The sequence below is a fragment of the Lonchura striata genome, chromosome 15 (genome assembly GCF_050655825.1).
Source record: "Lonchura striata isolate lonStrDom1 chromosome 15, ASM5065582v1, whole genome shotgun sequence".
NCBI lineage: Eukaryota > Metazoa > Chordata > Aves > Passeriformes > Estrildidae > Lonchura > Lonchura striata.
Window position 1 is genome coordinate 277385 of NC_140717.1, and position 141827 is coordinate 419211.

Below are 141827 nucleotides of genomic sequence, written 5' to 3' on the forward strand. Positions count from 1 at the left end.
CGCCGGGAGAAAGCTCAAACTTGTGCCGCCCAGCCAGTCTTATGGGAGCCCTTCAAACTGACATCAGGAACCTGGACTGGTGATTTTTCCTTCCCAGGGAAATGGCCAAGAATTTGCTAAGAGGCTTCTGGAACTGGGCTGGGACCTGACTGCAAATAATCCTTATATCGAAGGATGGTTCGCAGACCAAAGTTGTCCCCATCTCATACTTGTGCTGCCCTGATAGACCCAAGGGAGCCCTACAAACTGACATCAGCAACCTGGACTGGTGAGTTTTCTTTCCCAGGGAAAATGGCCAAAGCATGTGCCCAGGGGCCCCTGGCACTTGGCTGGGATATACTTGCAGAAAGTCCCGACATTTATGGATGGACCCCAGACCAAAATCCTCCCCACCTCAAACTTATGCTTCCTTGATACGCCGAAGAGTACCGTACAAACTGACATCAGGAACCTGGACTGGTGAATTTTAAATCTCAGGGAAAAGGGCCAGAGTGTGTGTCTAGAGGTCACTGGCCCTCAGCTGGTGGCTGACCTTAAGAAATCCAAACATCGAAGGAAGTATCCCAAACACCATCCGATTCCACCTCCTTCATCAGGAAGAAGTCAAACCCAGCAAAGTTGTCTCGGAACACCTTCAATAAAGCATGCCAGCAGTTCATTGAAAAGGCAGGTAGCTTTAGCCACCGTCCTCTAGCAGTGCCAAAGCGGTGCACACAATGTCGTCTCCCTGCGGCAACGTTCTTCGCCCTCGTACAAGCTACCGCTCTCTCCGGCTCCCGGAGCAGGAGAAGCGGCTGCTTCGCGCACACAAGAGCGGAGCGGCAGCCGTACGCTCCGAAGCGCTGCTTCAGCCGAAAGACGCCGGCCACCGGCGCTTGGCTTCGGACAGCTCCGGAGAGCCGTAGTGTGCGTCTGCACTAGACTGCATCCTAGCGAAAAGCTTTGGCAGTGTGTCTCGCAGGGAGATAGCTTAGGAGCGCAGCGCACTTATGCCTCCCTTGTCCAGAAACACGATTTTATTGCAAATTCCAAAAACATTGCTCTTTCCAAGGCAATATATAAGCTGTTTTCTGACGGCCGTGATCTTCGATTACTCTTGCCCAGCTCGTTGTTTTAACGTGCACATGCCGTCCTGGCATTCTATGCACAGTGAAAGCAATCGCAAAAGTCCAGCAGCTGCTGACTCCCAAACACAAGGCGCTGGCTATGTTCTTGCTTCTCGACAACTCAACGCAGCCCTTCATTTCTGCAGTTGCCATCGAGGTCTCTGCATGTCGGAGACTCACAGGACGAGCACGAGTTTCCCAGGAGGGGCTGCATCAGGAGGAATTCAAAACTCAGGGAATTTGCCCTGGAACACCTTCCATAAGGATGCTAGAAGGGAATTGAAGAGGCAGGCGAGCGGCCACCACGGTCCTCTAGCAGTCCTTAGGGTGCGCGCAGAAGCCCGGTGCTCTGCGGCTTCGTTCTTCGCCCTCGTACAAGCTACCGCTCTGTCCGGCTCCCGGAGCAGGAGAAGCGGCTGCTTCGCGCACACAACAGCGGAGCGGCAGCCGTACGCTCCGAAGCGCTGCTTCAGCCGAAAGACGCCGGCCACCGGCGCTTCGCTAAGGACAGCAGCCGAGAGCCGTAGTGTGGGTATGCACTAGACTGCATCATAGCGAAAAGCTTAGCCATTCTGTCTCGCCGGGAGAAAGCTCAAACTTGTGCCGCCCAGCCAGTCTTATGGGAGCCCTTCAAACTGACATCAGGAACCTGGACTGGTGATTTTTCCTTCCCAGGGAAATGGCCAAGAATTTGCTAAGAGGCTTCTGGAACTGGGCTGGGACCTGACTGCAAATAATCCTTATATCGAAGGATGGATCGCAGACTGAAGTTGTCCCCATCTCATACTTGTGCTGCCCTGATAGACCCAAGGGAGCCTAACAAACTGACATCAGCAACCTGGACTGGTGAGTTTTCTTTCCCAGGGAAAATGGCCAAAGGATGTGCCCACGGGCCCATGGCCCCTGGCTGGGAACTGACTGCGTAGTATCCGTATATGGAATGATGTATCAGAGACCGAAGTTGTCCCCTCCTCAAAGTTGTGCTGCCCTGATAGACCCAAGGGAGCCCTACAAACTGACATCAGCAATCTGGACTGGTGAGTTTTCTTTCCCAGGGAAAATGGCCAAAGCATGTGCCCAGGGGCCCCTGGCACTTGGCTGGGATATACTTGCAGAAAGTCCCGACATTTATGGATGGACCCCAGACCAAAATCCTCCCCACCTCAAACTTATGCTTCCTTGATACGCCGAAGAGTACCGTACAAACTGACATCAGGAACCTGGACTGGTGAATTTTAAATCTCAGGGAAAAGGGCCAGAGTGTGTGTCTAGAGGTCACTGGCCCTCAGCTGGTGGCTGACCTTAAGAAATCCAAACATCGAAGGAAGTATCCCAAACACCATCCGATTCCACCTCCTTCATCAGGAAGAAGTCAAACCCAGCAAAGTTGTCTCGGAACACCTTCAATAAAGCATGCCAGCAGTGCATTGAGAAGGCAGGTAGCTTTAGCCACCGTCCTCCAGAATTGCCAAGGCTGTGCACACAATGTCGTCTCCCTGCGGCAACGTTCTTCGCCCTCGTACAAGCTAGCGCTCTCTCCGGCTCCCGGAGCAGGAGAAGCGGCTGCTTCGCGCACACAAGAGCGGAGCGGCAGCCCTACGCTCTGAAGCGCTGCTTCAGCCGAAAGACGCCGGCCACCGGCGCTTGGCTTCGGACAGCTCCGGAGAGCCGTAGTGTGCGTCTGCACTAGACTGCATCCTAGCGAAAAGCTTTGGCAGTGTGTCTCGCAGGGAGATAGCTTAGGAGCGCAGCGCACTTATGCCTCCCTTGTCCAGAAACACGATTTTACTGCACACTCCAAAAACAGTACTCTTCCCAGGGCAATATATAAGCTGCTCTCTGATGCCCGTGCTCCCTTCCTGCTCTTGCCCAGCTGGTTGTTTTAACGTGCAGATGCCGTCCTGGCATTCAGTGCACAGTGAAAGCAATCGCAAAAGTCCAGCAGCTGCTGACTCCCAAACACAAGGCGCTGGCTATGTTCTTGCTTCTCCACACTTCAACAGAGTCCTTCATTTCTGCAGCTGCCATCGAGTTTTCTGCATCTCGAGCCTTCTGGGACGAGCACCAATTTCCCAGGAGGGGCTGCATCAGGACGAAGTCAAAACCCAGGAAAGTTGTCTCGGAACACCTTCAATAAAGCATGCCAGCAGTGCATTGAAAAGGCAGGGAGCTTTAGCCACCGCCCTCTAGCAGTCGCAAGGCTGTGCACACAATGTCGTCTCCCTGCGGCAACGTTCTTCGCCCTCGTGCAAGCTACCGCTCTGTCCGGCTCCCGGAGCAGGAGAAGCGGCTGCTTCGCGCACACAACAGCGGAGCGGCAGCCCTACGCTCCGATGCGCTGCTTCAGCCGAAAGACGCCGGCCACCGGCGCTTGGCTTCGGACAGCTCCGGAGAGCCGTAGTGTCCGTCTGCACTAGACTGCATCCTAGCGAAAAGCTTTGGCAGTGTGTTTCGCAGAGAGATAGCTTAGGAGCGCAGCGCACTTATGCCTCCCTTGCCCAGAAACACGATTTTACTGCACACTCCAAAAACAGTACTCTTCCCAGGGCAATATATAAGCTGCTTTCTGACGGCCGTGATCTTCGATTACTCTTGCCCAGCTCGTTGTTTGAACGTGCACATGCCGTCCTGGCATTCAGTGCACAGTGAAAGCTATCGCAAAAGTCCAGCAGCTGCTGATTCCCAAACACAAGGCGCTGGCTATGTTCTTGCTTCTCGACAACTCAACGCAGCCCTTCATTTCTGCAGTTGCCATCGAGGTCTCTGCATGTCGGAGACTCAGAGGACGAGCACGAGTTTCCCAGGAGGGGCTGCATCAGGAGGAATTCAAAACTCAGGGAATTTGCCCTGGAACACCTTCCATAAGGATGCTAGAAGAGAATTGAAGAGGCAGGCGTGCGGCCACCACGGTCCTCTAGCAGTCCTTAGGGTGCGCGCAGAAGCCCGGTGCTCTGCGGCTTCGTTCTTCGCCCTCGTGCAAGCTACCGCTCTATCCGGCTCCCGGAGCAGGAGAAGCGGCTGCTTCGCGCACACAACAGCGGAGCGGCAGCCCTACGCTCCGAAGCGCTGCTTCAGCCGAAAGACGCCGGCCACCGGCGCTTGGCTTCGGACAGCTCCGGAGAGCCGTAGTGTGCGTCTGCACTAGACTGCATCCTAGCGAAAAGCTTTGGCAGTGTGTCTCGCAGAGAGATAGCTTAGGAGCGCAGCGCACTTATGCCTCCCTTGCCCAGAAACACGATTTTACTGCACACTCCAAAAACAGTACTCTTCCCAGGGCAATATATAAGCTGTTTTCTGACGGCCGTGATCTTTCGATTACTCTTGCCCAGCTCGTTGTTTTAACGTGCAGATGCCGTCCTGGCATTCAGTGCACAGTGAAAGCTATCGCAAAAGTCCAGCAGCTGCTGACTCCCAAACACAAGGCGCTGGCTATGTTCTTGCTTCTCCACACTTCAACAGAGTCCTTCATTTCTGCAGCTGCCATCGAGTTTTCTGCATCTCGAGCCTTCTGGGACGAGCACCAATTTCCCAGGAGGGGCTGCATCAGGACGAAGTCAAAACCCAGGAAAGTTGTCTCGGAACACCTTCAATAAAGCATGCCAGCAGTGCATTGAAAAGGCAGGGAGCTTTAGCCACCGCCCTCTAGCAGTCGCAAGGCTGTGCACACAATGTCGTCTCCCTGCGGCAACGTTCTTCGCCCTCGTACAAGCTACCGCTCTGTCCGGCTCCCGGAGCAGGAGAAGCGGCTGCTTCGCGCACACAACAGCGGAGCGGCAGCCCTACGCTCCGAAGCGCTGCTTCAGCCGAAAGACGCCGGCCACCGGCGCTTGGCTTCGGACAGCTCCGGAGAGCCGTAGTGTGCGTCTGCACTAGACTGCATCCTAGCGAAAAGCTTTGGCAGTGTGTCTCGCAGGGAGATAGCTTAGGAGCGCAGCGCACTTATGCCTCCCTTGTCCAGAAACACGATTTTATTGCAAACTCCAAAAACATTGCTCTTTCCAAGGCAATATATAAGCTGCTATCTGACGGCCGTGATCTTCGATTACTCTTGCCCAGCTCGTTGTTTTAACGTGCAGATGCCGTCCTGGCATTCAGTGCACAGTGAAAGCAATCGCAAAAGTCCAGCAGCTGCTGACACCCAAACACAAGGCGCTGGCTATGTTCTTGCTTCTCGACAACTCAACGCAGCCCTTCATTTCTGCAGTTGCCATCGAGGTCTCTGCATGTCGGAGACTCACAGGACGAGCACGAGTTTCCCAGGAGGGGCTGCATCAGGAGGAATTCAAAACTCAGGGAATTTGCCCTGGAACACCTTCCATAAGGATGCTAGAAGGGAATTGAAGAGGCAGGCGAGCGGCCACCACGGTCCTCTAGCAGTCCTTAGGGTGCGCGCAGAAGCCCGGTGCTCTGCGGCTTCGTTCTTCGCCCTCGTACAAGCTACCGCTCTGTCCGGCTCCCGGAGCAGGAGAAGCGGCTGCTTCGCGCACACAACAGCGGAGCGGCAGCCGTACGCTCCGAAGCGCTGCTTCAGCCGAAAGACGCCGGCCACCGGCGCTTGGCTAAGGACAGCAGCCGAGAGCCGTAGTGTGGGTATGCACTAGACTGCATCATAGCGAAAAGCTTAGCCATTCTGTCTCGCCGGGAGAAAGCTCAAACTTGTGCCGCCCAGCCAGTCTTATGGGAGCCCTTCAAACTGACATCAGGAACCTGGACTGGTGATTTTTCCTTCCCAGGGAAATGGCCAAGAATTTGCTAAGAGGCTTCTGGAACTGGGCTGGGACCTGACTGCAAATAATCCTTATATCGAAGGATGGTTCGCAGACCAAAGTTGTCCCCATCTCATACTTGTGCTGCCCTGATAGACCCAAGGGAGCCCTACAAACTGACATCAGCAACCTGGACTGGTGAGTTTTCTTTCCCAGGGAAAATGGCCAAAGCATGTGCCCAGGGGCCCCTGGCACTTGGCTGGGATATACTTGCAGAAAGTCCCGACATTTATGGATGGACCCCAGACCAAAATCCTCCCCACCTCAAACTTATGCTTCCTTGATACGCCGAAGAGTACCGTACAAACTGACATCAGGAACCTGGACTGGTGAATTTTAAATCTCAGGGAAAAGGGCCAGAGTGTGTGTCTAGAGGTCACTGGCCCTCAGCTGGTGGCTGACCTTAAGAAATCCAAACATCGAAGGAAGTATCCCAAACACCATCCGATTCCACCTCCTTCATCAGGAAGAAGTCAAACCCAGCAAAGTTGTCTCGGAACACCTTCAATAAAGCATGCCAGCAGTTCATTGAAAAGGCAGGTAGCTTTAGCCACCGTCCTCTAGCAGTGCCAAAGCGGTGCACACAATGTCGTCTCCCTGCGGCAACGTTCTTCGCCCTCGTACAAGCTACCGCTCTCTCCGGCTCCCGGAGCAGGAGAAGCGGCTGCTTCGCGCACACAAGAGCGGAGCGGCAGCCGTACGCTCCGAAGCGCTGCTTCAGCCGAAAGACGCCGGCCACCGGCGCTTGGCTTCGGACAGCTCCGGAGAGCCGTAGTGTGCGTCTGCACTAGACTGCATCCTAGCGAAAAGCTTTGGCAGTGTGTCTCGCAGGGAGATAGCTTAGGAGCGCAGCGCACTTATGCCTCCCTTGTCCAGAAACACGATTTTATTGCAAATTCCAAAAACATTGCTCTTTCCAAGGCAATATATAAGCTGTTTTCTGACGGCCGTGATCTTCGATTACTCTTGCCCAGCTCGTTGTTTTAACGTGCACATGCCGTCCTGGCATTCTATGCACAGTGAAAGCAATCGCAAAAGTCCAGCAGCTGCTGACTCCCAAACACAAGGCGCTGGCTATGTTCTTGCTTCTCGACAACTCAACGCAGCCCTTCATTTCTGCAGTTGCCATCGAGGTCTCTGCATGTCGGAGACTCACAGGACGAGCACGAGTTTCCCAGGAGGGGCTGCATCAGGAGGAATTCAAAACTCAGGGAATTTGCCCTGGAACACCTTCCATAAGGATGCTAGAAGGGAATTGAAGAGGCAGGCGAGCGGCCACCACGGTCCTCTAGCAGTCCTTAGGGTGCGCGCAGAAGCCCGGTGCTCTGCGGCTTCGTTCTTCGCCCTCGTACAAGCTACCGCTCTGTCCGGCTCCCGGAGCAGGAGAAGCGGCTGCTTCGCGCACACAACAGCGGAGCGGCAGCCGTACGCTCCGAAGCGCTGCTTCAGCCGAAAGACGCCGGCCACCGGCGCTTCGCTAAGGACAGCAGCCGAGAGCCGTAGTGTGGGTATGCACTAGACTGCATCATAGCGAAAAGCTTAGCCATTCTGTCTCGCCGGGAGAAAGCTCAAACTTGTGCCGCCCAGCCAGTCTTATGGGAGCCCTTCAAACTGACATCAGGAACCTGGACTGGTGATTTTTCCTTCCCAGGGAAATGGCCAAGAATTTGCTAAGAGGCTTCTGGAACTGGGCTGGGACCTGACTGCAAATAATCCTTATATCGAAGGATGGATCGCAGACTGAAGTTGTCCCCATCTCATACTTGTGCTGCCCTGATAGACCCAAGGGAGCCTAACAAACTGACATCAGCAACCTGGACTGGTGAGTTTTCTTTCCCAGGGAAAATGGCCAAAGGATGTGCCCACGGGCCCATGGCCCCTGGCTGGGAACTGACTGCGTAGTATCCTTATATGGAATGATGTATCACAGACCGAAGTTGTCCCCTCCTCAAAGTTGTGCTGCCCTGATAGACCCAAGGGAGCCCTACAAACTGACATCAGCAATCTGGACTGGTGAGTTTTCTTTCCCAGGGAAAATGGCCAAAGCATGTGCCCAGGGGCCCCTGGCACTTGGCTGGGATATACTTGCAGAAAGTCCCGACATTTATGGATGGACCCCAGACCAAAATCCTCCCCACCTCAAACTTATGCTTCCTTGATACGCCGAAGAGTACCGTACAAACTGACATCAGGAACCTGGACTGGTGAATTTTAAATCTCAGGGAAAAGGGCCAGAGTGTGTGTCTAGAGGTCACTGGCCCTCAGCTGGTGGCTGACCTTAAGAAATCCAAACATCGAAGGAAGTATCCCAAACACCATCCGATTCCACCTCCTTCATCAGGAAGAAGTCAAACCCAGCAAAGTTGTCTCGGAACACCTTCAATAAAGCATGCCAGCAGTGCATTGAGAAGGCAGGTAGCTTTAGCCACCGTCCTCCAGAATTGCCAAGGCTGTGCACACAATGTCGTCTCCCTGCGGCAACGTTCTTCGCCCTCGTACAAGCTAGCGCTCTCTCCGGCTCCCGGAGCAGGAGAAGCGGCTGCTTCGCGCACACAAGAGCGGAGCGGCAGCCCTACGCTCTGAAGCGCTGCTTCAGCCGAAAGACGCCGGCCACCGGCGCTTGGCTTCGGACAGCTCCGGAGAGCCGTAGTGTGCGTCTGCACTAGACTGCATCCTAGCGAAAAGCTTTGGCAGTGTGTCTCGCAGGGAGATAGCTTAGGAGCGCAGCGCACTTATGCCTCCCTTGTCCAGAAACACGATTTTACTGCACACTCCAAAAACAGTACTCTTCCCAGGGCAATATATAAGCTGCTCTCTGATGCCCGTGCTCCCTTCCTGCTCTTGCCCAGCTGGTTGTTTTAACGTGCAGATGCCGTCCTGGCATTCAGTGCACAGTGAAAGCAATCGCAAATGTCCAGCAGCTGCTGACTCCCAAACACAAGGCGCTGGCTATGTTCTTGCTTCTCCACACTTCAACAGAGTCCTTCATTTCTGCAGCTGCCATCGAGTTTTCTGCATCTCGAGCCTTCTGGGACGAGCACCAATTTCCCAGGAGGGGCTGCATCAGGACGAAGTCAAAACCCAGGAAAGTTGTCTCGGAACACCTTCAATAAAGCATGCCAGCAGTGCATTGAAAAGGCAGGGAGCTTTAGCCACCGCCCTCTAGCAGTCGCAAGGCTGTGCACACAATGTCGTCTCCCTGCGGCAACGTTCTTCGCCCTCGTGCAAGCTACCGCTCTGTCCGGCTCCCGGAGCAGGAGAAGCGGCTGCTTCGCGCACACAACAGCGGAGCGGCAGCCCTACGCTCCGATGCGCTGCTTCAGCCGAAAGACGCCGGCCACCGGCGCTTGGCTTCGGACAGCTCCGGAGAGCCGTAGTGTCCGTCTGCACTAGACTGCATCCTAGCGAAAAGCTTTGGCAGTGTGTTTCGCAGAGAGATAGCTTAGGAGCGCAGCGCACTTATGCCTCCCTTGCCCAGAAACACGATTTTACTGCACACTCCAAAAACAGTACTCTTCCCAGGGCAATATATAAGCTGCTTTCTGACGGCCGTGATCTTCGATTACTCTTGCCCAGCTCGTTGTTTGAACGTGCACATGCCGTCCTGGCATTCAGTGCACAGTGAAAGCTATCGCAAAAGTCCAGCAGCTGCTGATTCCCAAACACAAGGCGCTGGCTATGTTCTTGCTTCTCGACAACTCAACGCAGCCCTTCATTTCTGCAGTTGCCATCGAGGTCTCTGCATGTCGGAGACTCAGAGGACGAGCACGAGTTTCCCAGGAGGGGCTGCATCAGGAGGAATTCAAAACTCAGGGAATTTGCCCTGGAACACCTTCCATAAGGATGCTAGAAGAGAATTGAAGAGGCAGGCGTGCGGCCACCACGGTCCTCTAGCAGTCCTTAGGGTGCGCGCAGAAGCCCGGTGCTCTGCGGCTTCGTTCTTCGCCCTCGTGCAAGCTACCGCTCTATCCGGCTCCCGGAGCAGGAGAAGCGGCTGCTTCGCGCACACAACAGCGGAGCGGCAGCCGTACGCTCCGAAGCGCTGCTTCAGCCGAAAGACGCCGGCCACCGGCGCTTGGCTTCGGACAGCTCCGGAGAGCCGTAGTGTCCGTCTGCACTAGACTGCATCCTAGCGAAAAGCTTTGGCAGTGTGTCTCGCAGGGAGATAGCTTAGGAGCGCAGCGCACTTATGCCTCCCTTGTCCAGAAACACGATTTTACTGCACACTCCAAAAACAGTACTCTTCCCAGGGCAATATATAAGCTGCTTTCTGACGGCCGTGATCTTTCGATTACTCTTGCGCAGCTCGTTGTTTCAGCGTGCACGTGCCGTCCTGGCATTCAGTGCACAGTGAAAGCAATCGCAAAAGTCCAGCAGCTGCTGACTCCCAAACACAAGGCGCTGGCTATGTTCTGGCTTCTCCACACTTCAACAGAGTCCTTCATTTCTGCAGCTGCCATCGAGTTTTCTGCATCTCGAGCCTTCTGGGACGAGCACCAATTTCCCAGGAGGGGCTGCATCAGGACGAAGTCAAAACCCAGGAAAGTTGTCTCGGAACACCTTCAATAAAGCATGCCAGCAGTGCATTGAAAAGGCAGGGAGCTTTAGCCACCGCCCTCTAGCAGTCGCAAGGCTGTGCACACAATGTCGTCTCCCTGCGGCAACGTTCTTCGCCCTCGTGCAAGCTACCGCTCTGTCCGGCTCCCGGAGCAGGAGAAGCGGCTGCTTCGCGCACACAACAGCGGAGCGGCAGACGTACGCTCCGAAGCGCTGCTTCAGCCGAAAGACGCCGGCCACCGGCGCTTGCCTTCGTACAGCAGCCGAGAGCCGTAGTGTGGGTATGCACTAGACTGCATCATAGCGAAAAGCTTAGCCATTCTGTCTCGCCGGGAGAAAGCTCAAACTTGTGCCGCCCAGCCAGTCTTATGGGAGCCCTTCAAACTGACATCAGGAACCTGGACTGGTGATTTTTCCTTCCCAGGGAAATGGCCAAGAATTTGCTAAGAGGCTTCTGGAACTGGGCTGGGACCTGACTGCAAATAATCCTTATATCGAAGGATGGATCGCAGACTGAAGTTGTCCCCATCTCATACTTGTGCTGCCCTGATAGACCCAAGGGAGCCCTACAAACTGACATCAGCAACCTGGACTGGTGAGTTTTCTTTCCCAGGGAAAATGGCCAAAGCATGTGCCCAGGGGCCCCTGGCACTTGGCTGGGATATGCTTGCAGAAAGTCCCGACATTTATGGATGGACCCCAGACCAAAATCCTCCCCACCTCAAACTTATGCTTCCTTGATACGCCGAAGAGTACCGTACAAACTGACATCAGGAACCTGGACTGGTGAATTTTAAATCTCAGGGAAAAGGGCCAGAGTGTGTGTCTAGAGGTCACTGGCCCTCAGCTGGTGGCTGACCTTAAGAAATCCAAACATCGAAGGAAGTATCCCAAACACCATCCGATTCCACCTCCTTCATCAGGAAGAAGTCAAACCCAGCAAAGTTGTCTCGGAACACCTTCAATAAAGCATGCCAGCAGTGCATTGAAAAGGCAGGGAGCTTTAGCCACCGTCCTCTAGCAGTCGCAAGGCTGTGCACACAATGTCGTCTCCCTGCGGCAACGTTCTTCGCCCTCGTACAAGCTAGCGCTCTGTCCGGCTCCCGGAGCAGGAGAAGCGGCTGCTTCGCGCACACAACAGCGGAGCGGCAGCCCTACGCTCCGAAGCGCTGCTTCAGCCGAAAGACGCCGGCCACCGGCGCTTGGCTTCGGACAGCTCCGGAGAGCCGTAGTGTGCGTCTGCACTAGACTGCATCCTAGCGAAAAGCTTTGGCAGTGTGTTTCGCAGAGAGATAGCTTAGGAGCGCAGCGCACTTATGCCTCCCTTGCCCAGAAACACGATTTTACTGCACACTCCAAAAACAGTGCTCTTCCCAGGGCAATATATAAGCTGCTTTCTGACGGCCGTGATCTTTCGATTATTATTGCCCAGCTCGTTGTTTTAACGTGCAGATGCCGTCCTGGCATTCAGTGCACAGTGAAAGCAATCGCAAAAGTCCAGCAGCTGCTGACTCCCAAACACAAGGCGCTGGCTATGTTCTTGCTTCTCGACAACTCAACGCAGCCCTTCATTTCTGCAGTTGCCATCGAGGTCTCTGCATGTCGGAGACTCAGAGGACGAGCACGAGTTTCCCAGGAGGGGCTGCATCAGGAGGAATTCAAAACTCCAGAAAATTGTCCTGGAACACCTTCCATAAGGATGCTAGAAGGGAATTGAAGAGGCAGGCGAGCGGCCACCACCCTCCTCTAGCAGTCCTTAGGGTGTGCGCAAAATCCCGGTGCTCTTCGGCTTCGTTCTTCGCCCTCGTACAAGCTACCGCTCTGTCCGGCTCCCGGAGCAGGAGAAGCGGCTGCTTCGCGCACACAACAGCGGAGCGGCAGCCGTACGCTCCGAAGCGCTGCTTCAGCCGAAAGACGCCGGCCACCGGCGCTTGGCTAAGGACAGCAGCCGAGAGCCGTAGTGTGGGTATGCACTAGACTGCATCATAGCGAAAAGCTTAGCCATTCTGTCTCGCCGGGAGAAAGCTCAAACTTGTGCCGCCCAGCCAGTCTTATGGGAGCCCTTCAAACTGACATCAGGAACCTGGACTGGTGATTTTTCCTTCCCAGGGAAATGGCCAAGAATTTGCTAAGAGGCTTCTGGAACTGGGCTGGGACCTGACTGCAAATAATCCTTATATCGAAGGATGGATCGCAGACCGAAGTTGTCCCCATCTCATACTTGTGCTGCCCTGATAGACCCAAGGGAGCCCTACAAACTGACATCAGCAACCTGGACTGGTGAGTTTTCTTTCCCAGGGAAAATGGCCAAAGCATGTGCCCAGGGGCCCCTGGCACTTGGCTGGGATATACTTGCAGAAAGTCCCGACATTTATGGATGGACCCCAGACCAAAATCCTCCCCACCTCAAACTTATGCTTCCTTGATACGCCGAAGAGTACCGTACAAACTGACATCAGGAACCTGGACTGGTGAATTTTAAATCTCAGGGAAAAGGGCCAGAGTGTGTGTCTAGAGGTCACTGGCCCTCAGCTGGTGGCTGACCTTAAGAAATCCAAACATCGAAGGAAGTATCCCAAACACCATCCGATTCCACCTCCTTCATCAGGAAGAAGTCAAACCCAGCAAAGTTGTCTCGGAACACCTTCAATAAAGCATGCCAGCAGTGCATTGAGAAGGCAGGTAGCTTTAGCCACCGTCCTCCAGAATTGCCAAGGCTGTGCACACAATGTCGTCTCCCTGCGGCAACGTTCTTCGCCCTCGTACAAGCTAGCGCTCTCTCCGGCTCCCGGAGCAGGAGAAGCGGCTGCTTCGCGCACACAAGAGCGGAGCGGCAGCCCTACGCTCCGAAGCGCTGCTTCAGCCGAAAGACGCCGGCCACCGGCGCTTGGCTTCGGACAGCTCCGGAGAGCCGTAGTGTGCGTCTGCACTAGACTGCATCCTAGCGAAAAGCTTTGGCAGTGTGTCTCGCAGGGAGATAGCTTAGGAGCGCAGCGCACTTATGCCTCCCTTGCCCAGAAACACGATTTTACTGCACACTCCAAAAACAGTACTCTTCCCAGGCCAATATATAAGCTGCTTTCTGATGGCCGTGCTCCCTTCCTGCTCTTGCCCAGCTCGTTGTTTTAACGTGCAGATGCCGTCCTGGCATTCAGTGCACAGTGAAAGCAATCGCAAAAGTCCAGCAGCTGCTGACTCCCAAACACAAGGCGCTGGCTATGTTCTTGCTTCTCCACACTTCAACAGAGTCCTTCATTTCTGCAGCTGCCATCGAGTTTTCTGCATCTCGAGCCTTCTGGGACGAGCACCAATTTCCCAGGAGGGGCTGCATCAGGACGAAGTCAAAACCCAGGAAAGTTGTCTCGGAACACCTTCAATAAAGCATGCCAGCAGTGCATTGAAAAGGCAGGGAGCTTTAGCCACCGTCCTCTAGCAGTCGCAAGGCTGTGCACACAATGTCGTCTCCCTGCGGCAACGTTCTTCGCCCTCGTGCAAGCTACCGCTCTGTCCGGCTCCCGGAGCAGGAGAAGCGGCTGCTTCGCGCACACAAGAGCGGAGCGGCAGCCCTACGCTCCGATGCGCTGCTTCAGCCGAAAGACGCCGGCCACCGGCGCTTGGCTTCGGACAGCTCCGGAGAGCCGTAGTGTGCGTCTGCACTAGACTGCATCCTAGCGAAAAGCTTTGGCAGTGTGTTTCGCAGAGAGATAGCTTAGGAGCGCAGCGCACTTATGCCTCCCTTGCCCAGAAACACGATTTTACTGCACACTCCAAAAACAGTACTCTTCCCAGGGCAATATATAAGCTGCTTTCTGATGGCCGTGATCTTCGATTACTCTTGCCCAGCTGGTTGTTTTAACGTGCAGATGCCGTCCTGGCATTCAGTGCACAGTGAAAGCAATCGCAAAAGTCCAGCAGCTGCTGATTCCCAAACACAAGGCGCTGGCTATGTTCTTGCTTCTCGACAACTCAACGCAGCCCTTCATTTCTGCAGTTGCCATCGAGGTCTCTGCATGTCGGAGACTCAGAGGACGAGCACGAGTTTCCCACGAGGGGCTGCATCAGGAGGAATTCAAAACTCAGGGAATTTGCCCTGGAACACCTTCCATAAGGATGCAAGAAGAGAATTGAAGAGGCAGGCGTGCGGCCACCACGGTCCTCTAGCAGTCCTTAGGGTGCGCGCAGAAGCCCGGTGCTCTGCGGCTTCGTTCTTCGCCCTCGTGCAAGCTACCGCTCTATCCGGCTCCCGGAGCAGGAGAAGCGGCCGCTTCGCGCACACAAGAGCGGAGCGGCAGCCCTACGCTCCGAAGCGCTGCTTCAGCCGAAAGACGCCGGCCACCGGGGCTTAGCTTTGGACAGCTCCGGAGAGCCGGATTGTGCTTCTGCACTAGACTGCATCCTAGCGAAAAGCTTTGGCAGTGTGTCTCGCAGGGAGATAGCTTAGGAGCGCAGCGCACTTATGCCTCCCTTGCCCAGAAACACGATTTTACTGCACACTCCAAAAACAGTACTCTTCCCAGGGCAATATATAAGCTGTTTTCTGACGGCCGTGATCTTTCGATTACTCTTGCGCAGCTCGTTGTTTCAGCGTGCACGTGCCGTCCTGGCATTCAGTGCACAGTGAAAGCAATCGCAAAAGTCCAGCAGCTGCTGACTCCCAAACACAAGGCGCTGGCTATGTTCTTGCTTCTCCACACTTCAACAGAGTCCTTCATTTCTGCAGCTGCCATCGAGTTTTCTGCATCTCGAGCCTTCTGGGACGAGCACCAATTTCCCAGGAGGGGCTGCATCAGGACGAAGTCAAAACCCAGGAAAGTTGTCTCGGAACACCTTCAATAAAGCATGCCAGCAGTGCATTGAAAAGGCAGGGAGCTTTAGCCACCGTCCTCTAGCAGTCGCAAGGCTGTGCACACAATGTCGTCTCCCTGCGGCAACGTTCTTCGCCCTCGTACAAGCTACCGCTCTGTCCGGCTCCCGGAGCAGGAGAAGCGGCTGCTTCGCGCACACAACAGCGGAGCGGCAGACGTACGCTCCGAAGCGCTGCTTCAGCCGAAAGACGCCGGCCACCGGCGCTTGCCTTCGTACAGCAGCCGAGAGCCGTAGTGTGGGTATGCACTAGACTGCATCATAGCGAAAAGCTTAGCCATTCTGTCTCGCCGGGAGAAAGCTCAAACTTGTGCCGCCCAGCCAGTCTTATGGGAGCCCTTCAAACTGACATCAGGAACCTGGACTGGTGATTTTTCCTTCCCAGGGAAATGGCCAAGAATTTGCTAAGAGGCTTCTGGAACTGGGCTGGGACCTGACTGCAAATAATCCTTATATCGAAGGATGGATCGCAGACCGAAGTTGTCCCCATCTCATACTTGTGCTGCCCTGATAGACCCAAGGGAGCCCTACAAACTGACATCAGCAACCTGGACTGGTGAGTTTTCTTTCCCAGGGAAAATGGCCAAAGCATGTGCCCAGGGGCCCCTGGCACTTGGCTGGGGCCTGAGTGCAAATAATCCTTATATCGAAGGATGGATCGCAGACTGAAGTTGTCCCCTCCTCAAATTTCTGCTTCTCAGATAGACCCAAGGGAGCCCTACAAACTGACATCAGCAACCTGGACTGGTGAGTTTTCTTTCCCAGGGAAAATGGCCAAAGGATGTGCCCAGGGGCCCCTGGCACTGGGCTGGGGCCTGAATGCAAATAATCCTTATATCGAAGAATGGATCGCAGACTGAAGTTGTCCCCATCTCATACTTGTGCTGCCCTGACAGACCCAAGGGAGCCCTACAAACTGACATCAGCAACCTGGACTGGTGAATTTTCTTTCCCAGGGAAAATGACCAAAGGATGTGCCTAGGGGCCCCTGGCCCTGGGCTGGGCCTGACTGCAAAGAATCCCTATATCGAAGGATGGTTCGCAGACCAAAGTTGTCCCCACCTCAAATTTCTGCTTCCCAGATAGACCCAAGGGAGCCCGACAAACTGACATCAGCAACCTGGTCTGGTGAATTTTCTTTCCCAGGGAAAATGGCCAAAGGATGTGCCCAGGGGCCCCTGGCCCTGGGCTCGGGCCTGACTGTAAAGAATCCCTCTATCGAAGGATGGATCACAGACCAAAGTTGTCCCCACCTCAAACTTGTGCTGACCTGATAGACCCAAGGGAGTCCTACAAACTGACATCAGCAACCTGGACTGGTGAATTTTCTTTCCCAGGGAAAATGGCCAAAGGATGTGCCCAGGAGCCCCAAGAACAGGGCTGGGACCTGTCTGCAAAGAATCCCTATATCGAAGGATGGATTACAGGCCAAAATTGTCCGCTCCTCAGATTTCTGCTGCTCTGATAGACCCAAGGGAGCCCTATAAACTGACATCAGCAACCTCGACTGGTGAGCTTCCTTTCCCAGGGAAAATGGCCAAAGGATGTGCCCAGGGGCCCGTGGCACTGGGCTGGGGCCTGAATGCAAAAAATCCTTATATCGAAGGATGGACCCCAGACCGAAGTTGTCCCCTCCTCAAAGTTGTGCTGCCCTGATAGACCCAAGGGAGCCCTACAAACTGACATCAGCAACCTGGACTGGTGAGTTTTCTTTCCCAGGGAAAATGGCCAAAGGATGTGCCCAGGCGCCCCAGGCACTGGGGTGGGACCTGACAGCAAAGAATCCTTATATCGCAGGATGGATCGCAGACCAAAATTGTCCGCTCCTTAAATTTCTGCTGCCCAGATAGACCCAAGGGAGCCCTACAAACTGACATCAGCCACCTGGCCAGGTGAATTTTCTTTCCCAGGGAAAATGGCCAAAGGATGTGCCCAGGGGCCCCTGGCACTGGGCTCGGGCCTGACTGCAAAGAATCCTTATATCGAAGAATGGATCACAGACCGAAGTTGTCCTCTCCTCAAAGTTGTGCTTCCCAGATAGACCCAAGGAAGCCCTACAAACTGACATCAGCAACCTGGACTGGTGAGTTTTCTTTCCCAGGGAAAATGGCTAAAGGTTGTGCCCAGGGGCCCCTGGCACTGGGCTCGGGCCTGAATGCAAATAATCCTTATATCGAAGGATGGATCGCAGACTGAAGTTGTCCCCATTTCATACTTGTGCTGCCCTGATAGACCCAAGGGAGCCCTACAAACTGACATCAGGAACCTGGACTGGTGACTTTTCTTTCCCAGGGAAAATGACCAAAGGATGTGCCCAGGGGCCCCTGACCCCGGGCTGGGGCATGACTGCGAAGAATCCTTATATCGAAGGATGGACCCCAGACTGAAGTTGTCCCCTCCTCATAGTTGTGCTGCCCTGATAGACCCAAGGGAGCCCTACAAACTGACATCAGCAACCTGGAATGGTGACTTTCCTTTCCCAGGGAAAATGGCCAAACGATGTGCCCAGGGGCCCATGGCCCCTGGCTGGGAACTGACTGCGTAGTATCCTTATATGGAAGGATGGATCACAGACTGAAGTTGTCAGGGAATTTGGAACACCTTCTATAAGGATGCTAGAAGGGAATTGAAGAGGCAGGCGAGCGGCCACCACCGTCCTCTAGCAGTCCTTAGTGTGCGCGCAGAAGCCCGGTGCTCTCCGGCTTCGTTCTTCGCCCCCGTACAAGCTACCGCTCTGTCCGGCTCCCGGAGCAGGAGAAGCGGCTGCTTCGCGCACACAACAGCGGAGCGGCAGCCGTACGCTCCGAAGCGCTGCTTCAGCCGAAAGACGCCGGCCACCGGCGCTTGGCTTCGGACAGCTCCGGAGAGCCGTAGTGTGCCTCTGCACTAGACTGCATCATAGCGAAAAGCTTTGGCAGTGTGTCTCGCAGAGAGATAGCTTAGGAGCGCAGCGCACTTATGCCTCCCTTGCCCAGAAACACGATTTTACTGCACACTCCAAAAACAGTACTCTTCCCAGGGCAATATATAAGCTGTTTTCTGACGGCCGTGATCTTTCGATTACTCTTGCCCAGCTCGTTGTTTTAACGTGCACATGCCGTCCTGGCATTCAGTGCACAGTGAAAGCTATCGCAAAAGTCCAGCAGCTGCTGACTCCCAAACACAAGGCGCTGGCTATGTTCTTGCTTCTCCACACTTCAACAGAGTCCTTCATTTCTGCAGCTGCCATCGAGTTTTCTGCATCTCGAGCCTTCTGGGACGAGCACCAATTTCCCAGGAGGGGCTGCATCAGGACGAAGTCAAAACCCAGGAAAGTTGTCTCGGAACACCTTCAATAAAGCATGCCAGCAGTGCATTGAAAAGGCAGGGAGCTTTAGCCACCGCCCTCTAGCAGTCGCAAGGCTGTGCACACAATGTCGTCTCCCTGCGGCAACGTTCTTCGCCCTCGTGCAAGCTACCGCTCTGTACGGCTCCCGGAGCAGGAGAAGCGGCTGCTTCGCGCACACAAGAGCGGAGCGGCAGCCCTACGCTCCGAAGCGCTGCTTCAGCCGAAAGACGCCGGCCACCGGCGCTTGGCTTCGGACAGCTCCGGAGAGCCGTAGTGTGCGTCTGCACTAGACTGCATCCTAGCGAAAAGCTTTGGCAGTGTGTCTCGCAGGGAGATAGCTTAGGAGCGCAGCGCACTTATGCCTCCCTTGTCCAGAAACACGATTTTATTGCAAACGCCAAAAACATTGCTCTTTCCAAGGCAATATATAAGCTGCTATCTGACGGCCGTGATCTTCGATTACTCTTGCCCAGCTCGTTGTTTTAACGTGCAGATGCCGTCCTGGCATTCAGTGCACAGTGAAAGCAATCGCAAAAGTCCAGCAGCTGCTGACACCCAAACACAAGGCGCTGGCTATGTTCTTGCTTCTCGACAACTCAACGCAGCCCTTCATTTCTGCAGTTGCCATCGAGGTCTCTGCATGTCGGAGACTCAGAGGACGAGCACGAGTTTCCCAGGAGGGGCTGCATCAGGAGGAATTCAAAACTCAGGGAATTTGCCCTGGAACACCTTCCATAAGGATGCTAGAAGGGAATTGAAGAGGCAGGCGAGCGGCCACCACGGTCCTCTAGCAGTCCTTAGGGTGCGCGCAGAAGCCCGGTGCTCTGCGGCTTCGTTCTTCGCCCTCGTACAAGCTACCGCTCTGTCCGGCTCCCGGAGCAGGAGAAGCGGCTGCTTCGCGCACACAACAGCGGAGCGGCAGACGTACGCTCCGAAGCGCTGCTTCAGCCGAAAGACGCCGGCCACCGGCGCTTGGCTAAGGACAGCAGCCGAGAGCCGTAGTGTGGGTATGCACTAGACTGCATCATAGCGAAAAGCTTAGCCATTCTGTCTCGCCGGGAGAAAGCTCAAACTTGTGCCGCCCAGCCAGTCTTATGGGAGCCCTTCAAACTGACATCAGGAACCTGGACTGGTGATTTTTCCTTCCCAGGGAAATGGCCAAGAATTTGCTAAGAGGCTTCTGGAACTGGGCTGGGACCTGACTGCAAATAATCCTTATATCGAAGGATGGATCGCAGACCGAAGTTGTCCCCATCTCATACTTGTGCTGCCCTGATAGACCCAAGGGAGCCCTACAAACTGACATCAGCAACCTGGACTGGTGAGTTTTCTTTCCCAGGGAAAATGGCCAAAGCATGTGCCCAGGGGCCCCTGGCACTTGGCTGGGATATGCTTGCAGAAAGTCCCGACATTTATGGATGGACCCCAGACCAAAATCCTCCCCACCTCAAACTTATGCTTCCTTGATACGCCGAAGAGTACCGTACAAACTGACATCAGGAACCTGGACTGGTGAATTTTAAATCTCAGGGAAAAGGGCCAGAGTGTGTGTCTAGAGGTCACTGGCCCTCAGCTGGTGGCTGACCTTAAGAAATCCAAACATCGAAGGAAGTATCCCAAACACCATCCGATTCCACCTCCTTCATCAGGAAGAAGTCAAACCCAGCAAAGTTGTCTCGGAACACCTTCAATAAAGCATGCCAGCAGTTCATTGAAATGGCAGGTAGCTTTAGCCACCGTCCTCTAGCAGTGCCAAAGCGGTGCACAAAATGTCGTCTCCCTGCGGCAACGTTCTTCGCCCTCGTACAAGCTACCGCTCTGTCCGGCTCCCGGAGCAGGAGAAGCGGCTGCTTCGCGCACACAAGAGCGGAGCGGCAGCCCTACGCTCCGAAGCGCTGCTTCAGCCGAAAGACGCCGGCCACCGGCGCTTGGCTTCGGACAGCTCCGGAGAGCCGTAGTGTGCGTCTGCACTAGACTGCATCCTAGCGAAAAGCTTTGGCAGTGTGTCTCGCAGGGAGATAGCTTAGGAGCGCAGCGCACTTATGCCTCCCTTGCCCAGAAACACGATTTTACTGCACACTCCAAAAACAGTACTCTTCCCAGGGCAATATATAAGCTGCTTTCTGATGGCCGTGCTCCCTTCCTGCTCTTGCCCAGCTCGTTGTTTTAACGTGCAGATGCCGTCCTGGCATTCAGTGCACAGTGAAAGCAATCGCAAAAGTCCAGCAGCTGCTGACTCCCAAACACAAGGCGCTGGCTATGTTCTTGCTTCTCCACACTTCAACAGAGTCCTTCATTTCTGCAGCTGCCATCGAGTTTTCTGCATCTCGAGCCTTCTGGGACGAGCACCAATTTCCCAGGAGGGGCTGCATCAGGACGAAGTCAAAACCCAGGAAAGTTGTCTCGGAACACCTTCAATAAAGCATGCCAGCAGTGCATTGAAAAGGCAGGGAGCTTTAGCCACCGTCCTCTAGCAGTCGCAAGGCTGTGCACACAATGTCGTCTCCCTGCGGCAACGTTCTTCGCCCTCGTGCAAGCTACCGCTCTGTCCGGCTCCCGGAGCAGGAGAAGCGGCTGCTTCGCGCACACAACAGCGGAGCGGCAGCCCTACGCTCCGATGCGCTGCTTCAGCCGAAAGACGCCGGCCACCGGCGCTTGGCTTCGGACAGCTCCGGAGAGCCGTAGTGTGCGTCTGCACTAGACTGCATCCTAGCGAAAAGCTTTGGCAGTGTGTTTCGCAGAGAGATAGCTTAGGAGCGCAGCGCACTTATGCCTCCCTTGCCCAGAAACACGATTTTACTGCACACTCCAAAAACAGTACTCTTCCCAGGGCAATATATAAGCTGCTTTCTGATGGCCGTGATCTTCGATTACTCTTGCCCAGCTGGTTGTTTTAACGTGCAGATGCCGTCCTGGCATTCAGTGCACAGTGAAAGCCATCACAAAAGTCCAGCAGCTGCTGATTCCCAAACACAAGGCGCTGGCTATGTTCTTGCTTCTCGACAACTCAACGCAGCCCTTCATTTCTGCAGTTGCCATCGAGGTCTCTGCATGTCGGAGACTCAGAGGACGAGCACGAGTTTCCCAGGAGGGGCTGCATCAGGAGGAATTCAAAACTCAGGGAATTTGCCCTGGAACACCTTCCATAAGGATGCAAGAAGAGAATTGAAGAGGCAGGCGTGCGGCCACCACGGTCCTCTAGCAGTCCTTAGGGTGCGCGCAGAAGCCCGGTGCTCTGCGGCTTCGTTCTTCGCCCTCGTGCAAGCTACCGCTCTATCCGGCTCCCGGAGCAGGAGAAGCGGCCGCTTCGCGCACACAAGAGCGGAGCGGCAGCCCTACGCTCCGAAGCGCTGCTTCAGCCGAAAGACGCCGGCCACCGGGGCTTAGCTTTGTACAGCTCCGGAGAGCCGGATTGTGCTTCTGCACTAGACTGCATCCTAGCGAAAAGCTTTGGCAGTGTGTCTCGCAGGGAGATAGCTTAGGAGCGCAGCGCACTTATGCCTCCCTTGCCCAGAAACACGATTTTACTGCACACTCCAAAAACAGTACTCTTCCCAGGGCAATATATAAGCTGCTTTCTGACGGCCGTGATCTTTCGATTACTCTTGCGCAGCTCGTTGTTTCAGCGTGCACGTGCCGTCCTGGCATTCAGTGCACAGTGAAAGCAATCGCAAAAGTCCAGCAGCTGCTGACTCCCAAACACAAGGCGCTGGCTATGTTCTTGCTTCTCCACACTTCAACAGAGTCCTTCATTTCTGCAGCTGCCATCGAGTTTTCTGCATCTCGAGCCTTCTGGGACGAGCACCAATTTCCCAGGAGGGGCTGCATCAGGACGAAGTCAAAACCCAGGAAAGTTGTCTCGGAACACCTTCAATAAAGCATGCCAGCAGTGCATTGAAAAGGCAGGGAGCTTTAGCCACCGTCCTCTAGCAGTCGCAAGGCTGTGCACACAATGTCGTCTCCCTGCGGCAACGTTCTTCGCCCTCGTGCAAGCTACCGCTCTGTCCGGCTCCCGGAGCAGGAGAAGCGGCTGCTTCGCGCACACAACAGCGGAGCGGCAGACGTACGCTCCGAAGCGCTGCTTCAGCCGAAAGACGCCGGCCACCGGCGCTTGCCTTCGTACAGCAGCCGAGAGCCGTAGTGTGGGTATGCACTAGACTGCATCATAGCGAAAAGCTTAGCCATTCTGTCTCGCCGGGAGAAAGCTCAAACTTGTGCCGCCCAGCCAGTCTTATGGGAGCCCTTCAAACTGACATCAGGAACCTGGACTGGTGATTTTTCCTTCCCAGGGAAATGGCCAAGAATTTGCTAAGAGGCTTCTGGCACTGGGCTGGGACCTGACTGCAAATAATCCTTATATCGAAGGATGGATCGCAGACTGAAGTTGTCCCCATCTCATACTTGTGCTGCCCTGATAGACCCAAGGGAGCCCTACAAACTGACATCAGCAACCTGGACTGGTGAGTTTTCTTTCCCAGGGAAAATGGCCAAAGCATGTGCCCAGGGGCCCCTGGCACTTGGCTGGGGCCTGAGTGCAAATAATCCTTATATCGAAGGATGGATCGCAGACTGAAGTTGTCCCCTCCTCAAATTTCTGCTTCTCAGATAGACCCAAGGGAGCCCTACAAACTGACATCAGCAACCTGGACTGGTGAGTTTTCTTTCCCAGGGAAAATGGCCAAAGGATGTGCCCAGGGGCCCCTGGCACTGGGCTGGGGCCTGAATGCAAATAATCCTTATATCGAAGAATGGATCGCAGACTGAAGTTGTCCCCATCTCATACTTGTGCTGCCCTGACAGACCCAAGGGAGCCCTACAAACTGACATCAGCAACCTGGACTGGTGAATTTTCTTTCCCAGGGAAAATGACCAAAGGATGTGCCTAGGGGCCCCTGGCCCTGGGCTGGGCCTGACTGCAAAGAATCCCTATATCGAAGGATGGTTCGCAGACCAAAGTTGTCCCCACCTCAAATTTCTGCTTCCCAGATAGACCCAAGGGAGCCCGACAAACTGACATCAGCAACCTGGTCTGGTGAATTTTCTTTCCCAGGGAAAATGGCCAAAGGATGTGCCCAGGGGCCCCTGGCCCTGGGCTCGGGCCTGACTGTAAAGAATCCCTCTATCGAAGGATGGATCACAGACCAAAGTTGTCCCCACCTCAAACTTGTGCTGACCTGATAGACCCAAGGGAGTCCTACAAACTGACATCAGCAACCTGGACTGGTGAATTTTCTTTCCCAGGGAAAATGGCCAAAGGATGTGCCCAGGAGCCCCAAGAACAGGGCTGGGACCTGTCTGCAAAGAATCCCTATATCGAAGGATGGATTACAGGCCAAAATTGTCCGCTCCTCAGATTTCTGCTGCTCTGATAGACCCAAGGGAGCCCTATAAACTGACATCAGCAACCTCGACTGGTGAGCTTCCTTTCCCAGGGAAAATGGCCAAAGGATGTGCCCAGGGGCCCGTGGCACTGGGCTGGGGCCTGAATGCAAAAAATCCTTATATCGAAGGATGGACCCCAGACCGAAGTTGTCCCCTCCTCAAAGTTGTGCTGCCCTGATAGACCCAAGGGAGCCCTACAAACTGACATCAGCAACCTGGACTGGTGAGTTTTCTTTCCCAGGGAAAATGGCCAAAGGATGTGCCCAGGCGCCCCAGGCACTGGGGTGGGACCTGACAGCAAAGAATCCTTATATCGCAGGATGGATCGCAGACCAAAATTGTCCGCTCCTTAAATTTCTGCTGCCCAGATAGACCCAAGGGAGCCCTACAAACTGACATCAGCCACCTGGCCAGGTGAATTTTCTTTCCCAGGGAAAATGGCCAAAGGATGTGCCCAGGGGCCCCTGGCACTGGGCTCGGGCCTGACTGCAAAGAATCCTTATATCGAAGAATGGATCACAGACCGAAGTTGTCCTCTCCTCAAAGTTGTGCTTCCCAGATAGACCCAAGGAAGCCCTACAAACTGACATCAGCAACCTGGACTGGTGAGTTTTCTTTCCCAGGGAAAATGGCTAAAGGTTGTGCCCAGGGGCCCCTGGCACTGGGCTCGGGCCTGAATGCAAATAATCCTTATATCGAAGGATGGATCGCAGACTGAAGTTGTCCCCATTTCATACTTGTGCTGCCCTGATAGACCCAAGGGAGCCCTACAAACTGACATCAGGAACCTGGACTGGTGACTTTTCTTTCCCAGGGAAAATGACCAAAGGATGTGCCCAGGGGCCCCTGACCCCGGGCTGGGGCATGACTGCGAAGAATCCTTATATCGAAGGATGGACCCCAGACTGAAGTTGTCCCCTCCTCATAGTTGTGCTGCCCTGATAGACCCAAGGGAGCCCTACAAACTGACATCAGCAACCTGGAATGGTGACTTTCCTTTCCCAGGGAAAATGGCCAAACGATGTGCCCAGGGGCCCATGGCCCCTGGCTGGGAACTGACTGCGTAGTATCCTTATATGGAAGGATGGATCACAGACTGAAGTTGTCAGGGAATTTGGAACACCTTCTATAAGGATGCTAGAAGGGAATTGAAGAGGCAGGCGAGCGGCCACCACCGTCCTCTAGCAGTCCTTAGTGTGCGCGCAGAAGCCCGGTGCTCTCCGGCTTCGTTCTTCGCCCCCGTACAAGCTACCGCTCTGTCCGGCTCCCGGAGCAGGAGAAGCGGCTGCTTCGCGCACACAACAGCGGAGCGGCAGCCGTACGCTCCGAAGCGCTGCTTCAGCCGAAAGACGCCGGCCACCGGCGCTTGGCTTCGGACAGCTCCGGAGAGCCGTAGTGTGCCTCTGCACTAGACTGCATCATAGCGAAAAGCTTTGGCAGTGTGTCTCGCAGAGAGATAGCTTAGGAGCGCAGCGCACTTATGCCTCCCTTGCCCAGAAACACGATTTTACTGCACACTCCAAAAACAGTACTCTTCCCAGGGCAATATATAAGCTGTTTTCTGACGGCCGTGATCTTTCGATTACTCTTGCCCAGCTCGTTGTTTTAACGTGCACATGCCGTCCTGGCATTCAGTGCACAGTGAAAGCTATCGCAAAAGTCCAGCAGCTGCTGACTCCCAAACACAAGGCGCTGGCTATGTTCTTGCTTCTCCACACTTCAACAGAGTCCTTCATTTCTGCAGCTGCCATCGAGTTTTCTGCATCTCGAGCCTTCTGGGACGAGCACCAATTTCCCAGGAGGGGCTGCATCAGGACGAAGTCAAAACCCAGGAAAGTTGTCTCGGAACACCTTCAATAAAGCATGCCAGCAGTGCATTGAAAAGGCAGGGAGCTTTAGCCACCGCCCTCTAGCAGTCGCAAGGCTGTGCACACAATGTCGTCTCCCTGCGGCAACGTTCTTCGCCCTCGTGCAAGCTACCGCTCTGTACGGCTCCCGGAGCAGGAGAAGCGGCTGCTTCGCGCACACAAGAGCGGAGCGGCAGCCCTACGCTCCGAAGCGCTGCTTCAGCCGAAAGACGCCGGCCACCGGCGCTTGGCTTCGGACAGCTCCGGAGAGCCGTAGTGTGCGTCTGCACTAGACTGCATCCTAGCGAAAAGCTTTGGCAGTGTGTCTCGCAGGGAGATAGCTTAGGAGCGCAGCGCACTTATGCCTCCCTTGTCCAGAAACACGATTTTATTGCAAACTCCAAAAACATTGCTCTTTCCAAGGCAATATATAAGCTGCTATCTGACGGCCGTGATCTTCGATTACTCTTGCCCAGCTCGTTGTTTTAACGTGCAGATGCCGTCCTGGCATTCAGTGCACAGTGAAAGCAATCGCAAAAGTCCAGCAGCTGCTGACACCCAAACACAAGGCGCTGGCTATGTTCTTGCTTCTCGACAACTCAACGCAGCCCTTCATTTCTGCAGTTGCCATCGAGGTCTCTGCATGTCGGAGACTCAGAGGACGAGCACGAGTTTCCCAGGAGGGGCTGCATCAGGAGGAATTCAAAACTCAGGGAATTTGCCCTGGAACACCTTCCATAAGGATGCTAGAAGGGAATTGAAGAGGCAGGCGAGCGGCCACCACGGTCCTCTAGCAGTCCTTAGGGTGCGCGCAGAAGCCCGGTGCTCTGCGGCTTCGTTCTTCGCCCTCGTACAAGCTACCGCTCTGTCCGGCTCCCGGAGCAGGAGAAGCGGCTGCTTCGCGCACACAACAGCGGAGCGGCAGACGTACGCTCCGAAGCGCTGCTTCAGCCGAAAGACGCCGGCCACCGGCGCTTGGCTAAGGACAGCAGCCGAGAGCCGTAGTGTGGGTATGCACTAGACTGCATCATAGCGAAAAGCTTAGCCATTCTGTCTCGCCGGGAGAAAGCTCAAACTTGTGCCGCCCAGCCAGTCTTATGGGAGCCCTTCAAACTGACATCAGGAACCTGGACTGGTGATTTTTCCTTCCCAGGGAAATGGCCAAGAATTTGCTAAGAGGCTTCTGGAACTGGGCTGGGACCTGACTGCAAATAATCCTTATATCGAAGGATGGATCGCAGACCGAAGTTGTCCCCATCTCATACTTGTGCTGCCCTGATAGACCCAAGGGAGCCCTACAAACTGACATCAGCAACCTGGACTGGTGAGTTTTCTTTCCCAGGGAAAATGGCCAAAGCATGTGCCCAGGGGCCCCTGGCACTTGGCTGGGATATGCTTGCAGAAAGTCCCGACATTTATGGATGGACCCCAGACCAAAATCCTCCCCACCTCAAACTTATGCTTCCTTGATACGCCGAAGAGTACCGTACAAACTGACATCAGGAACCTGGACTGGTGAATTTTAAATCTCAGGGAAAAGGGCCAGAGTGTGTGTCTAGAGGTCACTGGCCCTCAGCTGGTGGCTGACCTTAAGAAATCCAAACATCGAAGGAAGTATCCCAAACACCATCCGATTCCACCTCCTTCATCAGGAAGAAGTCAAACCCAGCAAAGTTGTCTCGGAACACCTTCAATAAAGCATGCCAGCAGTTCATTGAAATGGCAGGTAGCTTTAGCCACCGTCCTCTAGCAGTGCCAAAGCGGTGCACAAAATGTCGTCTCCCTGCGGCAACGTTCTTCGCCCTCGTACAAGCTACCGCTCTGTCCGGCTCCCGGAGCAGGAGAAGCGGCTGCTTCGCGCACACAACAGCGGAGCGGCAGCCCTACGCTCCGAAGCGCTGCTTCAGCCGAAAGACGCCGGCCACCGGCGCTTGGCTTCGGACAGCTCCGGAGAGCCGTAGTGTGCGTCTGCACTAGACTGCATCCTAGCGAAAAGCTTTGGCAGTGTGTCTCGCAGGGAGATAGCTTAGGAGCGCAGCGCACTTATGCCTCCCTTGCCCAGAAACACGATTTTACTGCACACTCCAAAAACAGTACTCTTCCCAGGGCAATATATAAGCTGCTTTCTGATGGCCGTGCTCCCTTCCTGCTCTTGCCCAGCTGGTTGTTTTAACGTGCAGATGCCGTCCTGGCATTCAGTGCACAGTGAAAGCAATCGCAAAAGTCCAGCAGCTGCTGACTCCCAAACACAAGGCGCTGGCTATGTTCTTGCTTCTCCACACTTCAACAGAGTCCTTCATTTCTGCAGCTGCCATCGAGTTTTCTGCATCTCGAGCCTTCTGGGACGAGCACCAATTTCCCAGGAGGGGCTGCATCAGGACGAAGTCAAAACCCAGGAAAGTTGTCTCGGAACACCTTCAATAAAGCATGCCAGCAGTGCATTGAAAAGGCAGGGAGCTTTAGCCACCGTCCTCTAGCAGTCGCAAGGCTGTGCACACAATGTCGTCTCCCTGCGGCAACGTTCTTCGCCCTCGTGCAAGCTACCGCTCTGTCCGGCTCCCGGAGCAGGAGAAGCGGCTGCTTCGCGCACACAACAGCGGAGCGGCAGCCCTACGCTCCGATGCGCTGCTTCAGCCGAAAGACGCCGGCCACCGGCGCTTGGCTTCGGACAGCTCCGGAGAGCCGTAGTGTGCGTCTGCACTAGACTGCATCCTAGCGAAAAGCTTTGGCAGTGTGTTTCGCAGAGAGATAGCTTAGGAGCGCAGCGCACTTATGCCTCCCTTGCCCAGAAACACGATTTTACTGCACACTCCAAAAACAGTACTCTTCCCAGGGCAATATATAAGCTGCTTTCTGATGGCCGTGATCTTCGATTACTCTTGCCCAGCTGGTTGTTTTAACGTGCAGATGCCGTCCTGGCATTCAGTGCACAGTGAAAGCAATCGCAAAAGTCCAGCAGCTGCTGATTCCCAAACACAAGGCGCTGGCTATGTTCTTGCTTCTCGACAACTCAACGCAGCCCTTCATTTCTGCAGTTGCCATCGAGGTCTCTGCATGTCGGAGACTCAGAGGACGAGCACGAGTTTCCCAGGAGGGGCTGCATCAGGAGGAATTCAAAACTCAGGGAATTTGCCCTGGAACACCTTCCATAAGGATGCAAGAAGAGAATTGAAGAGGCAGGCGTGCGGCCACCACGGTCCTCTAGCAGTCCTTAGGGTGCGCGCAGAAGCCCGGTGCTCTGCGGCTTCGTTCTTCGCCCTCGTGCAAGCTACCGCTCTATCCGGCTCCCGGAGCAGGAGAAGCGGCCGCTTCGCGCACACAAGAGCGGAGCGGCAGCCCTACGCTCCGAAGCGCTGCTTCAGCCGAAAGACGCCGGCCACCGGGGCTTAGCTTTGTACAGCTCCGGAGAGCCGGATTGTGCTTCTGCACTAGACTGCATCCTAGCGAAAAGCTTTGGCAGTGTGTCTCGCAGGGAGATAGCTTAGGAGCGCAGCGCACTTATGCCTCCCTTGCCCAGAAACACGATTTTACTGCACACTCCAAAAACAGTACTCTTCCCAGGGCAATATATAAGCTGCTTTCTGACGGCCGTGATCTTTCGATTACTCTTGCGCAGCTCGTTGTTTCAGCGTGCACGTGCCGTCCTGGCATTCAGTGCACAGTGAAAGCAATCGCAAAAGTCCAGCAGCTGCTGACTCCCAAACACAAGGCGCTGGCTATGTTCTTGCTTCTCCACACTTCAACAGAGTCCTTCATTTCTGCAGCTGCCATCGAGTTTTCTGCATCTCGAGCCTTCTGGGACGAGCACCAATTTCCCAGGAGGGGCTGCATCAGGACGAAGTCAAAACCCAGGAAAGTTGTCTCGGAACACCTTCAATAAAGCATGCCAGCAGTGCATTGAAAAGGCAGGGAGCTTTAGCCACCGTCCTCTAGCAGTCGCAAGGCTGTGCACACAATGTCGTCTCCCTGCGGCAACGTTCTTCGCCCTCGTGCAAGCTACCGCTCTGTCCGGCTCCCGGAGCAGGAGAAGCGGCTGCTTCGCGCACACAACAGCGGAGCGGCAGACGTACGCTCCGAAGCGCTGCTTCAGCCGAAAGACGCCGGCCACCGGCGCTTGCCTTCGTACAGCAGCCGAGAGCCGTAGTGTGGGTATGCACTAGACTGCATCATAGCGAAAAGCTTAGCCATTCTGTCTCGCCGGGAGAAAGCTCAAACTTGTGCCGCCCAGCCAGTCTTATGGGAGCCCTTCAAACTGACATCAGGAACCTGGACTGGTGATTTTTCCTTCCCAGGGAAATGGCCAAGAATTTGCTAAGAGGCTTCTGGCACTGGGCTGGGACCTGACTGCAAATAATCCTTATATCGAAGGATGGATCGCAGACTGAAGTTGTCCCCATCTCATACTTGTGCTGCCCTGATAGACCCAAGGGAGCCCTACAAACTGACATCAGCAACCTGGACTGGTGAGTTTTCTTTCCCAGGGAAAATGGCCAAAGCATGTGCCCAGGGGCCCCTGGCACTTGGCTGGGGCCTGAGTGCAAATAATCCTTATATCGAAGGATGGATCGCAGACTGAAGTTGTCCCCTCCTCAAATTTCTGCTTCTCAGATAGACCCAAGGGAGCCCTACAAACTGACATCAGCAACCTGGACTGGTGAGTTTTCTTTCCCAGGGAAAATGGCCAAAGGATGTGCCCAGGGGCCCCTGGCACTGGGCTGGGGCCTGAATGCAAATAATCCTTATATCGAAGAATGGATCGCAGACTGAAGTTGTCCCCATCTCATACTTGTGCTGCCCTGACAGACCCAAGGGAGCCCTACAAACTGACATCAGCAACCTGGACTGGTGAATTTTCTTTCCCAGGGAAAATGACCAAAGGATGTGCCTAGGGGCCCCTGGCCCTGGGCTGGGCCTGACTGCAAAGAATCCCTATATCGAAGGATGGTTCGCAGACCAAAGTTGTCCCCACCTCAAATTTCTGCTTCCCAGATAGACCCAAGGGAGCCCTACAAACTGACATCAGCAACCTGGTCTGGTGAATTTTCTTTCCCAGGGAAAATGGCCAAAGGATGTGCCCAGGGGCCCCTGGCCCTGGGCTCGGGCCTGACTGTAAAGAATCCCTCTATCGAAGGATGGATCACAGACCAAAGTTGTCCCCACCTCAAACTTGTGCTGACCTGATAGACCCAAGGGAGTCCTACAAACTGACATCAGCAACCTGGACTGGTGAATTTTCTTTCCCAGGGAAAATGGCCAAAGGATGTGCCCAGGAGCCCCAAGAACAGGGCTGGGACCTGTCTGCAAAGAATCCCTATATCGAAGGATGGATCACAGGCCAAAATTGTCCGCTCCTCAGATTTCTGCTGCTCTGATAGACCCAAGGGAGCCCTATAAACTGACATCAGCAACCTCGACTGGTGAGCTTCCTTTCCCAGGGAAAATGGCCAAAGGATGTGCCCAGGGGCCCGTGGCACTGGGCTGGGGCCTGAATGCAAAAAATCCTTATATCGAAGGATGGACCCCAGACCGAAGTTGTCCCCTCCTCAGATTTCTGCTGCTCTGATAGACCCAAGGGAGCCCTATAAACTGACATCAGCAACCTCGACTGGTGAGTTTTCTTTCCCAGGGAAAATGGCCAAAGGATGTGCCCAGGCGCCCCAGGCACTGGGGTGGGACCTGACAGCAAAGAATCCTTATATCGCAGGATGGATCGCAGACCAAAATTGTCCGCTCCTTAAATTTCTGCTGCCCAGATAGACCCAAGGGAGCCCTACAAACTGACATCAGCCACCTGGCCAGGTGAATTTTCTTTCCCAGGGAAAATGGCCAAAGGATGTGCCCAGGGGCCCCTGGCACTGGGCTCGGGCCTGACTGCAAAGAATCCTTATATCGAAGAATGGATCACAGACCGAAGTTGTCCTCTCCTCAAAGTTGTGCTTCCCAGATAGACCCAAGGAAGCCCTACAAACTGACATCAGCAACCTGGACTGGTGAGTTTTCTTTCCCAGGGAAAATGGCTAAAGGTTGTGCCCAGGGGCCCCTGGCACTGGGCTCGGGCCTGAATGCAAATAATCCTTATATCGAAGGATGGATCGCAGACTGAAGTTGTCCCCATTTCATACTTGTGCTGCCCTGATAGACCCAAGGGAGCCCTACAAACTGACATCAGGAACCTGGACTGGTGACTTTTCTTTCCCAGGGAAAATGACCAAAGGATGTGCCCAGGGGCCCCTGACCCCGGGCTGGGGCATGACTGCGAAGAATCCTTATATCGAAGGATGGACCCCAGACTGAAGTTGTCCCCTCCTCATAGTTGTGCTGCCCTGATAGACCCAAGGGAGCCCTACAAACTGACATCAGCAACCTGGAATGGTGACTTTCCTTTCCCAGGGAAAATGGCCAAACGATGTGCCCAGGGGCCCATGGCCCCTGGCTGGGAACTGACTGCGTAGTATCCTTATATGGAAGGATGGATCACAGACTGAAGATGTCAGGGAATTTGGAACACCTTCTATAAGGATGCTAGAAGGGAATTGAAGAGGCAGGCGAGCGGCCACCACCGTCCTCTAGCAGTCCTTAGTGTGCGCGCAGAAGCCCGGTGCTCTCCGGCTTCGTTCTTCGCCCCCGTACAAGCTACCGCTCTGTCCGGCTCCCGGAGCAGGAGAAGCGGCTGCTTCGCGCACACAACAGCGGAGCGGCAGCCCTACGCTCCGAAGCGCTGCTTCAGCCGAAAGACGCCGGCCACCGGCTCTTGGCTTCGGACAGCTCCGGAGAGCCGTAGTGTGCCTCTGCACTAGACTGCATCATAGCGAAAAGCTTTGGCAGTGTGTCTCGCAGAGAGATAGCTTAGGAGCGCAGCGCACTTATGCCTCCCTTGCCCAGAAACACGATTTTACTGCACACTCCAAAAACAGTACTCTTCCCAGGGCAATATATAAGCTGCTTTCTGATGGCCGTGATCTTCGATTACTCTTGCCCAGCTGGTTGTTTTAACGTGCAGATGCCGTCCTGGCATTCAGTGCACAGTGAAAGCAATCGCAAAAGTCCAGCAGCTGCTGACACCCAAACACAAGGCGCTGGCTATGTTCTTGCTTCTCGACAACTCAACGCAGCCCTTCATTTCTGCAGTTGCCATCGAGGTCTCTGCATGTCGGAGACTCAGAGGACGAGCACGAGTTTCCCAGGAGGGGCTGCATCAGGAGGAATTCAAAACTCAGGGAATTTGCCCTGGAACACCTTCCATAAGGATGCTAGAAGGGAATTGAAGAGGCAGGCGAGCGGCCACCACGGTCCTCTAGCAGTCCTTAGGGTGCGCGCAGAAGCCCGGTGCTCTGCGGCTTCGTTCTTCGCCCTCGTACAAGCTACCGCTCTGTCCGGCTCCCGGAGCAGGAGAAGCGGCTGCTTCGCGCACACAACAGCGGAGCGGCAGCCGTACGCTCCGAAGCGCTGCTTCAGCCGAAAGACGCCGGCCACCGGCGCTTGCCTTCGTACAGCAGCCGAGAGCCGTAGTGTGGGTATGCACTAGACTGCATCATAGCGAAAAGCTTAGCCATTCTGTCTCGCCGGGAGAAAGCTCAAACTTGTGCCGCCCAGCCAGTCTTATGGGAGCCCTTCAAACTGACATCAGGAACCTGGACTGGTGATTTTTCCTTCCCAGGGAAATGGCCAAGAATTTGCTAAGAGGCTTCTGGAACTGGGCTGGGACCTGACTGCAAATAATCCTTATATCGAAGGATGGTTCGCAGACCAAAGTTGTCCCCATCTCATACTTGTGCTGCCCTGATAGACCCAAGGGAGCCCTACAAACTGACATCAGCAACCTGGACTGGTGAGTTTTCTTTCCCAGGGAAAATGGCCAAAGCATGTGCCCAGGGGCCCCTGGCACTTGGCTGGGATATACTTGCAGAAAGTCCCGACATTTATGGATGGACCCCAGACCAAAATCCTCCCCACCTCAAACTTATGCTTCCTTGATACGCCGAAGAGTACCGTACAAACTGACATCAGGAACCTGGACTGGTGAATTTTAAATCTCAGGGAAAAGGGCCAGAGTGTGTGTCTAGAGGTCACTGGCCCTCAGCTGGTGGCTGACCTTAAGAAATCCAAACATCGAAGGAAGTATCCCAAACACCATCCGATTCCACCTCCTTCATCAGGAAGAAGTCAAACCCAGCAAAGTTGTCTCGGAACACCTTCAATAAAGCATGCCAGCAGTTCATTGAAAAGGCAGGTAGCTTTAGCCACCGTCCTCTAGCAGTGCCAAAGCGGTGCACACAATGTCGTCTCCCTGCGGCAACGTTCTTCGCCCTCGTACAAGCTAGCGCTCTCTCCGGCTCCCGGAGCAGGAGAAGCGGCTGCTTCGCGCACACAAGAGCGGAGCGGCAGCCGTACGCTCCGAAGCGCTGCTTCAGCCGAAAGACGCCGGCCACCGGCGCTTGGCTTCGGACAGCTCCGGAGAGCCGTAGTGTGCGTCTGCACTAGACTGCATCCTAGCGAAAAGCTTTGGCAGTGTGTCTCGCAGGGAGATAGCTTAGGAGCGCAGCGCACTTATGCCTCCCTTGTCCAGAAACACGATTTTATTGCAAACTCCAAAAACATTGCTCTTTCCAAGGCAATATATAAGCTGTTTTCTGACGGCCGTGATCTTCGATTACTCTTGCCCAGCTCGTTGTTTTAACGTGCACATGCCGTCCTGGCATTCTATGCACAGTGAAAGCAATCGCAAAAGTCCAGCAGCTGCTGACTCCCAAACACAAGGCGCTGGCTATGTTCTTGCTTCTCGACAACTCAACGCAGCCCTTCATTTCAGCAGTTGCCATCGAGGTCTCTGCATGTCGGAGACTCACAGGACGAGCACGAGTTTCCCAGGAGGGGCTGCATCAGGAGGAATTCAAAACTCAGGGAATTTGCCCTGGAACACCTTCCATAAGGATGCTAGAAGGGAATTGAAGAGGCAGGCGAGCGGCCACCACGGTCCTCTAGCAGTCCTTAGGGTGCGCGCAGAAGCCCGGTGCTCTGCGGCTTCGTTCTTCGCCCTCGTACAAGCTACCGCTCTGTCCGGCTCCCGGAGCAGGAGAAGCGGCTGCTTCGCGCACACAACAGCGGAGCGGCAGCCGTACGCTCCGAAGCGCTGCTTCAGCCGAAAGACGCCGGCCACCGGCGCTTGGCTAAGGACAGCAGCCGAGAGCCGTAGTGTGGGTATGCACTAGACTGCATCATAGCGAAAAGCTTAGCCATTCTGTCTCGCCGGGAGAAAGCTCAAACTTGTGCCGCCCAGCCAGTCTTATGGGAGCCCTTCAAACTGACATCAGGAACCTGGACTGGTGATTTTTCCTTCCCAGGGAAATGGCCAAGAATTTGCTAAGAGGCTTCTGGAACTGGGCTGGGACCTGACTGCAAATAATCCTTATATCGAAGGATGGATCGCAGACTGAAGTTGTCCCCATCTCATACTTGTGCTGCCCTGATAGACCCAAGGGAGCCTAACAAACTGACATCAGGAACCTGGACTGGTGAGTTTTCTTTCCCAGGGAAAATGGCCAAAGGATGTGCCCACGGGCCCATGGCCCCTGGCTGGGAACTGACTGCGTAGTATCCTTATATGGAATGATGTATCACAGACCGAAGTTGTCCCCTCCTCAAAGTTGTGCTGCCCTGATAGACCCAAGGGAGCCCTACAAACTGACATCAGCAACCTGGACTGGTGAGTTTTCTTTCCCAGGGAAAATGGCCAAAGCATGTGCCCAGGGGCCCCTGGCACTTGGCTGGGATATACTTGCAGAAAGTCCCGACATTTATGGATGGACCCCTGACCAAAATCCTCCCCACCTCAAACTTATGCTTCCTTGATACGCCGAAGAGTACCGTAAAAACTGACATCAGGAACCTGGACTGGTGAATTTTAAATCTCAGGGAAAAGGGCCAGAGTGTGTGTCTAGAGGTCACTGGCCCTCAGCTGGTGGCTGACCTTAAGAAATCCAAACATCGAAGGAAGTATCCCAAACACCATCCGATTCCACCTCCTTCATCAGGAAGAAGTCAAACCCAGCAAAGTTGTCTCGGAACACCTTCAATAAAGCATGCCAGCAGTGCATTGAGAAGGCAGGTAGCTTTAGCCACCGTCCTCCAGAATTGCCAAGGCTGTGCACACAATGTCGTCTCCCTGCGGCAACGTTCTTCGCCCTCGTACAAGCTAGCGCTCTCTCCGGCTCCCGGAGCAGGAGAAGCGGCTGCTTCGCGCACACAAGAGCGGAGCGGCAGCCCTACGCTCTGAAGCGCTGCTTCAGCCGAAAGACGCCGGCCACCGGCGCTTGGCTTCGGACAGCTCCGGAGAGCCGTAGTGTGCGTCTGCACTAGACTGCATCCTAGCGAAAAGCTTTGGCAGTGTGTCTCGCAGGGAGATAGCTTAGGAGCGCAGCGCACTTATGCCTCCCTTGCCCAGAAACACGATTTTACTGCACACTCCAAAAACAGTACTCTTCCCAGGGCAATATATAAGCTGCTTTCTGACGGCCGTGATCTTTCGATTACTCTTGCGCAGCTCGTTGTTTCAGCGTGCACGTGCCGTCCTGGCATTCAGTGCACAGTGAAAGCAATCGCAAAAGTCCAGCAGCTGCTGACTCCCAAACACAAGGCGCTGGCTATGTTCTGGCTTCTCCACACTTCAACAGAGTCCTTCATTTCTGCAGCTGCCATCGAGTTTTCTGCATCTCGAGCCTTCTGGGACGAGCACCAATTTCCCAGGAGGGGCTGCATCAGGACGAAGTCAAAACCCAGGAAAGTTGTCTCGGAACACCTTCAATAAAGCATGCCAGCAGTGCATTGAAAAGGCAGGGAGCTTTAGCCACCGTCCTCTAGCAGTCGCAAGGCTGTGCACACAATGTCGTCTCCCTGCGGCAACGTTCTTCGCCCTCGTGCAAGCTACCGCTCTGTCCGGCTCCCGGAGCAGGAGAAGCGGCTGCTTCGCGCACACAACAGCGGAGCGGCAGACGTACGCTCCGAAGCGCTGCTTCAGCCGAAAGACGCCGGCCACCGGCGCTTGCCTTCGTACAGCAGCCGAGAGCCGTAGTGTGGGTATGCACTAGACTGCATCATAGCGAAAAGCTTAGCCATTCTGTCTCGCCGGGAGAAAGCTCAAACTTGTGCCGCCCAGCCAGTCTTATGGGAGCCCTTCAAACTGACATCAGGAACCTGGACTGGTGATTTTTCCTTCCCAGGGAAATGGCCAAGAATTTGCTAAGAGGCTTCTGGCACTGGGCTGGGACCTGACTGCAAATAATCCTTATATCGAAGGATGGATCGCAGACTGAAGTTGTCCCCATCTCATACTTGTGCTGCCCTGATAGACCCAAGGGAGCCCTACAAACTGACATCAGCAACCTGGACTGGTGAGTTTTCTTTCCCAGGGAAAATGGCCAAAGCATGTGCCCAGGGGCCCCTGGCACTTGGCTGGGGCCTGAGTGCAAATAATCCTTATATCGAAGGATGGATCGCAGACTGAAGTTGTCCCCTCCTCAAATTTCTGCTTCTCAGATAGACCCAAGGGAGCCCTACAAACTGACATCAGCAACCTGGACTGGTGAGTTTTCTTTCCCAGGGAAAATGGCCAAAGGATGTGCCCAGGGGCCCCTGGCACTGGGCTGGGGCCTGAATGCAAATAATCCTTATATCGAAGAATGGATCGCAGACTGAAGTTGTCCCCATCTCATACTTGTGCTGCCCTGACAGACCCAAGGGAGCCCTACAAACTGACATCAGCAACCTGGACTGGTGAATTTTCTTTCCCAGGGAAAATGACCAAAGGATGTGCCTAGGGGCCCCTGGCCCTGGGCTGGGCCTGACTGCAAAGAATCCCTATATCGAAGGATGGTTCGCAGACCAAAGTTGTCCCCACCTCAAATTTCTGCTTCCCAGATAGACCCAAGGGAGCCCTACAAACTGACATCAGCAACCTGGTCTGGTGAATTTTCTTTCCCAGGGAAAATGGCCAAAGGATGTGCCCAGGGGCCCCTGGCCCTGGGCTCGGGCCTGACTGTAAAGAATCCCTCTATCGAAGGATGGATCACAGACCAAAGTTGTCCCCACCTCAAACTTGTGCTGACCTGATAGACCCAAGGGAGTCCTACAAACTGACATCAGCAACCTGGACTGGTGAATTTTCTTTCCCAGGGAAAATGGCCAAAGGATGTGCCCAGGAGCCCCAAGAACAGGGCTGGGACCTGTCTGCAAAGAATCCCTATATCGAAGGATGGATCACAGGCCAAAATTGTCCGCTCCTCAGATTTCTGCTGCTCTGATAGACCCAAGGGAGCCCTATAAACTGACATCAGCAACCTCGACTGGTGAGCTTCCTTTCCCAGGGAAAATGGCCAAAGGATGTGCCCAGGGGCCCGTGGCACTGGGCTGGGGCCTGAATGCAAAAAATCCTTATATCGAAGGATGGACCCCAGACCGAAGTTGTCCCCTCCTCAGATTTCTGCTGCTCTGATAGACCCAAGGGAGCCCTATAAACTGACATCAGCAACCTCGACTGGTGAGTTTTCTTTCCCAGGGAAAATGGCCAAAGGATGTGCCCAGGCGCCCCAGGCACTGGGGTGGGACCTGACAGCAAAGAATCCTTATATCGCAGGATGGATCGCAGACCAAAATTGTCCGCTCCTTAAATTTCTGCTGCCCAGATAGACCCAAGGGAGCCCTACAAACTGACATCAGCCACCTGGCCAGGTGAATTTTCTTTCCCAGGGAAAATGGCCAAAGGATGTGCCCAGGGGCCCCTGGCACTGGGCTCGGGCCTGACTGCAAAGAATCCTTATATCGAAGAATGGATCACAGACCGAAGTTGTCCTCTCCTCAAAGTTGTGCTTCCCAGATAGACCCAAGGAAGCCCTACAAACTGACATCAGCAACCTGGACTGGTGAGTTTTCTTTCCCAGGGAAAATGGCTAAAGGTTGTGCCCAGGGGCCCCTGGCACTGGGCTCGGGCCTGAATGCAAATAATCCTTATATCGAAGGATGGATCGCAGACTGAAGTTGTCCCCATTTCATACTTGTGCTGCCCTGATAGACCCAAGGGAGCCCTACAAACTGACATCAGGAACCTGGACTGGTGACTTTTCTTTCCCAGGGAAAATGACCAAAGGATGTGCCCAGGGGCCCCTGACCCCGGGCTGGGGCATGACTGCGAAGAATCCTTATATCGAAGGATGGACCCCAGACTGAAGTTGTCCCCTCCTCATAGTTGTGCTGCCCTGATAGACCCAAGGGAGCCCTACAAACTGACATCAGCAACCTGGAATGGTGACTTTCCTTTCCCAGGGAAAATGGCCAAACGATGTGCCCAGGGGCCCATGGCCCCTGGCTGGGAACTGACTGCGTAGTATCCTTATATGGAAGGATGGATCACAGACTGAAGATGTCAAGGAATTTGGAACACCTTCTATAAGGATGCTAGAAGGGAATTGAAGAGGCAGGCGAGCGGCCACCACCGTCCTCTAGCAGTCCTTAGTGTGCGCGCAGAAGCCCGGTGCTCTCCGGCTTCGTTCTTCGCCCCCGTACAAGCTACCGCTCTGTCCGGCTCCCGGAGCAGGAGAAGCGGCTGCTTCGCGCACACAACAGCGGAGCGGCAGCCCTACGCTCCGAAGCGCTGCTTCAGCCGAAAGACGCCGGCCACCGGCTCTTGGCTTCGGACAGCTCCGGAGAGCCGTAGTGTGCCTCTGCACTAGACTGCATCATAGCGAAAAGCTTTGGCAGTGTGTCTCGCAGAGAGATAGCTTAGGAGCGCAGCGCACTTATGCCTCCCTTGCCCAGAAACACGATTTTACTGCACACTCCAAAAACAGTACTCTTCCCAGGGCAATATATAAGCTGCTTTCTGATGGCCGTGATCTTCGATTACTCTTGCCCAGCTGGTTGTTTTAACGTGCAGATGCCGTCCTGGCATTCAGTGCACAGTGAAAGCAATCGCAAAAGTCCAGCAGCTGCTGACACCCAAACACAAGGCGCTGGCTATGTTCTTGCTTCTCGACAACTCAACGCAGCCCTTCATTTCTGCAGTTGCCATCGAGGTCTCTGCATGTCGGAGACTCAGAGGACGAGCACGAGTTTCCCAGGAGGGGCTGCATCAGGAGGAATTCAAAACTCAGGGAATTTGCCCTGGAACACCTTCCATAAGGATGCTAGAAGGGAATTGAAGAGGCAGGCGAGCGGCCACCACGGTCCTCTAGCAGTCCTTAGGGTGCGCGCAGAAGCCCGGTGCTCTGCGGCTTCGTTCTTCGCCCTCGTACAAGCTACCGCTCTGTCCGGCTCCCGGAGCAGGAGAAGCGGCTGCTTCGCGCACACAACAGCGGAGCGGCAGACGTACGCTCCGAAGCGCTGCTTCAGCCGAAAGACGCCGGCCACCGGCGCTTGGCTAAGGACAGCAGCCGAGAGCCGTAGTGTGGGTATGCACTAGACTGCATCATAGCGAAAAGCTTAGCCATTCTGTCTCGCCGGGAGAAAGCTCAAACTTGTGCCGCCCAGCCAGTCTTATGGGAGCCCTTCAAACTGACATCAGGAACCTGGACTGGTGATTTTTCCTTCCCAGGGAAATGGCCAAGAATTTGCTAAGAGGCTTCTGGAACTGGGCTGGGACCTGACTGCAAATAATCCTTATATCGAAGGATGGATCGCAGACCGAAGTTGTCCCCATCTCATACTTGTGCTGCCCTGATAGACCCAAGGGAGCCCTACAAACTGACATCAGCAACCTGGACTGGTGAGTTTTCTTTCCCAGGGAAAATGGCCAAAGCATGTGCCCAGGGGCCCCTGGCACTTGGCTGGGATATACTTGCAGAAAGTCCCGACATTTATGGATGGACCCCAGACCAAAATCCTCCCCACCTCAAACTTATGCTTCCTTGATACGCCGAAGAGTACCGTACAAACTGACATCAGCAACCTGGACTGGTGAATTTTAAATCTCAGGGAAAAGGGCCAGAGTGTGTGTCTAGAGGTCACTGGCCCTCAGCTGGTGGCTGACCTTAAGAAATCCAAACATCGAAGGAAGTATCCCAAACACCATCCGATTCCACCTCCTTCATCAGGAAGAAGTCAAACCCAGCAAAGTTGTCTCGGAACACCTTCAATAAAGCATGCCAGCAGTTCATTGAAAAGGCAGGTAGCTTTAGCCACCGTCCTCTAGCAGTGCCAAAGCGGTGCACACAATGTCGTCTCCCTGCGGCAACGTTCTTCGCCCTCGTACAAGCTAGCGCTCTCTCCGGCTCCCGGAGCAGGAGAAGCGGCTGCTTCGCGCACACAAGAGCGGAGCGGCAGCCGTACGCTCCGAAGCGCTGCTTCAGCCGAAAGACGCCGGCCACCGGCGCTTGGCTTCGGACAGCTCCGGAGAGCCGTAGTGTGCGTCTGCACTAGACTGCATCCTAGCGAAAAGCTTTGGCAGTGTGTCTCGCAGGGAGATAGCTTAGGAGCGCAGCGCACTTATGCCTCCCTTGTCCAGAAACACGATTTTATTGCAAACTCCAAAAACATTGCTCTTTCCAAGGCAATATATAAGCTGTTTTCTGACGGCCGTGATCTTCGATTACTCTTGCCCAGCTCGTTGTTTTAACGTGCACATGCCGTCCTGGCATTCTATGCACAGTGAAAGCAATCGCAAAAGTCCAGCAGCTGCTGACTCCCAAACACAAGGCGCTGGCTATGTTCTTGCTTCTCGACAACTCAACGCAGCCCTTCATTTCAGCAGTTGCCATCGAGGTCTCTGCATGTCGGAGACTCACAGGACGAGCACGAGTTTCCCAGGAGGGGCTGCATCAGGAGGAATTCAAAACTCAGGGAATTTGCCCTGGAACACCTTCCATAAGGATGCTAGAAGGGAATTGAAGAGGCAGGCGAGCGGCCACCACGGTCCTCTAGCAGTCCTTAGGGTGCGCGCAGAAGCCCGGTGCTCTGCGGCTTCGTTCTTCGCCCTCGTACAAGCTACCGCTCTGTCCGGCTCCCGGAGCAGGAGAAGCGGCTGCTTCGCGCACACAACAGCGGAGCGGCAGCCGTACGCTCCGAAGCGCTGCTTCAGCCGAAAGACGCCGGCCACCGGCGCTTGGCTAAGGACAGCAGCCGAGAGCCGTAGTGTGGGTATGCACTAGACTGCATCATAGCGAAAAGCTTAGCCATTCTGTCTCGCCGGGAGAAAGCTCAAACTTGTGCCGCCCAGCCAGTCTTATGGGAGCCCTTCAAACTGACATCAGGAACCTGGACTGGTGATTTTTCCTTCCCAGGGAAATGGCCAAGAATTTGCTAAGAGGCTTCTGGAACTGGGCTGGGACCTGACTGCAAATAATCCTTATATCGAAGGATGGATCGCAGACTGAAGTTGTCCCCATCTCATACTTGTGCTGCCCTGATAGACCCAAGGGAGCCTAACAAACTGACATCAGGAACCTGGACTGGTGAGTTTTCTTTCCCAGGGAAAATGGCCAAAGGATGTGCCCACGGGCCCATGGCCCCTGGCTGGGAACTGACTGCGTAGTATCCTTATATGGAATGATGTATCACAGACCGAAGTTGTCCCCTCCTCAAAGTTGTGCTGCCCTGATAGACCCAAGGGAGCCCTACAAACTGACATCAGCAACCTGGACTGGTGAGTTTTCTTTCCCAGGGAAAATGGCCAAAGCATGTGCCCAGGGGCCCCTGGCACTTGGCTGGGATATACTTGCAGAAAGTCCCGACATTTATGGATGGACCCCTGACCAAAATCCTCCCCACCTCAAACTTATGCTTCCTTGATACGCCGAAGAGTACCGTAAAAACTGACATCAGGAACCTGGACTGGTGAATTTTAAATCTCAGGGAAAAGGGCCAGAGTGTGTGTCTAGAGGTCACTGGCCCTCAGCTGGTGGCTGACCTTAAGAAATCCAAACATCGAAGGAAGTATCCCAAACACCATCCGATTCCACCTCCTTCATCAGGAAGAAGTCAAACCCAGCAAAGTTGTCTCGGAACACCTTCAATAAAGCATGCCAGCAGTGCATTGAGAAGGCAGGTAGCTTTAGCCACCGTCCTCCAGAATTGCCAAGGCTGTGCACACAATGTCGTCTCCCTGCGGCAACGTTCTTCGCCCTCGTACAAGCTAGCGCTCTCTCCGGCTCCCGGAGCAGGAGAAGCGGCTGCTTCGCGCACACAAGAGCGGAGCGGCAGCCCTACGCTCTGAAGCGCTGCTTCAGCCGAAAGACGCCGGCCACCGGCGCTTGGCTTCGGACAGCTCCGGAGAGCCGTAGTGTGCGTCTGCACTAGACTGCATCCTAGCGAAAAGCTTTGGCAGTGTGTCTCGCAGGGAGATAGCTTAGGAGCGCAGCGCACTTATGCCTCCCTTGCCCAGAAACACGATTTTACTGCACACTCCAAAAACAGTACTCTTCCCAGGGCAATATATAAGCTGCTTTCTGACGGCCGTGATCTTTCGATTACTCTTGCGCAGCTCGTTGTTTCAGCGTGCACGTGCCGTCCTGGCATTCAGTGCACAGTGAAAGCAATCGCAAAAGTCCAGCAGCTGCTGACTCCCAAACACAAGGCGCTGGCTATGTTCTGGCTTCTCCACACTTCAACAGAGTCCTTCATTTCTGCAGCTGCCATCGAGTTTTCTGCATCTCGAGCCTTCTGGGACGAGCACCAATTTCCCAGGAGGGGCTGCATCAGGACGAAGTCAAAACCCAGGAAAGTTGTCTCGGAACACCTTCAATAAAGCATGCCAGCAGTGCATTGAAAAGGCAGGGAGCTTTAGCCACCGTCCTCTAGCAGTCGCAAGGCTGTGCACACAATGTCGTCTCCCTGCGGCAACGTTCTTCGCCCTCGTGCAAGCTACCGCTCTGTCCGGCTCCCGGAGCAGGAGAAGCGGCTGCTTCGCGCACACAACAGCGGAGCGGCAGACGTACGCTCCGAAGCGCTGCTTCAGCCGAAAGACGCCGGCCACCGGCGCTTGCCTTCGTACAGCAGCCGAGAGCCGTAGTGTGGGTATGCACTAGACTGCATCATAGCGAAAAGCTTAGCCATTCTGTCTCGCCGGGAGAAAGCTCAAACTTGTGCCGCCCAGCCAGTCTTATGGGAGCCCTTCAAACTGACATCAGGAACCTGGACTGGTGATTTTTCCTTCCCAGGGAAATGGCCAAGAATTTGCTAAGAGGCTTCTGGAACTGGGCTGGGACCTGACTGCAAATAATCCATATATCGAAGGATGGATCGCAGACTGAAGTTGTCCCCATCTCATACTTGTGCTGCCCTGATAGACCCAAGGGAGCCCTACAAACTGACATCAGCAACCTGGACTGGTGAGTTTTCTTTCCCAGGGAAAATGGCCAAAGCATGTGCCCAGGGGCCCCTGGCACTTGGCTGGGATATGCTTGCAGAAAGTCCCGACATTTATGGATGGACCCCAGACCAAAATCCTCCCCACCTCAAACTTATGCTTCCTTGATACGCCGAAGAGTACCGTACAAACTGACATCAGGAACCTGGACTGGTGAATTTTAAATCTCAGGGAAAAGGGCCAGAGTGTGTGTCTAGAGGTCACTGGCCCTCAGCTGGTGGCTGACCTTAAGAAATCCAAACATCGAAGGAAGTATCCCAAACACCATCCGATTCCACCTCCTTCATCAGGAAGAAGTCAAACCCAGCAAAGTTGTCTCGGAACACCTTCAATAAAGCATGCCAGCAGTGCATTGAAAAGGCAGGGAGCTTTAGCCACCGTCCTCCAGAATTGCCAAGGCTGTGCACACAATGTCGTCTCCCTGCGGCAACGTTCTTCGCCCTCGTACAAGCTAGCGCTCTGTCCGGCTCCCGGAGCAGGAGAAGCGGCTGCTTCGCGCACACAAGAGCGGAGCGGCAGCCCTACGCTCCGAAGCGCTGCTTCAGCCGAAAGACGCCGGCCACCGGCGCTTGGCTTCGGACAGCTCCGGAGAGCCGTAGTGTGCGTCTGCACTAGACTGCATCCTAGCGAAAAGCTTTGGCAGTGTGTTTCGCAGAGAGATAGCTTAGGAGCGCAGCGCACTTATGCCTCCCTTGTCCAGAAACACGATTTTACTGCACACTCCAAAAACAGTGCTCTTCCCAGGGCAATATATAAGCTGCTTTCTGACGGCCGTGATCTTTCGATTATTATTGCCCAGCTCGTTGTTTTAACGTGCAGATGCCGTCCTGGCATTCAGTGCACAGTGAAAGCAATCGCAAAAGTCCAGCAGCTGCTGACTCCCAAACACAAGGCGCTGGCTATGTTCTTGCTTCTCGACAACTCAACGCAGCCCTTCATTTCTGCAGTTGCCATCGAGGTCTCTGCATGTCGGAGACTCAGAGGACGAGCACGAGTTTCCCAGGAGGGGCTGCATCAGGAGGAATTCAAAACTCCAGAAAATTGTCCTGGAACACCTTCCATAAGGATGCTAGAAGGGAATTGAAGAGGCAGGCGAGCGGCCACCACCGTCCTCTAGCAGTCCTTAGGGTGTGCGCAAAATCCCGGTGCTCTTCGGCTTCGTTCTTCGCCCTCGTACAAGCTACCGCTCTGTCCGGCTCCCGGAGCAGGAGAAGCGGCTGCTTCGCGCACACAACAGCGGAGCGGCAGCCGTACGCTCCGAAGCGCTGCTTCAGCCGAAAGACGCCGGCCACCGGCGCTTGGCTAAGGACAGCAGCCGAGAGCCGTAGTGTGGGTATGCACTAGACTGCATCATAGCGAAAAGCTTAGCCATTCTGTCTCGCCGGGAGAAAGCTCAAACTTGTGCCGCCCAGCCAGTCTTATGGGAGCCCTTCAAACTGACATCAGGAACCTGGACTGGTGATTTTTCCTTCCCAGGGAAATGGCCAAGAATTTGCTAAGAGGCTTCTGGAACTGGGCTGGGACCTGACTGCAAATAATCCTTATATCGAAGGATGGTTCGCAGACCGAAGTTGTCCCCATCTCATACTTGTGCTGCCCTGATAGACCCAAGGGAGTCCTACAAACTGACATCAGCAACCTGGACTGGTGAGTTTTCTTTCCCAGGGAAAATGGCCAAAGCATGTGCCCAGGGGCCCCTGGCACTTGGCTGGGATATACTTGCAGAAAGTCCCGACATTTATGGATGGACCCCTGACCAAAATCCTCCCCACCTCAAACTTATGCTTCCTTGATACGCCGAAGAGTACCGTAAAAACTGACATCAGGAACCTGGACTGGTGAATTTTAAATCTCAGGGAAAAGGGCCAGAGTGTGTGTCTAGAGGTCACTGGCCCTCAGCTGGTGGCTGACCTTAAGAAATCCAAACATCGAAGGAAGTATCCCAAACACCATCCGATTCCACCTCCTTCATCAGGAAGAAGTCAAACCCAGCAAAGTTGTCTCGGAACACCTTCAATAAAGCATGCCAGCAGTGCATTGAGAAGGCAGGGAGCTTTAGCCACCGTCCTCCAGAATTGCCAAGGCTGTGCACACAATGTCGTCTCCCTGCGGCAACGTTCTTCGCCCTCGTACAAGCTAGCGCTCTCTCCGGCTCCCGGAGCAGGAGAAGCGGCTGCTTCGCGCACACAAGAGCGGAGCGGCAGCCCTACGCTCTGAAGCGCTGCTTCAGCCGAAAGACGCCGGCCACCGGCGCTTGGCTTCGGACAGCTCCGGAGAGCCGGAGTGTGCGTCTGCACTAGACTGCATCCTAGCGAAAAGCTTTGGCAGTGTGTCTCGCAGAGAGATAGCTTAGGAGCGCAGCGCACTTATGCCTCCCTTGCCCAGAAACACGATTTTACTGCACACTCCAAAAACAGTACTCTTCCCAGGGCAATATATAAGCTGCTCTCTGATGCCCGTGCTCCCTTCCTGCTCTTGCCCAGCTGGTTGTTTTAACGTGCAGATGCCGTCCTGGCATTCAGTGCACAGTGAAAGCAATCGCAAAAGTCCAGCAGCTGCTGACTCCCAAACACAAGGCGCTGGCTATGTTCTTGCTTCTCCACACTTCAACAGAGTCCTTCATTTCTGCAGCTGCCATCGAGTTTTCTGCATCTCGAGCCTTCTGGGACGAGCACCAATTTCCCAGGAGGGGCTGCATCAGGACGAAGTCAAAACCCAGGAAAGTTGTCTCGGAACACCTTCAATAAAGCATGCCAGCAGTGCATTGAAAAGGCAGGGAGCTTTAGCCACCGCCCTCTAGCAGTCGCAAGGCTGTGCACACAATGTCGTCTCCCTGCGGCAACGTTCTTCGCCCTCGTGCAAGCTACCGCTCTATCCGGCTCCCGGAGCAGGAGAAGCGGCTGCTTCGCGCACACAAGAGCGGAGCGGCAGCCCTACGCTCCGAAGCGCTGCTTCAGCCGAAAGACGCCGGCCACCGGGGCTTAGCTTTGGACAGCTCCGGAGAGCCGTAGTGTGCGTCTGCACTAGACTGCATCGTAGCGAAAAGCTTTGACAGTGTGTCTCGCAGGGAGATAGCTTAGGAGCGCAGCGCACTTATGCCTCCCTTGTCCAGAAACACGATTTTACTGCACACTCCAAAAACAGTACTCTTCCCAGGGCAATATGCGAGATGCTCTCTGATGCCCGTGCTCCCTTCCTGCTCTTGCCCAGCTCGTTGTTTTAACGTGCAGATGCCGTCCTGGCATTCAGTGCACAGTGAAAGCAATCGCAAAAGTCCAGCAGCTGCTGACTCCCAAACACAAGGCGCTGGCTATGTTCTTGCTTCTCGACAACTCAACGCAGCCCTTCATTTCAGCAGTTGCCATCGAGGTCTCTGCATGTCGGAGACTCAGAGGACGAGCACGAGTTTCCCAGGAGGGGCTGCATCAGGAGGAATTCAAAACTCAGGGAATTTGCCCTGGAACACCTTCCATAAGGATGCTAGAAGGGAATTGAAGAGGCAGGCGAGCGGCCACCACCGTCCTCTAGCAGTCCTTAGGGTGCGCGCAGAAGCCCGGTGCTCTTCGGCTTCGTTCTTCGCCCTCGTACAAGCTACCGCTCTGTCCGGCTCCCGGAGCAGGAGAAGCGGCTGCTTCGCGCACACAACAGCGGAGCGGCAGCCGTACGCTCCGAAGCGCTGCTTCAGCCGAAAGACGCCGGCCACCGGGGCTTAGCTAAGGACAGCAGCCGAGAGCCGTAGTGTGGGTATGCACTAGACTGCATCATAGCGAAAAGCTTAGCCATTCTGTCTCGCCGGGAGAAAGCTCAAACTTGTGCCGCCCAGCCAGTCTTATGGGAGCCCTTCAAACTGACATCAGGAACCTGGACTGGTGATTTTTCCTTCCCAGGGAAATGGCCAAGAATTTGCTAAGAGGCTTCTGGAACTGGGCTGGGACCTGACTGCAAATAATCCTTATATCGAAGGATGGTTCGCAGACCAAAGTTGTCCCCATCTCATACTTGTGCTGCCCTGATAGACCCAAGGGAGCCCTACAAACTGACATCAGCAACCTGGACTGGTGAGTTTTCTTTCCCAGGGAAAATGGCCAAAGCATGTGCCCAGGGGCCCCTGGCACTTGGCTGGGATATACTTGCAGAAAGTCCCGACATTTATGGAAGGACCCCAGACCAAAATCCTCCCCACCTCAAACTTATGCTTCCTTGATACGCCGAAGAGTACCGTACAAACTGACATCAGGAACCTGGACTGGTGAATTTTAAATCTCAGGGAAAAGGGCCAGAGTGTGTGTCTAGAGGTCACTGGCCCTCAGCTGGTGGCTGACCTTAAGAAATCCAAACATCGAAGGAAGTATCCCAAACACCATCCGATTCCACCTCCTTCATCAGGAAGAAGTCAAACCCAGCAAAGTTGTCTCGGAACACCTTCAATAAAGCATGCCAGCAGTTCATTGAAAAGGCAGGTAGCTTTAGCCACCGTCCTCTAGCAGTGCCAAAGCGGTGCACAAAATGTCGTCTCCCTGCGGCAACGTTCTTCGCCCTCGTACAAGCTACCGCTCTGTCCGGCTCCCGGAGCAGGAGAAGCGGCTGCTTCGCGCACACAAGAGCGGAGCGGCAGCCCTACGCTCCGAAGCGCTGCTTCAGCCGAAAGACGCCGGCCACCGGCGCTTGGCTTCGGACAGCTCCGGAGAGCCGTAGTGTGCGTCTGCACTAGACTGCATCCTAGCGAAAAGCTTTGGCAGTGTGTCTCGCAGGGAGATAGCTTAGGAGCGCAGCGCACTTATGCCTCCCTTGTCCAGAAACACGATTTTACTGCACACTCCAAAAACAGTGCTCTTCCCAGGGCAATATATAAGCTGCTCTCTGATGGCCGTGCTCCCTTCCTGCTCTTGCCCAGCTCGTTGTTTTAACGTGCAGATGCCGTCCTGGCATTCAGTGCACAGTGAAAGCAATCGCAAAAGTCCAGCAGCTGCTGACTCCCAAACACAAGGCGCTGGCTATGTTCTTGCTTCTCCACACTTCAACAGAGTCCTTCATTTCTGCAGCTGCCATCGAGTTTTCTGCATCTCGAGCCTTCTGGGACGAGCACCAATTTCCCAGGAGGGGCTGCATCAGGACGAAGTCAAAACCCAGGAAAGTTGTCTCGGAACACCTTCAATAAAGCATGCCAGCAGTGCATTGAAAAGGCAGGGAGCTTTAGCCACCGCCCTCTAGCAGTCGCAAGGCTGTGCACACAATGTCGTCTCCCTGCGGCAACGTTCTTCGCCCTCGTGCAAGCTACCGCTCTGTACGGCTCCCGGAGCAGGAGAAGCGGCTGCTTCGCGCACACAAGAGCGGAGCGGCAGCCCTACGCTCCGAAGCGCTGCTTCAGCCGAAAGACGCCGGCCACCGGCGCTTGGCTTCGGACAGCTCCGGAGAGCCGTAGTGTGCGTCTGCACTAGACTGCATCCTAGCGAAAAGCTTTGGCAGTGTGTCTCGCAGGGAGATAGCTTAGGAGCGCAGCGCACTTATGCCTCCCTTGTCCAGAAACACGATTTTATTGCAAACTCCAAAAACATTGCTCTTTCCAAGGCAATATATAAGCTGCTATCTGACGGCCGTGATCTTCGATTACTCTTGCCCAGCTCGTTGTTTTAACGTGCAGATGCCGTCCTGGCATTCAGTGCACAGTGAAAGCAATCGCAAAAGTCCAGCAGCTGCTGACACCCAAACACAAGGCGCTGGCTATGTTCTTGCTTCTCGACAACTCAACGCAGCCCTTCATTTCTGCAGTTGCCATCGAGGTCTCTGCATGTCGGAGACTCAGAGGACGAGCACGAGTTTCCCAGGAGGGGCTGCATCAGGAGGAATTCAAAACTCAGGGAATTTGCCCTGGAACACCTTCCATAAGGATGCTAGAAGGGAATTGAAGAGGCAGGCGAGCGGCCACCACGGTCCTCTAGCAGTCCTTAGGGTGCGCGCAGAAGCCCGGTGCTCTGCGGCTTCGTTCTTCGCCCTCGTACAAGCTACCGCTCTGTCCGGCTCCCGGAGCAGGAGAAGCGGCTGCTTCGCGCACACAACAGCGGAGCGGCAGACGTACGCTCCGAAGCGCTGCTTCAGCCGAAAGACGCCGGCCACCGGCGCTTGCCTTCGTACAGCAGCCGAGAGCCGTAGTGTGGGTATGCACTAGACTGCATCATAGCGAAAAGCTTAGCCATTCTGTCTCGCCGGGAGAAAGCTCAAACTTGTGCCGCCCAGCCAGTCTTATGGGAGCCCTTCAAACTGACATCAGGAACCTGGACTGGTGATTTTTCCTTCCCAGGGAAATGGCCAAGAATTTGCTAAGAGGCTTCTGGAACTGGGCTGGGACCTGACTGCAAATAATCCATATATCGAAGGATGGATCGCAGACCAAAGTTGTCCCCATCTCATACTTGTGCTGCCCTGATAGACCCAAGGGAGCCCTACAAACTGACATCAGCAACCTGGACTGGTGAGTTTTCTTTCCCAGGGAAAATGGCCAAAGCATGTGCCCAGGGGCCCCTGGCACTTGGCTGGGATATGCTTGCAGAAAGTCCCGACATTTATGGATGGACCCCAGACCAAAATCCTCCCCACCTCAAACTTATGCTTCCTTGATACGCCGAAGAGTACCGTACAAACTGACATCAGGAACCTGGACTGGTGAATTTTAAATCTCAGGGAAAAGGGCCAGAGTGTGTGTCTAGAGGTCACTGGCCTCAGCTGGTGGCTGACCTTAAGAAATCCAAACATCGAAGGAAGTATCCCAAACACCATCCGATTCCACCTCCTTCATCAGGAAGAAGTCAAACCCAGCAAAGTTGTCTCGGAACACCTTCAATAAAGCATGCCAGCAGTGCATTGAAAAGGCAGGGAGCTTTAGCCACCGTCCTCCAGAATTGCCAAGGCTGTGCACACAATGTCGTCTCCCTGCGGCAACGTTCTTCGCCCTCGTACAAGCTAGCGCTCTGTCCGGCTCCCGGAGCAGGAGAAGCGGCTGCTTCGCGCACACAAGAGCGGAGCGGCAGCCCTACGCTCCGAAGCGCTGCTTCAGCCGAAAGACGCCGGCCACCGGCGCTTGGCTTCGGACAGCTCCGGAGAGCCGTAGTGTGCGTCTGCACTAGACTGCATCCTAGCGAAAAGCTTTGGCAGTGTGTTTCGCAGAGAGATAGCTTAGGAGCGCAGCGCACTTATGCCTCCCTTGTCCAGAAACACGATTTTACTGCACACTCCAAAAACAGTGCTCTTCCCAGGGCAATATATAAGCTGCTTTCTGACGGCCGTGATCTTTCGATTATTATTGCCCAGCTCGTTGTTTTAACGTGCAGATGCCGTCCTGGCATTCAGTGCACAGTGAAAGCAATCGCAAAAGTCCAGCAGCTGCTGACTCCCAAACACAAGGCGCTGGCTATGTTCTTGCTTCTCGACAACTCAACGCAGCCCTTCATTTCTGCAGTTGCCATCGAGGTCTCTGCATGTCGGAGACTCAGAGGACGAGCACGAGTTTCCCAGGAGGGGCTGCATCAGGAGGAATTCAAAACTCCAGAAAATTGTCCTGGAACACCTTCCATAAGGATGCTAGAAGGGAATTGAAGAGGCAGGCGAGCGGCCACCACCGTCCTCTAGCAGTCCTTAGGGTGTGCGCAAAATCCCGGTGCTCTTCGGCTTCGTTCTTCGCCCTCGTACAAGCTACCGCTCTGTCCGGCTCCCGGAGCAGGAGAAGCGGCTGCTTCGCGCACACAACAGCGGAGCGGCAGCCGTACGCTCCGAAGCGCTGCTTCAGCCGAAAGACGCCGGCCACCGGCGCTTGGCTAAGGACAGCAGCCGAGAGCCGTAGTGTGGGTATGCACTAGACTGCATCATAGCGAAAAGCTTAGCCATTCTGTCTCGCCGGGAGAAAGCTCAAACTTGTGCCGCCCAGCCAGTCTTATGGGAGCCCTTCAAACTGACATCAGGAACCTGGACTGGTGATTTTTCCTTCCCAGGGAAATGGCCAAGAATTTGCTAAGAGGCTTCTGGAACTGGGCTGGGACCTGACTGCAAATAATCCTTATATCGAAGGATGGTTCGCAGACCGAAGTTGTCCCCATCTCATACTTGTGCTGCCCTGATAGACCCAAGGGAGTCCTACAAACTGACATCAGCAACCTGGACTGGTGAGTTTTCTTTCCCAGGGAAAATGGCCAAAGCATGTGCCCAGGGGCCCCTGGCACTTGGCTGGGATATACTTGCAGAAAGTCCCGACATTTATGGATGGACCCCTGACCAAAATCCTCCCCACCTCAAACTTATGCTTCCTTGATACGCCGAAGAGTACCGTAAAAACTGACATCAGGAACCTGGACTGGTGAATTTTAAATCTCAGGGAAAAGGGCCAGAGTGTGTGTCTAGAGGTCACTGGCCCTCAGCTGGTGGCTGACCTTAAGAAATCCAAACATCGAAGGAAGTATCCCAAACACCATCCGATTCCACCTCCTTCATCAGGAAGAAGTCAAACCCAGCAAAGTTGTCTCGGAACACCTTCAATAAAGCATGCCAGCAGTGCATTGAGAAGGCAGGGAGCTTTAGCCACCGTCCTCCAGAATTGCCAAGGCTGTGCACACAATGTCGTCTCCCTGCGGCAACGTTCTTCGCCCTCGTACAAGCTAGCGCTCTCTCCGGCTCCCGGAGCAGGAGAAGCGGCTGCTTCGCGCACACAAGAGCGGAGCGGCAGCCCTACGCTCTGAAGCGCTGCTTCAGCCGAAAGACGCCGGCCACCGGCGCTTGGCTTCGGACAGCTCCGGAGAGCCGGAGTGTGCGTCTGCACTAGACTGCATCCTAGCGAAAAGCTTTGGCAGTGTGTCTCGCAGAGAGATAGCTTAGGAGCGCAGCGCACTTATGCCTCCCTTGCCCAGAAACACGATTTTACTGCACACTCCAAAAACAGTACTCTTCCCAGGGCAATATATAAGCTGCTCTCTGATGCCCGTGCTCCCTTCCTGCTCTTGCCCAGCTGGTTGTTTTAACGTGCAGATGCCGTCCTGGCATTCAGTGCACAGTGAAAGCAATCGCAAAAGTCCAGCAGCTGCTGACTCCCAAACACAAGGCGCTGGCTATGTTCTTGCTTCTCCACACTTCAACAGAGTCCTTCATTTCTGCAGCTGCCATCGAGTTTTCTGCATCTCGAGCCTTCTGGGACGAGCACCAATTTCCCAGGAGGGGCTGCATCAGGACGAAGTCAAAACCCAGGAAAGTTGTCTCGGAACACCTTCAATAAAGCATGCCAGCAGTGCATTGAAAAGGCAGGGAGCTTTAGCCACCGCCCTCTAGCAGTCGCAAGGCTGTGCACACAATGTCGTCTCCCTGCGGCAACGTTCTTCGCCCTCGTGCAAGCTACCGCTCTATCCGGCTCCCGGAGCAGGAGAAGCGGCTGCTTCGCGCACACAAGAGCGGAGCGGCAGCCCTACGCTCCGAAGCGCTGCTTCAGCCGAAAGACGCCGGCCACCGGGGCTTAGCTTTGGACAGCTCCGGAGAGCCGTAGTGTGCGTCTGCACTAGACTGCATCGTAGCGAAAAGCTTTGACAGTGTGTCTCGCAGGGAGATAGCTTAGGAGCGCAGCGCACTTATGCCTCCCTTGTCCAGAAACACGATTTTACTGCACACTCCAAAAACAGTACTCTTCCCAGGGCAATATGCGAGATGCTCTCTGATGCCCGTGCTCCCTTCCTGCTCTTGCCCAGCTCGTTGTTTTAACGTGCAGATGCCGTCCTGGCATTCAGTGCACAGTGAAAGCAATCGCAAAAGTCCAGCAGCTGCTGACTCCCAAACACAAGGCGCTGGCTATGTTCTTGCTTCTCGACAACTCAACGCAGCCCTTCATTTCAGCAGTTGCCATCGAGGTCTCTGCATGTCGGAGACTCAGAGGACGAGCACGAGTTTCCCAGGAGGGGCTGCATCAGGAGGAATTCAAAACTCAGGGAATTTGCCCTGGAACACCTTCCATAAGGATGCTAGAAGGGAATTGAAGAGGCAGGCGAGCGGCCACCACGGTCCTCTAGCAGTCCTTAGGGTGCGCGCAGAAGCCCGGTGCTCTTCGGCTTCGTTCTTCGCCCTCGTACAAGCTACCGCTCTGTCCGGCTCCCGGAGCAGGAGAAGCGGCTGCTTCGCGCACACAACAGCGGAGCGGCAGCCGTACGCTCCGAAGCGCTGCTTCAGCCGAAAGACGCCGGCCACCGGGGCTTAGCTAAGGACAGCAGCCGAGAGCCGTAGTGTGGGTATGCACTAGACTGCATCATAGCGAAAAGCTTAGCCATTCTGTCTCGCCGGGAGAAAGCTCAAACTTGTGCCGCCCAGCCAGTCTTATGGGAGCCCTTCAAACTGACATCAGGAACCTGGACTGGTGATTTTTCCTTCCCAGGGAAATGGCCAAGAATTTGCTAAGAGGCTTCTGGAACTGGGCTGGGACCTGACTGCAAATAATCCTTATATCGAAGGATGGTTCGCAGACCAAAGTTGTCCCCATCTCATACTTGTGCTGCCCTGATAGACCCAAGGGAGCCCTACAAACTGACATCAGCAACCTGGACTGGTGAGTTTTCTTTCCCAGGGAAAATGGCCAAAGCATGTGCCCAGGGGCCCCTGGCACTTGGCTGGGATATACTTGCAGAAAGTCCCGACATTTATGGAAGGACCCCAGACCAAAATCCTCCCCACCTCAAACTTATGCTTCCTTGATACGCCGAAGAGTACCGTACAAACTGACATCAGGAACCTGGACTGGTGAATTTTAAATCTCAGGGAAAAGGGCCAGAGTGTGTGTCTAGAGGTCACTGGCCCTCAGCTGGTGGCTGACCTTAAGAAATCCAAACATCGAAGGAAGTATCCCAAACACCATCCGATTCCACCTCCTTCATCAGGAAGAAGTCAAACCCAGCAAAATTGTCTCGGAACACCTTCAATAAAGCATGCCAGCAGTTCATTGAAAAGGCAGGTAGCTTTAGCCACCGTCCTCTAGCAGTGCCAAAGCGGTGCACAAAATGTCGTCTCCCTGCGGCAACGTTCTTCGCCCTCGTACAAGCTACCGCTCTGTCCGGCTCCCGGAGCAGGAGAAGCGGCTGCTTCGCGCACACAAGAGCGGAGCGGCAGCCCTACGCTCCGAAGCGCTGCTTCAGCCGAAAGACGCCGGCCACCGGCGCTTGGCTTCGGACAGCTCCGGAGAGCCGTAGTGTGCGTCTGCACTAGACTGCATCCTAGCGAAAAGCTTTGGCAGTGTGTCTCGCAGGGAGATAGCTTAGGAGCGCAGCGCACTTATGCCTCCCTTGTCCAGAAACACGATTTTACTGCACACTCCAAAAACAGTGCTCTTCCCAGGGCAATATATAAGCTGCTCTCTGATGGCCGTGCTCCCTTCCTGCTCTTGCCCAGCTCGTTGTTTTAACGTGCAGATGCCGTCCTGGCATTCAGTGCACAGTGAAAGCAATCGCAAAAGTCCAGCAGCTGCTGACTCCCAAACACAAGGCGCTGGCTATGTTCTTGCTTCTCCACACTTCAACAGAGTCCTTCATTTCTGCAGCTGCCATCGAGTTTTCTGCATCTCGAGCCTTCTGGGACGAGCACCAATTTCCCAGGAGGGGCTGCATCAGGACGAAGTCAAAACCCAGGAAAGTTGTCTCGGAACACCTTCAATAAAGCATGCCAGCAGTGCATTGAAAAGGCAGGGAGCTTTAGCCACCGCCCTCTAGCAGTCGCAAGGCTGTGCACACAATGTCGTCTCCCTGCGGCAACGTTCTTCGCCCTCGTGCAAGCTACCGCTCTGTACGGCTCCCGGAGCAGGAGAAGCGGCTGCTTCGCGCACACAACAGCGGAGCGGCAGCCCTACGCTCCGAAGCGCTGCTTCAGCCGAAAGACGCCGGCCACCGGCGCTTGGCTTCGGACAGCTCCGGAGAGCCGTAGTGTGCGTCTGCACTAGACTGCATCCTAGCGAAAAGCTTTGGCAGTGTGTCTCGCAGGGAGATAGCTTAGGAGCGCAGCGCACTTATGCCTCCCTTGTCCAGAAACACGATTTTATTGCAAACTCCAAAAACATTGCTCTTTCCAAGGCAATATATAAGCTGCTATCTGACGGCCGTGATCTTCGATTACTCTTGCCCAGCTCGTTGTTTTAACGTGCAGATGCCGTCCTGGCATTCAGTGCACAGTGAAAGCAATCGCAAAAGTCCAGCAGCTGCTGACACCCAAACACAAGGCGCTGGCTATGTTCTTGCTTCTCGACAACTCAACGCAGCCCTTCATTTCTGCAGTTGCCATCGAGGTCTCTGCATGTCGGAGACTCAGAGGACGAGCACGAGTTTCCCAGGAGGGGCTGCATCAGGAGGAATTCAAAACTCAGGGAATTTGCCCTGGAACACCTTCCATAAGGATGCTAGAAGGGAATTGAAGAGGCAGGCGAGCGGCCACCACGGTCCTCTAGCAGTCCTTAGGGTGCGCGCAGAAGCCCGGTGCTCTGCGGCTTCGTTCTTCGCCCTCGTACAAGCTACCGCTCTGTCCGGCTCCCGGAGCAGGAGAAGCGGCTGCTTCGCGCACACAACAGCGGAGCGGCAGACGTACGCTCCGAAGCGCTGCTTCAGCCGAAAGACGCCGGCCACCGGCGCTTGGCTAAGGACAGCAGCCGAGAGCCGTAGTGTGGGTATGCACTAGACTGCATCATAGCGAAAAGCTTAGCCATTCTGTCTCGCCGGGAGAAAGCTCAAACTTGTGCCGCCCAGCCAGTCTTATGGGAGCCCTTCAAACTGACATCAGGAACCTGGACTGGTGATTTTTCCTTCCCAGGGAAATGGCCAAGAATTTGCTAAGAGGCTTCTGGAACTGGGCTGGGACCTGACTGCAAATAATCCTTATATCGAAGGATGGTTCGCAGACCAAAGTTGTCCCCATCTCATACTTGTGCTGCCCTGATAGACCCAAGGGAGCCCTACAAACTGACATCAGCAACCTGGACTGGTGAGTTTTCTTTCCCAGGGAAAATGGCCAAAGCATGTGCCCAGGGGCCCCTGGCACTTGGCTGGGATATGCTTGCAGAAAGTCCCGACATTTATGGATGGACCCCAGACCAAAATCCTCCCCACCTCAAACTTATGCTTCCTTGATACGCCGAAGAGTACCGTACAAACTGACATCAGGAACCTGGACTGGTGAATTTTAAATCTCAGGGAAAAGGGCCAGAGTGTGTGTCTAGAGGTCACTGGCCCTCAGCTGGTGGCTGACCTTAAGAAATCCAAACATCGAAGGAAGTATCCCAAACACCATCCGATTCCACCTCCTTCATCAGGAAGAAGTCAAACCCAGCAAAGTTGTCTCGGAACACCTTCAATAAAGCATGCCAGCAGTTCATTGAAAAGGCAGGTAGCTTTAGCCACCGTCCTCTAGCAGTGCCAAAGCGGTGCACAAAATGTCGTCTCCCTGCGGCAACGTTCTTCGCCCTCGTACAAGCTACCGCTCTGTCCGGCTCCCGGAGCAGGAGAAGCGGCTGCTTCGCGCACACAAGAGCGGAGCGGCAGCCCTACGCTCCGAAGCGCTGCTTCAGCCGAAAGACGCCGGCCACCGGCGCTTGGCTTCGGACAGCTCCGGAGAGCCGTAGTGTGCGTCTGCACTAGACTGCATCCTAGCGAAAAGCTTTGGCAGTGTGTCTCGCAGGGAGATAGCTTAGGAGCGCAGCGCACTTATGCCTCCCTTGTCCAGAAACACGATTTTACTGCACACTCCAAAAACAGTGCTCTTCCCAGGGCAATATATAAGCTGCTCTCTGATGGCCGTGCTCCCTTCCTGCTCTTGCCCAGCTCGTTGTTTTAACGTGCAGATGCCGTCCTGGCATTCAGTGCACAGTGAAAGCAATCGCAAAAGTCCAGCAGCTGCTGACTCCCAAACACAAGGCGCTGGCTATGTTCTTGCTTCTCCACACTTCAACAGAGTCCTTCATTTCTGCAGCTGCCATCGAGTTTTCTGCATCTCGAGCCTTCTGGGACGAGCACCAATTTCCCATGAGGGGCTGCATCAGGACGAAGTCAAAACCCAGGAAAGTTGTCTCGGAACACCTTCAATAAAGCATGCCAGCAGTGCATTGAAAAGGCAGGGAGCTTTAGCCACCGTCCTCTAGCAGTGCCAAAGCGGTGCACACAATGTCGTCTCCCTGCGGCAACGTTCTTCGCCCTCGTACAAGCTAGCGCTCTGTACGGCTCCCGGAGCAGGAGAAGCGGCTGCTTCGCGCACACAAGAGCGGAGCGGCAGCCGTACGCTCCGAAGCGCTGCTTCAGCCGAAAGACGCCGGCCACCGGCGCTTGGCTTCGGACAGCTCCGGAGAGCCGTAGTGTGCGTCTGCACTAGACTGCATCCTAGCGAAAAGCTTTGGCAGTGTGTCTCGCAGGGAGATAGCTTAGGAGCGCAGCGCACTTATGCCTCCCTTGTCCAGAAACACGATTTTATTGCAAACTCCAAAAACATTGCTCTTTCCAAGGCAATATATAAGCTGTTTTCTGACGGCCGTGATCTTCGATTACTCTTGCGCAGCTCGTTGTTTGAACGTGCACATGCCGTCCTGGCATTCAGTGCACAGTGAAAGCAATCGCAAAAGTCCAGCAGCTGCTGATTCCCAAACACAAGGCGCTGGCTATGTTCTTGCTTCTCGACAACTCAACGCAGCCCTTCATTTCTGCAGTTGCCATCGAGGTCTCTGCATGTCGGTGACTCAGAGGACGAGCACGAGTTTCCCACGAGGGGCTGCATCAGGAGGAATTCAAAACTCAGGGAATTTGCCCTGGAACACCTTCCATAAGGATGCTAGAAGAGAATTGAAGAGGCAGGCGTGCGGCCACCACGGTCCTCTAGCAGTCCTTAGGGTGCGCGCAGAAGCCCGGTGCTCTGCGGCTTCGTTCTTCGCCCTCGTGCAAGCTACCGCTCTATCCGGCTCCCGGAGCAGGAGAAGCGTCTGCTTCGCGCACACAAGAGCGGAGCGGCAGCCCTACGCTCCGAAGCGCTGCTTCAGCCGAAAGACGCCGGCCACCGGGGCTTAGCTTTGTACAGCTCCGGAGAGCCGGATTGTGCTTCTGCACTAGACTGCATCCTAGCGAAAAGCTTTGGCAGTGTGTCTCGCAGGGAGATAGCTTAGGAGCGCAGCGCACTTATGCCTCCCTTGTCCAGAAACACGATTTTACTGCACACTCCAAAAACAGTACTCTTCCCAGGGCAATATATAAGCTGCTCTCTGACGGCCGTGATCTTTCGATTACTCTTGCGCAGCTCGTTGTTTCAGCGTGCACGTGCCGTCCTGGCATTCAGTGCACAGTGAAAGCAATCGCAAAAGTCCAGCAGCTGCTGACTCCCAAACACAAGGCGCTGGCTATGTTCTGGCTTCTCCACACTTCAACAGAGTCCTTCATTTCTGCAGCTGCCATCGAGTTTTCTGCATCTCGAGCCTTCTGGGACGAGCACCAATTTCCCAGGAGGGGCTGCATCAGGACGAAGTCAAAACCCAGGAAAGTTGTCTCGGAACACCTTCAATAAAGCATGCCAGCAGTGCATTGAAAAGGCAGGGAGATTTAGCCACCGCCCTCTAGCAGTCGCAAGGCTGTGCACACAATGTCGTCTCCCTGCGGCAACGTTCTTCGCCCTCGTGCAAGCTACCGCTCTGTACGGCTCCCGGAGCAGGAGAAGCGGCTGCTTCGCGCACACAACAGCGGAGCGGCAGCCCTACGCTCCGAAGCGCTGCTTCAGCCGAAAGACGCCGGCCACCGGCGCTTGGCTTCGGACAGCTCCGGAGAGCCGTAGTGTGCGTCTGCACTAGACTGCATCCTAGCGAAAAGCTTTGGCAGTGTGTCTCGCAGGGAGATAGCTTAGGAGCGCAGCGCACTTATGCCTCCCTTGTCCAGAAACACGATTTTACTGCACACTCCAAAAACATTGCTCTTTCCAAGGCAATATATAAGCTGCTTTCTGACGGCCGTGATCTTCGATTACTCTTGCCCAGCTCGTTGTTTGAACGTGCACATGCCGTCCTGGCATTCAGTGCACAGTGAAAGCAATCGCAAAAGTCCAGCAGCTGCTGACTCCCAAACACAAGGCGCTGGCTATGTTCTTGCTTCTCGACAACTCAACGCAGCCCTTCATTTCTGCAGTTGCCATCGAGGTCTCTGCATGTCGGAGACTCAGAGGACGAGCACGAGTTTCCCAGGAGGGGCTGCATCAGGAGGAATTCAAAACTCCAGAAAATTGTCCTGGAACACCTTCCATAAGGATGCTAGAAGGGAATTGAAGAGGCAGGCGAGCGGCCACCACCGTCCTCTAGCAGTCCTTAGGGTGTGCGCAAAATCCCGGTGCTCTTCGGCTTCGTTCTTCGCCCTCGTACAAGCTACCGCTCTGTCCGGCTCCCGGAGCAGGAGAAGCGGCTGCTTCGCGCACACAACAGCGGAGCGGCAGCCGTACGCTCCGAAGCGCTGCTTCAGCCGAAAGACGCCGGCCACCGGCGCTTGGCTAAGGACAGCAGCCGAGAGCCGTAGTGTGGGTATGCACTAGACTGCATCATAGCGAAAAGCTTAGCCATTCTGTCTCGCCGGGAGAAAGCTCAAACTTGTGCCGCCCAGCCAGTCTTATGGGAGCCCTTCAAACTGACATCAGGAACCTGGACTGGTGATTTTTCCTTCCCAGGGAAATGGCCAAGAATTTGCTAAGAGGCTTCTGGAACTGGGCTGGGACCTGACTGCAAATAATCCTTATATCGAAGGATGGTTCGCAGACCGAAGTTGTCCCCATCTCATACTTGTGCTGCCCTGATAGACCCAAGGGAGCCCTACAAACTGACATCAGCAACCTGGACTGGTGAGTTTTCTTTCCCAGGGAAAATGGCCAAAGCATGTGCCCAGGGGCCCCTGGCACTTGGCTGGGATATACTTGCAGAAAGTCCCGACATTTATGGATGGACCCCTGACCAAAATCCTCCCCACCTCAAACTTATGCTTCCTTGATACGCCGAAGAGTACCGTAAAAACTGACATCAGGAACCTGGACTGGTGAATTTTAAATCTCAGGGAAAAGGGCCAGAGTGTGTGTCTAGAGGTCACTGGCCCTCAGCTGGTGGCTGACCTTAAGAAATCCAAACATCGAAGGAAGTATCCCAAACACCATCCAATTCCACCTCCTTCATCAGGAAGAAGTCAAACCCAGCAAAGTTGTCTCGGAACACCTTCAATAAAGCATGCCAGCAGTGCATTGAGAAGGCAGGGAGCTTTAGCCACCGTCCTCCAGAATTGCCAAGGCTGTGCACACAATGTCGTCTCCCTGCGGCAACGTTCTTCGCCCTCGTACAAGCTAGCGCTCTCTCCGGCTCCCGGAGCAGGAGAAGCGGCTGCTTCGCGCACACAAGAGCGGAGCGGCAGCCCTACGCTCTGAAGCGCTGCTTCAGCCGAAAGACGCCGGCCACCGGCGCTTGGCTTCGGACAGCTCCGGAGAGCCGGAGTGTGCGTCTGCACTAGCCTGCATCCTAGCGAAAAGCTTTGGCAGTGTGTCTCGCAGAGAGATAGCTTAGGAGCGCAGCGCACTTATGCCTCCCTTGTCCAGAAACACGATTTTACTGCACACTCCAAAAACAGTACTCTTCCCAGGGCAATATATAAGCTGCTCTCTGATGCCCGTGCTCCCTTCCTGCTCTTGCCCAGCTGGTTGTTTTAACGTGCAGATGCCGTCCTGGCATTCAGTGCACAGTGAAAGCAATCGCAAAAGTCCAGCAGCTGCTGACTCCCAAACACAAGGCGCTGGCTATGTTCTTGCTTCTCCACACTTCAACAGAGTCCTTCATTTCTGCAGCTGCCATCGAGTTTTCTGCATCTCGAGCCTTCTGGGACGAGCACCAATTTCCCAGGAGGGGCTGCATCAGGACGAAGTCAAAACCCAGGAAAGTTGTCTCGGAACACCTTCAATAAAGCATGCCAGCAGTGCATTGAAAAGGCAGGGAGCTTTAGCCACCGCCCTCTAGCAGTCGCAAGGCTGTGCACACAATGTCGTCTCCCTGCGGCAACGTTCTTCGCCCTCGTGCAAGCTACCGCTCTATCCGGCTCCCGGAGCAGGAGAAGCGGCTGCTTCGCGCACACAAGAGCGGAGCGGCAGCCCTACGCTCCGAAGCGCTGCTTCAGCCGAAAGACGCCGGCCACCGGGGCTTAGCTTTGGACAGCTCCGGAGAGCCGTAGTGTGCGTCTGCACTAGACTGCATCGTAGCGAAAAGCTTTGACAGTGTGTCTCGCAGGGAGATAGCTTAGGAGCGCAGCGCACTTATGCCTCCCTTGTCCAGAAACACGATTTTACTGCACACTCCAAAAACAGTACTCTTCCCAGGGCAATATGCGAGATGCTCTCTGATGCCCGTGCTCCCTTCCTGCTCTTGCCCAGCTCGTTGTTTTAACGTGCAGATGCCGTCCTGGCATTCAGTGCACAGTGAAAGCAATTGCAAAAGTCCAGCAGCTGCTGACTCCCAAACACAAGGCGCTGGCTATGTTCTTGCTTCTCGACAACTCAACGCAGCCCTTCATTTCAGCAGTTGCCATCGAGGTCTCTGCATGTCGGAGACTCAGAGGACGAGCACGAGTTTCCCAGGAGGGGCTGCATCAGGAGGAATTCAAAACTCAGGGAATTTGCCCTGGAACACCTTCCATAAGGATGCTAGAAGGGAATTGAAGAGGCAGGCGAGCGGCCACCACCGTCCTCTAGCAGTCCTTAGGGTGCGCGCAGAAGCCCGGTGCTCTTCGGCTTCGTTCTTCGCCCTCGTACAAGCTACCGCTCTGTCCGGCTCCCGGAGCAGGAGAAGCGGCTGCTTCGCGCACACAACAGCGGAGCGGCAGCCGTACGCTCCGAAGCGCTGCTTCAGCCGAAAGACGCCGGCCACCGGGGCTTAGCTAAGGACAGCAGCCGAGAGCCGTAGTGTGGGTATGCACTAGACTGCATCATAGCGAAAAGCTTAGCCATTCTGTCTCGCCGGGAGAAAGCTCAAACTTGTGCCGCCCAGCCAGTCTTATGGGAGCCCTTCAAACTGACATCAGGAACCTGGACTGGTGATTTTTCCTTCCCAGGGAAATGGCCAAGAATTTGCTAAGAGGCTTCTGGAACTGGGCTGGGACCTGACTGCAAATAATCCTTATATCGAAGGATGGATCGCAGACTGAAGTTGTCCCCATCTCATACTTGTGCTGCCCTGATAGACCCAAGGGAGCCCTACAAACTGACATCAGCAACCTGGACTGGTGAGTTTTCTTTCCCAGGGAAAATGGCCAAAGCATGTGCCCAGGGGCCCCTGGCACTTGGCTGGGATATACTTGCAGAAAGTCCCGACATTTATGGATGGACCCCAGACCAAAATCCTCCCCACCTCAAACTTATGCTTCCTTGATACGCCGAAGAGTACCGTACAAACTGACATCAGGAACCTGGACTGGTGAATTTTAAATCTCAGGGAAAAGGGCCAGAGTGTGTGTCTAGAGGTCACTGGCCCTCAGCTGGTGGCTGACCTTAAGAAATCCAAACATCGAAGGAAGTATCCCAAACACCATCCGATTCCACCTCCTTCATCAGGAAGAAGTCAAACCCAGCAAAGTTGTCTCGGAACACCTTCAATAAAGCATGCCAGCAGTTCATTGAAAAGGCAGGTAGCTTTAGCCACCGTCCTCTAGCAGTGCCAAAGCGGTGCACAAAATGTCGTCTCCCTGCGGCAACGTTCTTCGCCCTCGTACAAGCTACCGCTCTGTCCGGCTCCCGGAGCAGGAGAAGCGGCTGCTTCGCGCACACAAGAGCGGAGCGGCAGCCCTACGCTCCGAAGCGCTGCTTCAGCCGAAAGACGCCGGCCACCGGCGCTTGGCTTCGGACAGCTCCGGAGAGCCGTAGTGTGCGTCTGCACTAGACTGCATCCTAGCGAAAAGCTTTGGCAGTGTGTCTCGCAGGGAGATAGCTTAGGAGCGCAGCGCACTTATGCCTCCCTTGTCCAGAAACACGATTTTACTGCACACTCCAAAAACAGTGCTCTTCCCAGGGCAATATATAAGCTGCTCTCTGATGGCCGTGCTCCCTTCCTGCTCTTGCCCAGCTCGTTGTTTTAACGTGCAGATGCCGTCCTGGCATTCAGTGCACAGTGAAAGCAATCGCAAAAGTCCAGCAGCTGCTGACTCCCAAACACAAGGCGCTGGCTATGTTCTTGCTTCTCCACACTTCAACAGAGTCCTTCATTTCTGCAGCTGCCATCGAGTTTTCTGCATCTCGAGCCTTCTGGGACGAGCACCAATTTCCCAGGAGGGGCTGCATCAGGACGAAGTCAAAACCCAGGAAAGTTGTCTCGGAACACCTTCAATAAAGCATGCCAGCAGTGCATTGAAAAGGCAGGGAGCTTTAGCCACCGTCCTCTAGCAGTCGCAAGGCTGTGCACACAATGTCGTCTCCCTGCGGCAACGTTCTTCGCCCTCGTGCAAGCTACCGCTCTGTCCGGCTCCCGGAGCAGGAGAAGCGGCTGCTTCGCGCACACAACAGCGGAGCGGCAGCCGTACGCTCCGAAGCGCTGCTTCAGCCGAAAGACGCCGGCCACCGGCGCTTGCCTTCGTACAGCAGCCGAGAGCCGTAGTGTGGGTATGCACTAGACTGCATCATAGCGAAAAGCTTAGCCATTCTGTCTCGCCGGGAGAAAGCTCAAACTTGTGCCGCCCAGCCAGTCTTATGGGAGCCCTTCAAACTGACATCAGGAACCTGGACTGGTGATTTTTCCTTCCCAGGGAAATGGCCAAGAATTTGCTAAGAGGCTTCTGGAACTGGGCTGGGACCTGACTGCAAATAATCCTTATATCGAAGGATGGATCGCAGACTGAAGTTGTCCCCATCTCATACTTGTGCTGCCCTGATAGACCCAAGGGAGCCTAACAAACTGACATCAGCAACCTGGACTGGTGAGTTTTCTTTCCCAGGGAAAATGGCCAAAGGATGTGCCCACGGGCCCATGGCCCCTGGCTGGGAACTGACTGCGTAGTATCCTTATATGGAATGATGTATCACAGACCGAAGTTGTCCCCTCCTCAAAGTTGTGCTGCCCTGATAGACCCAAGGGAGCCCTACAAACTGACATCAGCAACCTGGACTGGTGAGTTTTCTTTCCCAGGGAAAATGGCCAAAGCATGTGCCCAGGGGCCCCTGGCACTTGGCTGGGATATACTTGCAGAAAGTCCCGACATTTATGGATGGACCCCTGACCAAAATCCTCCCCACCTCAAACTTATGCTTCCTTGATACGCCGAAGAGTACCGTAAAAACTGACATCAGGAACCTGGACTGGTGAATTTTAAATCTCAGGGAAAAGGGCCAGAGTGTGTGTCTAGAGGTCACTGGCCCTCAGCTGGTGGCTGACCTTAAGAAATCCAAACATCGAAGGAAGTATCCCAAACACCATCCGATTCCACCTCCTTCATCAGGAAGAAGTCAAACCCAGCAAAGTTGTCTCGGAACACCTTCAATAAAGCATGCCAGCAGTGCATTGAGAAGGCAGGTAGCTTTAGCCACCGTCCTCCAGAATTGCCAAGGCTGTGCACACAATGTCGTCTCCCTGCGGCAACGTTCTTCGCCCTCGTACAAGCTAGCGCTCTCTCCGGCTCCCGGAGCAGGAGAAGCGGCTGCTTCGCGCACACAAGAGCGGAGCGGCAGCCCTACGCTCTGAAGCGCTGCTTCAGCCGAAAGACGCCGGCCACCGGCGCTTGGCTTCGGACAGCTCCGGAGAGCCGTAGTGTGCGTCTGCACTAGACTGCATCCTAGCGAAAAGCTTTGGCAGTGTGTCTCGCAGGGAGATAGCTTAGGAGCGCAGCGCACTTATGCCTCCCTTGCCCAGAAACACGATTTTACTGCACACTCCAAAAACAGTACTCTTCCCAGGGCAATATATAAGCTGCTTTCTGACGGCCGTGATCTTTCGATTACTCTTGCGCAGCTCGTTGTTTCAGCGTGCACGTGCCGTCCTGGCATTCAGTGCACAGTGAAAGCAATCGCAAAAGTCCAGCAGCTGCTGACTCCCAAACACAAGGCGCTGGCTATGTTCTGGCTTCTCCACACTTCAACAGAGTCCTTCATTTCTGCAGCTGCCATCGAGTTTTCTGCATCTCGAGCCTTCTGGGACGAGCACCAATTTCCCAGGAGGGGCTGCATCAGGACGAAGTCAAAACCCAGGAAAGTTGTCTCGGAACACCTTCAATAAAGCATGCCAGCAGTGCATTGAAAAGGCAGGGAGCTTTAGCCACCGTCCTCTAGCAGTCGCAAGGCTGTGCACACAATGTCGTCTCCCTGCGGCAACGTTCTTCGCCCTCGTGCAAGCTACCGCTCTGTCCGGCTCCCGGAGCAGGAGAAGCGGCTGCTTCGCGCACACAACAGCGGAGCGGCAGCCGTACGCTCCGAAGCGCTGCTTCAGCCGAAAGACGCCGGCCACCGGCGCTTGCCTTCGTACAGCAGCCGAGAGCCGTAGTGTGGGTATGCACTAGACTGCATCATAGCGAAAAGCTTAGCCATTCTGTCTCGCCGGGAGAAAGCTCAAACTTGTGCCGCCCAGCCAGTCTTATGGGAGCCCTTCAAACTGACATCAGGAACCTGGACTGGTGATTTTTCCTTCCCAGGGAAATGGCCAAGAATTTGCTAAGAGGCTTCTGGAACTGGGCTGGGACCTGACTGCAAATAATCCTTATATCGAAGGATGGTTCGCAGACCGAAGTTGTCCCCATCTCATACTTGTGCTGCCCTGATAGACCCAAGGGAGCCCTACAAACTGACATCAGCAACCTGGACTGGTGAGTTTTCTTTCCCAGGGAAAATGGCCAAAGCATGTGCCCAGGGGCCCCTGGCACTTGGCTGGGATATACTTGCAGAAAGTCCCGACATTTATGGATGGACCCCAGACCAAAATCCTCCCCACCTCAAACTTATGCTTCCTTGATACGCCGAAGAGTACCGTAAAAACTGACATCAGGAACCTGGACTGGTGAATTTTAAATCTCAGGGAAAAGGGCCAGAGTGTGTGTCTAGAGGTCACTGGCCCTCAGCTGGTGGCTGACCTTAAGAAATCCAAACATCGAAGGAAGTATCCCAAACACCATCCGATTCCACCTCCTTCATCAGGAAGAAGTCAAACCCAGCAAAGTTGTCTCGGAACACCTTCAATAAAGCATGCCAGCAGTGCATTGAAAAGGCAGGGAGCTTTAGCCACCGTCCTCCAGAATTGCCAAGGCTGTGCACACAATGTCGTCTCCCTGCGGCAACGTTCTTCGCCCTCGTACAAGCTAGCGCTCTGTCCGGCTCCCGGAGCAGGAGAAGCGGCTGCTTCGCGCACACAAGAGCGGAGCGGCAGCCCTACGCTCCGAAGCGCTGCTTCAGCCGAAAGACGCCGGCCACCGGCGCTTGGCTTCGGACAGCTCCGGAGAGCCGTAGTGTGCGTCTGCACTAGACTGCATCCTAGCGAAAAGCTTTGGCAGTGTGTTTCGCAGAGAGATAGCTTAGGAGCGCAGCGCACTTATGCCTCCCTTGTCCAGAAACACGATTTTACTGCACACTCCAAAAACAGTGCTCTTCCCAGGGCAATATATAAGCTGCTTTCTGACGGCCGTGATCTTTCGATTATTATTGCCCAGCTCGTTGTTTTAACGTGCAGATGCCGTCCTGGCATTCAGTGCACAGTGAAAGCAATCGCAAAAGTCCAGCAGCTGCTGACTCCCAAACACAAGGCGCTGGCTATGTTCTTGCTTCTCGACAACTCAACGCAGCCCTTCATTTCTGCAGTTGCCATCGAGGTCTCTGCATGTCGGAGACTCAGAGGACGAGCACGAGTTTCCCAGGAGGGGCTGCATCAGGAGGAATTCAAAACTCCAGAAAATTGTCCTGGAACACCTTCCATAAGGATGCTAGAAGGGAATTGAAGAGGCAGGCGAGCGGCCACCACCGTCCTCTAGCAGTCCTTAGGGTGTGCGCAAAATCCCGGTGCTCTTCGGCTTCGTTCTTCGCCCTCGTACAAGCTAGCGCTCTGTCCGGCTCCCGGAGCAGGAGAAGCGGCTGCTTCGCGCACACAACAGCGGAGCGGCAGCCGTACGCTCCGAAGCGCTGCTTCAGCCGAAAGACGCCGGCCACCGGCGCTTGGCTAAGGACAGCAGCCGAGAGCCGTAGTGTGGGTATGCACTAGACTGCATCATAGCGAAAAGCTTAGCCATTCTGTCTCGCCGGGAGAAAGCTCAAACTTGTGCCGCCCAGCCAGTCTTATGGGAGCCCTTCAAACTGACATCAGGAACCTGGACTGGTGATTTTTCCTTCCCAGGGAAATGGCCAAGAATTTGCTAAGAGGCTTCTGGAACTGGGCTGGGACCTGACTGCAAATAATCCTTATATCGAAGGATGGTTCGCAGACCGAAGTTGTCCCCATCTCATACTTGTGCTGCCCTGATAGACCCAAGGGAGTCCTACAAACTGACATCAGCAACCTGGACTGGTGAGTTTTCTTTCCCAGGGAAAATGGCCAAAGCATGTGCCCAGGGGCCCCTGGCACTTGGCTGGGATATACTTGCAGAAAGTCCCGACATTTATGGATGGACCCCTGACCAAAATCCTCCCCACCTCAAACTTATGCTTCCTTGATACGCCGAAGAGTACCGTAAAAACTGACATCAGGAACCTGGACTGGTGAATTTTAAATCTCAGGGAAAAGGGCCAGAGTGTGTGTCTAGAGGTCACTGGCCCTCAGCTGGTGGCTGACCTTAAGAAATCCAAACATCGAAGGAAGTATCCCAAACACCATCCGATTCCACCTCCTTCATCAGGAAGAAGTCAAACCCAGCAAAGTTGTCTCGGAACACCTTCAATAAAGCATGCCAGCAGTGCATTGAGAAGGCAGGGAGCTTTAGCCACCGTCCTCCAGAATTGCCAAGGCTGTGCACACAATGTCGTCTCCCTGCGGCAACGTTCTTCGCCCTCGTACAAGCTAGCGCTCTCTCCGGCTCCCGGAGCAGGAGAAGCGGCTGCTTCGCGCACACAAGAGCGGAGCGGCAGCCCTACGCTCTGAAGCGCTGCTTCAGCCGAAAGACGCCGGCCACCGGCGCTTGGCTTCGGACAGCTCCGGAGAGCCGGAGTGTGCGTCTGCACTAGACTGCATCCTAGCGAAAAGCTTTGGCAGTGTGTCTCGCAGAGAGATAGCTTAGGAGCGCAGCGCACTTATGCCTCCCTTGTCCAGAAACACGATTTTACTGCACACTCCAAAAACAGTACTCTTCCCAGGGCAATATATAAGCTGCTCTCTGATGCCCGTGCTCCCTTCCTGCTCTTGCCCAGCTGGTTGTTTTAACGTGCAGATGCCGTCCTGGCATTCAGTGCACAGTGAAAGCAATCGCAAAAGTCCAGCAGCTGCTGACTCCCAAACACAAGGCGCTGGCTATGTTCTTGCTTCTCCACACTTCAACAGAGTCCTTCATTTCTGCAGCTGCCATCGAGTTTTCTGCATCTCGAGCCTTCTGGGACGAGCACCAATTTCCCAGGAGGGGCTGCATCAGGACGAAGTCAAAACCCAGGAAAGTTGTCTCGGAACACCTTCAATAAAGCATGCCAGCAGTGCATTGAAAAGGCAGGGAGCTTTAGCCACCGCCCTCTAGCAGTCGCAAGGCTGTGCACACAATGTCGTCTCCCTGCGGCAACGTTCTTCGCCCTCGTGCAAGCTACCGCTCTATCCGGCTCCCGGAGCAGGAGAAGCGGCTGCTTCGCGCACACAAGAGCGGAGCGGCAGCCCTACGCTCCGAAGCGCTGCTTCAGCCGAAAGACGCCGGCCACCGGGGCTTAGCTTTGGACAGCTCCGGAGAGCCGGAGTGTGCGTCTGCACTAGACTGCATCCTAGCGAAAAGCTTTGGCAGTGTGTCTCGCAGAGAGATAGCTTAGGAGCGCAGCGCACTTATGCCTCCCTTGTCCAGAAACACGATTTTACTGCACACTCCAAAAACAGTACTCTTCCCAGGGCAATATGCGAGATGCTCTCTGATGCCCGTGCTCCCTTCCTGCTCTTGCCCAGCTCGTTGTTTTAACGTGCAGATGCCGTCCTGGCATTCAGTGCACAGTGAAAGCAATCGCAAAAGTCCAGCAGCTGCTGACTCCCAAACACAAGGCGCTGGCTATGTTCTTGCTTCTCCACACTTCAACAGAGTCCTTCATTTCTGCAGCTGCCATCGAGTTTTCTGCATCTCGAGCCTTCTGGGACGAGCACCAATTTCCCAGGAGGGGCTGCATCAGGACGAAGTCAAAACCCAGGAAAGTTGTCTCGGAACACCTTCAATAAAGCATGCCAGCAGTGCATTGAAAAGGCAGGGAGCTTTAGCCACCGCCCTCTAGCAGTCGCAAGGCTGTGCACACAATGTCGTCTCCCTGCGGCAACGTTCTTCGCCCTCGTGCAAGCTACCGCTCTATCCGGCTCCCGGAGCAGGAGAAGCGGCTGCTTCGCGCACACAAGAGCGGAGCGGCAGCCCTACGCTCCGAAGCGCTGCTTCAGCCGAAAGACGCCGGCCACCGGGGCTTAGCTTTGGACAGCTCCGGAGAGCCGTAGTGTGCGTCTGCACTAGACTGCATCGTAGCGAAAAGCTTTGACAGTGTGTCTCGCAGGGAGATAGCTTAGGAGCGCAGCGCACTTATGCCTCCCTTGTCCAGAAACACGATTTTACTGCACACTCCAAAAACAGTACTCTTCCCAGGGCAATATGCGAGATGCTCTCTGATGCCCGTGCTCCCTTCCTGCTCTTGCCCAGCTCGTTGTTTTAACGTGCAGATGCCGTCCTGGCATTCAGTGCACAGTGAAAGCAATCGCAAAAGTCCAGCAGCTGCTGACTCCCAAACACAAGGCGCTGGCTATGTTCTTGCTTCTCGACAACTCAACGCAGCCCTTCATTTCAGCAGTTGCCATCGAGGTCTCTGCATGTCGGAGACTCAGAGGACGAGCACGAGTTTCCCAGGAGGGGCTGCATCAGGAGGAATTCAAAACTCAGGGAATTTGCCCTGGAACACCTTCCATAAGGATGCTAGAAGGGAATTGAAGAGGCAGGCGAGCGGCCACCACCGTCCTCTAGCAGTCCTTAGGGTGTGCGCAAAATCCCGGTGCTCTTCGGCTTCGTTCTTCGCCCTCGTACAAGCTACCGCTCTGTCCGGCTCCCGGAGCAGGAGAAGCGGCTGCTTCGCGCACACAACAGCGGAGCGGCAGCCGTACGCTCCGAAGCGCTGCTTCAGCCGAAAGACGCCGGCCACCGGCGCTTGGCTAAGGACAGCAGCCGAGAGCCGTAGTGTGGGTATGCACTAGACTGCATCATAGCGAAAAGCTTAGCCATTCTGTCTCGCCGGGAGAAAGCTCAAACTTGTGCCGCCCAGCCAGTCTTATGGGAGCCCTTCAAACTGACATCAGGAACCTGGACTGGTGATTTTTCCTTCCCAGGGAAATGGCCAAGAATTTGCTAAGAGGCTTCTGGAACTGGGCTGGGACCTGACTGCAAATAATCCTTATATCGAAGGATGGTTCGCAGACCAAAGTTGTCCCCATCTCATACTTGTGCTGCCCTGATAGACCCAAGGGAGCCCTACAAACTGACATCAGCAACCTGGACTGGTGAGTTTTCTTTCCCAGGGAAAATGGCCAAAGCATGTGCCCAGGGGCCCCTGGCACTTGGCTGGGATATGCTTGCAGAAAGTCCCGACATTTATGGATGGACCCCAGACCAAAATCCTCCCCACCTCAAACTTATGCTTCCTTGATACGCCGAAGAGTACCGTACAAACTGACATCAGGAACCTGGACTGGTGAATTTTAAATCTCAGGGAAAAGGGCCAGAGTGTGTGTCTAGAGGTCACTGGCCCTCAGCTGGTGGCTGACCTTAAGAAATCCAAACATCGAAGGAAGTATCCCAAACACCATCCGATTCCACCTCCTTCATCAGGAAGAAGTCAAACCCAGCAAAGTTGTCTCGGAACACCTTCAATAAAGCATGCCAGCAGTGCATTGAAAAGGCAGGGAGCTTTAGCCACCGTCCTCCAGAATTGCCAAGGCTGTGCACACAATGTCGTCTCCCTGCGGCAACGTTCTTCGCCCTCGTACAAGCTAGCGCTCTGTCCGGCTCCCGGAGCAGGAGAAGCGGCTGCTTCGCGCACACAAGAGCGGAGCGGCAGCCCTACGCTCCGAAGCGCTGCTTCAGCCGAAAGACGCCGGCCACCGGCGCTTGGCTTCGGACAGCTCCGGAGAGCCGTAGTGTGCGTCTGCACTAGACTGCATCCTAGCGAAAAGCTTTGGCAGTGTGTTTCGCAGAGAGATAGCTTAGGAGCGCAGCGCACTTATGCCTCCCTTGTCCAGAAACACGATTTTACTGCACACTCCAAAAACAGTGCTCTTCCCAGGGCAATATATAAGCTGCTTTCTGACGGCCGTGATCTTTCGATTATTATTGCCCAGCTCGTTGTTTTAACGTGCAGATGCCGTCCTGGCATTCAGTGCACAGTGAAAGCAATCGCAAAAGTCCAGCAGCTGCTGACTCCCAAACACAAGGCGCTGGCTATGTTCTTGCTTCTCGACAACTCAACGCAGCCCTTCATTTCTGCAGTTGCCATCGAGGTCTCTGCATGTCGGAGACTCAGAGGACGAGCACGAGTTTCCCAGGAGGGGCTGCATCAGGAGGAATTCAAAACTCCAGAAAATTGTCCTGGAACACCTTCCATAAGGATGCTAGAAGGGAATTGAAGAGGCAGGCGAGCGGCCACCACCGTCCTCTAGCAGTCCTTAGGGTGTGCGCAAAATCCCGGTGCTCTTCGGCTTCGTTCTTCGCCCTCGTACAAGCTAGCGCTCTGTCCGGCTCCCGGAGCAGGAGAAGCGGCTGCTTCGCGCACACAACAGCGGAGCGGCAGCCGTACGCTCCGAAGCGCTGCTTCAGCCGAAAGACGCCGGCCACCGGCGCTTGGCTAAGGACAGCAGCCGAGAGCCGTAGTGTGGGTATGCACTAGACTGCATCATAGCGAAAAGCTTAGCCATTCTGTCTCGCCGGGAGAAAGCTCAAACTTGTGCCGCCCAGCCAGTCTTATGGGAGCCCTTCAAACTGACATCAGGAACCTGGACTGGTGATTTTTCCTTCCCAGGGAAATGGCCAAGAATTTGCTAAGAGGCTTCTGGAACTGGGCTGGGACCTGACTGCAAATAATCCTTATATCGAAGGATGGTTCGCAGACCGAAGTTGTCCCCATCTCATACTTGTGCTGCCCTGATAGACCCAAGGGAGCCCTACAAACTGACATCAGCAACCTGGACTGGTGAGTTTTCTTTCCCAGGGAAAATGGCCAAAGCATGTGCCCAGGGGCCCCTGGCACTTGGCTGGGATATACTTGCAGAAAGTCCCGACATTTATGGATGGACCCCTGACCAAAATCCTCCCCACCTCAAACTTATGCTTCCTTGATACGCCGAAGAGTACCGTAAAAACTGACATCAGGAACCTGGACTGGTGAATTTTAAATCTCAGGGAAAAGGGCCAGAGTGTGTGTCTAGAGGTCACTGGCCCTCAGCTGGTGGCTGACCTTAAGAAATCCAAACATCGAAGGAAGTATCCCAAACACCATCCGATTCCACCTCCTTCATCAGGAAGAAGTCAAACCCAGCAAAGTTGTCTCGGAACACCTTCAATAAAGCATGCCAGCAGTGCATTGAGAAGGCAGGGAGCTTTAGCCACCGTCCTCCAGAATTGCCAAGGCTGTGCACACAATGTCGTCTCCCTGCGGCAACGTTCTTCGCCCTCGTACAAGCTAGCGCTCTCTCCGGCTCCCGGAGCAGGAGAAGCGGCTGCTTCGCGCACACAAGAGCGGAGCGGCAGCCCTACGCTCTGAAGCGCTGCTTCAGCCGAAAGACGCCGGCCACCGGCGCTTGGCTTCGGACAGCTCCGGAGAGCCGGAGTGTGCGTCTGCACTAGACTGCATCCTAGCGAAAAGCTTTGGCAGTGTGTCTCGCAGAGAGATAGCTTAGGAGCGCAGCGCACTTATGCCTCCCTTGTCCAGAAACACGATTTTACTGCACACTCCAAAAACAGTACTCTTCCCAGGGCAATATATAAGCTGCTCTCTGATGCCCGTGCTCCCTTCCTGCTCTTGCCCAGCTGGTTGTTTTAACGTGCAGATGCCGTCCTGGCATTCAGTGCACAGTGAAAGCAATCGCAAAAGTCCAGCAGCTGCTGACTCCCAAACACAAGGCGCTGGCTATGTTCTTGCTTCTCCACACTTCAACAGAGTCCTTCATTTCTGCAGCTGCCATCGAGTTTTCTGCATCTCGAGCCTTCTGGGACGAGCACCAATTTCCCAGGAGGGGCTGCATCAGGACGAAGTCAAAACCCAGGAAAGTTGTCTCGGAACACCTTCAATAAAGCATGCCAGCAGTGCATTGAAAAGGCAGGGAGCTTTAGCCACCGCCCTCTAGCAGTCGCAAGGCTGTGCACACAATGTCGTCTCCCTGCGGCAACGTTCTTCGCCCTCGTGCAAGCTACCGCTCTATCCGGCTCCCGGAGCAGGAGAAGCGGCTGCTTCGCGCACACAAGAGCGGAGCGGCAGCCCTACGCTCCGAAGCGCTGCTTCAGCCGAAAGACGCCGGCCACCGGGGCTTAGCTTTGGACAGCTCCGGAGAGCCGGAGTGTGCGTCTGCACTAGACTGCATCCTAGCGAAAAGCTTTGGCAGTGTGTCTCGCAGAGAGATAGCTTAGGAGCGCAGCGCACTTATGCCTCCCTTGTCCAGAAACACGATTTTACTGCACACTCCAAAAACAGTACTCTTCCCAGGGCAATATGCGAGATGCTCTCTGATGCCCGTGCTCCCTTCCTGCTCTTGCCCAGCTCGTTGTTTTAACGTGCAGATGCCGTCCTGGCATTCAGTGCACAGTGAAAGCAATCGCAAAAGTCCAGCAGCTGCTGACTCCCAAACACAAGGCGCTGGCTATGTTCTTGCTTCTCCACACTTCAACAGAGTCCTTCATTTCTGCAGCTGCCATCGAGTTTTCTGCATCTCGAGCCTTCTGGGACGAGCACCAATTTCCCAGGAGGGGCTGCATCAGGACGAAGTCAAAACCCAGGAAAGTTGTCTCGGAACACCTTCAATAAAGCATGCCAGCAGTGCATTGAAAAGGCAGGGAGCTTTAGCCACCGCCCTCTAGCAGTCGCAAGGCTGTGCACACAATGTCGTCTCCCTGCGGCAACGTTCTTCGCCCTCGTGCAAGCTACCGCTCTATCCGGCTCCCGGAGCAGGAGAAGCGGCTGCTTCGCGCACACAAGAGCGGAGCGGCAGCCCTACGCTCCGAAGCGCTGCTTCAGCCGAAAGACGCCGGCCACCGGGGCTTAGCTTTGGACAGCTCCGGAGAGCCGTAGTGTGCGTCTGCACTAGACTGCATCGTAGCGAAAAGCTTTGACAGTGTGTCTCGCAGGGAGATAGCTTAGGAGCGCAGCGCACTTATGCCTCCCTTGTCCAGAAACACGATTTTACTGCACACTCCAAAAACAGTACTCTTCCCAGGGCAATATGCGAGATGCTCTCTGATGCCCGTGCTCCCTTCCTGCTCTTGCCCAGCTCGTTGTTTTAACGTGCAGATGCCGTCCTGGCATTCAGTGCACAGTGAAAGCAATCGCAAAAGTCCAGCAGCTGCTGACTCCCAAACACAAGGCGCTGGCTATGTTCTTGCTTCTCGACAACTCAACGCAGCCCTTCATTTCAGCAGTTGCCATCGAGGTCTCTGCATGTCGGAGACTCAGAGGACGAGCACGAGTTTCCCAGGAGGGGCTGCATCAGGAGGAATTCAAAACTCAGGGAATTTGCCCTGGAACACCTTCCATAAGGATGCTAGAAGGGAATTGAAGAGGCAGGCGAGCGGCCACCACCGTCCTCTAGCAGTCCTTAGGGTGTGCGCAAAATCCCGGTGCTCTTCGGCTTCGTTCTTCGCCCTCGTACAAGCTACCGCTCTGTCCGGCTCCCGGAGCAGGAGAAGCGGCTGCTTCGCGCACACAACAGCGGAGCGGCAGCCGTACGCTCCGAAGCGCTGCTTCAGCCGAAAGACGCCGGCCACCGGCGCTTGGCTAAGGACAGCAGCCGAGAGCCGTAGTGTGGGTATGCACTAGACTGCATCATAGCGAAAAGCTTAGCCATTCTGTCTCGCCGGGAGAAAGCTCAAACTTGTGCCGCCCAGCCAGTCTTATGGGAGCCCTTCAAACTGACATCAGGAACCTGGACTGGTGATTTTTCCTTCCCAGGGAAATGGCCAAGAATTTGCTAAGAGGCTTCTGGAACTGGGCTGGGACCTGACTGCAAATAATCCTTATATCGAAGGATGGTTCGCAGACCAAAGTTGTCCCCATCTCATACTTGTGCTGCCCTGATAGACCCAAGGGAGCCCTACAAACTGACATCAGCAACCTGGACTGGTGAGTTTTCTTTCCCAGGGAAAATGGCCAAAGCATGTGCCCAGGGGCCCCTGGCACTTGGCTGGGATATGCTTGCAGAAAGTCCCGACATTTATGGATGGACCCCAGACCAAAATCCTCCCCACCTCAAACTTATGCTTCCTTGATACGCCGAAGAGTACCGTACAAACTGACATCAGGAACCTGGACTGGTGAATTTTAAATCTCAGGGAAAAGGGCCAGAGTGTGTGTCTAGAGGTCACTGGCCCTCAGCTGGTGGCTGACCTTAAGAAATCCAAACATCGAAGGAAGTATCCCAAACACCATCCGATTCCACCTCCTTCATCAGGAAGAAGTCAAACCCAGCAAAGTTGTCTCGGAACACCTTCAATAAAGCATGCCAGCAGTGCATTGAGAAGGCAGGGAGCTTTAGCCACCGTCCTCCAGAATTGCCAAGGCTGTGCACACAATGTCGTCTCCCTGCGGCAACGTTCTTCGCCCTCGTACAAGCTAGCGCTCTCTCCGGCTCCCGGAGCAGGAGAAGCGGCTGCTTCGCGCACACAAGAGCGGAGCGGCAGCCCTACGCTCCGAAGCGCTGCTTCAGCCGAAAGACGCCGGCCACCGGCGCTTGGCTTCGGACAGCTCCGGAGAGCCGTAGTGTGCGTCTGCACTAGACTGCATCCTAGCGAAAAGCTTTGGCAGTGTGTTTCGCAGAGAGATAGCTTAGGAGCGCAGCGCACTTATGCCTCCCTTGTCCAGAAACACGATTTTACTGCACACTCCAAAAACAGTGCTCTTCCCAGGGCAATATATAAGCTGCTTTCTGACGGCCGTGATCTTTCGATTATTATTGCCCAGCTCGTTGTTTTAACGTGCAGATGCCGTCCTGGCATTCAGTGCACAGTGAAAGCAATCGCAAAAGTCCAGCAGCTGCTGACTCCCAAACACAAGGCGCTGGCTATGTTCTTGCTTCTCGACAACTCAACGCAGCCCTTCATTTCTGCAGTTGCCATCGAGGTCTCTGCATGTCGGAGACTCAGAGGACGAGCACGAGTTTCCCAGGAGGGGCTGCATCAGGAGGAATTCAAAACTCCAGAAAATTGTCCTGGAACACCTTCCATAAGGATGCTAGAAGGGAATTGAAGAGGCAGGCGAGCGGCCACCACCGTCCTCTAGCAGTCCTTAGGGTGTGCGCAAAATCCCGGTGCTCTTCGGCTTCGTTCTTCGCCCTCGTACAAGCTAGCGCTCTGTCCGGCTCCCGGAGCAGGAGAAGCGGCTGCTTCGCGCACACAACAGCGGAGCGGCAGCCGTACGCTCCGAAGCGCTGCTTCAGCCGAAAGACGCCGGCCACCGGCGCTTGGCTAAGGACAGCAGCCGAGAGCCGTAGTGTGGGTATGCACTAGACTGCATCATAGCGAAAAGCTTAGCCATTCTGTCTCGCCGGGAGAAAGCTCAAACTTGTGCCGCCCAGCCAGTCTTATGGGAGCCCTTCAAACTGACATCAGGAACCTGGACTGGTGATTTTTCCTTCCCAGGGAAATGGCCAAGAATTTGCTAAGAGGCTTCTGGAACTGGGCTGGGACCTGACTGCAAATAATCCTTATATCGAAGGATGGTTCGCAGACCGAAGTTGTCCCCATCTCATACTTGTGCTGCCCTGATAGACCCAAGGGAGCCCTACAAACTGACATCAGCAACCTGGACTGGTGAGTTTTCTTTCCCAGGGAAAATGGCCAAAGCATGTGCCCAGGGGCCCCTGGCACTTGGCTGGGATATACTTGCAGAAAGTCCCGACATTTATGGATGGACCCCTGACCAAAATCCTCCCCACCTCAAACTTATGCTTCCTTGATACGCCGAAGAGTACCGTAAAAACTGACATCAGGAACCTGGACTGGTGAATTTTAAATCTCAGGGAAAAGGGCCAGAGTGTGTGTCTAGAGGTCACTGGCCCTCAGCTGGTGGCTGACCTTAAGAAATCCAAACATCGAAGGAAGTATCCCAAACACCATCCGATTCCACCTCCTTCATCAGGAAGAAGTCAAACCCAGCAAAGTTGTCTCGGAACACCTTCAATAAAGCATGCCAGCAGTGCATTGAGAAGGCAGGGAGCTTTAGCCACCGTCCTCCAGAATTGCCAAGGCTGTGCACACAATGTCGTCTCCCTGCGGCAACGTTCTTCGCCCTCGTACAAGCTAGCGCTCTCTCCGGCTCCCGGAGCAGGAGAAGCGGCTGCTTCGCGCACACAAGAGCGGAGCGGCAGCCCTACGCTCTGAAGCGCTGCTTCAGCCGAAAGACGCCGGCCACCGGGGCTTAGCTTTGGACAGCTCCGGAGAGCCGGAGTGTGCGTCTGCACTAGACTGCATCCTAGCGAAAAGCTTTGGCAGTGTGTCTCGCAGAGAGATAGCTTAGGAGCGCAGCGCACTTATGCCTCCCTTGTCCAGAAACACGATTTTACTGCACACTCCAAAAACAGTACTCTTCCCAGGGCAATATGCGAGATGCTCTCTGATGCCCGTGCTCCCTTCCTGCTCTTGCCCAGCTCGTTGTTTTAACGTGCAGATGCCGTCCTGGCATTCAGTGCACAGTGAAAGCAATCGCAAAAGTCCAGCAGCTGCTGACTCCCAAACACAAGGCGCTGGCTATGTTCTTGCTTCTCCACACTTCAACAGAGTCCTTCATTTCTGCAGCTGCCATCGAGTTTTCTGCATCTCGAGCCTTCTGGGACGAGCACCAATTTCCCAGGAGGGGCTGCATCAGGACGAAGTCAAAACCCAGGAAAGTTGTCTCGGAACACCTTCAATAAAGCATGCCAGCAGTGCATTGAAAAGGCAGGGAGCTTTAGCCACCGCCCTCTAGCAGTCGCAAGGCTGTGCACACAATGTCGTCTCCCTGCGGCAACGTTCTTCGCCCTCGTGCAAGCTACCGCTCTATCCGGCTCCCGGAGCAGGAGAAGCGGCTGCTTCGCGCACACAAGAGCGGAGCGGCAGCCCTACGCTCCGAAGCGCTGCTTCAGCCGAAAGACGCCGGCCACCGGGGCTTAGCTTTGGACAGCTCCGGAGAGCCGTAGTGTGCGTCTGCACTAGACTGCATCGTAGCGAAAAGCTTTGACAGTGTGTCTCGCAGGGAGATAGCTTAGGAGCGCAGCGCACTTATGCCTCCCTTGTCCAGAAACACGATTTTACTGCACACTCCAAAAACAGTACTCTTCCCAGGGCAATATGCGAGATGCTCTCTGATGCCCGTGCTCCCTTCCTGCTCTTGCCCAGCTTGTTGTTTTAACGTGCAGATGCCGTCCTGGCATTCAGTGCACAGTGAAAGCAATCGCAAAAGTCCAGCAGCTGCTGACTCCCAAACACAAGGCGCTGGCTATGTTCTTGCTTCTCGACAACTCAACGCAGCCCTTCATTTCAGCAGTTGCCATCGAGGTCTCTGCATGTCGGAGACTCAGAGGACGAGCACGAGTTTCCCAGGAGGGGCTGCATCAGGAGGAATTCAAAACTCAGGGAATTTGCCCTGGAACACCTTCCATAAGGATGCTAGAAGGGAATTGAAGAGGCAGGCGAGCGGCCACCACCGTCCTCTAGCAGTCCTTAGGGTGTGCGCAAAATCCCGGTGCTCTTCGGCTTCGTTCTTCGCCCTCGTACAAGCTACCGCTCTGTCCGGCTCCCGGAGCAGGAGAAGCGGCTGCTTCGCGCACACAACAGCGGAGCGGCAGCCGTACGCTCCGAAGCGCTGCTTCAGCCGAAAGACGCCGGCCACCGGCGCTTGGCTAAGGACAGCAGCCGAGAGCCGTAGTGTGGGTATGCACTAGACTGCATCATAGCGAAAAGCTTAGCCATTCTGTCTCGCCGGGAGAAAGCTCAAACTTGTGCCGCCCAGCCAGTCTTATGGGAGCCCTTCAAACTGACATCAGGAACCTGGACTGGTGATTTTTCCTTCCCAGGGAAATGGCCAAGAATTTGCTAAGAGGCTTCTGGAACTGGGCTGGGACCTGACTGCAAATAATCCTTATATCGAAGGATGGTTCGCAGACCAAAGTTGTCCCCATCTCATACTTGTGCTGCCCTGATAGACCCAAGGGAGCCCTACAAACTGACATCAGCAACCTGGACTGGTGAGTTTTCTTTCCCAGGGAAAATGGCCAAAGCATGTGCCCAGGGGCCCCTGGCACTTGGCTGGGATATACTTGCAGAAAGTCCCGACATTTATGGATGGACCCCAGACCAAAATCCTCCCCACCTCAAACTTATGCTTCCTTGATACGCCGAAGAGTACCGTACAAACTGACATCAGGAACCTGGACTGGTGAATTTTAAATCTCAGGGAAAAGGGCCAGAGTGTGTGTCTAGAGGTCACTGGCCCTCAGCTGGTGGCTGACCTTAAGAAATCCAAACATCGAAGGAAGTATCCCAAACACCATCCGATTCCACCTCCTTCATCAGGAAGAAGTCAAACCCAGCAAAGTTGTCTCGGAACACCTTCAATAAAGCATGCCAGCAGTTCATTGAAAAGGCAGGTAGCTTTAGCCACCGTCCTCTAGCAGTGCCAAAGCGGTGCACACAATGTCGTCTCCCTGCGGCAACGTTCTTCGCCCTCGTACAAGCTACCGCTCTGTCCGGCTCCCGGAGCAGGAGAAGCGGCTGCTTCGCGCACACAAGAGCGGAGCGGCAGCCCTACGCTCCGAAGCGCTGCTTCAGCCGAAAGACGCCGGCCACCGGCGCTTGGCTTCGGACAGCTCCGGAGAGCCGTAGTGTGCGTCTGCACTAGACTGCATCCTAGCGAAAAGCTTTGGCAGTGTGTCTCGCAGGGAGATAGCTTAGGAGCGCAGCGCACTTATGCCTCCCTTGTCCAGAAACACGATTTTATTGCAAACTCCAAAAACATTGCTCTTTCCAAGGCAATATATAAGCTGCTTTCTGACGGCCGTGATCTTCGATTACTCTTGCCCAGCTCGTTGTTTTAACGTGCACATGCCGTCCTGGCATTCTATGCACAGTGAAAGCAATCGCAAAAGTCCAGCAGCTGCTGACTCCCAAACACAAGGCGCTGGCTATGTTCTTGCTTCTCGACAACTCAACGCAGCCCTTCATTTCAGCAGTTGCCATCGAGGTCTCTGCATGTCGGAGACTCAGAGGACGAGCACGAGTTTCCCAGGAGGGGCTGCATCAGGAGGAATTCAAAACTCAGGGAATTTGCCCTGGAACACCTTCCATAAGGATGCTAGAAGGGAATTGAAGAGGCAGGCGAGCGGCCACCACCGTCCTCTAGCAGTCCTTAGGGTGTGCGCAAAATCCCGGTGCTCTTCGGCTTCGTTCTTCGCCCTCGTACAAGCTACCGCTCTGTCCGGCTCCCGGAGCAGGAGAAGCGGATGCTTCGCGCACACAACAGCGGAGCGGCAGCCGTACGCTCCGAAGCGCTGCTTCAGCCGAAAGACGCCGGCCACCGGCGCTTGGCTAAGGACAGCAGCCGAGAGCCGTAGTGTGGGTATGCACTAGACTGCATCATAGCGAAAAGCTTAGCCATTCTGTCTCGCCGGGAGAAAGCTCAAACTTGTGCCGCCCAGCCAGTCTTATGGGAGCCCTTCAAACTGACATCAGGAACCTGGACTGGTGATTTTTCCTTCCCAGGGAAATGGCCAAGAATTTGCTAAGAGGCTTCTGGAACTGGGCTGGGACCTGACTGCAAATAATCCTTATATCGAAGGATGGTTCGCAGACCAAAGTTGTCCCCATCTCATACTTGTGCTGCCCTGATAGACCCAAGGGAGCCCTACAAACTGACATCAGCAACCTGGACTGGTGAGTTTTCTTTCCCAGGGAAAATGGCCAAAGCATGTGCCCAGGGGCCCCTGGCACTTGGCTGGGATATGCTTGCAGAAAGTCCCGACATTTATGGATGGACCCCAGACCAAAATCCTCCCCACCTCAAACTTATGCTTCCTTGATACGCCGAAGAGTACCGTACAAACTGACATCAGGAACCTGGACTGGTGAATTTTAAATCTCAGGGAAAAGGGCCAGAGTGTGTGTCTAGAGGTCACTGGCCCTCAGCTGGTGGCTGACCTTAAGAAATCCAAACATCGAAGGAAGTATCCCAAACACCATCCGATTCCACCTCCTTCATCAGGAAGAAGTCAAACCCAGCAAAGTTGTCTCGGAACACCTTCAATAAAGCATGCCAGCAGTGCATTGAGAAGGCAGGGAGCTTTAGCCACCGTCCTCCAGAATTGCCAAGGCTGTGCACACAATGTCGTCTCCCTGCGGCAACGTTCTTCGCCCTCGTACAAGCTAGCGCTCTCTCCGGCTCCCGGAGCAGGAGAAGCGGCTGCTTCGCGCACACAAGAGCGGAGCGGCAGCCCTACGCTCCGAAGCGCTGCTTCAGCCGAAAGACGCCGGCCACCGGCGCTTGGCTTCGGACAGCTCCGGAGAGCCGTAGTGTGCGTCTGCACTAGACTGCATCCTAGCGAAAAGCTTTGGCAGTGTGTTTCGCAGAGAGATAGCTTAGGAGCGCAGCGCACTTATGCCTCCCTTGTCCAGAAACACGATTTTACTGCACACTCCAAAAACAGTGCTCTTCCCAGGGCAATATATAAGCTGCTTTCTGACGGCCGTGATCTTTCGATTATTATTGCCCAGCTCGTTGTTTTAACGTGCAGATGCCGTCCTGGCATTCAGTGCACAGTGAAAGCAATCGCAAAAGTCCAGCAGCTGCTGACTCCCAAACACAAGGCGCTGGCTATGTTCTTGCTTCTCGACAACTCAACGCAGCCCTTCATTTCTGCAGTTGCCATCGAGGTCTCTGCATGTCGGAGACTCAGAGGACGAGCACGAGTTTCCCAGGAGGGGCTGCATCAGGAGGAATTCAAAACTCCAGAAAATTGTCCTGGAACACCTTCCATAAGGATGCTAGAAGGGAATTGAAGAGGCAGGCGAGCGGCCACCACCGTCCTCTAGCAGTCCTTAGGGTGTGCGCAAAATCCCGGTGCTCTTCGGCTTCGTTCTTCGCCCTCGTACAAGCTAGCGCTCTGTCCGGCTCCCGGAGCAGGAGAAGCGGCTGCTTCGCGCACACAACAGCGGAGCGGCAGCCGTACGCTCCGAAGCGCTGCTTCAGCCGAAAGACGCCGGCCACCGGCGCTTGGCTAAGGACAGCAGCCGAGAGCCGTAGTGTGGGTATGCACTAGACTGCATCATAGCGAAAAGCTTAGCCATTCTGTCTCGCCGGGAGAAAGCTCAAACTTGTGCCGCCCAGCCAGTCTTATGGGAGCCCTTCAAACTGACATCAGGAACCTGGACTGGTGATTTTTCCTTCCCAGGGAAATGGCCAAGAATTTGCTAAGAGGCTTCTGGAACTGGGCTGGGACCTGACTGCAAATAATCCTTATATCGAAGGATGGTTCGCAGACCGAAGTTGTCCCCATCTCATACTTGTGCTGCCCTGATAGACCCAAGGGAGTCCTACAAACTGACATCAGCAACCTGGACTGGTGAGTTTTCTTTCCCAGGGAAAATGGCCAAAGCATGTGCCCAGGGGCCCCTGGCACTTGGCTGGGATATACTTGCAGAAAGTCCCGACATTTATGGATGGACCCCTGACCAAAATCCTCCCCACCTCAAACTTATGCTTCCTTGATACGCCGAAGAGTACCGTAAAAACTGACATCAGGAACCTGGACTGGTGAATTTTAAATCTCAGGGAAAAGGGCCAGAGTGTGTGTCTAGAGGTCACTGGCCCTCAGCTGGTGGCTGACCTTAAGAAATCCAAACATCGAAGGAAGTATCCCAAACACCATCCGATTCCACCTCCTTCATCAGGAAGAAGTCAAACCCAGCAAAGTTGTCTCGGAACACCTTCAATAAAGCATGCCAGCAGTGCATTGAGAAGGCAGGGAGCTTTAGCCACCGTCCTCCAGAATTGCCAAGGCTGTGCACACAATGTCGTCTCCCTGCGGCAACGTTCTTCGCCCTCGTACAAGCTAGCGCTCTCTCCGGCTCCCGGAGCAGGAGAAGCGGCTGCTTCGCGCACACAAGAGCGGAGCGGCAGCCCTACGCTCTGAAGCGCTGCTTCAGCCGAAAGACGCCGGCCACCGGCGCTTGGCTTCGGACAGCTCCGGAGAGCCGGAGTGTGCGTCTGCACTAGACTGCATCCTAGCGAAAAGCTTTGGCAGTGTGTCTCGCAGAGAGATAGCTTAGGAGCGCAGCGCACTTATGCCTCCCTTGTCCAGAAACACGATTTTACTGCACACTCCAAAAACAGTACTCTTCCCAGGGCAATATATAAGCTGCGCTCTGATGCCCGTGCTCCCTTCCTGCTCTTGCCCAGCTGGTTGTTTTAACGTGCAGATGCCGTCCTGGCATTCAGTGCACAGTGAAAGCAATCGCAAAAGTCCAGCAGCTGCTGACTCCCAAACACAAGGCGCTGGCTATGTTCTTGCTTCTCCACACTTCAACAGAGTCCTTCATTTCTGCAGCTGCCATCGAGTTTTCTGCATCTCGAGCCTTCTGGGACGAGCACCAATTTCCCAGGAGGGGCTGCATCAGGACGAAGTCAAAACCCAGGAAAGTTGTCTCGGAACACCTTCAATAAAGCATGCCAGCAGTGCATTGAAAAGGCAGGGAGCTTTAGCCACCGCCCTCTAGCAGTCGCAAGGCTGTGCACACAATGTCGTCTCCCTGCGGCAACGTTCTTCGCCCTCGTGCAAGCTACCGCTCTATCCGGCTCCCGGAGCAGGAGAAGCGGCTGCTTCGCGCACACAAGAGCGGAGCGGCAGCCCTACGCTCCGAAGCGCTGCTTCAGCCGAAAGACGCCGGCCACCGGGGCTTAGCTTTGGACAGCTCCGGAGAGCCGGAGTGTGCGTCTGCACTAGACTGCATCCTAGCGAAAAGCTTTGGCAGTGTGTCTCGCAGAGAGATAGCTTAGGAGCGCAGCGCACTTATGCCTCCCTTGTCCAGAAACACGATTTTACTGCACACTCCAAAAACAGTACTCTTCCCAGGGCAATATGCGAGATGCTCTCTGATGCCCGTGCTCCCTTCCTGCTCTTGCCCAGCTCGTTGTTTTAACGTGCAGATGCCGTCCTGGCATTCAGTGCACAGTGAAAGCAATCGCAAAAGTCCAGCAGCTGCTGACTCCCAAACACAAGGCGCTGGCTATGTTCTTGCTTCTCCACACTTCAACAGAGTCCTTCATTTCTGCAGCTGCCATCGAGTTTTCTGCATCTCGAGCCTTCTGGGACGAGCACCAATTTCCCAGGAGGGGCTGCATCAGGACGAAGTCAAAACCCAGGAAAGTTGTCTCGGAACACCTTCAATAAAGCATGCCAGCAGTGCATTGAAAAGGCAGGGAGCTTTAGCCACCGCCCTCTAGCAGTCGCAAGGCTGTGCACACAATGTCGTCTCCCTGCGGCAACGTTCTTCGCCCTCGTGCAAGCTACCGCTCTATCCGGCTCCCGGAGCAGGAGAAGCGGCTGCTTCGCGCACACAAGAGCGGAGCGGCAGCCCTACGCTCCGAAGCGCTGCTTCAGCCGAAAGACGCCGGCCACCGGGGCTTAGCTTTGGACAGCTCCGGAGAGCCGTAGTGTGCGTCTGCACTAGACTGCATCGTAGCGAAAAGCTTTGACAGTGTGTCTCGCAGGGAGATAGCTTAGGAGCGCAGCGCACTTATGCCTCCCTTGTCCAGAAACACGATTTTACTGCACACTCCAAAAACAGTACTCTTCCCAGGGCAATATGCGAGATGCTCTCTGATGCCCGTGCTCCCTTCCTGCTCTTGCCCAGCTCGTTGTTTTAACGTGCAGATGCCGTCCTGGCATTCAGTGCACAGTGAAAGCAATCGCAAAAGTCCAGCAGCTGCTGACTCCCAAACACAAGGCGCTGGCTATGTTCTTGCTTCTCGACAACTCAACGCAGCCCTTCATTTCAGCAGTTGCCATCGAGGTCTCTGCATGTCGGAGACTCAGAGGACGAGCACGAGTTTCCCAGGAGGGGCTGCATCAGGAGGAATTCAAAACTCAGGGAATTTGCCCTGGAACACCTTCCATAAGGATGCTAGAAGGGAATTGAAGAGGCAGGCGAGCGGCCACCACCGTCCTCTAGCAGTCCTTAGGGTGTGCGCAAAATCCCGGTGCTCTTCGGCTTCGTTCTTCGCCCTCGTACAAGCTACCGCTCTGTCCGGCTCCCGGAGCAGGAGAAGCGGCTGCTTCGCGCACACAACAGCGGAGCGGCAGCCGTACGCTCCGAAGCGCTGCTTCAGCCGAAAGACGCCGGCCACCGGCGCTTGGCTAAGGACAGCAGCCGAGAGCCGTAGTGTGGGTATGCACTAGACTGCATCATAGCGAAAAGCTTAGCCATTCTGTCTCGCCGGGAGAAAGCTCAAACTTGTGCCGCCCAGCCAGTCTTATGGGAGCCCTTCAAACTGACATCAGGAACCTGGACTGGTGATTTTTCCTTCCCAGGGAAATGGCCAAGAATTTGCTAAGAGGCTTCTGGAACTGGGCTGGGACCTGACTGCAAATAATCCTTATATCGAAGGATGGTTCGCAGACCAAAGTTGTCCCCATCTCATACTTGTGCTGCCCTGATAGACCCAAGGGAGCCCTACAAACTGACATCAGCAACCTGGACTGGTGAGTTTTCTTTCCCAGGGAAAATGGCCAAAGCATGTGCCCAGGGGCCCCTGGCACTTGGCTGGGATATACTTGCAGAAAGTCCCGACATTTATGGATGGACCCCAGACCAAAATCCTCCCCACCTCAAACTTATGCTTCCTTGATACGCCGAAGAGTACCGTACAAACTGACATCAGGAACCTGGACTGGTGAATTTTAAATCTCAGGGAAAAGGGCCAGAGTGTGTGTCTAGAGGTCACTGGCCCTCAGCTGGTGGCTGACCTTAAGAAATCCAAACATCGAAGGAAGTATCCCAAACACCATCCGATTCCACCTCCTTCATCAGGAAGAAGTCAAACCCAGCAAAGTTGTCTCGGAACACCTTCAATAAAGCATGCCAGCAGTTCATTGAAAAGGCAGGTAGCTTTAGCCACCGTCCTCTAGCAGTGCCAAAGCGGTGCACACAATGTCGTCTCCCTGCGGCAACGTTCTTCGCCCTCGTACAAGCTACCGCTCTGTCCGGCTCCCGGAGCAGGAGAAGCGGCTGCTTCGCGCACACAAGAGCGGAGCGGCAGCCCTACGCTCCGAAGCGCTGCTTCAGCCGAAAGACGCCGGCCACCGGCGCTTGGCTTCGGACAGCTCCGGAGAGCCGTAGTGTGCGTCTGCACTAGACTGCATCCTAGCGAAAAGCTTTGGCAGTGTGTCTCGCAGGGAGATAGCTTAGGAGCGCAGCGCACTTATGCCTCCCTTGTCCAGAAACACGATTTTATTGCAAACTCCAAAAACATTGCTCTTTCCAAGGCAATATATAAGCTGCTTTCTGACGGCCGTGATCTTCGATTACTCTTGCCCAGCTCGTTGTTTTAACGTGCACATGCCGTCCTGGCATTCTATGCACAGTGAAAGCAATCGCAAAAGTCCAGCAGCTGCTGACTCCCAAACACAAGGCGCTGGCTATGTTCTTGCTTCTCGACAACTCAACGCAGCCCTTCATTTCAGCAGTTGCCATCGAGGTCTCTGCATGTCGGAGACTCACAGGACGAGCACGAGTTTCCCAGGAGGGGCTGCATCAGGAGGAATTCAAAACTCAGGGAATTTGCCCTGGAACACCTTCCATAAGGATGCTAGAAGGGAATTGAAGAGGCAGGCGAGCGGCCACCACGGTCCTCTAGCAGTCCTTAGGGTGCGCGCAGAAGCCCGGTGCTCTGCGGCTTCGTTCTTCGCCCTCGTACAAGCTACCGCTCTGTCCGGCTCCCGGAGCAGGAGAAGCGGCTGCTTCGCGCACACAACAGCGGAGCGGCAGCCGTACGCTCCGAAGCGCTGCTTCAGCCGAAAGACGCCGGCCACCGGCGCTTGGCTAAGGACAGCAGCCGAGAGCCGTAGTGTGGGTATGCACTAGACTGCATCATAGCGAAAAGCTTAGCCATTCTGTCTCGCCGGGAGAAAGCTCAAACTTGTGCCGCCCAGCCAGTCTTATGGGAGCCCTTCAAACTGACATCAGGAACCTGGACTGGTGATTTTTCCTTCCCAGGGAAATGGCCAAGAATTTGCTAAGAGGCTTCTGGAACTGGGCTGGGACCTGACTGCAAATAATCCTTATATCGAAGGATGGATCGCAGACTGAAGTTGTCCCCATCTCATACTTGTGCTGCCCTGATAGACCCAAGGGAGCCTAACAAACTGACATCAGGAACCTGGACTGGTGAGTTTTCTTTCCCAGGGAAAATGGCCAAAGGATGTGCCCACGGGCCCATGGCCCCTGGCTGGGAACTGACTGCGTAGTATCCTTATATGGAATGATGTATCACAGACCGAAGTTGTCCCCTCCTCAAAGTTGTGCTGCCCTGATAGACCCAAGGGAGCCCTACAAACTGACATCAGCAACCTGGACTGGTGAGTTTTCTTTCCCAGGGAAAATGGCCAAAGCATGTGCCCAGGGGCCCCTGGCACTTGGCTGGGATATACTTGCAGAAAGTCCCGACATTTATGGATGGACCCCTGACCAAAATCCTCCCCACCTCAAACTTATGCTTCCTTGATACGCCGAAGAGTACCGTAAAAACTGACATCAGGAACCTGGACTGGTGAATTTTAAATCTCAGGGAAAAGGGCCAGAGTGTGTGTCTAGAGGTCACTGGCCCTCAGCTGGTGGCTGACCTTAAGAAATCCAAACATCGAAGGAAGTATCCCAAACACCATCCGATTCCACCTCCTTCATCAGGAAGAAGTCAAACCCAGCAAAGTTGTCTCGGAACACCTTCAATAAAGCATGCCAGCAGTGCATTGAGAAGGCAGGGAGCTTTAGCCACCGTCCTCCAGAATTGCCAAGGCTGTGCACACAATGTCGTCTCCCTGCGGCAACGTTCTTCGCCCTCGTACAAGCTACCGCTCTCTCCGGCTCCCGGAGCAGGAGAAGCGGCTGCTTCGCGCACACAAGAGCGGAGCGGCAGCCCTACGCTCTGAAGCGCTGCTTCAGCCGAAAGACGCCGGCCACCGGCGCTTGGCTTCGGACAGCTCCGGAGAGCCGTAGTGTGCGTCTGCACTAGACTGCATCCTAGCGAAAAGCTTTGGCAGTGTGTCTCGCAGGGAGATAGCTTAGGAGCGCAGCGCACTTATGCCTCCCTTGCCCAGAAACACGATTTTACTGCACACTCCAAAAACAGTACTCTTCCCAGGGCAATATATAAGCTGCTTTCTGACGGCCGTGATCTTTCGATTACTCTTGCGCAGCTCGTTGTTTCAGCGTGCACGTGCCGTCCTGGCATTCAGTGCACAGTGAAAGCAATCGCAAAAGTCCAGCAGCTGCTGACTCCCAAACACAAGGCGCTGGCTATGTTCTGGCTTCTCCACACTTCAACAGAGTCCTTCATTTCTGCAGCTGCCATCGAGTTTTCTGCATCTCGAGCCTTCTGGGACGAGCACCAATTTCCCAGGAGGGGCTGCATCAGGACGAAGTCAAAACCCAGGAAAGTTGTCTCGGAACACCTTCAATAAAGCATGCCAGCAGTGCATTGAAAAGGCAGGGAGCTTTAGCCACCGTCCTCTAGCAGTCGCAAGGCTGTGCACACAATGTCGTCTCCCTGCGGCAACGTTCTTCGCCCTCGTGCAAGCTACCGCTCTGTCCGGCTCCCGGAGCAGGAGAAGCGGCTGCTTCGCGCACACAACAGCGGAGCGGCAGCCGTACGCTCCGAAGCGCTGCTTCAGCCGAAAGACGCCGGCCACCGGCGCTTGCCTTCGTACAGCAGCCGAGAGCCGTAGTGTGGGTATGCACTAGACTGCATCATAGCGAAAAGCTTAGCCATTCTGTCTCGCCGGGAGAAAGCTCAAACTTGTGCCGCCCAGCCAGTCTTATGGGAGCCCTTCAAACTGACATCAGGAACCTGGACTGGTGATTTTTCCTTCCCAGGGAAATGGCCAAGAATTTGCTAAGAGGCTTCTGGAACTGGGCTGGGACCTGACTGCAAATAATCCATATATCGAAGGATGGATCGCAGACCGAAGTTGTCCCCATCTCATACTTGTGCTGCCCTGATAGACCCAAGGGAGCCCTACAAACTGACATCAGCAACCTGGACTGGTGAGTTTTCTTTCCCAGGGAAAATGGCCAAAGCATGTGCCCAGGGGCCCCTGGCACTTGGCTGGGATATGCTTGCAGAAAGTCCCGACATTTATGGATGGACCCCAGACCAAAATCCTCCCCACCTCAAACTTATGCTTCCTTGATACGCCGAAGAGTACCGTACAAACTGACATCAGGAACCTGGACTGGTGAATTTTAAATCTCAGGGAAAAGGGCCAGAGTGTGTGTCTAGAGGTCACTGGCCCTCAGCTGGTGGCTGACCTTAAGAAATCCAAACATCGAAGGAAGTATCCCAAACACCATCCGATTCCACCTCCTTCATCAAGAAGAAGTCAAACCCAGCAAAGTTGTCTCGGAACACCTTCAATAAAGCATGCCAGCAGTGCATTGAAAAGGCAGGGAGCTTTAGCCACCGTCCTCTAGCAGTCGCAAGGCTGTGCACACAATGTCGTCTCCCTGCGGCAACGTTCTTCGCCCTCGTGCAAGCTACCGCTCTGTCCGGCTCCCGGAGCAGGAGAAGCGGCTGCTTCGCGCACACAACAGCGGAGCGGCAGCCGTACGCTCCGAAGCGCTGCTTCAGCCGAAAGACGCCGGCCACCGGCGCTTGCCTTCGTACAGCAGCCGAGAGCCGTAGTGTGGGTATGCACTAGACTGCATCATAGCGAAAAGCTTAGCCATTCTGTCTCGCCGGGAGAAAGCTCAAACTTGTGCCGCCCAGCCAGTCTTATGGGAGCCCTTCAAACTGACATCAGGAACCTGGACTGGTGATTTTTCCTTCCCAGGGAAATGGCCAAGAATTTGCTAAGAGGCTTCTGGAACTGGGCTGGGACCTGACTGCAAATAATCCATATATCGAAGGATGGATCGCAGACTGAAGTTGTCCCCATCTCATACTTGTGCTGCCCTGATAGACCCAAGGGAGCCCTACAAACTGACATCAGCAACCTGGACTGGTGAGTTTTCTTTCCCAGGGAAAATGGCCAAAGCATGTGCCCAGGGGCCCCTGGCACTTGGCTGGGATATGCTTGCAGAAAGTCCCGACATTTATGGATGGACCCCAGACCAAAATCCTCCCCACCTCAAACTTATGCTTCCTTGATACGCCGAAGAGTACCGTACAAACTGACATCAGGAACCTGGACTGGTGAATTTTAAATCTCAGGGAAAAGGGCCAGAGTGTGTGTCTAGAGGTCACTGGCCCTCAGCTGGTGGCTGACCTTAAGAAATCCAAACATCGAAGGAAGTATCCCAAACACCATCCGATTCCACCTCCTTCATCAGGAAGAAGTCAAACCCAGCAAAGTTGTCTCGGAACACCTTCAATAAAGCATGCCAGCAGTGCATTGAAAAGGCAGGGAGCTTTAGCCACCGTCCTCCAGAATTGCCAAGGCTGTGCACACAATGTCGTCTCCCTGCGGCAACGTTCTTCGCCCTCGTACAAGCTAGCGCTCTCTCCGGCTCCCGGAGCAGGAGAAGCGGCTGCTTCGCGCACACAAGAGCGGAGCGGCAGCCCTACGCTCCGAAGCGCTGCTTCAGCCGAAAGACGCCGGCCACCGGCGCTTGGCTTCGGACAGCTCCGGAGAGCCGTAGTGTGCGTCTGCACTAGACTGCATCCTAGCGAAAAGCTTTGGCAGTGTGTTTCGCAGAGAGATAGCTTAGGAGCGCAGCGCACTTATGCCTCCCTTGTCCAGAAACACGATTTTACTGCACACTCCAAAAACAGTGCTCTTCCCAGGGCAATATATAAGCTGCTTTCTGACGGCCGTGATCTTTCGATTATTATTGCCCAGCTCGTTGTTTTAACGTGCAGATGCCGTCCTGGCATTCAGTGCACAGTGAAAGCAATCGCAAAAGTCCAGCAGCTGCTGACTCCCAAACACAAGGCGCTGGCTATGTTCTTGCTTCTCGACAACTCAACGCAGCCCTTCATTTCTGCAGTTGCCATCGAGGTCTCTGCATGTCGGAGACTCAGAGGACGAGCACGAGTTTCCCAGGAGGGGCTGCATCAGGAGGAATTCAAAACTCAGGGAATTTGCCCTGGAACACCTTCCATAAGGATGCTAGAAGGGAATTGAAGAGGCAGGCGAGCGGCCACCACCGTCCTCTAGCAGTCCTTAGGGTGTGCGCAAAATCCCGGTGCTCTTCGGCTTCGTTCTTCGCCCTCGTACAAGCTACCGCTCTGTCCGGCTCCCGGAGCAGGAGAAGCGGCTGCTTCGCGCACACAACAGCGGAGCGGCAGCCGTACGCTCCGAAGCGCTGCTTCAGCCGAAAGACGCCGGCCACCGGCGCTTGGCTAAGGACAGCAGCCGAGAGCCGTAGTGTGGGTATGCACTAGACTGCATCATAGCGAAAAGCTTAGCCATTCTGTCTCGCCGGGAGAAAGCTCAAACTTGTGCCGCCCAGCCAGTCTTATGGGAGCCCTTCAAACTGACATCAGGAACCTGGACTGGTGATTTTTCCTTCCCAGGGAAATGGCCAAGAATTTGCTAAGAGGCTTCTGGAACTGGGCTGGGACCTGACTGCAAATAATCCTTATATCGAAGGATGGTTCGCAGACCGAAGTTGTCCCCATCTCATACTTGTGCTGCCCTGATAGACCCAAGGGAGCCCTACAAACTGACATCAGCAACCTGGACTGGTGAGTTTTCTTTCCCAGGGAAAATGGCCAAAGCATGTGCCCAGGGGCCCCTGGCACTTGGCTGGGATATACTTGCAGAAAGTCCCGACATTTATGGATGGACCCCTGACCAAAATCCTCCCCACCTCAAACTTATGCTTCCTTGATACGCCGAAGAGTACCGTAAAAACTGACATCAGGAACCTGGACTGGTGAATTTTAAATCTCAGGGAAAAGGGCCAGAGTGTGTGTCTAGAGGTCACTGGCCCTCAGCTGGTGGCTGACCTTAAGAAATCCAAACATCGAAGGAAGTATCCCAAACACCATCCGATTCCACCTCCTTCATCAGGAAGAAGTCAAACCCAGCAAAGTTGTCTCGGAACACCTTCAATAAAGCATGCCAGCAGTGCATTGAGAAGGCAGGGAGCTTTAGCCACCGTCCTCCAGAATTGCCAAGGCTGTGCACACAATGTCGTCTCCCTGCGGCAACGTTCTTCGCCCTCGTACAAGCTAGCGCTCTCTCCGGCTCCCGGAGCAGGAGAAGCGGCTGCTTCGCGCACACAAGAGCGGAGCGGCAGCCCTACGCTCTGAAGCGCTGCTTCAGCCGAAAGACGCCGGCCACCGGCGCTTGGCTTCGGACAGCTCCGGAGAGCCGGAGTGTGCGTCTGCACTAGACTGCATCCTAGCGAAAAGCTTTGGCAGTGTGTCTCGCAGAGAGATAGCTTAGGAGCGCAGCGCACTTATGCCTCCCTTGTCCAGAAACACGATTTTACTGCACACTCCAAAAACAGTACTCTTCCCAGGGCAATATATAAGCTGCTCTCTGATGCCCGTGCTCCCTTCCTGCTCTTGCCCAGCTGGTTGTTTTAACGTGCAGATGCCGTCCTGGCATTCAGTGCACAGTGAAAGCAATCGCAAAAGTCCAGCAGCTGCTGACTCCCAAACACAAGGCGCTGGCTATGTTCTTGCTTCTCCACACTTCAACAGAGTCCTTCATTTCTGCAGCTGCCATCGAGTTTTCTGCATCTCGAGCCTTCTGGGACGAGCACCAATTTCCCAGGAGGGGCTGCATCAGGACGAAGTCAAAACCCAGGAAAGTTGTCTCGGAACACCTTCAATAAAGCATGCCAGCAGTGCATTGAAAAGGCAGGGAGCTTTAGCCACCGCCCTCTAGCAGTCGCAAGGCTGTGCACACAATGTCGTCTCCCTGCGGCAACGTTCTTCGCCCTCGTGCAAGCTACCGCTCTATCCGGCTCCCGGAGCAGGAGAAGCGGCTGCTTCGCGCACACAAGAGCGGAGCGGCAGCCCTACGCTCCGAAGCGCTGCTTCAGCCGAAAGACGCCGGCCACCGGGGCTTAGCTTTGGACAGCTCCGGAGAGCCGTAGTGTGCGTCTGCACTAGACTGCATCGTAGCGAAAAGCTTTGACAGTGTGTCTCGCAGGGAGATAGCTTAGGAGCGCAGCGCACTTATGCCTCCCTTGTCCAGAAACACGATTTTACTGCACACTCCAAAAACAGTACTCTTCCCAGGGCAATATGCGAGATGCTCTCTGATGCCCGTGCTCCCTTCCTGCTCTTGCCCAGCTCGTTGTTTTAACGTGCAGATGCCGTCCTGGCATTCAGTGCACAGTGAAAGCAATCGCAAAAGTCCAGCAGCTGCTGACTCCCAAACACAAGGCGCTGGCTATGTTCTTGCTTCTCGACAACTCAACGCAGCCCTTCATTTCAGCAGTTGCCATCGAGGTCTCTGCATGTCGGAGACTCAGAGGACGAGCACGAGTTTCCCAGGAGGGGCTGCATCAGGAGGAATTCAAAACTCAGGGAATTTGCCCTGGAACACCTTCCATAAGGATGCTAGAAGGGAATTGAAGAGGCAGGCGAGCGGCCACCACCGTCCTCTAGCAGTCCTTAGGGTGTGCGCAAAATCCCGGTGCTCTTCGGCTTCGTTCTTCGCCCTCGTACAAGCTACCGCTCTGTCCGGCTCCCGGAGCAGGAGAAGCGGCTGCTTCGCGCACACAACAGCGGAGCGGCAGCCGTACGCTCCGAAGCGCTGCTTCAGCCGAAAGACGCCGGCCACCGGGGCTTAGCTTTGGACAGCAGCCGAGAGCCGTAGTGTGGGTATGCACTAGACTGCATCATAGCGAAAAGCTTAGCCATTCTGTCTCGCCGGGAGAAAGCTCAAACTTGTGCCGCCCAGCCAGTCTTATGGGAGCCCTTCAAACTGACATCAGGAACCTGGACTGGTGATTTTTCCTTCCCAGGGAAATGGCCAAGAATTTGCTAAGAGGCTTCTGGAACTGGGCTGGGACCTGACTGCAAATAATCCTTATATCGAAGGATGGTTCGCAGACCAAAGTTGTCCCCATCTCATACTTGTGCTGCCCTGATAGACCCAAGGGAGCCCTACAAACTGACATCAGCAACCTGGACTGGTGAGTTTTCTTTCCCAGGGAAAATGGCCAAAGCATGTGCCCAGGGGCCCCTGGCACTTGGCTGGGATATGCTTGCAGAAAGTCCCGACATTTATGGATGGACCCCAGACCAAAATCCTCCCCACCTCAAACTTATGCTTCCTTGATACGCCGAAGAGTACCGTACAAACTGACATCAGGAACCTGGACTGGTGAATTTTAAATCTCAGGGAAAAGGGCCAGAGTGTGTGTCTAGAGGTCACTGGCCCTCAGCTGGTGGCTGACCTTAAGAAATCCAAACATCGAAGGAAGTATCCCAAACACCATCCGATTCCACCTCCTTCATCAGGAAGAAGTCAAACCCAGCAAAGTTGTCTCGGAACACCTTCAATAAAGCATGCCAGCAGTTCATTGAAAAGGCAGGTAGCTTTAGCCACCGTCCTCTAGCAGTGCCAAAGCGGTGCACAAAATGTCGTCTCCCTGCGGCAACGTTCTTCGCCCTCGTACAAGCTACCGCTCTGTCCGGCTCCCGGAGCAGGAGAAGCGGCTGCTTCGCGCACACAAGAGCGGAGCGGCAGCCCTACGCTCCGAAGCGCTGCTTCAGCCGAAAGACGCCGGCCACCGGCGCTTGGCTTCGGACAGCTCCGGAGAGCCGTAGTGTGCGTCTGCACTAGACTGCATCCTAGCGAAAAGCTTTGGCAGTGTGTCTCGCAGGGAGATAGCTTAGGAGCGCAGCGCACTTATGCCTCCCTTGTCCAGAAACACGATTTTACTGCACACTCCAAAAACAGTGCTCTTCCCAGGGCAATATATAAGCTGCTCTCTGATGGCCGTGCTCCCTTCCTGCTCTTGCCCAGCTCGTTGTTTTAACGTGCAGATGCCGTCCTGGCATTCAGTGCACAGTGAAAGCAATCGCAAAAGTCCAGCAGCTGCTGACTCCCAAACACAAGGCGCTGGCTATGTTCTTGCTTCTCCACACTTCAACAGAGTCCTTCATTTCTGCAGCTGCCATCGAGTTTTCTGCATCTCGAGCCTTCTGGGACGAGCACCAATTTCCCAGGAGGGGCTGCATCAGGACGAAGTCAAAACCCAGGAAAGTTGTCTCGGAACACCTTCAATAAAGCATGCCAGCAGTGCATTGAAAAGGCAGGGAGCTTTAGCCACCGCCCTCTAGCAGTCGCAAGGCTGTGCACACAATGTCGTCTCCCTGCGGCAACGTTCTTCGCCCTCGTGCAAGCTACCGCTCTGTCCGGCTCCCGGAGCAGGAGAAGCGGCTGCTTCGCGCACACAAGAGCGGAGCGGCAGCCCTACGCTCTGAAGCGCTGCTTCAGCCGAAAGACGCCGGCCACCGGCGCTTGGCTTCGGACAGCTCCGGAGAGCCGGAGTGTGCGTCTGCACTAGACTGCATCCTAGCGAAAAGCTTTGGCAGTGTGTCTCGCAGAGAGATAGCTTAGGAGCGCAGCGCACTTATGCCTCCCTTGTCCAGAAACACGATTTTACTGCACACTCCAAAAACAGTACTCTTCCCAGGGCAATATGCGAGATGCTCTCTGATGCCCGTGCTCCCTTCCTGCTCTTGCCCAGCTGGTTGTTTTAACGTGCAGATGCCGTCCTGGCATTCAGTGCACAGTGAAAGCAATCGCAAAAGTCCAGCAGCTGCTGACTCCCAAACACAAGGCGCTGGCTATGTTCTTGCTTCTCCACACTTCAACAGAGTCCTTCATTTCTGCAGCTGCCATCGAGTTTTCTGCATCTCGAGCCTTCTGGGACGAGCACCAATTTCCCAGGAGGGGCTGCATCAGGACGAAGTCAAAACCCAGGAAAGTTGTCTCGGAACACCTTCAATAAAGCATGCCAGCAGTGCATTGAAAAGGCAGGGAGCTTTAGCCACCGCCCTCTAGCAGTCGCAAGGCTGTGCACACAATGTCGTCTCCCTGCGGCAACGTTCTTCGCCCTCGTGCAAGCTACCGCTCTATCCGGCTCCCGGAGCAGGAGAAGCGGCTGCTTCGCGCACACAAGAGCGGAGCGGCAGCCCTACGCTCCGAAGCGCTGCTTCAGCCGAAAGACGCCGGCCACCGGGGCTTAGCTTTGGACAGCTCCGGAGAGCCGTAGTGTGCGTCTGCACTAGACTGCATCGTAGCGAAAAGCTTTGACAGTGTGTCTCGCAGGGAGATAGCTTAGGAGCGCAGCGCACTTATGCCTCCCTTGTCCAGAAACACGATTTTACTGCACACTCCAAAAACAGTACTCTTCCCAGGGCAATATGCGAGATGCTCTCTGATGCCCGTGCTCCCTTCCTGCTCTTGCCCAGCTCGTTGTTTTAACGTGCAGATGCCGTCCTGGCATTCAGTGCACAGTGAAAGCAATCGCAAAAGTCCAGCAGCTGCTGACTCCCAAACACAAGGCGCTGGCTATGTTCTTGCTTCTCGACAACTCAACGCAGCCCTTCATTTCAGCAGTTGCCATCGAGGTCTCTGCATGTCGGAGACTCAGAGGACGAGCACGAGTTTCCCAGGAGGGGCTGCATCAGGAGGAATTCAAAACTCAGGGAATTTGCCCTGGAACACCTTCCATAAGGATGCTAGAAGGGAATTGAAGAGGCAGGCGAGCGGCCACCACCGTCCTCTAGCAGTCCTTAGGGTGTGCGCAAAATCCCGGTGCTCTTCGGCTTCGTTCTTCGCCCTCGTACAAGCTACCGCTCTGTCCGGCTCCCGGAGCAGGAGAAGCGGCTGCTTCGCGCACACAACAGCGGAGCGGCAGCCGTACGCTCCGAAGCGCTGCTTCAGCCGAAAGACGCCGGCCACCGGGGCTTAGCTTTGGACAGCAGCCGAGAGCCGTAGTGTGGGTATGCACTAGACTGCATCATAGCGAAAAGCTTAGCCATTCTGTCTCGCCGGGAGAAAGCTCAAACTTGTGCCGCCCAGCCAGTCTTATGGGAGCCCTTCAAACTGACATCAGGAACCTGGACTGGTGATTTTTCCTTCCCAGGGAAATGGCCAAGAATTTGCTAAGAGGCTTCTGGAACTGGGCTGGGACCTGACTGCAAATAATCCTTATATCGAAGGATGGTTCGCAGACCAAAGTTGTCCCCATCTCATACTTGTGCTGCCCTGATAGACCCAAGGGAGCCCTACAAACTGACATCAGCAACCTGGACTGGTGAGTTTTCTTTCCCAGGGAAAATGGCCAAAGCATGTGCCCAGGGGCCCCTGGCACTTGGCTGGGATATGCTTGCAGAAAGTCCCGACATTTATGGATGGACCCCAGACCAAAATCCTCCCCACCTCAAACTTATGCTTCCTTGATACGCCGAAGAGTACCGTACAAACTGACATCAGGAACCTGGACTGGTGAATTTTAAATCTCAGGGAAAAGGGCCAGAGTGTGTGTCTAGAGGTCACTGGCCCTCAGCTGGTGGCTGACCTTAAGAAATCCAAACATCGAAGGAAGTATCCCAAACACCATCCGATTCCACCTCCTTCATCAGGAAGAAGTCAAACCCAGCAAAGTTGTCTCGGAACACCTTCAATAAAGCATGCCAGCAGTTCATTGAAAAGGCAGGTAGCTTTAGCCACCGTCCTCTAGCAGTGCCAAAGCGGTGCACAAAATGTCGTCTCCCTGCGGCAACGTTCTTCGCCCTCGTACAAGCTACCGCTCTGTCCGGCTCCCGGAGCAGGAGAAGCGGCTGCTTCGCGCACACAAGAGCGGAGCGGCAGCCCTACGCTCCGAAGCGCTGCTTCAGCCGAAAGACGCCGGCCACCGGCGCTTGGCTTCGGACAGCTCCGGAGAGCCGTAGTGTGCGTCTGCACTAGACTGCATCCTAGCGAAAAGCTTTGGCAGTGTGTCTCGCAGGGAGATAGCTTAGGAGCGCAGCGCACTTATGCCTCCCTTGTCCAGAAACACGATTTTACTGCACACTCCAAAAACAGTGCTCTTCCCAGGGCAATATATAAGCTGCTCTCTGATGGCCGTGCTCCCTTCCTGCTCTTGCCCAGCTCGTTGTTTTAACGTGCAGATGCCGTCCTGGCATTCAGTGCACAGTGAAAGCAATCGCAAAAGTCCAGCAGCTGCTGACTCCCAAACACAAGGCGCTGGCTATGTTCTTGCTTCTCCACACTTCAACAGAGTCCTTCATTTCTGCAGCTGCCATCGAGTTTTCTGCATCTCGAGCCTTCTGGGACGAGCACCAATTTCCCAGGAGGGGCTGCATCAGGACGAAGTCAAAACCCAGGAAAGTTGTCTCGGAACACCTTCAATAAAGCATGCCAGCAGTGCATTGAAAAGGCAGGGAGCTTTAGCCACCGCCCTCTAGCAGTCGCAAGGCTGTGCACACAATGTCGTCTCCCTGCGGCAACGTTCTTCGCCCTCGTGCAAGCTACCGCTCTGTCCGGCTCCCGGAGCAGGAGAAGCGGCTGCTTCGCGCACACAACAGCGGAGCGGCAGCCCTACGCTCCGATGCGCTGCTTCAGCCGAAAGACGCCGGCCACCGGCGCTTGGCTTCGGACAGCTCCGGAGAGCCGGAGTGTCCGTCTGCACTAGACTGCATCCTAGCGAAAAGCTTTGGCAGTGTGTTTCGCAGAGAGATAGCTTAGGAGCGCAGCGCACTTATGCCTCCCTTGTCCAGAAACACGATTTTACTGCACACTCCAAAAACAGTACTCTTCCCAGGGCAATATATAAGCTGCTTTCTGACGGCCGTGATCTTCGATTACTCTTGCCCAGCTCGTTGTTTGAACGTGCACATGCCGTCCTGGCATTCAGTGCACAGTGAAAGCAATCGCAAAAGTCCAGCAGCTGCTGATTCCCAAACACAAGGCGCTGGCTATGTTCTTGCTTCTCGACAACTCAACGCAGCCCTTCATTTCTGCAGTTGCCATCGAGGTCTCTGCATGTCGGTGACTCAGAGGACGAGCACGAGTTTCCCAGGAGGGGCTGCATCAGGAGGAATTCAAAACTCAGGGAATTTGCCCTGGAACACCTTCCATAAGGATGCTAGAAGAGAATTGAAGAGGCAGGCGTGCGGCCACCACGGTCCTCTAGCAGTCCTTAGGGTGCGCGCAGAAGCCCGGTGCTCTGCGGCTTCGTTCTTCGCCCTCGTGCAAGCTACCGCTCTATCCGGCTCCCGGAGCAGGAGAAGCGGCTGCTTCGCGCACACAAGAGCGGAGCGGCAGCCCTACGCTCCGAAGCGCTGCTTCAGCCGAAAGACGCCGGCCACCGGGGCTTAGCTTTGTACAGCTCCGGAGAGCCGGATTGTGCTTCTGCACTAGACTGCATCCTAGCGAAAAGCTTTGACAGTGTGTCTCGCAGGGAGATAGCTTAGGAGCGCAGCGCACTTATGCCTCCCTTGTCCAGAAACACGATTTTACTGCACACTCCAAAAACAGTACTCTTCCCAGGGCAATATATAAGCTGCTTTCTGACGGCCGTGATCTTTCGATTACTCTTGCGCAGCTCGTTGTTTCAGCGTGCACGTGCCGTCCTGGCATTCAGTGCACAGTGAAAGCAATCGCAAAAGTCCAGCAGCTGCTGACTCCCAAACACAAGGCGCTGGCTATGTTCTGGCTTCTCCACACTTCAACAGAGTCCTTCATTTCTGCAGCTGCCATCGAGTTTTCTGCATCTCGAGCCTTCTGGGACGAGCACCAATTTCCCAGGAGGGGCTGCATCAGGACGAAGTCAAAACCCAGGAAAGTTGTCTCGGAACACCTTCAATAAAGCATGCCAGCAGTGCATTGAAAAGGCAGGGAGCTTTAGCCACCGTCCTCTAGCAGTCGCAAGGCTGTGCACACAATGTCGTCTCCCTGCGGCAACGTTCTTCGCCCTCGTGCAAGCTACCGCTCTGTCCGGCTCCCGGAGCAGGAGAAGCGGCTGCTTCGCGCACACAACAGCGGAGCGGCAGACGTACGCTCCGAAGCGCTGCTTCAGCCGAAAGACGCCGGCCACCGGCGCTTGCCTTCGTACAGCAGCCGAGAGCCGTAGTGTGGGTATGCACTAGACTGCATCATAGCGAAAAGCTTAGCCATTCTGTCTCGCCGGGAGAAAGCTCAAACTTGTGCCGCCCAGCCAGTCTTATGGGAGCCCTTCAAACTGACATCAGGAACCTGGACTGGTGATTTTTCCTTCCCAGGGAAATGGCCAAGAATTTGCTAAGAGGCTTCTGGAACTGGGCTGGGACCTGACTGCAAATAATCCTTATATCGAAGGATGGATCGCAGACTGAAGTTGTCCCCATCTCATACTTGTGCTGCCCTGATAGACCCAAGGGAGCCCTACAAACTGACATCAGCAACCTGGACTGGTGAGTTTTCTTTCCCAGGGAAAATGGCCAAAGCATGTGCCCAGGGGCCCCTGGCACTTGGCTGGGATATGCTTGCAGAAAGTCCCGACATTTATGGATGGACCCCAGACCAAAATCCTCCCCACCTCAAACTTATGCTTCCTTGATACGCCGAAGAGTACCGTACAAACTGACATCAGGAACCTGGACTGGTGAATTTTAAATCTCAGGGAAAAGGGCCAGAGTGTGTGTCTAGAGGTCACTGGCCCTCAGCTGGTGGCTGACCTTAAGAAATCCAAACATCGAAGGAAGTATCCCAAACACCATCCGATTCCACCTCCTTCATCAGGAAGAAGTCAAACCCAGCAAAGTTGTCTCGGAACACCTTCAATAAAGCATGCCAGCAGTTCATTGAAAAGGCAGGTAGCTTTAGCCACCGTCCTCTAGCAGTGCCAAAGCGGTGCACAAAATGTCGTCTCCCTGCGGCAACGTTCTTCGCCCTCGTACAAGCTACCGCTCTGTCCGGCTCCCGGAGCAGGAGAAGCGGCTGCTTCGCGCACACAAGAGCGGAGCGGCAGCCCTACGCTCTGAAGCGCTGCTTCAGCCGAAAGACGCCGGCCACCGGCGCTTGGCTTCGGACAGCTCCGGAGAGCCGTAGTGTGCGTCTGCACTAGACTGCATCCTAGCGAAAAGCTTTGGCAGTGTGTCTCGCAGGGAGATAGCTTAGGAGCGCAGCGCACTTATGCCTCCCTTGTCCAGAAACACGATTTTACTGCACACTCCAAAAACAGTGCTCTTCCCAGGGCAATATATAAGCTGCTCTCTGATGGCCGTGCTCCCTTCCTGCTCTTGCCCAGCTCGTTGTTTTAACGTGCAGATGCCGTCCTGGCATTCAGTGCACAGTGAAAGCAATCGCAAAAGTCCAGCAGCTGCTGACTCCCAAACACAAGGCGCTGGCTATGTTCTTGCTTCTCCACACTTCAACAGAGTCCTTCATTTCTGCAGCTGCCATCGAGTTTTCTGCATCTCGAGCCTTCTGGGACGAGCACCAATTTCCCAGGAGGGGCTGCATCAGGACGAAGTCAAAACCCAGGAAAGTTGTCTCGGAACACCTTCAATAAAGCATGCCAGCAGTGCATTGAAAAGGCAGGGAGCTTTAGCCACCGTCCTCTAGCAGTCGCAAGGCTGTGCACACAATGTCGTCTCCCTGCGGCAACGTTCTTCGCCCTCGTGCAAGCTAGCGCTCTGTCCGGCTCCCGGAGCAGGAGAAGCGGCTGCTTCGCGCACACAACAGCGGAGCGGCAGCCGTACGCTCCGAAGCGCTGCTTCAGCCGAAAGACGCCGGCCACCGGCGCTTGCCTTCGTACAGCAGCCGAGAGCCGTAGTGTGGGTATGCACTAGACTGCATCATAGCGAAAAGCTTAGCCATTCTGTCTCGCCGGGAGAAAGCTCAAACTTGTGCCGCCCAGCCAGTCTTATGGGAGCCCTTCAAACTGACATCAGGAACCTGGACTGGTGATTTTTCCTTCCCAGGGAAATGGCCAAGAATTTGCTAAGAGGCTTCTGGAACTGGGCTGGGACCTGACTGCAAATAATCCTTATATCGAAGGATGGATCGCAGACTGAAGTTGTCCCCATCTCATACTTGTGCTGCCCTGATAGACCCAAGGGAGCCTAACAAACTGACATCAGCAACCTGGACTGGTGAGTTTTCTTTCCCAGGGAAAATGGCCAAAGGATGTGCCCACGGGCCCATGGCCCCTGGCTGGGAACTGACTGCGTAGTATCCTTATATGGAATGATGTATCACAGACCGAAGTTGTCCCCTCCTCAAAGTTGTGCTGCCCTGATAGACCCAAGGGAGCCCTACAAACTGACATCAGCAACCTGGACTGGTGAGTTTTCTTTCCCAGGGAAAATGGCCAAAGCATGTGCCCAGGGGCCCCTGGCACTTGGCTGGGATATACTTGCAGAAAGTCCCGACATTTATGGATGGACCCCTGACCAAAATCCTCCCCACCTCAAACTTATGCTTCCTTGATACGCCGAAGAGTACCGTAAAAACTGACATCAGGAACCTGGACTGGTGAATTTTAAATCTCAGGGAAAAGGGCCAGAGTGTGTGTCTAGAGGTCACTGGCCCTCAGCTGGTGGCTGACCTTAAGAAATCCAAACATCGAAGGAAGTATCCCAAACACCATCCGATTCCACCTCCTTCATCAGGAAGAAGTCAAACCCAGCAAAGTTGTCTCGGAACACCTTCAATAAAGCATGCCAGCAGTGCATTGAGAAGGCAGGTAGCTTTAGCCACCGTCCTCCAGAATTGCCAAGGCTGTGCACACAATGTCGTCTCCCTGCGGCAACGTTCTTCGCCCTCGTACAAGCTAGCGCTCTCTCCGGCTCCCGGAGCAGGAGAAGCGGCTGCTTCGCGCACACAAGAGCGGAGCGGCAGCCCTACGCTCTGAAGCGCTGCTTCAGCCGAAAGACGCCGGCCACCGGCGCTTGGCTTCGGACAGCTCCGGAGAGCCGTAGTGTGCGTCTGCACTAGACTGCATCCTAGCGAAAAGCTTTGGCAGTGTGTCTCGCAGGGAGATAGCTTAGGAGCGCAGCGCACTTATGCCTCCCTTGCCCAGAAACACGATTTTACTGCACACTCCAAAAACAGTACTCTTCCCAGGGCAATATATAAGCTGCTTTCTGACGGCCGTGATCTTTCGATTACTCTTGCGCAGCTCGTTGTTTCAGCGTGCACGTGCCGTCCTGGCATTCAGTGCACAGTGAAAGCAATCGCAAAAGTCCAGCAGCTGCTGACTCCCAAACACAAGGCGCTGGCTATGTTCTGGCTTCTCCACACTTCAACAGAGTCCTTCATTTCTGCAGCTGCCATCGAGTTTTCTGCATCTCGAGCCTTCTGGGACGAGCACCAATTTCCCAGGAGGGGCTGCATCAGGACGAAGTCAAAACCCAGGAAAGTTGTCTCGGAACACCTTCAATAAAGCATGCCAGCAGTGCATTGAAAAGGCAGGGAGCTTTAGCCACCGTCCTCTAGCAGTCGCAAGGCTGTGCACACAATGTCGTCTCCCTGCGGCAACGTTCTTCGCCCTCGTGCAAGCTACCGCTCTGTCCGGCTCCCGGAGCAGGAGAAGCGGCTGCTTCGCGCACACAACAGCGGAGCGGCAGCCGTACGCTCCGAAGCGCTGCTTCAGCCGAAAGACGCCGGCCACCGGCGCTTGCCTTCGTACAGCAGCCGAGAGCCGTAGTGTGGGTATGCACTAGACTGCATCATAGCGAAAAGCTTAGCCATTCTGTCTCGCCGGGAGAAAGCTCAAACTTGTGCCGCCCAGCCAGTCTTATGGGAGCCCTTCAAACTGACATCAGGAACCTGGACTGGTGATTTTTCCTTCCCAGGGAAATGGCCAAGAATTTGCTAAGAGGCTTCTGGAACTGGGCTGGGACCTGACTGCAAATAATCCATATATCGAAGGATGGATCGCAGACCGAAGTTGTCCCCATCTCATACTTGTGCTGCCCTGATAGACCCAAGGGAGCCCTACAAACTGACATCAGCAACCTGGACTGGTGAGTTTTCTTTCCCAGGGAAAATGGCCAAAGCATGTGCCCAGGGGCCCCTGGCACTTGGCTGGGATATGCTTGCAGAAAGTCCCGACATTTATGGATGGACCCCAGACCAAAATCCTCCCCACCTCAAACTTATGCTTCCTTGATACGCCGAAGAGTACCGTACAAACTGACATCAGGAACCTGGACTGGTGAATTTTAAATCTCAGGGAAAAGGGCCAGAGTGTGTGTCTAGAGGTCACTGGCCCTCAGCTGGTGGCTGACCTTAAGAAATCCAAACATCGAAGGAAGTATCCCAAACACCATCCGATTCCACCTCCTTCATCAGGAAGAAGTCAAACCCAGCAAAGTTGTCTCGGAACACCTTCAATAAAGCATGCCAGCAGTGCATTGAAAAGGCAGGGAGCTTTAGCCACCGTCCTCCAGAATTGCCAAGGCTGTGCACACAATGTCGTCTCCCTGCGGCAACGTTCTTCGCCCTCGTACAAGCTAGCGCTCTGTCCGGCTCCCGGAGCAGGAGAAGCGGCTGCTTCGCGCACACAAGAGCGGAGCGGCAGCCCTACGCTCCGAAGCGCTGCTTCAGCCGAAAGACGCCGGCCACCGGCGCTTGGCTTCGGACAGCTCCGGAGAGCCGTAGTGTGCGTCTGCACTAGACTGCATCCTAGCGAAAAGCTTTGGCAGTGTGTTTCGCAGAGAGATAGCTTAGGAGCGCAGCGCACTTATGCCTCCCTTGTCCAGAAACACGATTTTACTGCACACTCCAAAAACAGTACTCTTCCCAGGGCAATATGCGAGATGCTCTCTGATGCCCGTGCTCCCTTCCTGCTCTTGCCCAGCTCGTTGTTTTAACGTGCAGATGCCGTCCTGGCATTCAGTGCACAGTGAAAGCAATCGCAAAAGTCCAGCAGCTGCTGACTCCCAAACACAAGGCGCTGGCTATGTTCTTGCTTCTCGACAACTCAACGCAGCCCTTCATTTCAGCAGTTGCCATCGAGGTCTCTGCATGTCGGAGACTCAGACGACGAGTAGGAGTTTCCCAGGAGGGGCTGCATCAGGAGGAATTCAAAACTCAGGGAATTTGCCCTGGAACACCTTCCATAAGGATGCTAGAAGGGAATTGAAGAGGCAGGCGAGCGGCCACCACCGTCCTCTAGCAGTCCTTAGGGTGTGCGCAAAATCCCGGTGCTCTTCGGCTTCGTTCTTCGCCCTCGTACAAGCTACCGCTCTGTCCGGCTCCCGGAGCAGGAGAAGCGGCTGCTTCGCGCACACAACAGCGGAGCGGCAGCCGTACGCTCCGAAGCGCTGCTTCAGCCGAAAGACGCCGGCCACCGGCGCTTGGCTAAGGACAGCAGCCGAGAGCCGTAGTGTGGGTATGCACTAGACTGCATCATAGCGAAAAGCTTAGCCATTCTGTCTCGCCGGGAGAAAGCTCAAACTTGTGCCGCCCAGCCAGTCTTATGGGAGCCCTTCAAACTGACATCAGGAACCTGGACTGGTGATTTTTCCTTCCCAGGGAAATGGCCAAGAATTTGCTAAGAGGCTTCTGGAACTGGGCTGGGACCTGACTGCAAATAATCCTTATATCGAAGGATGGTTCGCAGACCGAAGTTGTCCCCATCTCATACTTGTGCTGCCCTGATAGACCCAAGGGAGTCCTACAAACTGACATCAGCAACCTGGACTGGTGAGTTTTCTTTCCCAGGGAAAATGGCCAAAGCATGTGCCCAGGGGCCCCTGGCACTTGGCTGGGATATACTTGCAGAAAGTCCCGACATTTATGGATGGACCCCTGACCAAAATCCTCCCCACCTCAAACTTATGCTTCCTTGATACGCCGAAGAGTACCGTAAAAACTGACATCAGGAACCTGGACTGGTGAATTTTAAATCTCAGGGAAAAGGGCCAGAGTGTGTGTCTAGAGGTCACTGGCCCTCAGCTGGTGGCTGACCTTAAGAAATCCAAACATCGAAGGAAGTATCCCAAACACCATCCGATTCCACCTCCTTCATCAGGAAGAAGTCAAACCCAGCAAAGTTGTCTCGGAACACCTTCAATAAAGCATGCCAGCAGTGCATTGAGAAGGCAGGTAGCTTTAGCCACCGTCCTCCAGAATTGCCAAGGCTGTGCACACAATGTCGTCTCCCTGCGGCAACGTTCTTCGCCCTCGTACAAGCTAGCGCTCTCTCCGGCTCCCGGAGCAGGAGAAGCGGCTGCTTCGCGCACACAAGAGCGGAGCGGCAGCCCTACGCTCCGAAGCGCTGCTTCAGCCGAAAGACGCCGGCCACCGGCGCTTGGCTTCGGACAGCTCCGGAGAGCCGGAGTGTGCGTCTGCACTAGACTGCATCCTAGCGAAAAGCTTTGGCAGTGTGTCTCGCAGAGAGATAGCTTAGGAGCGCAGCGCACTTATGCCTCCCTTGTCCAGAAACACGATTTTACTGCACACTCCAAAAACAGTACTCTTCCCAGGGCAATATATAAGCTGCTCTCTGATGCCCGTGCTCCCTTCCTGCTCTTGCCCAGCTGGTTGTTTTAACGTGCAGATGCCGTCCTGGCATTCAGTGCACAGTGAAAGCAATCGCAAAAGTCCAGCAGCTGCTGACTCCCAAACACAAGGCGCTGGCTATGTTCTTGCTTCTCCACACTTCAACAGAGTCCTTCATTTCTGCAGCTGCCATCGAGTTTTCTGCATCTCGAGCCTTCTGGGACGAGCACCAATTTCCCAGGAGGGGCTGCATCAGGACGAAGTCAAAACCCAGGAAAGTTGTCTCGGAACACCTTCAATAAAGCATGCCAGCAGTGCATTGAAAAGGCAGGGAGCTTTAGCCACCGCCCTCTAGCAGTCGCAAGGCTGTGCACACAATGTCGTCTCCCTGCGGCAACGTTCTTCGCCCTCGTGCAAGCTACCGCTCTGTCCGGCTCCCGGAGCAGGAGAAGCGGCTGCTTCGCGCACACAAGAGCGGAGCGGCAGCCCTACGCTCCGAAGCGCTGCTTCAGCCGAAAGACGCCGGCAACCGGGGCTTAGCTTTGGACAGCTCCGGAGAGCCGTAGTGTGCGTCTGCACTAGACTGCATCGTAGCGAAAAGCTTTGACAGTGTGTCTCGCAGAGAGATAGCTTAGGAGCGCAGCGCACTTATGCCTCCCTTGTCCAGAAACACGATTTTACTGCACACTCCAAAAACAGTACTCTTCCCAGGGCAATATGCGAGATGCTCTCTGATGCCCGTGCTCCCTTCCTGCTCTTGCCCAGCTCGTTGTTTTAACGTGCAGATGCCGTCCTGGCATTCAGTGCACAGTGAAAGCAATCGCAAAAGTCCAGCAGCTGCTGACTCCCAAACACAAGGCGCTGGCTATGTTCTTGCTTCTCGACAACTCAACGCAGCCCTTCATTTCAGCAGTTGCCATCGAGGTCTCTGCATGTCGGAGACTCAGACGACGAGTAGGAGTTTCCCAGGAGGGGCTGCATCAGGAGGAATTCAAAACTCAGGGAATTTGCCCTGGAACACCTTCCATAAGGATGCTAGAAGGGAATTGAAGAGGCAGGCGAGCGGCCACCACCGTCCTCTAGCAGTCCTTAGGGTGTGCGCAAAATCCCGGTGCTCTTCGGCTTCGTTCTTCGCCCTCGTACAAGCTACCGCTCTGTCCGGCTCCCGGAGCAGGAGAAGCGGCTGCTTCGCGCACACAACAGCGGAGCGGCAGCCGTACGCTCCGAAGCGCTGCTTCAGCCGAAAGACGCCGGCCACCGGGGCTTAGCTTTGGACAGCAGCCGAGAGCCGTAGTGTGGGTATGCACTAGACTGCATCATAGCGAAAAGCTTAGCCATTCTGTCTCGCCGGGAGAAAGCTCAAACTTGTGCCGCCCAGCCAGTCTTATGGGAGCCCTTCAAACTGACATCAGGAACCTGGACTGGTGATTTTTCCTTCCCAGGGAAATGGCCAAGAATTTGCTAAGAGGCTTCTGGAACTGGGCTGGGACCTGACTGCAAATAATCCTTATATCGAAGGATGGTTCGCAGACCAAAGTTGTCCCCATCTCATACTTGTGCTGCCCTGATAGACCCAAGGGAGCCCTACAAACTGACATCAGCAACCTGGACTGGTGAGTTTTCTTTCCCAGGGAAAATGGCCAAAGCATGTGCCCAGGGGCCCCTGGCACTTGGCTGGGATATACTTGCAGAAAGTCCCGACATTTATGGATGGACCCCAGACCAAAATCCTCCCCACCTCAAACTTATGCTTCCTTGATACGCCGAAGAGTACCGTACAAACTGACATCAGGAACCTGGACTGGTGAATTTTAAATCTCAGGGAAAAGGGCCAGAGTGTGTGTCTAGAGGTCACTGGCCCTCAGCTGGTGGCTGACCTTAAGAAATCCAAACATCGAAGGAAGTATCCCAAACACCATCCGATTCCACCTCCTTCATCAGGAAGAAGTCAAACCCAGCAAAGTTGTCTCGGAACACCTTCAATAAAGCATGCCAGCAGTTCATTGAAAAGGCAGGTAGCTTTAGCCACCGTCCTCTAGCAGTGCCAAAGCGGTGCACAAAATGTCGTCTCCCTGCGGCAACGTTCTTCGCCCTCGTACAAGCTACCGCTCTGTCCGGCTCCCGGAGCAGGAGAAGCGGCTGCTTCGCGCACACAAGAGCGGAGCGGCAGCCCTACGCTCCGAAGCGCTGCTTCAGCCGAAAGACGCCGGCCACCGGCGCTTGGCTTCGGACAGCTCCGGAGAGCCGGAGTGTGCGTCTGCACTAGACTGCATCCTAGCGAAAAGCTTTGGCAGTGTGTCTCGCAGGGAGATAGCTTAGGAGCGCAGCGCACTTATGCCTCCCTTGTCCAGAAACACGATTTTACTGCACACTCCAAAAACAGTGCTCTTCCCAGGGCAATATATAAGCTGCTCTCTGATGGCCGTGCTCCCTTCCTGCTCTTGCCCAGCTCGTTGTTTTAACGTGCAGATGCCGTCCTGGCATTCAGTGCACAGTGAAAGCAATCGCAAAAGTCCAGCAGCTGCTGACTCCCAAACACAAGGCGCTGGCTATGTTCTTGCTTCTCCACACTTCAACAGAGTCCTTCATTTCTGCAGCTGCCATCGAGTTTTCTGCATCTCGAGCCTTCTGGGACGAGCACCAATTTCCCAGGAGGGGCTGCATCAGGACGAAGTCAAAACCCAGGAAAGTTGTCTCGGAACACCTTCAATAAAGCATGCCAGCAGTGCATTGAAAAGGCAGGGAGCTTTAGCCACCGCCCTCTAGCAGTCGCAAGGCTGTGCACACAATGTCGTCTCCCTGCGGCAACGTTCTTCGCCCTCGTGCAAGCTACCGCTCTGTCCGGCTCCCGGAGCAGGAGAAGCGGCTGCTTCGCGCACACAACAGCGGAGCGGCAGCCCTACGCTCCGATGCGCTGCTTCAGCCGAAAGACGCCGGCCACCGGCGCTTGGCTTCGGACAGCGCCGGAGAGCCGTAGTGTCCGTCTGCACTAGACTGCATCCTAGCGAAAAGCTTTGGCAGTGTGTTTCGCAGAGAGATAGCTTAGGAGCGCAGCGCACTTATGCCTCCCTTGCCCAGAAACACGATTTTACTGCACACTCCAAAAACAGTACTCTTCCCAGGGCAATATATAAGCTGCTTTCTGACGGCCGTGATCTTCGATTACTCTTGCCCAGCTCGTTGTTTGAACGTGCACATGCCGTCCTGGCATTCAGTGCACAGTGAAAGCAATCGCAAAAGTCCAGCAGCTGCTGATTCCCAAACACAAGGCGCTGGCTATGTTCTTGCTTCTCGACAACTCAACGCAGCCCTTCATTTCTGCAGTTGCCATCGAGGTCTCTGCATGTCGGTGACTCAGAGGACGAGCACGAGTTTCCCACGAGGGGCTGCATCAGGAGGAATTCAAAACTCAGGGAATTTGCCCTGGAACACCTTCCATAAGGATGCTAGAAGAGAATTGAAGAGGCAGGCGTGCGGCCACCACGGTCCTCTAGCAGTCCTTAGGGTGCGCGCAGAAGCCCGGTGCTCTGCGGCTTCGTTCTTCGCCCTCGTGCAAGCTACCGCTCTATCCGGCTCCCGGAGCAGGAGAAGCGGCTGCTTCGCGCACACAAGAGCGGAGCGGCAGCCCTACGCTCCGAAGCGCTGCTTCAGCCGAAAGACGCCGGCCACCGGGGCTTAGCTTTGTACAGCTCCGGAGAGCCGGATTGTGCTTCTGCACTAGACTGCATCCTAGCGAAAAGCTTTGGCAGTGTGTCTCGCAGGGAGATAGCTTAGGAGCGCAGCGCACTTATGCCTCCCTTGTCCAGAAACACGATTTTACTGCACACTCCAAAAACAGTACTCTTCCCAGGGCAATATATAAGCTGCTTTCTGACGGCCGTGATCTTTCGATTACTCTTGCCCAGCTGGTTGTTTTAACGTGCAGATGCCGTCCTGGCATTCAGTGCACAGTGAAAGCAATCGCAAAAGTCCAGCAGCTGCTGACTCCCAAACACAAGGCGCTGGCTATGTTCTGGCTTCTCCACACTTCAACAGAGTCCTTCATTTCTGCAGCTGCCATCGAGTTTTCTGCATCTCGAGCCTTCTGGGACGAGCACCAATTTCCCAGGAGGGGCTGCATCAGGACGAAGTCAAAACCCAGGAAAGTTGTCTCGGAACACCTTCAATAAAGCATGCCAGCAGTGCATTGAAAAGGCAGGGAGCTTTAGCCACCGTCCTCTAGCAGTCGCAAGGCTGTGCACACAATGTCGTCTCCCTGCGGCAACGTTCTTCGCCCTCGTGCAAGCTACCGCTCTGTCCGGCTCCCGGAGCAGGAGAAGCGGCTGCTTCGCGCACACAACAGCGGAGCGGCAGCCGTACGCTCCGAAGCGCTGCTTCAGCCGAAAGACGCCGGCCACCGGCGCTTGCCTTCGTACAGCAGCCGAGAGCCGTAGTGTGGGTATGCACTAGACTGCATCATAGCGAAAAGCTTAGCCATTCTGTCTCGCCGGGAGAAAGCTCAAACTTGTGCCGCCCAGCCAGTCTTATGGGAGCCCTTCAAACTGACATCAGGAACCTGGACTGGTGATTTTTCCTTCCCAGGGAAATGGCCAAGAATTTGCTAAGAGGCTTCTGGAACTGGGCTGGGACCTGACTGCAAATAATCCTTATATCGAAGGATGGATCGCAGACTGAAGTTGTCCCCATCTCATACTTGTGCTGCCCTGATAGACCCAAGGGAGCCCTACAAACTGACATCAGCAACCTGGACTGGTGAGTTTTCTTTCCCAGGGAAAATGGCCAAAGCATGTGCCCAGGGGCCCCTGGCACTTGGCTGGGATATGCTTGCAGAAAGTCCCGACATTTATGGATGGACCCCAGACCAAAATCCTCCCCACCTCAAACTTATGCTTCCTTGATACGCCGAAGAGTACCGTACAAACTGACATCAGGAACCTGGACTGGTGAATTTTAAATCTCAGGGAAAAGGGCCAGAGTGTGTGTCTAGAGGTCACTGGCCCTCAGCTGGTGGCTGACCTTAAGAAATCCAAACATCGAAGGAAGTATCCCAAACACCATCCGATTCCACCTCCTTCATCAGGAAGAAGTCAAACCCAGCAAAGTTGTCTCGGAACACCTTCAATAAAGCATGCCAGCAGTTCATTGAAAAGGCAGGTAGCTTTAGCCACCGTCCTCTAGCAGTGCCAAAGCGGTGCACAAAATGTCGTCTCCCTGCGGCAACGTTCTTCGCCCTCGTACAAGCTAGCGCTCTCTCCGGCTCCCGGAGCAGGAGAAGCGGCTGCTTCGCGCACACAACAGCGGAGCGGCAGCCCTACGCTCTGAAGCGCTGCTTCAGCCGAAAGACGCCGGCCACCGGCGCTTGGCTTCGGACAGCTCCGGAGAGCCGGAGTGTGCGTCTGCACTAGACTGCATCCTAGCGAAAAGCTTTGGCAGTGTGTCTCGCAGAGAGATAGCTTAGGAGCGCAGCGCACTTATGCCTCCCTTGTCCAGAAACACGATTTTACTGCACACTCCAAAAACAGTACTCTTCCCAGGGCAATATATAAGCTGCTCTCTGATGCCCGTGCTCCCTTCCTGCTCTTGCCCAGCTGGTTGTTTTAACGTGCAGATGCCGTCCTGGCATTCAGTGCACAGTGAAAGCAATCGCAAAAGTCCAGCAGCTGCTGACTCCCAAACACAAGGCGCTGGCTATGTTCTTGCTTCTCCACACTTCAACAGAGTCCTTCATTTCTGCAGCTGCCATCGAGTTTTCTGCATCTCGAGCCTTCTGGGACGAGCACCAATTTCCCAGGAGGGGCTGCATCAGGACGAAGTCAAAACCCAGGAAAGTTGTCTCGGAACACCTTCAATAAAGCATGCCAGCAGTGCATTGAAAAGGCAGGGAGCTTTAGCCACCGCCCTCTAGCAGTCGCAAGGCTGTGCACACAATGTCGTCTCCCTGCGGCAACGTTCTTCGCCCTCGTGCAAGCTACCGCTCTATCCGGCTCCCGGAGCAGGAGAAGCGGCTGCTTCGCGCACACAAGAGCGGAGCGGCAGCCGTACGCTCCGAAGCGCTGCTTCAGCCGAAAGACGCCGGCCACCGGGGCTTAGCTTTGGACAGCTCCGGAGAGCCGTAGTGTGCGTCTGCACTAGACTGCATCCTAGCGAAAAGCTTTGACAGTGTGTCTCGCAGGGAGATAGCTTAGGAGCGCAGCGCACTTATGCCTCCCTTGTCCAGAAACACGATTTTACTGCACACTCCAAAAAGAGTGCTCTTCCCAGGGCAATATATGAGCTGCTCTCTGATGGCCGTGCTCCCTTCCTGCTCTTGCCCAGCTCGTTGTTTTAACGTGCAGATGCCGTCCTGGCATTCAGTGCACAGTGAAAGCAATCGCAAAAGTCCAGCAGCTGCTGACTCCCAAACACAAGGCGCTGGCTATGTTCTTGCTTCTCCACACTTCAACAGAGTCCTTCATTTCTGCAGCTGCCATCGAGTTTTCTGCATCTCGAGCCTTCTGGGACGAGCACCAATTTCCCAGGAGGGGCTGCATCAGGACGAAGTCAAAACCCAGGAAAGTTGTCTCGGAACACCTTCAATAAAGCATGCCAGCAGTGCATTGAAAAGGCAGGGAGCTTTAGCCACCGCCCTCTAGCAGTCGCAAGGCTGTGCACACAATGTCGTCTCCCTGCGGCAACGTTCTTCGCCCTCGTGCAAGCTACCGCTCTATCCGGCTCCCGGAGCAGGAGAAGCGGCTGCTTCGCGCACACAAGAGCGGAGCGGCAGCCCTACGCTCCGAAGCGCTGCTTCAGCCGAAAGACGCCGGCCACCGGGGCTTAGCTTTGGACAGCTCCGGAGAGCCGTAGTGTGCGTCTGCACTAGACTGCATCGTAGCGAAAAGCTTTGGCAGTGTGTCTCGCAGGGAGATAGCTTAGGAGCGCAGCGCACTTATGCCTCCCTTGTCCAGAAACACGATTTTACTGCACACTCCAAAAACAGTACTCTTCCCAGGGCAATATGCGAGATGCTCTCTGATGCCCGTGCTCCCTTCCTGCTCTTGCCCAGCTCGTTGTTTTAACGTGCAGATGCCGTCCTGGCATTCAGTGCACAGTGAAAGCAATCGCAAAAGTCCAGCAGCTGCTGACTCCCAAACACAAGGCGCTGGCTATGTTCTTGCTTCTCGACAACTCAACGCAGCCCTTCATTTCAGCAGTTGCCATCGAGGTCTCTGCATGTCGGAGACTCAGAGGACGAGCACGAGTTTCCCAGGAGGGGCTGCATCAGGAGGAATTCAAAACTCAGGGAATTTGCCCTGGAACACCTTCCATAAGGATGCTAGAAGGGAATTGAAGAGGCAGGCGAGCGGCCACCCCCGTCCTCTAGCAGTCCTTAGGGTGTGCGCAAAATCCCGGTGCTCTTCGGCTTCGTTCTTCGCCCTCGTGCAAGCTACCGCTCTGTCCGGCTCCCGGAGCAGGAGAAGCGGCTGCTTCGCGCACACAACAGCGGAGCGGCAGCCGTACGCTCCGAAGCGCTGCTTCAGCCGAAAGACGCCGGCCACCGGCGCTTGGCTAAGGACAGCAGCCGAGAGCCGTAGTGTGGGTATGCACTAGACTGCATCATAGCGAAAAGCTTAGCCATTCTGTCTCGCCGGGAGAAAGCTCAAACTTGTGCCGCCCAGCCAGTTCTATGGGAGCCCTTCAAACTGACATCAGGAACCTGGACTGGTGATTTTTCCTTCCCAGGGAAATGGCCAAGAATTTGCTAAGAGGCTTCTGGAACTGGGCTGGGACCTGACTGCAAATAATCCTTATATCGAAGGATGGTTCGCAGACCAAAGTTGTCCCCATCTCATACTTGTGCTGCCCTGATAGACCCAAGGGAGCCCTACAAACTGACATCAGCAACCTGGACTGGTGAGTTTTCTTTCCCAGGGAAAATGGCCAAAGCATGTGCCCAGGGGCCCCTGGCACTTGGCTGGGATATACTTGCAGAAAGTCCCGACATTTATGGATGGACCCCAGACCAAAATCCTCCCCACCTCAAACTTATGCTTCCTTGATACGCCGAAGAGTACCGTACAAACTGACATCAGGAACCTGGACTGGTGAATTTTAAATCTCAGGGAAAAGGGCCAGAGTGTGTGTCTAGAGGTCACTGGCCCTCAGCTGGTGGCTGACCTTAAGAAATCCAAACATCGAAGGAAGTATCCCAAACACCATCCGATTCCACCTCCTTCATCAGGAAGAAGTCAAACCCAGCAAAGTTGTCTCGGAACACCTTCAATAAAGCATGCCAGCAGTTCATTGAGAAGGCAGGTAGCTTTAGCCACCGTCCTCCAGAATTGCCAAGGCTGTGCACACAATGTCGTCTCCCTGCGGCAACGTTCTTCGCCCTCGTGCAAGCTACCGCTCTATCCGGCTCCCGGAGCAGGAGAAGCGGCTGCTTCGCGCACACAAGAGCGGAGCGGCAGCCCTACGCTCCGATGCGCTGCTTCAGCCGAAAGACGCCGGCCACCGGGGCTTAGCTTTGGACAGCTCCGGAGAGCCGTAGTGTGCGTCTGCACTAGACTGCATCGTAGCGAAAAGCTTTGACAGTGTGTCTCGCAGGGAGATAGCTTAGGAGCGCAGCGCACTTATGCCTCCCTTGTCCAGAAACACGATTTTACTGCACACTCCAAAAACAGTGCTCTTCCCAGGGCAATATGCGAGATGCTCTCTGATGCCCGTGCTCCCTTCCTGCTCTTGCCCAGCTCGTTGTTTTAACGTGCAGATGCCGTCCTGGCATTCAGTGCACAGTGAAAGCAATCGCAAAAGTCCAGCAGCTGCTGACTCCCAAACACAAGGCGCTGGCTATGTTCTTGCTTCTCCACACTTCAACAGAGTCCTTCATTTCTGCAGCTGCCATCGAGTTTTCTGCATCTCGAGCCTTCTGGGACGAGCACCAATTTCCCAGGAGGGGCTGCATCAGGACGAAGTCAAAACCCAGGAAAGTTGTCTCGGAACACCTTCAATAAAGCATGCCAGCAGTGCATTGAAAAGGCAGGGAGCTTTAGCCACCGCCCTCTAGCAGTCGCAAGGCTGTGCACACAATGTCGTCTCCCTGCGGCAACGTTCTTCGCCCTCGTGCAAGCTACCGCTCTGTCCGGCTCCCGGAGCAGGAGAAGCGGCTGCTTCGCGCACACAACAGCGGAGCGGCAGCCCTACGCTCCGATGCGCTGCTTCAGCCGAAAGACGCCGGCCACCGGCGCTTGGCTTCGGACAGCTCCGGAGAGCCGTAGTGTCCGTCTGCACTAGACTGCATCCTAGCGAAAAGCTTTGGCAGTGTGTTTCGCAGAGAGATAGCTTAGGAGCGCAGCGCACTTATGCCTCCCTTGTCCAGAAACACGATTTTACTGCACACTCCAAAAACAGTACTCTTCCCAGGGCAATATATAAGCTGCTCTCTGACGGCCGTGATCTTCGATTACTCTTGCCCAGCTCGTTGTTTGAACGTGCACATGCCGTCCTGGCATTCAGTGCACAGTGAAAGCAATCGCAAAAGTCCAGCAGCTGCTGACTCCCAAACACAAGGCGCTGGCTATGTTCTTGCTTCTCCACACTTCAACAGAGTCCTTCATTTCTGCAGCTGCCATCGAGTTTTCTGCATCTCGAGCCTTCTGGGACGAGCACCAATTTCCCAGGAGGGGCTGCATCAGGACGAAGTCAAAACCCAGGAAAGTTGTCTCGGAACACCTTCAATAAAGCATGCCAGCAGTGCATTGAAAAGGCAGGGAGCTTTAGCCACCGTCCTCTAGCAGTCGCAAGGCTGTGCACACAATGTCGTCTCCCTGCGGCAACGTTCTTCGCCCTCGTGCAAGCTACCGCTCTATCCGGCTCCCGGAGCAGGAGAAGCGGCTGCTTCGCGCACACAAGAGCGGAGCGGCAGCCCTACGCTCCGAAGCGCTGCTTCAGCCGAAAGACGCCGGCCACCGGGGCTTAGCTTTGGACAGCTCCGGAGAGCCGTAGTGTGCGTCTGCACTAGACTGCATCGTAGCGAAAAGCTTTGACAGTGTGTCTCGCAGGGAGATAGCTTAGGAGCGCAGCGCACTTATGCCTCCCTTGTCCAGAAACACGATTTTACTGCACACTCCAAAAACAGTACTCTTCCCAGGGCAATATGCGAGATGCTCTCTGATGCCCGTGCTCCCTTCCTGCTCTTGCCCAGCTCGTTGTTTTAACGTGCAGATGCCGTCCTGGCATTCAGTGCACAGTGAAAGCAATCGCAAAAGTCCAGCAGCTGCTGACTCCCAAACACAAGGCGCTGGCTATGTTCTTGCTTCTCGACAACTCAACGCAGCCCTTCATTTCAGCAGTTGCCATCGAGGTCTCTGCATGTCGGAGACTCAGAGGACGAGCACGAGTTTCCCAGGAGGGGCTGCATCAGGAGGAATTCAAAACTCAGGGAATTTGCCCTGGAACACCTTCCATAAGGATGCTAGAAGGGAATTGAAGAGGCAGGCGAGCGGCCACCACCGTCCTCTAGCAGTCCTTAGGGTGTGCGCAAAATCCCGGTGCTCTTCGGCTTCGTTCTTCGCCCTCGTACAAGCTACCGCTCTGTCCGGCTCCCGGAGCAGGAGAAGCGGCTGCTTCGCGCACACAACAGCGGAGCGGCAGCCGTACGCTCCGAAGCGCTGCTTCAGCCGAAAGACGCCGGCCACCGGCGCTTGGCTAAGGACAGCAGCCGAGAGCCGTAGTGTGGGTATGCACTAGACTGCATCATAGCGAAAAGCTTAGCCATTCTGTCTCGCCGGGAGAAAGCTCAAACTTGTGCCGCCCAGCCAGTCTTATGGGAGCCCTTCAAACTGACATCAGGAACCTGGACTGGTGATTTTTCCTTCCCAGGGAAATGGCCAAGAATTTGCTAAGAGGCTTCTGGAACTGGGCTGGGACCTGACTGCAAATAATCCTTATATCGAAGGATGGTTCGCAGACCAAAGTTGTCCCCATCTCATACTTGTGCTGCCCTGATAGACCCAAGGGAGCCCTACAAACTGACATCAGCAACCTGGACTGGTGAGTTTTCTTTCCCAGGGAAAATGGCCAAAGCATGTGCCCAGGGGCCCCTGGCACTTGGCTGGGATATACTTGCAGAAAGTCCCGACATTTATGGATGGACCCCAGACCAAAATCCTCCCCACCTCAAACTTATGCTTCCTTGATACGCCGAAGAGTACCGTACAAACTGACATCAGGAACCTGGACTGGTGAATTTTAAATCTCAGGGAAAAGGGCCAGAGTGTGTGTCTAGAGGTCACTGGCCCTCAGCTGGTGGCTGACCTTAAGAAATCCAAACATCGAAGGAAGTATCCCAAACACCATCCGATTCCACCTCCTTCATCAGGAAGAAGTCAAACCCAGCAAAGTTGTCTCGGAACACCTTCAATAAAGCATGCCAGCAGTTCATTGAAAAGGCAGGTAGCTTTAGCCACCGTCCTCTAGCAGTGCCAAAGCGGTGCACAAAATGTCGTCTCCCTGCGGCAACGTTCTTCGCCCTCGTACAAGCTACCGCTCTGTCCGGCTCCCGGAGCAGGAGAAGCGGCTGCTTCGCGCACACAAGAGCGGAGCGGCAGCCCTACGCTCCGAAGCGCTGCTTCAGCCGAAAGACGCCGGCCACCGGCGCTTGGCTTCGGACAGCTCCGGAGAGCCGTAGTGTGCGTCTGCACTAGACTGCATCCTAGCGAAAAGCTTTGGCAGTGTGTCTCGCAGGGAGATAGCTTAGGAGCGCAGCGCACTTATGCCTCCCTTGTCCAGAAACACGATTTTACTGCACACTCCAAAAACAGTGCTCTTCCCAGGGCAATATATAAGCTGCTCTCTGATGGCCGTGCTCCCTTCCTGCTCTTGCCCAGCTCGTTGTTTTAACGTGCAGATGCCGTCCTGGCATTCAGTGCACAGTGAAAGCAATCGCAAAAGTCCAGCAGCTGCTGACTCCCAAACACAAGGCGCTGGCTATGTTCTTGCTTCTCCACACTTCAACAGAGTCCTTCATTTCTGCAGCTGCCATCGAGTTTTCTGCATCTCGAGCCTTCTGGGACGAGCACCAATTTCCCAGGAGGGGCTGCATCAGGACGAAGTCAAAACCCAGGAAAGTTGTCTCGGAACACCTTCAATAAAGCATGCCAGCAGTGCATTGAAAAGGCAGGGAGCTTTAGCCACCGCCCTCTAGCAGTCGCAAGGCTGTGCACACAATGTCGTCTCCCTGCGGCAACGTTCTTCGCCCTCGTGCAAGCTACCGCTCTGTCCGGCTCCCGGAGCAGGAGAAGCGGCTGCTTCGCGCACACAAGAGAGGAGCGGCAGCCCTACGCTCTGAAGCGCTGCTTCAGCCGAAAGACGCCGGCCACCGGCGCTTGGCTTCGGACAGCTCCGGAGAGCCGTAGTGTCCGTCTGCACTAGACTGCATCCTAGCGAAAAGCTTTGGCAGTGTGTTTCGCAGAGAGATAGCTTAGGAGCGCAGCGCACTTATGCCTCCCTTGCCCAGAAACACGATTTTACTGCACACTCCAAAAACAGTACTCTTCCCAGGGCAATATATAAGCTGCTTTCTGATGGCCGTGATCTTCGATTACTCTTGCCCAGCTCGTTGTTTGAACGTGCACATGCCGTCCTGGCATTCAGTGCACAGTGAAAGCAATCGCAAAAGTCCAGCAGCTGCTGATTCCCAAACACAAGGCGCTGGCTATGTTCTTGCTTCTCGACAACTCAACGCAGCCCTTCATTTCTGCAGTTGCCATCGAGGTCTCTGCATGTCGGAGACTCAGAGGACGAGCACGAGTTTCCCACGAGGGGCTGCATCAGGAGGAATTCAAAACTTAGGGAATTTGCCCTGGAACACCTTCCATAAGGATGCTAGAAGAGAATTGAAGAGGCAGGCGTGCGGCCACCACGGTCCTCTAGCAGTCCTTAGGGTGCGCGCAGAAGCCCGGTGCTCTGCGGCTTCGTTCTTCGCCCTCGTGCAAGCTACCGCTCTATCCGGCTCCCGGAGCAGGAGAAGCGGCTGCTTCGCGCACACAAGAGCGGAGCGGCAGCCCTACGCTCCGATGCGCTGCTTCAGCCGAAAGACGCCGGCCACCGGGGCTTAGCTTTGTACAGCTGCGGAGAGCCGGATTGTGCTTCTGCACTAGACTGCATCCTAGCGAAAAGCTTTGGCAGTGTGTCTCGCAGGGAGATAGCTTAGGAGCGCAGCGCACTTATGCCTCCCTTGTCCAGAAACACGATTTTACTGCACACTCCAAAAACAGTACTCTTCCCAGGGCAATATATAAGCTGCTTTCTGACGGCCGTGATCTTTCGATTACTCTTGCGCAGCTCGTTGTTTCAGCGTGCACGTGCCGTCCTGGCATTCAGTGCACAGTGAAAGCAATCGCAAAAGTCCAGCAGCTGCTGACTCCCAAACACAAGGCGCTGGCTATGTTCTGGCTTCTCCACACTTCAACAGAGTCCTTCATTTCTGCAGCTGCCATCGAGTTTTCTGCATCTCGAGCCTTCTGGGACGAGCACCAATTTCCCAGGAGGGGCTGCATCAGGACGAAGTCAAAACCCAGGAAAGTTGTCTCGGAACACCTTCAATAAAGCATGCCAGCAGTGCATTGAAAAGGCAGGGAGCTTTAGCCACCGTCCTCTAGCAGTCGCAAGGCTGTGCACACAATGTCGTCTCCCTGCGGCAACGTTCTTCGCCCTCGTGCAAGCTACCGCTCTGTCCGGCTCCCGGAGCAGGAGAAGCGGCTGCTTCGCGCACACAACAGCGGAGCGGCAGACGTACGCTCCGAAGCGCTGCTTCAGCCGAAAGACGCCGGCCACCGGCGCTTGCCTTCGTACAGCAGCCGAGAGCCGTAGTGTGGGTATGCACTAGACTGCATCATAGCGAAAAGCTTAGCCATTCTGTCTCGCCGGGAGAAAGCTCAAACTTGTGCCGCCCAGCCAGTCTTATGGGAGCCCTTCAAACTGACATCAGGAACCTGGACTGGTGATTTTTCCTTCCCAGGGAAATGGCCAAGAATTTGCTAAGAGGCTTCTGGAACTGGGCTGGGACCTGACTGCAAATAATCCTTATATCGAAGGATGGATCGCAGACTGAAGTTGTCCCCATCTCATACTTGTGCTGCCCTGATAGACCCAAGGGAGCCTAACAAACTGACATCAGGAACCTGGACTGGTGAGTTTTCTTTCCCAGGGAAAATGGCCAAAGGATGTGCCCACGGGCCCATGGCCCCTGGCTGGGAACTGACTGCGTAGTATCCTTATATGGAATGATGTATCACAGACCGAAGTTGTCCCCTCCTCAAAGTTGTGCTGCCCTGATAGACCCAAGGGAGCCCTACAAACTGACATCAGCAACCTGGACTGGTGAGTTTTCTTTCCCAGGGAAAATGGCCAAAGCATGTGCCCAGGGGCCCCTGGCACTTGGCTGGGATATACTTGCAGAAAGTCCCGACATTTATGGATGGACCCCTGACCAAAATCCTCCCCACCTCAAACTTATGCTTCCTTGATACGCCGAAGAGTACCGTAAAAACTGACATCAGGAACCTGGACTGGTGAATTTTAAATCTCAGGGAAAAGGGCCAGAGTGTGTTTCTAGAGGTCACTGGCCCTCAGCTGGTGGCTGACCTTAAGAAATCCAAACATCGAAGGAAGTATCCCAAACACCATCCGATTCCACCTCCTTCATCAGGAAGAAGTCAAACCCAGCAAAGTTGTCTCGGAACACCTTCAATAAAGCATGCCAGCAGTGCATTGAGAAGGCAGGTAGCTTTAGCCACCGTCCTCCAGAATTGCCAAGGCTGTGCACACAATGTCGTCTCCCTGCGGCAACGTTCTTCGCCCTCGTACAAGCTAGCGCTCTCTCCGGCTCCCGGAGCAGGAGAAGCGGCTGCTTCGCGCACACAAGAGCGGAGCGGCAGCCCTACGCTCTGAAGCGCTGCTTCAGCCGAAAGACGCCGGCCACCGGCGCTTGGCTTCGGACAGCTCCGGAGAGCCGGAGTGTGCGTCTGCACTAGACTGCATCCTAGCGAAAAGCTTTGGCAGTGTGTCTCGCAGAGAGATAGCTTAGGAGCGCAGCGCACTTATGCCTCCCTTGTCCAGAAACACGATTTTACTGCACACTCCAAAAACAGTACTCTTCCCAGGGCAATATATAAGCTGCTCTCTGATGCCCGTGCTCCCTTCCTGCTCTTGCCCAGCTGGTTGTTTTAACGTGCAGATGCCGTCCTGGCATTCAGTGCACAGTGAAAGCAATCGCAAAAGTCCAGCAGCTGCTGACTCCCAAACACAAGGCGCTGGCTATGTTCTTGCTTCTCCACACTTCAACAGAGTCCTTCATTTCTGCAGCTGCCATCGAGTTTTCTGCATCTCGAGCCTTCTGGGACGAGCACCAATTTCCCAGGAGGGGCTGCATCAGGACGAAGTCAAAACCCAGGAAAGTTGTCTCGGAACACCTTCAATAAAGCATGCCAGCAGTGCATTGAAAAGGCAGGGAGCTTTAGCCACCGCCCTCTAGCAGTCGCAAGGCTGTGCACACAATGTCGTCTCCCTGCGGCAACGTTCTTCGCCCTCGTGCAAGCTACCGCTCTATCCGGCTCCCGGAGCAGGAGAAGCGGCTGCTTCGCGCACACAAGAGCGGAGCGGCAGCCCTACGCTCCGAAGCGCTGCTTCAGCCGAAAGACGCCGGCCACCGGGGCTTAGCTTTGGACAGCTCCGGAGAGCCGTAGTGTGCGTCTGCACTAGACTGCATCCTAGCGAAAAGCTTTGACAGTGTGTCTCGCAGGGAGATAGCTTAGGAGCGCAGCGCACTTATGCCTCCCTTGTCCAGAAACACGATTTTACTGCACACTCCAAAAACAGTGCTCTTCCCAGGGCAATATATGAGCTGCTCTCTGATGGCCGTGCTCCCTTCCTGCTCTTGCCCAGCTCGTTGTTTTAACGTGCAGATGCCGTCCTGGCATTCAGTGCACAGTGAAAGCAATCGCAAAAGTCCAGCAGCTGCTGACTCCCAAACACAAGGCGCTGGCTATGTTCTTGCTTCTCCACACTTCAACAGAGTCCTTCATTTCTGCAGCTGCCATCGAGGTCTCTGCATGTCGGAGACTCAGAGGACGAGCACGAGTTTCCCAGGAGGGGCTGCATCAGGAGGAATTCAAAACTCAGGGAATTTGCCCTGGAACACCTTCCATAAGGATGCTAGAAGGGAATTGAAGAGGCAGGCGAGCGGCCACCACCGTCCTCTAGCAGTCCTTAGGGTGTGCGCAAAATCCCGGTGCTCTTCGGCTTCGTTCTTCGCCCTCGTGCAAGCTACCGCTCTGTCCGGCTCCCGGAGCAGGAGAAGCGGCTGCTTCGCGCACACAACAGCGGAGCGGCAGCCGTACGCTCCGAAGCGCTGCTTCAGCCGAAAGACGCCGGCCACCGGCGCTTGGCTAAGGACAGCAGCCGAGAGCCGTAGTGTGGGTATGCACTAGACTGCATCATAGCGAAAAGCTTAGCCATTCTGTCTCGCCGGGAGAAAGCTCAAACTTGTGCCGCCCAGCCAGTCTTATGGGAGCCCTTCAAACTGACATCAGGAACCTGGACTGGTGATTTTTCCTTCCCAGGGAAATGGCCAAGAATTTGCTAAGAGGCTTCTGGAACTGGGCTGGGACCTGACTGCAAATAATCCTTATATCGAAGGATGGTTCGCAGACCAAAGTTGTCCCCATCTCATACTTGTGCTGCCCTGATAGACCCAAGGGAGCCCTACAAACTGACATCAGCAACCTGGACTGGTGAGTTTTCTTTCCCAGGGAAAATGGCCAAAGCATGTGCCCAGGGGCCCCTGGCACTTGGCTGGGATATGCTTGCAGAAAGTCCCGACATTTATGGATGGACCCCAGACCAAAATCCTCCCCACCTCAAACTTATGCTTCCTTGATACGCCGAAGAGTACCGTACAAACTGACATCAGGAACCTGGACTGGTGAATTTTAAATCTCAGGGAAAAGGGCCAGAGTGTGTGTCTAGAGGTCACTGGCCCTCAGCTGGTGGCTGACCTTAAGAAATCCAAACATCGAAGGAAGTATCCCAAACACCATCCGATTCCACCTCCTTCATCAGGAAGAAGTCAAACCCAGCAAAGTTGTCTCGGAACACCTTCAATAAAGCATGCCACCAGTGCATTGAGAAGGCAGGTAGCTTTAGCCACCGTCCTCCAGAATTGCCAAGGCTGTGCACACAATGTCGTCTCCCTGCGGCAACGTTCTTCGCCCTCGTACAAGCTAGCGCTCTCTCCGGCTCCCGGAGCAGGAGAAGCGGCTGCTTCGCGCACACAAGAGCGGAGCGGCAGCCCTACGCTCCGATGCGCTGCTTCAGCCGAAAGACGCCGGCCACCGGGGCTTAGCTTTGGACAGCTCCGGAGAGCCGTAGTGTGCGTCTGCACTAGACTGCATCGTAGCGAAAAGCTTTGACAGTGTGTCTCGCAGGGAGATAGCTTAGGAGCGCAGCGCACTTATGCCTCCCTTGTCCAGAAACACGATTTTACTGCACACTCCAAAAACAGTACTCTTCCCAGGGCAATATGCGAGATGCTCTCTGATGCCCGTGCTCCCTTCCTGCTCTTGCCCAGCTCGTTGTTTTAACGTGCAGATGCCGTCCTGGCATTCAGTGCACAGTGAAAGCAATCGCAAAAGTCCAGCAGCTGCTGACTCCCAAACACAAGGCGCTGGCTATGTTCTTGCTTCTCCACACTTCAACAGAGTCCTTCATTTCTGCAGCTGCCATCGAGTTTTCTGCATCTCGAGCCTTCTGGGACGAGCACCAATTTCCCAGGAGGGGCTGCATCAGGACGAAGTCAAAACCCAGGAAAGTTGTCTCGGAACACCTTCAATAAAGCATGCCAGCAGTGCATTGAAAAGGCAGGGAGCTTTAGCCACCGCCCTCTAGCAGTCGCAAGGCTGTGCACACAATGTCGTCTCCCTGCGGCAACGTTCTTCGCCCTCGTGCAAGCTACCGCTCTGTCCGGCTCCCGGAGCAGGAGAAGCGGCTGCTTCGCGCACACAACAGCGGAGCGGCAGACGTACGCTCCGAAGCGCTGCTTCAGCCGAAAGACGCCGGCCACCGGCGCTTGCCTTCGTACAGCAGCCGAGAGCCGTAGTGTGGGTATGCACTAGACTGCATCATAGCGAAAAGCTTAGCCATTCTGTCTCGCCGGGAGAAAGCTCAAACTTGTGCCGCCCAGCCAGTCTTATGGGAGCCCTTCAAACTGACATCAGGAACCTGGACTGGTGATTTTTCCTTCCCAGGGAAATGGCCAAGAATTTGCTAAGAGGCTTCTGGAACTGGGCTGGGACCTGACTGCAAATAATCCTTATATCGAAGGATGGATCGCAGACTGAAGTTGTCCCCATCTCATACTTGTGCTGCCCTGATAGACCCAAGGGAGCCTAACAAACTGACATCAGGAACCTGGACTGGTGAGTTTTCTTTCCCAGGGAAAATGGCCAAAGGATGTGCCCACGGGCCCATGGCCCCTGGCTGGGAACTGACTGCGTAGTATCCTTATATGGAATGATGTATCACAGACCGAAGTTGTCCCCTCCTCAAAGTTGTGCTGCCCTGATAGACCCAAGGGAGCCCTACAAACTGACATCAGCAACCTGGACTGGTGAGTTTTCTTTCCCAGGGAAAATGGCCAAAGCATGTGCCCAGGGGCCCCTGGCACTTGGCTGGGATATACTTGCAGAAAGTCCCGACATTTATGGATGGACCCCTGACCAAAATCCTCCCCACCTCAAACTTATGCTTCCTTGATACGCCGAAGAGTACCGTAAAAACTGACATCAGGAACCTGGACTGGTGAATTTTAAATCTCAGGGAAAAGGGCCAGAGTGTGTTTCTAGAGGTCACTGGCCCTCAGCTGGTGGCTGACCTTAAGAAATCCAAACATCGAAGGAAGTATCCCAAACACCATCCGATTCCACCTCCTTCATCAGGAAGAAGTCAAACCCAGCAAAGTTGTCTCGGAACACCTTCAATAAAGCATGCCAGCAGTGCATTGAGAAGGCAGGTAGCTTTAGCCACCGTCCTCCAGAATTGCCAAGGCTGTGCACACAATGTCGTCTCCCTGCGGCAACGTTCTTCGCCCTCGTACAAGCTAGCGCTCTCTCCGGCTCCCGGAGCAGGAGAAGCGGCTGCTTCGCGCACACAAGAGCGGAGCGGCAGCCCTACGCTCTGAAGCGCTGCTTCAGCCGAAAGACGCCGGCCACCGGCGCTTGGCTTCGGACAGCTCCGGAGAGCCGGAGTGTGCGTCTGCACTAGACTGCATCCTAGCGAAAAGCTTTGGCAGTGTGTCTCGCAGAGAGATAGCTTAGGAGCGCAGCGCACTTATGCCTCCCTTGTCCAGAAACACGATTTTACTGCACACTCCAAAAACAGTACTCTTCCCAGGGCAATATATAAGCTGCTCTCTGATGCCCGTGCTCCCTTCCTGCTCTTGCCCAGCTGGTTGTTTTAACGTGCAGATGCCGTCCTGGCATTCAGTGCACAGTGAAAGCAATCGCAAAAGTCCAGCAGCTGCTGACTCCCAAACACAAGGCGCTGGCTATGTTCTTGCTTCTCCACACTTCAACAGAGTCCTTCATTTCTGCAGCTGCCATCGAGTTTTCTGCATCTCGAGCCTTCTGGGACGAGCACCAATTTCCCAGGAGGGGCTGCATCAGGACGAAGTCAAAACCCAGGAAAGTTGTCTCGGAACACCTTCAATAAAGCATGCCAGCAGTGCATTGAAAAGGCAGGGAGCTTTAGCCACCGCCCTCTAGCAGTCGCAAGGCTGTGCACACAATGTCGTCTCCCTGCGGCAACGTTCTTCGCCCTCGTGCAAGCTACCGCTCTATCCGGCTCCCGGAGCAGGAGAAGCGGCTGCTTCGCGCACACAAGAGCGGAGCGGCAGCCCTACGCTCCGAAGCGCTGCTTCAGCCGAAAGACGCCGGCCACCGGGGCTTAGCTTTGGACAGCTCCGGAGAGCCGTAGTGTGCGTCTGCACTAGACTGCATCCTAGCGAAAAGCTTTGACAGTGTGTCTCGCAGGGAGATAGCTTAGGAGCGCAGCGCACTTATGCCTCCCTTGTCCAGAAACACGATTTTACTGCACACTCCAAAAACAGTGCTCTTCCCAGGGCAATATATGAGCTGCTCTCTGATGGCCGTGCTCCCTTCCTGCTCTTGCCCAGCTCGTTGTTTTAACGTGCAGATGCCGTCCTGGCATTCAGTGCACAGTGAAAGCAATCGCAAAAGTCCAGCAGCTGCTGACTCCCAAACACAAGGCGCTGGCTATGTTCTTGCTTCTCCACACTTCAACAGAGTCCTTCATTTCTGCAGCTGCCATCGAGGTCTCTGCATGTCGGAGACTCAGAGGACGAGCACGAGTTTCCCAGGAGGGGCTGCATCAGGAGGAATTCAAAACTCAGGGAATTTGCCCTGGAACACCTTCCATAAGGATGCTAGAAGGGAATTGAAGAGGCAGGCGAGCGGCCACCACCGTCCTCTAGCAGTCCTTAGGGTGTGCGCAAAATCCCGGTGCTCTTCGGCTTCGTTCTTCGCCCTCGTGCAAGCTACCGCTCTGTCCGGCTCCCGGAGCAGGAGAAGCGGCTGCTTCGCGCACACAACAGCGGAGCGGCAGCCGTACGCTCCGAAGCGCTGCTTCAGCCGAAAGACGCCGGCCACCGGCGCTTGGCTAAGGACAGCAGCCGAGAGCCGTAGTGTGGGTATGCACTAGACTGCATCATAGCGAAAAGCTTAGCCATTCTGTCTCGCCGGGAGAAAGCTCAAACTTGTGCCGCCCAGCCAGTCTTATGGGAGCCCTTCAAACTGACATCAGGAACCTGGACTGGTGATTTTTCCTTCCCAGGGAAATGGCCAAGAATTTGCTAAGAGGCTTCTGGAACTGGGCTGGGACCTGACTGCAAATAATCCTTATATCGAAGGATGGTTCGCAGACCAAAGTTGTCCCCATCTCATACTTGTGCTGCCCTGATAGACCCAAGGGAGCCCTACAAACTGACATCAGCAACCTGGACTGGTGAGTTTTCTTTCCCAGGGAAAATGGCCAAAGCATGTGCCCAGGGGCCCCTGGCACTTGGCTGGGATATGCTTGCAGAAAGTCCCGACATTTATGGATGGACCCCAGACCAAAATCCTCCCCACCTCAAACTTATGCTTCCTTGATACGCCGAAGAGTACCGTACAAACTGACATCAGGAACCTGGACTGGTGAATTTTAAATCTCAGGGAAAAGGGCCAGAGTGTGTGTCTAGAGGTCACTGGCCCTCAGCTGGTGGCTGACCTTAAGAAATCCAAACATCGAAGGAAGTATCCCAAACACCATCCGATTCCACCTCCTTCATCAGGAAGAAGTCAAACCCAGCAAAGTTGTCTCGGAACACCTTCAATAAAGCATGCCAGCAGTGCATTGAGAAGGCAGGTAGCTTTAGCCACCGTCCTCCAGAATTGCCAAGGCTGTGCACACAATGTCGTCTCCCTGCGGCAACGTTCTTCGCCCTCGTACAAGCTAGCGCTCTCTCCGGCTCCCGGAGCAGGAGAAGCGGCTGCTTCGCGCACACAAGAGCGGAGCGGCAGCCCTACGCTCCGATGCGCTGCTTCAGCCGAAAGACGCCGGCCACCGGGGCTTAGCTTTGGACAGCTCCGGAGAGCCGTAGTGTGCGTCTGCACTAGACTGCATCGTAGCGAAAAGCTTTGACAGTGTGTCTCGCAGGGAGATAGCTTAGGAGCGCAGCGCACTTATGCCTCCCTTGTCCAGAAACACGATTTTACTGCACACTCCAAAAACAGTACTCTTCCCAGGGCAATATGCGAGATGCTCTCTGATGCCCGTGCTCCCTTCCTGCTCTTGCCCAGCTCGTTGTTTTAACGTGCAGATGCCGTCCTGGCATTCAGTGCACAGTGAAAGCAATCGCAAAAGTCCAGCAGCTGCTGACTCCCAAACACAAGGCGCTGGCTATGTTCTTGCTTCTCCACACTTCAACAGAGTCCTTCATTTCTGCAGCTGCCATCGAGTTTTCTGCATCTCGAGCCTTCTGGGACGAGCACCAATTTCCCAGGAGGGGCTGCATCAGGACGAAGTCAAAACCCAGGAAAGTTGTCTCGGAACACCTTCAATAAAGCATGCCAGCAGTGCATTGAAAAGGCAGGGAGCTTTAGCCACCGCCCTCTAGCAGTCGCAAGGCTGTGCACACAATGTCGTCTCCCTGCGGCAACGTTCTTCGCCCTCGTGCAAGCTACCGCTCTGTCCGGCTCCCGGAGCAGGAGAAGCGGCTGCTTCGCGCACACAACAGCGGAGCGGCAGCCCTACGCTCCGATGCGCTGCTTCAGCCGAAAGACGCCGGCCACCGGCGCTTGGCTTCGGACAGCTCCGGAGAGCCGTAGTGTCCGTCTGCACTAGACTGCATCCTAGCGAAAAGCTTTGGCAGTGTGTTTCGCAGAGAGATAGCTTAGGAGCGCAGCGCACTTATGCCTCCCTTGCCCAGAAACACGATTTTACTGCACACTCCAAAAACAGTACTCTTCCCAGGGCAATATATAAGCTGCTTTCTGACGGCCGTGATCTTCGATTACTCTTGCCCAGCTCGTTGTTGCAGAGTGCACATGCCGTCCTGGCATTCAGTGCACAGTGAAAGCAATCGCAAAAGTCCAGCAGCTGCTGACTCCCAAACACAAGGCGCTGGCTATGTTCTTGCTTCTCCACACTTCAACAGAGTCCTTCATTTCTGCAGCTGCCATCGAGTTTTCTGCATCTCGAGCCTTCTGGGACGAGCACCAATTTCCCAGGAGGGGCTGCATCAGGACGAAGTCAAAACCCAGGAAAGTTGTCTCGGAACACCTTCAATAAAGCATGCCAGCAGTGCATTGAAAAGGCAGGGAGCTTTAGCCACCGTCCTCTAGCAGTCGCAAGGCTGTGCACACAATGTCGTCTCCCTGCGGCAACGTTCTTCGCCCTCGTGCAAGCTACCGCTCTATCCAGCTCCCGGAGCAGGAGAAGCGGCTGCTTCGCGCACACAAGAGCGGAGCGGCAGCCCTACGCTCCGAAGCGCTGCTTCAGCCGAAAGACGCCGGCCACCGGGGCTTAGCTTTGGACAGCTCCGGAGAGCCGTAGTGTGCGTCTGCACTAGACTGCATCGTAGCGAAAAGCTTTGACAGTGTGTCTCGCAGAGAGATAGCTTAGGAGCGCAGCGCACTTATGCCTCCCTTGTCCAGAAACACGATTTTACTGCACACTCCAAAAACAGTACTCTTCCCAGGGCAATATGCGAGATGCTCTCTGATGCCCGTGCTCCCTTCCTGCTCTTGCCCAGCTCGTTGTTTTAACGTGCAGATGCCGTCCTGGCATTCAGTGCACAGTGAAAGCAATCGCAAAAGTCCAGCAGCTGCTGACTCCCAAACACAAGGCGCTGGCTATGTTCTTGCTTCTCGACAACTCAACGCAGCCCTTCATTTCAGCAGTTGCCATCGAGGTCTCTGCATGTCGGAGACTCAGAGGACGAGCACGAGTTTCCCAGGAGGGGCTGCATCAGGAGGAATTCAAAACTCAGGGAATTTGCCCTGGAACACCTTCCATAAGGATGCTAGAAGGGAATTGAAGAGGCAGGCGAGCGGCCACCACCGTCCTCTAGCAGTCCTTAGGGTGTGCGCAAAATCCCGGTGCTCTTCGGCTTCGTTCTTCGCCCTCGTACAAGCTACCGCTCTGTCCGGCTCCCGGAGCAGGAGAAGCGGCTGCTTCGCGCACACAACAGCGGAGCGGCAGCCGTACGCTCCGAAGCGCTGCTTCAGCCGAAAGACGCCGGCCACCGGCGCTTGGCTAAGGACAGCAGCCGAGAGCCGTAGTGTGGGTATGCACTAGACTGCATCCTAGCGAAAAGCTTTGGCAGTGTGTTTCGCAGAGAGATAGCTTAGGAGCGCAGCGCACTTATGCCTCCCTTGCCCAGAAACACGATTTTACTGCACACTCCAAAAACAGTACTCTTCCCAGGGCAATATATAAGCTGCTTTCTGACGGCCGTGATCTTCGATTACTCTTGCCCAGCTCGTTGTTTGAACGTGCACATGCCGTCCTGGCATTCAGTGCACAGTGAAAGCAATCGCAAAAGTCCAGCAGCTGCTGATTCCCAAACACAAGGCGCTGGCTATGTTCTTGCTTCTCGACAACTCAACGCAGCCCTTCATTTCTGCAGTTGCCATCGAGGTCTCTGCATGTCGGAGACTCAGAGGACGAGCACGAGTTTCCCACGAGGGGCTGCATCAGGAGGAATTCAAAACTCAGGGAATTTGCCCTGGAACACCTTCCATAAGGATGCTAGAAGAGAATTGAAGAGGCAGGCGTGCGGCCACCACGGTCCTCTAGCAGTCCTTAGGGTGCGCGCAGAAGCCCGGTGCTCTGCGGCTTCGTTCTTCGCCCTCGTGCAAGCTACCGCTCTATCCGGCTCCCGGAGCAGGAGAAGCGGCTGCTTCGCGCACACAAGAGCGGAGCGGCAGCCCTACGCTCCGAAGCGCTGCTTCAGCCGAAAGACGCCGGCCACCGGGGCTTAGCTTTGTACAGCTGCGGAGAGCCGGATTGTGCTTCTGCACTAGACTGCATCCTAGCGAAAAGCTTTGGCAGTGTGTCTCGCAGGGAGATAGCTTAGGAGCGCAGCGCACTTATGCCTCCCTTGTCCAGAAACACGATTTTACTGTACACTCCAAAAACAGTACTCTTCCCAGGGCAATATATAAGCTGCTTTCTGACGGCCGTGATCTTTCGATTACTCTTGCGCAGCTCGTTGTTTCAGCGTGCACGTGCCGTCCTGGCATTCAGTGCACAGTGAAAGCAATCGCAAAAGTCCAGCAGCTGCTGACTCCCAAACACAAGGCGCTGGCTATGTTCTGGCTTCTCCACACTTCAACAGAGTCCTTCATTTCTGCAGCTGCCATCGAGTTTTCTGCATCTCGAGCCTTCTGGGACGAGCACCAATTTCCCAGGAGGGGCTGCATCAGGACGAAGTCAAAACCCAGGAAAGTTGTCTCGGAACACCTTCAATAAAGCATGCCAGCAGTGCATTGAAAAGGCAGGGAGCTTTAGCCACCGTCCTCTAGCAGTCGCAAGGCTGTGCACACAATGTCGTCTCCCTGCGGCAACGTTCTTCGCCCTCGTGCAAGCTACCGCTCTGTCCGGCTCCCGGAGCAGGAGAAGCGGCTGCTTCGCGCACACAACAGCGGAGCGGCAGACGTACGCTCCGAAGCGCTGCTTCAGCCGAAAGACGCCGGCCACCGGCGCTTGCCTTCGTACAGCAGCCGAGAGCCGTAGTGTGGGTATGCACTAGACTGCATCATAGCGAAAAGCTTAGCCATTCTGTCTCGCCGGGAGAAAGCTCAAACTTGTGCCGCCCAGCCAGTCTTATGGGAGCCCTTCAAACTGACATCAGGAACCTGGACTGGTGATTTTTCCTTCCCAGGGAAATGGCCAAGAATTTGCTAAGAGGCTTCTGGAACTGGGCTGGGACCTGACTGCAAATAATCCTTATATCGAAGGATGGATCGCAGACTGAAGTTGTCCCCATCTCATACTTGTGCTGCCCTGATAGACCCAAGGGAGCCCTACAAACTGACATCAGCAACCTGGACTGGTGAGTTTTCTTTCCCAGGGAAAATGGCCAAAGCATGTGCCCAGGGGCCCCTGGCACTTGGCTGGGATATGCTTGCAGAAAGTCCCGACATTTATGGATGGACCCCAGACCAAAATCCTCCCCACCTCAAACTTATGCTTCCTTGATACGCCGAAGAGTACCGTACAAACTGACATCAGGAACCTGGACTGGTGAATTTTAAATCTCAGGGAAAAGGGCCAGAGTGTGTGTCTAGAGGTCACTGGCCCTCAGCTGGTGGCTGACCTTAAGAAATCCAAACATCGAAGGAAGTATCCCAAACACCATCCGATTCCACCTCCTTCATCAGGAAGAAGTCAAACCCAGCAAAGTTGTCTCGGAACACCTTCAATAAAGCATGCCAGCAGTTCATTGAAAAGGCAGGTAGCTTTAGCCACCGTCCTCTAGCAGTGCCAAAGCGGTGCACAAAATGTCGTCTCCCTGCGGCAACGTTCTTCGCCCTCGTACAAGCTACCGCTCTGTCCGGCTCCCGGAGCAGGAGAAGCGGCTGCTTCGCGCACACAAGAGCGGAGCGGCAGCCCTACGCTCCGAAGCGCTGCTTCAGCCGAAAGACGCCGGCCACCGGCGCTTGGCTTCGGACAGCTCCGGAGAGCCGTAGTGTGCGTCTGCACTAGACTGCATCCTAGCGAAAAGCTTTGGCAGTGTGTCTCGCAGGGAGATAGCTTAGGAGCGCAGCGCACTTATGCCTCCCTTGTCCAGAAACACGATTTTACTGCACACTCCAAAAACAGTGCTCTTCCCAGGGCAATATATAAGCTGCTCTCTGATGGCCGTGCTCCCTTCCTGCTCTTGCCCAGCTCGTTGTTTTAACGTGCAGATGCCGTCCTGGCATTCAGTGCACAGTGAAAGCAATCGCAAAAGTCCAGCAGCTGCTGACTCCCAAACACAAGGCGCTGGCTATGTTCTTGCTTCTCCACACTTCAACAGAGTCCTTCATTTCTGCAGCTGCCATCGAGTTTTCTGCATCTCGAGCCTTCTGGGACGAGCACCAATTTCCCAGGAGGGGCTGCATCAGGACGAAGTCAAAACCCAGGAAAGTTGTCTCGGAACACCTTCAATAAAGCATGCCAGCAGTGCATTGAAAAGGCAGGGAGCTTTAGCCACCGTCCTCTAGCAGTCGCAAGGCTGTGCACACAATGTCGTCTCCCTGCGGCAACGTTCTTCGCCCTCGTGCAAGCTACCGCTCTGTCCGGCTCCCGGAGCAGGAGAAGCGGCTGCTTCGCGCACACAACAGCGGAGCGGCAGACGTACGCTCCGAAGCGCTGCTTCAGCCGAAAGACGCCGGCCACCGGCGCTTGCCTTCGTACAGCAGCCGAGAGCCGTAGTGTGGGTATGCACCAGACTGCATCATAGCGAAAAGCTTAGCCATTCTGTCTCGCCGGGAGAAAGCTCAAACTTGTGCCGCCCAGCCAGTCTTATGGGAGCCCTTCAAACTGACATCAGGAACCTGGACTGGTGATTTTTCCTTCCCAGGGAAATGGCCAAGAATTTGCTAAGAGGCTTCTGGAACTGGGCTGGGACCTGACTGCAAATAATCCTTATATCGAAGGATGGATCGCAGACTGAAGTTGTCCCCATCTCATACTTGTGCTGCCCTGATAGACCCAAGGGAGCCCTACAAACTGACATCAGCAACCTGGACTGGTGAGTTTTCTTTCCCAGGGAAAATGGCCAAAGCATGTGCCCAGGGGCCCCTGGCACTTGGCTGGGATATGCTTGCAGAAAGTCCCGACATTTATGGATGGACCCCAGACCAAAATCCTCCCCACCTCAAACTTATGCTTCCTTGATACGCCGAAGAGTACCGTACAAACTGACATCAGGAACCTGGACTGGTGAATTTTAAATCTCAGGGAAAAGGGCCAGAGTGTGTGTCTAGAGGTCACTGGCCCTCAGCTGGTGGCTGACCTTAAGAAATCCAAACATCGAAGGAAGTATCCCAAACACCATCCGATTCCACCTCCTTCATCAGGAAGAAGTCAAACCCAGCAAAGTTGTCTCGGAACACCTTCAATAAAGCATGCCAGCAGTGCATTGAGAAGGCAGGTAGCTTTAGCCACCGTCCTCCAGAATTGCCAAGGCTGTGCACACAATGTCGTCTCCCTGCGGCAACGTTCTTCGCCCTCGTACAAGCTAGCGCTCTCTCCGGCTCCCGGAGCAGGAGAAGCGGCTGCTTCGCGCACACAAGAGCGGAGCGGCAGCCCTACGCTCCGAAGCGCTGCTTCAGCCGAAAGACGCCGGCCACCGGCGCTTGGCTTCGGACAGCTCCGGAGAGCCGGAGTGTGCGTGTGCACTAGACTGCATCCTAGCGAAAAGCTTTGGCAGTGTGTCTCGCAGAGAGATAGCTTAGGAGCGCAGCGCACTTATGCCTCCCTTGTCCAGAAACACGATTTTACTGCACACTCCAAAAACAGTACTCTTCCCAGGGCAATATATAAGCTGCTCTCTGATGCCCGTGCTCCCTTCCTGCTCTTGCCCAGCTGGTTGTTTTAACGTGCAGATGCCGTCCTGGCATTCAGTGCACAGTGAAAGCAATCGCAAAAGTCCAGCAGCTGCTGACTCCCAAACACAAGGCGCTGGCTATGTTCTTGCTTCTCCACACTTCAACAGAGTCCTTCATTTCTGCAGCTGCCATCGAGTTTTCTGCATCTCGAGCCTTCTGGGACGAGCACCAATTTCCCAGGAGGGGCTGCATCAGGACGAAGTCAAAACCCAGGAAAGTTGTCTCGGAACACCTTCAATAAAGCATGCCAGCAGTGCATTGAAAAGGCAGGGAGCTTTAGCCACCGCCCTCTAGCAGTCGCAAGGCTGTGCACACAATGTCGTCTCCCTGCGGCAACGTTCTTCGCCCTCGTACAAGCTAGCGCTCTCTCCGGCTCCCGGAGCAGGAGAAGCGGCTGCTTCGCGCACACAAGAGCGGAGCGGCAGCCCTACGCTCTGAAGCGCTGCTTCAGCCGAAAGACGCCGGCCACCGGCGCTTGGCTTCGGACAGCTCCGGAGAGCCGGAGTGTGCGTCTGCACTAGACTGCATCCTAGCGAAAAGCTTTGGCAGTGTGTCTCGCAGAGAGATAGCTTAGGAGCGCAGCGCACTTATGCCTCCCTTGTCCAGAAACACGATTTTACTGCACACTCCAAAAACAGTACTCTTCCCAGGGCAATATGCGAGATGCTCTCTGATGCCCGTGCTCCCTTCCTGCTCTTGCCCAGCTGGTTGTTTTAACGTGCAGATGCCGTCCTGGCATTCAGTGCACAGTGAAAGCAATCGCAAAAGTCCAGCAGCTGCTGACTCCCAAACACAAGGCGCTGGCTATGTTCTTGCTTCTCCACACTTCAACAGAGTCCTTCATTTCTGCAGCTGCCATCGAGTTTTCTGCATCTCGAGCCTTCTGGGACGAGCACCAATTTCCCAGGAGGGGCTGCATCAGGACGAAGTCAAAACCCAGGAAAGTTGTCTCGGAACACCTTCAATAAAGCATGCCAGCAGTGCATTGAAAAGGCAGGGAGCTTTAGCCACCGCCCTCTAGCAGTCGCAAGGCTGTGCACACAATGTCGTCTCCCTGCGGCAACGTTCTTCGCCCTCGTGCAAGCTACCGCTCTATCCGGCTCCCGGAGCAGGAGAAGCGGCTGCTTCGCGCACACAAGAGCGGAGCGGCAGCCCTACGCTCCGAAGCGCTGCTTCAGCCGAAAGACGCCGGCCACCGGGGCTTAGCTTTGGACAGCTCCGGAGAGCCGTAGTGTGCGTCTGCACTAGACTGCATCCTAGCGAAAAGCTTTGACAGTGTGTCTCGCAGGGAGATAGCTTAGGAGCGCAGCGCACTTATGCCTCCCTTGTCCAGAAACACGATTTTACTGCACACTCCAAAAACAGTGCTCTTCCCAGGGCAATATATGAGCTGCTCTCTGATGGCCGTGCTCCCTTCCTGCTCTTGCCCAGCTCGTTGTTTTAACGTGCAGATGCCGTCCTGGCATTCAGTGCACAGTGAAAGCAATCGCAAAAGTCCAGCAGCTGCTGACTCCCAAACACAAGGCGCTGGCTATGTTCTTGCTTCTCCACACTTCAACAGAGTCCTTCATTTCTGCAGCTGCCATCGAGGTCTCTGCATGTCGGAGACTCAGAGGACGAGCACGAGTTTCCCAGGAGGGGCTGCATCAGGAGGAATTCAAAACTCAGGGAATTTGCCCTGGAACACCTTCCATAAGGATGCTAGAAGGGAATTGAAGAGGCAGGCGAGCGGCCACCACCGTCCTCTAGCAGTCCTTAGGGTGTGCGCAAAATCCCGGTGCTCTTCGGCTTCGTTCTTCGCCCTCGTGCAAGCTACCGCTCTGTCCGGCTCCCGGAGCAGGAGAAGCGGCTGCTTCGCGCACACAACAGCGGAGCGGCAGCCGTACGCTCCGAAGCGCTGCTTCAGCCGAAAGACGCCGGCCACCGGCGCTTGGCTAAGGACAGCAGCCGAGAGCCGTAGTGTGGGTATGCACTAGACTGCATCATAGCGAAAAGCTTAGCCATTCTGTCTCGCCGGGAGAAAGCTCAAACTTGTGCCGCCCAGCCAGTCTTATGGGAGCCCTTCAAACTGACATCAGGAACCTGGACTGGTGATTTTTCCTTCCCAGGGAAATGGCCAAGAATTTGCTAAGAGGCTTCTGGAACTGGGCTGGGACCTGACTGCAAATAATCCTTATATCGAAGGATGGTTCGCAGACCAAAGTTGTCCCCATCTCATACTTGTGCTGCCCTGATAGACCCAAGGGAGCCCTACAAACTGACATCAGCAACCTGGACTGGTGAGTTTTCTTTCCCAGGGAAAATGGCCAAAGCATGTGCCCAGGGGCCCCTGGCACTTGGCTGGGATATGCTTGCAGAAAGTCCCGACATTTATGGATGGACCCCAGACCAAAATCCTCCCCACCTCAAACTTATGCTTCCTTGATACGCCGAAGAGTACCGTACAAACTGACATCAGGAACCTGGACTGGTGAATTTTAAATCTCAGGGAAAAGGGCCAGAGTGTGTGTCTAGAGGTCACTGGCCCTCAGCTGGTGGCTGACCTTAAGAAATCCAAACATCGAAGGAAGTATCCCAAACACCATCCGATTCCACCTCCTTCATCAGGAAGAAGTCAAACCCAGCAAAGTTGTCTCGGAACACCTTCAATAAAGCATGCCACCAGTGCATTGAGAAGGCAGGTAGCTTTAGCCACCGTCCTCCAGAATTGCCAAGGCTGTGCACACAATGTCGTCTCCCTGCGGCAACGTTCTTCGCCCTCGTACAAGCTAGCGCTCTCTCCGGCTCCCGGAGCAGGAGAAGCGGCTGCTTCGCGCACACAAGAGCGGAGCGGCAGCCCTACGCTCCGATGCGCTGCTTCAGCCGAAAGACGCCGGCCACCGGGGCTTAGCTTTGGACAGCTCCGGAGAGCCGTAGTGTGCGTCTGCACTAGACTGCATCGTAGCGAAAAGCTTTGACAGTGTGTCTCGCAGGGAGATAGCTTAGGAGCGCAGCGCACTTATGCCTCCCTTGTCCAGAAACACGATTTTACTGCACACTCCAAAAACAGTACTCTTCCCAGGGCAATATGCGAGATGCTCTCTGATGCCCGTGCTCCCTTCCTGCTCTTGCCCAGCTCGTTGTTTTAACGTGCAGATGCCGTCCTGGCATTCAGTGCACAGTGAAAGCAATCGCAAAAGTCCAGCAGCTGCTGACTCCCAAACACAAGGCGCTGGCTATGTTCTTGCTTCTCCACACTTCAACAGAGTCCTTCATTTCTGCAGCTGCCATCGAGTTTTCTGCATCTCGAGCCTTCTGGGACGAGCACCAATTTCCCAGGAGGGGCTGCATCAGGACGAAGTCAAAACCCAGGAAAGTTGTCTCGGAACACCTTCAATAAAGCATGCCAGCAGTGCATTGAAAAGGCAGGGAGCTTTAGCCACCGCCCTCTAGCAGTCGCAAGGCTGTGCACACAATGTCGTCTCCCTGCGGCAACGTTCTTCGCCCTCGTGCAAGCTACCGCTCTGTCCGGCTCCCGGAGCAGGAGAAGCGGCTGCTTCGCGCACACAAGAGCGGAGCGGCAGCCCTACGCTCCGATGCGCTGCTTCAGCCGAAAGACGCCGGCCACCGGCGCTTGGCTTCGGACAGCTCCGGAGAGCCGTAGTGTCCGTCTGCACTAGACTGCATCCTAGCGAAAAGCTTTGGCAGTGTGTTTCGCAGAGAGATAGCTTAGGAGCGCAGCGCACTTATGCCTCCCTTGCCCAGAAACACGATTTTACTGCACACTCCAAAAACAGTACTCTTCCCAGGGCAATATATAAGCTGCTTTCTGACGGCCGTGATCTTCGATTACTCTTGCCCAGCTCGTTGTTGCAGAGTGCACATGCCGTCCTGGCATTCAGTGCACAGTGAAAGCAATCGCAAAAGTCCAGCAGCTGCTGACTCCCAAACACAAGGCGCTGGCTATGTTCTTGCTTCTCCACACTTCAACAGAGTCCTTCATTTCTGCAGCTGCCATCGAGTTTTCTGCATCTCGAGCCTTCTGGGACGAGCACCAATTTCCCAGGAGGGGCTGCATCAGGACGAAGTCAAAACCCAGGAAAGTTGTCTCGGAACACCTTCAATAAAGCATGCCAGCAGTGCATTGAAAAGGCAGGGAGCTTTAGCCACCGTCCTCTAGCAGTCGCAAGGCTGTGCACACAATGTCGTCTCCCTGCGGCAACGTTCTTCGCCCTCGTGCAAGCTACCGCTCTATCCGGCTCCCGGAGCAGGAGAAGCGGCTGCTTCGCGCACACAAGAGCGGAGCGGCAGCCCTACGCTCCGAAGCGCTGCTTCAGCCGAAAGACGCCGGCCACCGGGGCTTAGCTTTGGACAGCTCCGGAGAGCCGTAGTGTGCGTCTGCACTAGACTGCATCGTAGCGAAAAGCTTTGACAGTGTGTCTCGCAGAGAGATAGCTTAGGAGCGCAGCGCACTTATGCCTCCCTTGTCCAGAAACACGATTTTACTGCACACTCCAAAAACAGTACTCTTCCCAGGGCAATATGCGAGATGCTCTCTGATGCCCGTGCTCCCTTCCTGCTCTTGCCCAGCTCGTTGTTTTAACGTGCAGATGCCGTCCTGGCATTCAGTGCACAGTGAAAGCAATCGCAAAAGTCCAGCAGCTGCTGACTCCCAAACACAAGGCGCTGGCTATGTTCTTGCTTCTCGACAACTCAACGCAGCCCTTCATTTCAGCAGTTGCCATCGAGGTCTCTGCATGTCGGAGACTCAGAGGACGAGCACGAGTTTCCCAGGAGGGGCTGCATCAGGAGGAATTCAAAACTCAGGGAATTTGCCCTGGAACACCTTCCATAAGGATGCTAGAAGGGAATTGAAGAGGCAGGCGAGCGGCCACCACCGTCCTCTAGCAGTCCTTAGGGTGTGCGCAAAATCCCGGTGCTCTTCGGCTTCGTTCTTCGCCCTCGTACAAGCTACCGCTCTGTCCGGCTCCCGGAGCAGGAGAAGCGGCTGCTTCGCGCACACAACAGCGGAGCGGCAGCCGTACGCTCCGAAGCGCTGCTTCAGCCGAAAGACGCCGGCCACCGGCGCTTGGCTAAGGACAGCAGCCGAGAGCCGTAGTGTGGGTATGCACTAGACTGCATCCTAGCGAAAAGCTTTGGCAGTGTGTTTCGCAGAGAGATAGCTTAGGAGCGCAGCGCACTTATGCCTCCCTTGCCCAGAAACACGATTTTACTGCACACTCCAAAAACAGTACTCTTCCCAGGGCAATATATAAGCTGCTTTCTGACGGCCGTGATCTTCGATTACTCTTGCCCAGCTCGTTGTTTGAACGTGCACATGCCGTCCTGGCATTCAGTGCACAGTGAAAGCAATCGCAAAAGTCCAGCAGCTGCTGATTCCCAAACACAAGGCGCTGGCTATGTTCTTGCTTCTCGACAACTCAACGCAGCCCTTCATTTCTGCAGTTGCCA